Raw genomic sequence first — 140,347 nt, 5'->3', positions numbered from 1 at the left:
CCCTGGGCTTGGGGGTGGAGGGTCAAACTCCCCAGGGCTCCTCGGGGCTTGCACAGCTCTTCGTGCACTGGCCAAGCGGAACGGGGCAAGACTGTTGGCCACAGAAACGGGGACGTACACAGCCCTCAACTATTCTTAACATCCGGGACCTGATGGTTCTTATACTTTTAGACCTTTAGCGTGGACGCCCCATTGGCCACGCTACAGGCGGGGCTCTGGGTGGCCCTGACACGCGCAGCATTTGGGATCTGAACGCACTTTTCCGTGGTCCGGGCGTGGGAGGTGCTGACAGCGGCGTCCCCAGAGCTGGCTGCCGCCGGTGACCCCAGACGTGTTTACAGCTGACGCGAGTCATGAATGATGGAGGCCCCTCGCCGCCACGTCTGGGTTGAGGGATCGTTTGCATCAGCGGGGTTTTATGTTTCCATCTGTCTTCGTCGGCAACAAGGTGTTGAGCAAAGTATATTAAAAAGAAAACATGAGCCACCCCAAGCCCCAGAGCCCCGCCTTTGCACAAATGTTCACATGTGCTTCCCCGTGAACAAGACGCAGAGCGGCACCGGCTCAAGCCCGCGCCCGGGTCCAGGACCTGCAGTGAGCGCCTCTCCCAGCTGGGGAGGGGGGGTTGGGGGACTCACAGGCGGGAGGGGGCGTTGGGGGAATCACAGGCGGGGGTGGGGGGGAGCCGGGGCGGGGCAGAGCCCTGAGAAGGTGCGACTCAGAGGGAAAGCTACAACCTCTGTCCTCCAGCTACAAAGAGGCAAGAGCCCAAGGACAAATGTTACCATTAATCCCTATTGATCATTAGTGTCAGTGTCATTAGCATTCATGATGATTAGTAAGTGATACTGATACTTAATAATGATTATTATCTGAATTAGTGATACTTAACAGGGAACAATTTATCCCCCAGGGACTATTTCTCAATATTTGACCGTTTTCTTTATCACAGCCCAGGGTCAGGGTCAAGGGTAAGGAGGAGGGAGAAGCGGGAAGGTCTCCTGACGGTGAAGGACAGGAAGGAGGGATGCGGGTGAGCATCCCACAATGGACGGGAGGGGCCTCGCACCACAGAAGGAGTTACCCAGTTCACAGAGACAGTAGGATTCAGGGTGAGAACCGTTCCTGCTCCCCAAGGGTCCCCAGGCCCATGTCCCTGCTGAACAGGCCAGGTCACTGAATTCCCATCTTCTCTCTGTATCTACTCGGGGTTCAATTCTGCCCCCACCACTTGCTAGCTGTGTGACCTTGGGCAAGTTATTTAACCTTTCTGAGACTCAGTTTCCCCACCTGAATAATGGGATGATACCTTGCTTATCGGGTTGATTGGATAAGTAGTCAAGGAAAGGCATATGAAGTGCCTCGTGCAGAGCCTAGCCCACAGTGGACAGTCACTAACGGTAGCACATAACAAGGATGAAGTATCAGCAAATAAGGTTAGAACAATTGAGGCTTTGTAAGGAAAAAATAAGGTTAAATCTCTAGCTCATATTTATGAAATATAAATTCTAGATGCTTTAAAGGCCTAACTATAAAACAACAAAATAAGATTGTTTTCCCAATGATGGGAATTTGTTTTTATGACCTTAGAAGAAAGAAGACTTTCTAAATAAAAAATGAAAACTATGGATTAATAAATTTGACCACATCAACATTTAATTTTTAAAAAATGTATATTCAAGAAAGGACAAATAGGTAAAACTACAAGCAAGCCACAGACTGAAAGAATATTTGAGACCAATAATGACAAAGAGATAATATAAAAAATATTTTTAAAAATACATACAAATCAATAATAAAGAGAAAAATAACCCAATAGAAAAGTGAGCAAAGGTTTTAAACAGACAATTCGAAAAAATTAGTAAAATATAAGGCCAATAAACAGAAAGAGATGCTCAACATTACCAATATACAACAAAAAATAATTGAAGTAATAATGACTACGCTTTTCACCTATCACACTGCATAAAACTGTAATGTCTGATAATGCGATATTTGGAAATCATGTGGGGAAATAGTACTTCTATGCTGTGCAGATGGGCGTGAACACTGACTGATAGACCCACTTTGAAAAGCAACGTAGCCGAAACCGGTTTGGCTCAGTGGATAGTGTGTCGGCCTGTGGACTGAAAGGTCCCAGGTTCGATTCCGGTCAGGGGCATGTACCTGGGTTGCGGGCATATCCCCAGTAGGAGATGTGCAGGAGGCAGCTGATCGATGTTTCTCTCTCATCGATGTTTCTAACTCTCTATCTCTCTCCCTTCCTCTCTGTAAAAAATCAATAAAATATATTTTTTTTAAAAAAAGAAAAGCAACGTAATATGATCTATTGAATCGATAAATGAACACACCCTACACCCCAGAAGTTTCACTGCTGGATCTTTGCCCCAGAGGGCAGCACTGTTTATAATACACTAGGGCCCGGTGCCCGAAATTCGTGCACTGGGTGTGTGGGGGGGCGGGGGGGAGTGTCCCTCAGCCCAGCCTGCCCCCTCTCACATACTGGGAGCCCTCAGGCGTTGACCCCCATCACCCTCCAATCGCAGGATCGGCCCCTTGCCCAGGCCTGACGCCTCTGACAGAGGTGTCAGGCCTGGGCAGGGGACCCTCATTTCCCCCCATCACTGGTTCTGCCCCCAGCCCAGGCCTGATACCTTGGCCAGAGGCGTAGACCCCCATCACCCTCCGATCGCCTGATCGGCCCCTTGCCCAGGCCTGATGCCTCTGCCAGAGGTGTCAGGCTTGGACCGGGGACCCCCATCTCCCCCTGATCACTGGCTCTGGCCCCCGCCCAGGCCTGAGGCCTCTGGCCCAGGAATCATGCCTGGGCAGGGGACCCCCATCTCCCTCTGATCGCTTGCTCCACCCCCCGCCCAAGCCTGACGCCTCTGACCCAGGCTTCAGGCCTGGGCAAGGGGACCATCATATCCCCCCAATCCCCGGCTCCGCCCCCCACCCAGGCCTGATGCCTCGGCCAGAGGAGTTGACCCTCATCACCCTCCGATCACCAATCACCGGATCGGCCCCTTGACCAGGCCTGAGGCCTCTGGCAGAGGTGTCAGGCCTGGGCAAGGGACCTCCAGCTCCCCGCGGTTGCAGGCTCCGCCCCTGCCCAGGCCTAACACCTCTGGCCTAGGAGTCCGGCCCGGGCAGCGGGGACCCGCAGCTGCAGCGGCCCCGCGATCGTGTGCTTTGCTTTAGGCCCAGGCAAGGGGCCCCTAGCTCCCGGGACTGCCAGCTTCGACCGTGCCCAGCTCCCATCGCTGGCTCCACCCCTACTTCCTGCTATCACTGGCCAGGGCAGCAAAGGCACCTGATTCTCCGATCATGGCTGGGGGGCCAGGGCCCAGGGCCGCCTTTGCCCTGCCTCCCAGCTCTTAGCTCCCCCCTGGGTTTCTGATCACTGTCAGTGGCAGGGGGCTTCTTCCTGCTTTCCCTTTCTCCTCCCTGCATTGTGCCTACATATGCAAATTAACCACCATCTTGTTGGCAGTTAACTGCCAATCTTAGTTGGCAGTTAATTTGCATATAGCCCTGATTAGCCAATGAAAAGGGTATCGTCGTACACCAATTACCATTTTTCTCTTTTATTAGATAGGATAGCAAAACAAAACAACAACAACAACAAAACACAAATGTCCAACAGCAAAGGAATAGCGAAGTAAGATGTAATATATCCACACAATGAGAGCTTATAGGCATTAAAAGGATGAATTAAATCTAGTTATAGCAACAGGGAGAGAGTTCAAAATAACATATTTGAGGAACTTCTGCTTCCATCCAAGACAGAATAACTGGGACTGATTTACCCTCCTCCTGCCGTAACAGCAAGAAATCCAAACGGAACACACAAAATATTGGCTCTAATGGGTGAAGAAAAAGAGCACATATGGCCATCTCAATTGATGCAGAAAGAGCATTTGACAACATGTAACACCCTTTCAAGGTAAAAACATTCAATATGCTAAGAATAGAGTGAGCTTTCCTAACATGAGAGAGGCCATATATGAACACCCACAGCACCTCACATCCCATGATGAAGAACCCAAGCCTTTTCCCTCAGCTAAGGAACAAAGAAGGATATTTCGTTTCTCCACTTCTAGTCAACATAGTACTAGAAGTTCTAGCCAGAATAACTGTGCCAGAACAAGAAATAAAAGTACCCAGATTGGGGGGAAAAAGTATCGCTGTTCACAGATGACATAATCGTACATGTAAAAAATCCTAGAGTGCGCACACGCACACGCACACATGCTCACACATACGCACACACAGCTATTAGGAATAATAAACCAATTCAACAAAGTAGCAGGATATAAACTCGACATGCAAAAATCAGTTGTTCTTCTATACACTAACAACAATCTGAAAAGGAAATTAAGAAAACCATGCCATTTATAAGAGCATCAAAAAGAATAAGATACTTTGGAGTAAATTTAACCAAGGAGGTGAAAGGCTTTTACATACAAAGCTAAAAAACATTACTGAAAGAAATTAAAGATCTTAAAAATAACTATAAAGGGAAAGATATCTTGTGTTCAGGAATTGTAAGATAATATTCCTAAGATGACAATACTTCCCAAACTGATAGATAGATTCAATGCGCAATCCTTATAAAAATTCGAAAGGCTTTTTTTTCAGAATTAGAAAAGTCCATACTAAAATTCATATGGAATTTCAAGGGACCCTGAAAAGTCAAAAAAAATCTTCAAAAAGAGAAAGTGAGAAGCCTCACACTTCCTGATTTCAAAACTTACTGCAAAGCTACTGAAATCGAAGCCCTGTGGTACTGGCAGAAAGAGGGAGATGTAAACCCGTGGAATAGAATCAAGAACCCAAAATAAACCCTCGCCAATATGGTCAATTGATCTTTTTGACAAGGCTACCAGGACCATTCAATGGGGAAAGAATAGTCATTTCAACAAATGGTGCTGGAAGAACTGGAGACCATGTGCAAAAATGAAGTTGGATCCTCCCTTACCTTATACCGGCGGTTCTCAACCTGTGGGTCGAGACCCCTTTGGCGGTCGAACGACCCTTTCACAGAGGTCACCTAAGACCATCCTGCATATCAGATATTTACATTACGATTCATAACAGTAGCAACATTACAGTTATGAAGTAGCAACGAAAATAATTTTATGGTTGGGTCACAACATAGGAACTGTATTTAAAGGGCCAGAAGGTTGAGAACCACTGCCTTATACCATATACAAAAGTTAACTCGAAATGAATAAGACCTACATTCAAGAGCTAAGACTCAAATTCCTGGTGGAAACACAAGGGAAAACCCCATTGCCTTAGATTTCACAATGGCTTATTCAATAGGGCACCAAAAACACTGGAAACAAAAGAAAAGGAGACAAACTGGATGCTATAAAAATTTAAAACTTTTGTGCAGGCAAGGACGCTACCAAGAGAGTCAAAAGACAACCCATGGAGTGGGGGAGATATTTGCAAATCATACATCTGATAAAGCATTAGTATTCAGAATATGTAAAGAACCCTTATAACTCAACAACAATAACAAAATAAACAATCCAATTCAAAAATGGGCAAAAGACTTGAACATCCGTTTCTCCCCAGATGATATACACAGGAGGACAAGCCCAGCACCATTGGTCATTGGGGAAATACAAATCAAAACCTCCGTGGGATACGGCGCCACACCCGCCAGGATGCCTGTCTCGTTTTAAAGGAAAATAACGAGTGTCGGCGAGGATGTGGAGAAACTGGAGCTTCATGCAAGCTGGTGGGGCTGTAAAATGGCACAGCTGCTGTGGAAGACAGTTTGGCAGTTTCTCAGAAGGTTAAACAGAGAATTGCCGTCCACCTCAGCAATTCCACCCCTCAGCATACATACAGGAGGATGGACAGCAGGAGCCCCAACAGAGCTTGTACCCAAGCAAAGTTTATAGCGATATTAGTCACAAATGTCAAAAGTGTCCATCAGCAGGTGAATGGATAAACAAAATGTGGTGTATACCTACAATAGAATATTACTCAGCCATAGAGAGCAACGAAGTTGTGACACAGGCTGTAGCATGGATGAACCTTGAACATATTACGCTGAGGAAAATAAGCCATGACACGAAAAGACAAGATTGCGTGATTCCACTTATATGAGGTATTTAGAGTCACCCAGGTCATAGGCACAGAAAGTAGAACAGAGGTTACCAGGGCCTGGAGCCATGGGGGATGGGGAATTGTTACTTCACGGGTGTGAGTTTCTGGGAAATGAAAAGTTCTGGAGATACAGTAGATAGTGATGATGGTCGCACGACCTTGTGAATGTACTTAAGGTCACTGAATTGTACACTTAAAATGCTTTAAATGGTAAATTTTATTATATATATATATATATATATATATATATATATACACACACACACACACACACACACACACACACACACATCTCCACAGTTTTTAAGGGAAAACAATAATTGATTACTTAAAGCAAAGCTACAATTAATATATTAGGGGGTTTATGGCATATATGAGAAGTAAAAAATGTGAAATAATAGCAAAAAGGGATGAAAGTAGGAAAATGGAATGTGCGGTTGTAAAGTTCTTATTCTACGTGAAACAGTATAAGAGAGCTGGAAGGCAGAGTGCAATAAGTTAAAGATATAGATTGGAAATTCTTGATCTCCCACAGCAAAAAATAAAATAAAACAAAGAGATATGGTTAATTAGCCTGGAGAGCAAGTGAATCATGTAAAAACTGATTAATAAAAAAGAGAAAAGGAATGAAAATGATACAAAAAGCAGATGAGACAGAGAGAAAAGAGCAAAGCGGCCGAGGTGAGCCCAGCAGTATTCATTAAAAAATTAAACCTAAATGGACTCATCGCCCCAGTGAAGGAAATTGTCAGGTTGAAAGAAAAACCAAGACCCAACTATACGCTACCTACAAGAAACTCATTTTCAGAAAAAGAAGTAGTACTACCCTTGTACCATTAAAAGTTTTAAAAGATCGCAGTCCCTAGTGCTCCACTTCCCCTGTCACAGGGCGGGTACCGGAGACTGCGGGTCAAGTCTGTCTGTCCCACAAGCAGGTGGGCTCCCAGAGGGACGGACAGTTCTCAGAGCACCCGCCACAGAGGCTTCTGTCCTGCCCGTGTCTGGTGCCCCCGGTGGTCATGATGCGCAAACGCAGCCCCTCCTGATGGCTGCCAGGGCAGCGGCCCTGTCTCAGGGCGGCTCCTAGCTTGCCCACCGCTGGGGCTGGGGTGGGGGTCTTGTAGCCGGTAACAGGCGTTGGGGAGCGGCTATTTCTGGATACTTTGCCAGATGCTCCTTGCTGGGCTGAGCTGGAGGCAGAGGGTACTCAGGGCAAGGCCAGAGTGACCCCAAACCCTGGCTGAGTTTTAGCTCCTCACCCTGCTCCCCAACTCTGTCCTCACCTCAGGGGCAGAGCAGGGGCCCTGGAACCTCAGAATGGATCCCTGCTGACAGAAGCCCTCTGAGAGGGCACCCCCTCCCCCCCTTCGCTGGGGCTCTGCAGGGCACCTGCGGTCTGGAGCCATCAGCCACTGTCACAGGGGCCCTGAGACCAGCTCTGCATGGGGCCACGGTCAGAGCTCAATCTCTCTTCAGGGCTGCAGCTCAGCCTGCCATCTGTTTGGGGTCTGAGGTGGACCAGGCTTGAAACTCAGACTGGGGGTCAAGGTCAGGGCCAAATTTGGGGCTGAGTCAGGGCTCAGGAAGAGAAGAGGGCTCAGTGCCCTCTGGGGGCCACTCATAAAGCCACTGTGATTCCTTGGCCTCCGCGTGGCAACGTAGGTTCTGCCTTAAGGGCTTCCGGGTCACAGTCGCAAAGGGAGTTTTCTGTGGCACAGAAATCATGGTTCCGGCAGGAGCACCTGCTAAGCGGGGCGGGCCAGGGCGAGGTGTGGACGGGCAGGGTGTGGGAGGACTGGCCTTCCCCAGGTTACACGAGGACAACGTGACACTTGGTTTCCCTCTGACCGAAGAAGGTGCTGTGATTTGTGCATGGATAACTCATCTCATAAACTTTAAACTTTGCCCCAGACTTTGCCCTCTAGAGCAAGCTTTCTCTCACCAGGCCTGCGGGACAAGGTCTGCCCAGGAGACAGACCGGCTGTCCCTGGCATGCGCCCAGCGCGGACAGTTGTCCTGATTTTGCAGGAGAAGAAACTGGGGGCCCAAGTCCGCACGGGAAATTGTCCTCTCCCGGCTCCCAGCCCCGGCTGCTGCCTGCGGCCGGATGCATGCTGTCACTTGCCAAAAGGTTCTGATCCAAGTTTCAGTGGCTTATTTGGTCTTGGAGAGGTTTTACACACAAACTCAAGGGGCTGGGAGCAGAGCCGCTGAGCACTGGGAGGACGTCAGGGGTGCAGATGCACCCCCTCCGAGCCCGGGGAGAGGAGAGAGCAGGGAGGTACCCCCCACACACTGTCCCACCTGCCCCTGCGCCCCCTCCGACTTCCCAGATGAGGCAAAGCCCCCTCCAGGTGGAGGAAGAACCTGGCTGCTGAGGAATAACAGACCGCATTGCCTCCTCTCCTCACAGGTGGGGAAACCAAGTCCAAAGAGGGCAGGAGACCTACGCAGGGTCACCCAGACGGTCAGAAGCAGAGCTGGGTGCTACCTGGCTTGCCCTCCTCCCAGAAGAAGGGGCGGTGCCTATGAAAAGTGGCCCTGGAGCCGGGGGGGGGGGGGGGGGGGGGCAGAGCCAGGGCAGGGGGGAGTCCCGGAGGCTCCCAGGCGGTGGGTGGGAGGGAACTACATGGCATGGAGCTCTCGCTGGCTGCAGTGTGGCTGGTGGTCAGGAGGGGGCCAGAGGGGCCGGAGGGAAACCAGAGGTGGCAGGTCCCCACAGCAAATGGCCTCCTGCCACAGGCCAGGTTCACGTGGGTGAATCTCAGGAGCGGAAGAGGGGGGACCATCCCAGAAAACCATCTAAATAGCCACCACTTTTATCAGGTTCACAGGAGGGACCATGAACAGCAGGTTGGTTAGGTGTGTATACAGGCAGGAAACAAACCTTTTTTAAGCCAAGGAACTGCAAACACAACACTCAGGACAGTGGGCGCCTCCAGGGCTCAGGGAATCGATGCAGGTTGCTGGAAAGGTTGTAGTTCTCGGGGTGAGCGATGGGCTCACGGGTGTTGACGATATTATTGAACCTCACAGTTCACCGCTATCGTCATTAATGCTAATACAGTTCTTACTATGCGTCGGGCCCTGTCATATGACCCTGCACCCAGGAGCGCGTTCAACCCTCGCAACAGCTCTAGGAGGGGGTCCCCACTCTACAGGTGAGGAAACGGAGGCGCCCTGCTTCGTTGGAGAATCAGGCCCTTGATTCTCACCCGCGCAGTCGGCTTTCAGAGCCCAGGGTCTCAGCCACTCTATACGCGACATGCATTGTTGTACACGCGTGTTATTTTTTAACGCGATAGAAAACTGGAAGGAAGGTAGGAAGGAAGCTGCCCCTTTGTTCCTGGTGAGATACAGATGTCCCGCACCTGCTCCCTCCCCCAGAGGACCCCCTCTCCCTTCCCCTCCGGATCCTGGCTTTCCCGCCCCCCTCCCATCTACCTACCCACCTGCCCACCCGTGTCTCCCCTGGCACCCCATGTTGAAGACACTGCCTTTGTGGGCACAGTGGGAGGCTAGTGGAGGAAGCCACCCTGCCCTCCGGGAGGGCTCTGAGCCCGGGCTGGCACTCAGTTCTGATCTGAGGGGTCTGCCCCTGGGGTGGGAGGGGGAGCTGAAGGCAAGGCAGGGCTGGGAGGCCACACCCTGCCTCGGAGGCCTCCTCCTGGCCTCTCCTGCAGCTCACCCTCCCCACCACACCAGCGCAGCCCCTCCCGGCCCCCTTATTTATAAACCATCTGTCCTGTGTCCCTGCCTGCCCCGACTGTTTGTGCAAAGCCTCAGCTGCTTCCCCTGATAACCCGAGGGCAGAGGTCCTGGAAGCCGGGAGGGGCTCAGGGCAAGAGGAGTTCAGGAGTGCTCTGCTCCCCCCTCCCCTGCTCAGGAACTCCTGGGGCTCCCCCTGGACGCTGCAGGGCCCGGTGCATAGAACTTGCTCAAAAATCAGTAGCTGTCCCCATTTAAAATCTGAATTTCTGTTGTTGCCCCCAGGAGCCATTCCCCACTGCTTGGCCGGCCCCTCAAAGTCAATGGAGGGAATTTAGAGAGAAGATGGCAGACCTGGGAGAGGACGTACCCTCTGTCCCAGCGAGGCAGCTGGTCTAATGCACCCACTGCCTCTCCACCAACCGGCAGGAGCAAGGGGAATGGGGGGCTGGACCGCGGCTCTGACCCCTGCTCCACCCTTCCTCGCTGTGGAACTTTGCATCGATTGCCCAGCCTCTCAGATTCATAGTTTCTCCGGCTATGAAATGTCAGCCTTGCCTGTTTTTTTGTGTTTTTTTTTTTTCCAAAACCCAGCACCCAGAACAGTGTTTGACACCCAGTAGGAGCTCAATAAATTTCCCCAGGTGGATGGAGGAGGGAATCCCTGATTCTCAGCTCATGTATGAGAATCAAGCAGAGCAGGACAGACGGAGTCCTACCCAGGCCACACGTGGCAGGAGCATTGCAAGTGGCAAGTTGCCCCTTCACTGGCCACTCGGGGGCTCAGTCTCCCTCTGACCCCAGCCGGGAGCCCAAGCCCAAGAGTCTGCTCAGAGCACCCAGCTGCCTCCTCCTCAGCAGCACCTCCTGCCCCATCTCCCTGCCCACCCCGCGTTCCCTCCAGGTAGGATGTGGGGAAACAGTGGCCCTGGCCATCCATGGGGTCCAGCCTGCCAGACCTGGGTCCCCTGGACACTCCCTTGCTCTCTTCTCTTGTTCAGCGAACGTTTCTCTCCCCCTGTAACAGGTGAGGTTTCAGGGCGGGCAGCTGAGAGGCCTGTCGTCGGAGCAAGAGCCTGGCCATCATGCCTTGGGCACTTACTGTGCCCAGGGCAGTTCTGGAGACTGTCGAGGCCTTTGCAGGGACGGGTTAGGGCTGCCCCAGGGCGACAAGGAATGGCCCCAGTAAAAGGCCACCAGAGATGAGGTGCAGAGAGCACAAGGGACCCGTCCTGGTGCCACAGTCAGTCGGTGGCAGAGACCGGCCGAGAACGCCCAGCCCAGTGCTCATTCCACTCCCACGGCTCCGGCGGCGAGAGAGCCCAGTGTGCAGGGCCGTCCTGACCACCTCGGTGGCCCTGGCTCTGGAGGCTCCGGAGGAGCACCTGCTGGGCTCGGCTCAGCCCCGGCCTGCGCCACCTTTGCCCACAGCCCGGGAGCTTGGCGGGTTCGCCAGCCCCAGCTGCTTCCCACACAATGGAAGCCGGTCAATGATTCACCGAGGCTCCTCTCTGGGGGCCTTCTCCGGACGTACCAGGCACCTGCCGCTGGCTCCCGGACAGGCTCCCGGGGTGTCAGGACAGAGCAGGAGGGGGGTTAATCAGTGATGGGCCCAGAGGAAGTCACTGTGCGGAGGAAGGGCCTCCCCACCCCACCCCTCCCTCTCTCTGTTTGTATCTCCCAACCTTTGTAATCTCTTGGTTTCTCTTAAAAACTGGCTATTTCTATCTCTCCCCGCCACGCTCCCCCACTCCCTCCCTCCATCTCTCTCATGCACACATGTGCACACACTAGCTGCCTCCCTTGCCCCCACACCCCCAGCGCCCTCACTCTGAACTCAGAACTTCTCTCAGGCCTTCTTCCTCCAACTGCCCTCAGGAGAGAAAGCAAGCCACCAGGGTTTTAAACCGGGAATCTGAGAGCTCAGGGGCCCCCCGAGACCACGCCCAGGCCACCGTTCACAGGCCATGTTCTGTAGAGAGCAGTGCTCTGACACAGCAGTACGAGTCACTTCCGAAAGAGTTCTGTGGACAAAGAAGTGTGGTGAGCCCTGGCTTATAAAGTGAGGGGTTTTATTGCAGGACTTGTCAGGGCCTTTACTATGGTTAGTCTCCCAGAGAGTGACGTGGTTTTCCAACTTACCTCATCACCAGAGCTGGGCTCTTGCTCTGCGAGGACCACAGAGAGCAGGTGAGTCACCTAAGCCCAGGTGCCTTACCTGAGCCCATGCACTCAGGCCGTGGCCAGGCACATGAATCACACCTGTTGCTAAAAGCCCCAGGCTGCTAAGCTCCATTTCAGATCCAACTCTCTAGGATTTTCACTCAAGAAAAACTACCTGAGCTTTACGCTTAGGGAGAAAGAGAGAAATGGGCAGGGAACCGGGAGCCCTCAGAATTTTCTGGAACTGAAGGTGTGGGCCCCGTGGAGGCATTCCTGGGCTTGGTGTCTCTAGGCCCCACATTCCTGGAGGCAGATGCCACTGCTCCTCCCAGCCCGAGAAGTCACCGCCAGCCGTGGAAATTCTTGGAGTTCGTCTCAGATGGAAGGAGCCACAGTCACAATCCAGGGGCATCAGCGACACCTGGAACTTCACACAGTTTAACTGCCATTCTCACCTTGGGGCCCAGGAATCCTGGGCATGGAGCAGGCGCCTCCCCGAGTCTGCAGAGAAGCAGAGGAGAGCAGGCAGGAGACAAAGAGGAACAGGTGTGCGGAGGACCAGGCTCCTCTGCGTGTCCCTGTCTTCGCTGCTGAGACCCAGACCTGGGTGGAAGCACAGGTGTCAGATCAGAGAGTCACGTGTACTTATTTCAGAGTCGCAGGTGCGTGCTGGCACGGGGCACGCTCCAGGGGCCTGTTGAAATTAAAGGGCCTGTGCCTGGGACTCTGGGTGATGCTGCCTCCAAAACCAGCTTTGGGCAGTGATGTGATGCAGACACAAAACGAGCTTCACACTTTTTCACACTTTTTCTAACTTGGATCTAACCGGATGGACGCCTCTCGTATATACAGGAATTGGAAGCGTTGGTGCCCACCCAGAGGTGATGTACAAAATACAGAACAGCCAGGCGTGTCAATGGCCCCAGTCCACCAGAACTCCCCCACAGGACAGTGCTGGCCAGCATCCCCAGGGCCCCCTGCTGATGACAGGGTTGACCCCTCAAGTACTGGGCCGTGGAGAGGCCCGGAGGTGACCAGAGGCTAGAGAAGAACCAGGGTGGCCAGGGAGACTGCCGCAGGGGGGACACTTGAGGAGCTCCCACCAGATGGAAGTATTTAATGTTTAAGGACCCGGTGAGGCCGCGCCGACCCGTAGGGCTGAAGGTCAGTTAAGCCCTCAGCTCGTTCCCCATCAACACACTGGAAAGAACAGACAAATAAGCAAAACCCTGGATGCAGAGAATGGGATTTTGTTGGAATGAGGTAGAGTCGCCTGGCGGAACGAGCGCATTCATTTCTGGGTGCCCTTCACCGGTGGCCTCTGCACCCCAGGGCCGGCGGCACTGGTGGGAACCAGCTATTGAGAGCTGGGAGGAAGGTCCTGCAAGCACGGGCCTCGCCTGCCTTCCCACATCCAGAATCGCCCCCTTTTCAGCTGTCAGGACAGGGAACCTCACGGCCTGTGGGTCCTCAGCCCCCAACAGTGGCCCTGCCCTGGCCCTCATCTCTCAGCAAATTCCATTCATCGCCCTCATTGTATTCTAAACCTAAAGCAAACAAGGTGTCATGCCCAGCAGCTCCTCCATAAAACATTAATCACTGTCCTCCTTCTTGAGAGGCTCCTGACCAGTGAAGGTGTGAGCTACGGGAGTGATGGAAAAACCCTACTGGGCCTGCACGTGGCCGGCCACGCCAAGGGTGGGGGCCCTGGCACTAGGCGCTCCAGTGCTTTTCCAGACCAGCTCCCGGCTTTAGCTCCAAGGATACTGAGGACCAGCCTGGAACCCCGAAAGGAAGAGAACCCTCCCGGCATCTACCAATCCCCCCAAAGGCGGTGTGGCCCTGGGGACCAAGTGGCAAATGGCTGCGTTAAGCCATCCACAGACGTCCATGGGTCCCTCTTTGAGCCCACATAGCTTTTGAGATAAATGAAGAGGCTGGGATCAGGACCTCTGAGGCTGGATGGCGTCTATGTCTGTCCAGTTGACTGACCCCAGTTCAGGTAGCTTCAAAGGTCCATTCTTCTCCCATGGACCCCTCAGCACCTCTCCAGGTGCTGGAGGGAGGAATCCCCTTGATCCTGGAGGAGGAAGGGAAATATGGATTCCTGGATGCTTAGAAACCCAGGACTGACTGACCCAAGGCTTGCGGTCATGTATATGTGCGTCTGAAAAGCAACTTCGGGTTGATCTGAAAGTGAGTGATCACAGGGCTCTGGCTGGTGTTCCCTCTAAAGGGCTTTGGAAAATCGTGCGATCTGGGCCAGGTTCCTCGGAGGCCTCGGAGCAGGTGGGGCAATTGTGGAAGTGCAACGTTTTGCTCTTGTGAGTTTAATGGAGAGACAAATATTCTAGGGTTGAGTAACTGCTGGATGACATACTGCTTCCTGCTGAGCCAAGTGCAGAGGGCATGGCCTTCTGGGCCTGCTGAGCCACCTCCGTGTGTACATCTCGGGACCATAGGGGAGTCCAGTGGGGAAGGAACCTGCTGTCTGGTCTCAGCAGAGACCCAGTGGATGGGGTGCTAGGTACCCCCCCCCCACACACACACACACACGAAAGCACCTCATGTGTGCAGTGTCACAAATGCTTGGCAGCTGGGGGACAAAGGTTGAGTCATGGAATCTTCCAGGAAATTTGCTCTCTCCATTAAAATTTGATGAACAAAACTGACAAGGGTTCTGGTTGCTCCAGAAGCCCCATACCAGTTCTAGTTATTCCCCCAAAACCGCTCCTCTGTGCTGGGCTGGACAGAGCATGAGCAGAGTGGAGTCAGGCATGACCCTTGAGAGCTGGGGTACCTGAAGCACTGGACCCACAGGCTGGAAGATGACAGGGGGTCTGGGATTGCCTGGCCACAAAGCTCTTGCTCCCAGGCCTGCACGGTTTCTGAGGCCCCTTCATAGTGCACTATTATTCCTCAGCGTGCAGCATTGCCCTTCCCTTTCCCATGTACTCTGGTGGGAAAGGACAACCTCTGGATGAGCAGGTTTGGCAGACATTTTCCTTCCAGACAGAGGATCAGTCAGGACTAGAGGGCACTGGGGAGGCTGTGATGGTGCCAGTGCCAGAGGAGCAGCCTGGGGCCAGGTGGTGCCAGTGTGTCTCAAGCAGACTCTGTGTCCAGCTGGCCCCGGAATGCAGTGCTTCTCCTGGTGCTAGAATCCCCTCCAGCCAGATGGTCTTTTCCCTTCCTCTTCCCGCTTCACACCTTTCAGGCAGAGGAAGCCTGGCTGCCCTGCTGGCCCTGATAGAGGTCATGATAAAACAGGTGAGCACCACAGAGTGGGAAGAGCCCCATTGTTGAAGCCAGAGAGGGCAGGTTCAAATCCCAATTCTGGCAGCAACCTTTTGTAAGACCTTGGGCAAAGCATTTCATCTTCAGGGGCCTCAGCATTCTCTGTAAATGGGGGTGGCCATCTCTACCTTGCAGGGATGTTATAAAGATTAGGAAGACTGTATGTGAGGACCCAGGGAAGTTTCTTACAAATAGTAAGTGTCCTCATAGCACTAGGATTCTAGAAGTTATAACTAAGCCATCAATAAGAAAGGTTCTGCCCTGGAGTGGCCAGGGCTGGTCCAGGAAGAGCAGGGGTTGAGGTGGGGGTGGCCGGGGCACATAGTGGGGACTGAGAAGGCATCTACCAATTCCCCCAAAGGCACCGTGGCCCTTGGGGCCAAGTGGCAAATGGCTGCTTTGAGCCATCCACAGACGTCCAAGTGTCCCTCTTTGAGCCCACACAGCCCCATGTTGAATGAAGACACGCATACCTGCCATGTCCCCCCCTTCCCCCCCCCCCACTGCAGGGGAAGCCATGAGTGGGGAGGCCTGGGGTGGGACACAGGGCCTTTTTCAGCCCGCGCTGGCCTTGGGCTGCACGGGGACAGGGAAAGGGCCAGACAGAGGGGTCCTTTCCCAGCTGCTGGTCCCCTCCAGGCAGAGGCCAGTCCACCCTGACCTCTCTTTTCTGACCAAAGCCACAGACCCTCCTGGGAAAATGCCCATTCCCAGTGGATGTGGCTCGTGATTCGGGATGGAGGTGCCCACAGAGCTCCGGGCCTGAGCTGTCTCCCTCTGAGCTTCTGCAGGTCATTGCCTGTGCCTGGTGGTCACCCTGCTCAGCTCGGCTGTGTGGGTCTGCCTCCCCCAGGGGACTGAGCCTTGGGCCCCAGTACCCAGCACAGGGGTGGGTAGGGTCAGAAATATGACTGAAGAAACAAGGAGGGACACCTGGGCAGTCCCTGGTGCTCCCTGGGTCCTGCTAGGAGGAGGGCAGAGAGGCTAATGGGCCTGTCACACTTCAGTCCTGCTGCTCCCCACCCCTTCATGTGCTAGAATAAAAAACGGGCCCTATCAGGGGCAGGACCCTGTGTCCCTCAGGCTGGGGTTGTGTCCACCCCTGAGACCAGGGGTCCTGGGGCAGGAGGGCAGGCAGGGCCTCCCGTGAGCGTCCCTCTCTCCTCCCAGACCCGGAGATCTTTTGTGGAAACCCGGTGAAGAAAGAAACCCGCAGGAAGCCTGGATGACATTAGAAGTCATTTTCCTTTATTTTCGTAACATACAATGAAATTCCAATTCCCAAGAGACATATGCAGAGCAGGCAGAAGCAGGGCCTGGTGAACAGCAGCAAGGACAGGCAGGGGGCTGGGTCTGCCCCCTTCTCCCCTCCAGCACAACCCTCAGCCCCCTGGCCAGGCCGAAATTGAGAAGCTGGGGTGAGAGGGGCCAGGCTCATGGGCCAGGTAGTAGCCAGAGACTGGCCTTGGCTGATAGGCCTGGGCAAGTCATGACCTAGCTGTGGGACCTTGGGCCTGTTTCCTTATCAGTAAGGTGGGCTGGAAGTCCCTGCTAGGGGATGGGAAAGAGCGTGCAGATGGGCTCGGGGACTGTGAAGGCCTCCTGCTTCTAGATACCTGGGTATGGGGTCTCGGTTCTGTCACCATCGCGGCTACGGGCGCCTGGGGGACCTGCTCTGGCCCTGGTGGAATTGGATGGACTGTGTAGGTGGCTGCCCCTGAAACAGACCCTGTGCTCTGAACTGTATGTACTTGGGCTGCAGCCGTAGGTCCTCCATCAGGTCAAGGCCGACTCTCCCTCCAGGTAAGTGAGGAGGGAAGGCTGGGGCCTGGGTCACACGGGAGCCTGTGCAGGTCACCCAGCTCCCTGAACGCCTCCAGCCAGGAGCTCAGCACCAGGGGCAAGCCTCTCCTCGCCCCTCACGATCAGCAAGGGTATCTGCTGCCGTGGGCTGAGCCACATCTGTCCCCAAACTGTCCTTTCGTAAACACACCCTTGTGTAACAGCGACCTGTGCCTCCTCTGGCAGGAGGAAGCGGAGAACCAAACAATGGTCAAGATGGTGCAGTGATAGGTGGACAAGACCAACTAAAACTCAGCGAGGACACGTGGGTGTTCCTCCTTGACCTCTAAATGCCCTTCACTGGGCAGCAGCAGGCCCTGTCTGATTGCAGCGGCAGGACTGGCTGCTGCTCGCTGCTTGGAAACACGCATGCAACGTTGCTGCATCTGTGCTGGGGGAAAGGACCCAGCGCGAGTGGAAGACGCTGGTGCAGACAACATCTTCTAGAGCCCACAGCGTGTCTACACTCACAGACCCCCAGAGAGGGGCCTCGGGCCACGGAGCTCTCTCTGTCCCTGACGCTCTCGGACGGGCGCCCTGGACGCAAGGCAAAGTGCACGGGCAAAGCTGGTCCCCGCTTGCTCCTGACCCGCCCCTCCTGGGGTCTCTTGCCCTGTGAAACACCCTTGGGGGCAAAGTGCAAGTTACAGGAGAAGGCCACGCCCAAAGGCGCAAAAAACCACGATGACAGCGGGGCCCAGGCACGTGCGGCAGGTGAGCTGGTGAGCTGTCGGGGGGTGAGGGGCTTTCTGGCACACCTCCTGTCACACTCTGAAGGTGGGTCCCTCTCTTTCACCTCCTCTGTGACCTCAAGGGAGTGGACGAGTGGGGAGTCTTGGTCTCCAGGAAGCCCCAAGGCCAGGAAAGAGAGAAAGAGGAAGAAAGTGATAGAAACAGCCTAAATCAGGCTTGGCCACGCAAGTCCTGCAGGTCTTTGGCAAGAAACTTTGGCCAGCTCGTCAGAGTGTCTACAATATGGGTTTCCCCCGCCCCGCCCTCCGCCCGCCCCTGCCCCGGTCCCCAGGTGAGTGTGCGGGCCAGGCCGTCTACTTGGGCTTCATCTCCACCCTGGAGTGGATGTCTTCGCCATCCAGGTCGTACTCCTCCACCTGGCCGCTGGTGCACACCTTCATGCGGTCTGTGAGGTCGCTGCTGCGCGGGGCCAGGATGAAGTCGTAGATGAGCACGGCGAGCGCGGCCCCGATGAACGGCCCCACCCAGAACACCTAGGACCAGAGCAGGCGTGCTCAGAGGGCGCCGGGCAGCCTTCGGGCGCTACGGACGCTACGGACAGGCCCCGTGCCTGGGATGCTGTCCCTGAGCTCCCCGCCCCACCACCCACTGAGGGGGTCTCTCCCACCTGTGTCAGTGCTGCACCCCAACATCCTGATTCCAGGGACCCCCACATCTGGCCCAAGCCTGGACAGTGGTAGTGGGCACCCCCCGGCCTCCGTGTGGCCCAGCTCAGCCCCTTTCTGAGGGTGGCCACTGCCCCGCCCAGCTGCAGAGGGTCACAGAGGCTAGTTGGGTAAAGGCTGGCCTGGAACAGAAACACCAACGTGCCCGGCCGGTGTGGCTCAGTGGTTGAGCATTGATGTATGCACCAGGTAGTCATGGATCGATTCCCGGTCAGGGCACATACCTGGGTTATGAGCTCCATCCCCAGTAGGGGGCATGCAGGAGGCAGCCAATCAATGTTTCTCTCTCATCAATGTTTCTATCTCTCTCTCCCTCTCCCTTCCTCTCTCTCTAAAAATCAATGAAAACATATTTTTTAAAGCACACCAACAGTAAGAACAGCTAAATCCATGGAGCGCCAACCCCATGCTGAGCTCAGCTTGCAGGTGGTGAGGCCAGTTGTCCCCCCTTGCGGGTAGGGGGTGCCGCCGCACCCCAGCTTCACAGCTCAGGAAGTAGGCTTGGAGAGGCCAGCAGCCTGCCCAGGTCATGCTCAGTTGGAAAGTGGCAGAGCCAGGTCTCGGGCCTGACTCTCGGCCGTGCTGCTGGCTGAGCTGGGAGGGGACCCCAGCGCTCGCTGTTCCAGGCCTGGCCCCACGGGCTCCCCATCTCAGCTCTGTGTCCTGGTCCCCTCGCCCCGGCTCCTCCCAGAGCCTCTGCGCTGGGAGAAGATGCCACAGGTGGGGTCGGACTTCCGCAGGCACCGAAGCCTCTCCCCCACCTCCACGGGCAGCCCTCAGCCCTTACCCAGTGGTCCTTGAAGTTGTTACTGATCACCGACGAGCCGAAGGACCGGGCAGGGTTAATGCTGCAGCCTGTGTAGTCGATCTGTGAAGGGAAGGACGTGGGCAGAGGGAGGGAAGACAGAGAAACAGACAAGGGGAGAGGGGAAAAATGACAGAGAAAAGACAGACAGGTGGCAATCAGCACCAGAAAGATGGTCAGGAGGCCCCTGCCCTTCCCTCTCCTGGGCAGAACCTGCCTCCCTACCATCCTTCCTCCTCCCCCCCCCTTCCCTCCCCCACCTCCAGCCCGCCAAGGCCTAAAGAGCTGATAGCCCCACAGAAAGAGCCCAGTCTGGGTCCCTTCCACTGCCCATGACAGGGCACCCCGACAGCCCCTGCCTGGCCCTGCCCTCTCCACCCCCACCCCCCAGGGGAAGGCCCCCACTCACCGCCAGCAGGTGTCCCAAGGCCACAGAGAGGCCTATGGCGAGGGGGGCTGAGCCCCCCAGGTCACGGCGCCTCCGGTCGGTGGTGGCCAGCACGCACAGCACCAGCTGCAGGGTGGCGATGATCTCGATGCCCAGGCCCTGGCCCGCGTTCACGCCGGAGGCCAGCTGTAGGGGACAGGGACAGCGAGGTTCCGTGAGCAGGGCAGGTGGGGACTGAGAGCCCACCACGTCACCCCTGGCTTGGCCCAGAAGGGCTGGGCCCTCCCCAAGCACACCCAGCTGGTAGTGGGCACCAGGCCTTGTCCCTCTCACTCCTGTTGAGGAGGCACCAGCTGGGCCCTGGTACCTGCCCAGAGGCCAGGGAGGTCTGGAGTGAGAGGGGGTGTCTGCATCCTTGTCTACCGGGACCAAGGCCATAGGCCAGGGGCGAGGCCCAGGCATGGGAGGAGATGGTAAGGGACACTCGGCGACAGTCATAGGAATGACTGCAAATGGGTGGGAGGGCCCAGCTGGAGACATTGCTTTTTACCCAAAAGTCCAGAACATTCTACCCCATCCCTGGCTGCATCTAAAACTCCCAAAGCTGGGAGGGTGCTCCTCAGCCAGCCCAGCTCCCTCTGTGCCTCTCTCTTTTGTGCCTGTCTCCTTCCCCACCTCTGCCTGTCTCCCCTGATCCAGAGACTCTCTCCCACTTCTTGGATGTGCATTCCCTGCCTGCCCCTCCCTCCCCCTCTCTCTGGCCACATAGGCGCCCCCCTGCCCCCCTCCCCCCCTGACCACCACCACCACCACCACCACATCTAGCTGTCACTTGCCCCTGGGCCGCTTTTAGTAACATGACTCATGGAAAAGGAAGGGAATGGGAGCTGCTGTGAGGTCACCGGAGCCCGCCCCCTGCGGCTGCACCAGGGAGACCCTTCCCCAGGAGTCCCTGCCCTGCCCCCAGGGGGCGGGTCTCAGGACCAGGTGCCCACACAGAGAGGCTGGGCCACATCGGCACAGGCCCACCCACAAAGATGCCCGAATGTGGCCGCATAGGCTGCCTTCTCCCAGGCAGGGCTGGTGTGTCCAACGAAGCCTAAACTTGAAGTTCCACCCTGAGGGGAGGAGGTGTCTCCCAGGTAGTCGGGCACTTTGCAGAATCCTAGGTGGGGGGCGCTTCTCCTCCCTCCAGAAGTTTTCTCAGCCTCACAGTGAGGGCGTCTCACGAGAACAATTCTCTTCCCGCCTTTGTCTGCAGCCCTGGGTCACAGGGAGTGACTCACATCCCTGCCCCTCGCTGCAGCCCGGCTCAGCCAGCCCTCTGTGCTCCCCGACTCGCTGACGCCGTGACCATGACCTGGCTTCTCTGGTCCTCAGTTTCCCCATCTATAACCTAGATCCAAGGCCAGGGGGGCTGTCCCGGGGCATTTGGATCAGGAGAGTTGTGGCTTTGTTCTGGTTCTTTTTCCTCTTGTCCCAGGCCTGGGACAGGCAGGAGGGACGGGCCCTGCTGTGCAGGGGTGTGGAGACAGGAGGGAGGCCTGCCTGGTGCTAAAACAGGCTCCATGGATGCCAGGCTGGTGAGGCAGGGCTGCTTGTACCGATGCCCATCACACTCACACCTGCCACTGCCCTCAGTGTCTGAGCACCCAGGACGCTCAGGCTCCTCCCCCTCCTGCCTCTCCTCTGCTCTCCAGGGTCGGCCTAATTGCTAGCTGGCCGGAGGCCTGAAACCAGCCCTTCCACACTGATTAATGGAGCCTTTGCTCTAAGTGGCTCCTGCCTCATACTCCCCCATCCACACCCGCCGCTCTCACAGATGTGGCCTGGATGAGCTCATCTCCACCCCTGGTTCTTCACCAGGTCTGAGCATCCCAGCCCCTGCTCTCCCCAGAGGCACCACTTTTCATGCGAAGTGAGCAGGGACTGGTGCCATGCCCTGCCCTCTTGAGTCCACAGGAATGGGCCGCCTGCCCTGGGATCTCTAGGATGTCCCTTCCTGACCGCCCAGACCCCTCAGAACCTGACTGCCAGAGCCACATGGGTTGATGATCTTCCTCTCCCAAAACTGATTACCACCACCACCACCACCACCACCACCAGGAAGCCTCTCCTGATTGCTTCACTGTCTACTGACCACCTCTCCTTGGACTGCCATTGCCCTGGTGTGACTGACATCTGGAAAAACTTGATGACTCAGAACTGGAAAGGGTAGGGAAAGGTCTGTTGAAACTTGATGTCCAGGAAAGAGGGGGTAAAAGTTCTAAACATATGTTACTATTTACAACCCATTAAATTGGAAACAATTAAAAATACAGCCAATCCCAGTTGTGGTCACTTGTTATGGAGAAAAATACATGTTTGCACATCCCAGGCCCTTTCGCCCAGCCCAGGGCTGATAGTTCACTGATGAAGGCCGCCAAGGAAAGTAACAGTTTGTGCACGCGAGTGTAAATAACAGAATAACCCATGCCGCCCATGCGAAGCCCCGAAAGATGCGAGTGTGCATACCAAGCCCACCGCAGCCGACCCTCAAGCGCATTCAGACACCCCCACCCCCAACCCCAGCTCCAAGAAGCCTTCCCAGGTCCCTGGCCGGGGTCAGCTCCTGTGGTTACCCGTCCTGGCCCTCACTGGACTGCCCAAACCTCCCGCCTCCTATGGGGGTGCCCGCCCCCACCCCGGCTGAGAGCTCAGTGAGGGCAGGGCGGGAGGTTTCCCAGCCCCTGCCCCGCCCTGGAGGGGACACTGGCTGTGTGGTTTACGTAAGTGGTGAGGGTGCTGATTATCCAGAACTGCCCCCTCCCGAGGCAGCGGATCCGGGGAGCTCTCTGGCCCCCAGCTGGGGGACCACTGGCCAGTCGTCAGCTTCCGGGGCCTTGCGGGCGGCCAGTGCAAGGGCCCTGTATGACGGCGGGCGGGGAAGCTGAGGCTCAGGGAGGAGGCAGCACAGCCAGGATCCTTGCCCCGGGTCTGTGCCTCCCACATGCACAGGCACAGGCCAAGGAGGTGGTTCTTTAGCTGCCAGTGTGTCCTGGCACCAGAGTGACACAGGGCTGACCTCTCCAGGCAGTAAGCCTCGAACTCTTTCTCCTGCCCGTGGGCAAGCTGACCAAGGTAACTTCCGAGGCCCCGGCCCCCTACTTGGCCTGGATGCTGGCACCCCACACCTGGGGGCTCCGAGCCAGGCCTGCTGGGGCTCTGAGCATCTTCCCTGGAAGAGCAGGGGACGGGAGACAGCGAGGCTGCCCCCAAGGCACAGCACTCACCCTGGGGGCCTCACAGGGCCCCGTGTACCCCTCCATGGGCATCCATGTGTGCATGTGCTTGATTTAAGGAGAATATGTCAACCCCTGCACCCCCAAATTTGAGAATATACACTTTTCCAGCCCACACGGAACATTCAGACACACCTGCTGTGCATTGGCCGGTGGGTGCCACCGACTCCGAGCACCCCCACCGCCCGGGTCCCGGCTCACTGAGGCGGGCTCCGTTAGCACGTGACCCTGGACGGCCATGCTGAGTGGCATGGCTGGGGGTGTCGCCGTGTATGTCCCTGTGTGTCACACACCCACACAAAGGTGCCCCCACTGGCTGGGAGCGGGGAGGAGACAGGAAGGAGGCCCCTCGATTGAGGGAGAGCAGGTCTCAGAAGGCCCTTTATTTACTTGCAGAAGCCATTCCATCTTCCTGACAAGAAACAATACACAAAGCAATGGCTTCCTCCTGCCTCCCTCCCTCCCTCCCTCCCTCCCTCCCTCCCTCCCTCCTGGCAGCCCCTGCCCTGCCTCAGAGGAAGAGGCTCCATTGAGAAGCCCTGCCCCACCCTCTGCATCCCAAGGCCTGAGTGGAGCCACCCAGACTTGAGAATTGCCCCACACCCATGTGCGTGTGCCCCCTGTGCCAGTGAGAGTGTGTGTGTGTATGTGTGTGTGTGCATGTGTGTGAGTGTGTGCATGTGCATGAGTGCGTGTATGTGTGTGTACGTGTGTGTGAGTGTGTGTGTACGTGTGTATGCATGTGGGGGTGTGAGTGTGTGTGCACATGTGTGTGGGGTGTGTGTGTATGTGTGTGTGTGTGTACGTGCGTGTGGGGGGGTGAGTGTGTGTATGTGTGTGTGAGTGTGTGTGTACGTGTAGGGGGGTGAGTGTGTGTGTACGTGTGTGTGCGCGTGCGTGTGGGGGTGTGCATGTGTGTGTCTGTGAGTGCATGTGTTGGTGCAGCTTAAGCGTGTCCACTTAGGAAAACGGGGGCCTTGGCTCGGATACTCCAGGACCCCTCCCTTTCCGACGTGGACCCCCGCCTCGGAGACCCTCAGGTGCAGAGCCCGTCACAGGACCTCTGCCCGCCCTGCTGTGCCCACAGGCCAGGTGCCCCTCCAGCCGGCTGCCGGGCACAGCCTCCTTGCAGGGCCCTGATGACAGGCGCTCACTGGCTGGGAGACAGCCTCCTCCAATTAAAACAAAATCCTCCATACTGAGCGGACAGCTTCCTGGCGGTGGGTTTCAGGTGTGCGAAGGAACTGCTCATTTCCGGCCTCTTCCACCATCTTCTGAGGTGGGTTCAGCCTCGGGTGTGCTCACCCCACTGGGCAGCACTGTGGGCAAGGAGCCCCTCTGGGCCCTGGGAGAGGCCCCGCCAAGGGGACCCTGGCCGTGACATTTCCCTGCCACACCCACAGGTATGTGGCTCAGCCCTGGCCACTGGCTCCTCCAGAGGATGGGGACCAGGCCCCCCAGGAGGCTCTGCCCGTAAGAAACGGGGCTTCCTATGCCAGGGGTGGGCAGGGGCACATGTGCGCTCCCTGGGGAGAGCCCCTGGTCGGATGCTGAAGGACACCTGCTAGGTAGAGCCCTAGAGAAAGCGGGGCGCACTGTCTGGGTCGGAGCTCAGGTTGGGGAGGCCTGCGAGGTGGGAGAGGGGGGCTGTGGCCTGGGGAGGCAGGGCAAGTTGCGTCCCCTCGGACTGAGGCACCGTCTCAGAGCTGCACCCCTTCCGATGCGGGTTTCCCCGCGAGCCTGGCCCGGGCAGGAGTCAGGGGGGAACCAGGGGCCAGCGCTGCCGCTGAGAGGCCTGGGGGGTGGGGGTGGGGGTGGGGGGGGGCTAAGCAGCCTCAGAGGTCCGTGGGGAGGGAAGTCTCCACCGCAGGCCTGCTCTCTGCCTCCCCCTCATTGGGGCCGGGCTGGAAACAGTAATTACAGGGCCCAGCTGTGGCATCACCAGCCAGCCCGCCCCGCCCAGCCCCTGTGCAGGCCTGGCGGACAGGGTCCTTGGGAAATTCTGGCCTCCCTTTCCCCAGCCCACCGCCGGCTCTGGAGGAGGCAGGAGTGGTCCCCAACTCTGGAAGAGGTGGTGGCATAGGGGCTTCTCACTCTGTGGTTGGGGAAACAGGCCTGGGAAACCAGAGAAGAGGCAGGTTTAGGGCTGAGGTCTGGCCTCGGAGGCAGCAGGCAAAGGCAGTCAAGCCCTGAATCGGCGGGGCCAAGAGAGACCCCCAAAGAGCAGAGTTTGTGCTCTGCCTGAGACCTCTAAGGGGCTGACATCGCAGGCTCTGGGATGGCCAGGAATCCCGGCCCCTCTAGGGCCCAATCAGACCCTGGCCTGATCCTGAGCCCTCACCATCCTCCAGAGCCCACCCTCCTGCCAGGACCCCAGTCCGGCCACCGCCCACAACTCCCAGGCCATGACCTCTCCCTGACCCCTAGCCTATGCTGAAAGCCCTTCCCTAGCGGGGCCTCCTCATTGAGGCTCATATGGCACCTCCGCCCTGAAGCCTGCCTGGCCCTCCCCTCCCCGTAGGTCAGAAGTTCCCTGGCCACCCTGACACCTCTTATCATACCTGCCTCCTGCCTCCTATCACGGGCAGCTGTGCGCGGGGCTTATCTCGCCCAGACCGTGGGCTTCCCCGGGGCAGGGAGGCACTGACTCAGCCCGCACCAGCCTGCAGCAGCCCTGGCCCTGAGTGCAGGCGGCCGAGGTGAGACAGCCCAGGGGAGAGTCAAAGGAGCCGGAGTGCTCAGGACAGCACCTTCTACATCCAGAGCCCAGCCACGCCCTGCTATGTGCCCATTTCTCAGACGGGGCCCGGGGCCATCGGGCAAGGGGCAAGGCCTTTGCGTGGAGTCACACCGGGTAACAGTGGCTGAGCTCTGGCAGGAGCGGGCGGGGGACCACCCCCCACCCCCAAGCCTCTCGCCTGGGCCAAAATTGGAGTTTGACCCTTAGAACCAGCCGAGAGGGGCCGGGAGTCCTGCAGGCTGGACAGGCCTGTGGTCCCTCCAGGGCGTACCCTGAGCCCTGACTCAGTGGGGAGAAAGTTCTCTGGGCCATGTCCCCGGGGGACAACCCCTGACTCACCCCAACCACTTCCTGCCACTTTTTTCCCTATTTTCCTTGGAAATCTCCATGCCAATGACTGGCTCCACCCAGGCTTGGGTTTGGGTGGGGCCCAGGGCCCAAGGGGATCCCCACCCCCACCCCCTGCAGGGTCTAGAGGAAAGAGTAAACTACCAGCTTTGTAAACTGGTCTCTGTGCCTCTTGAGGCCCCACACACACACACACACACACACACACACTCCTGGTCCCATCGGATCCCAGGTCCAGTGTCTGACAGGCCCCCTTGGCGGGTGGGAGACACTGTTTCCAGCAGGTGGACAGGGCAGTGCCTGGGCCCCACCACAATGCTCAGCACACCCATGTCCAGCTCGGCCCCTGGGGCCTCCCCCAGCCCTGGGCAGGGTGATAACCGCCAGCCCACAGCGAGCTTGCAGGAAGTGCGGGCGTGGCAAGAGCTATCAGACACCTAGGTGCCCTCGTGCAGCCTCAGGGCCCTGGGCTCCAAGGAAACGCAGCAAGTTAGCAGCAGATAGGACTGCCCCCCAGCCCAAGGCAGGCCCCCCAATGAGGCCGCCCCTTCCTCCTCCTACAGCCTGCCTACCGCCTGCCCAGCCCAGGTATTAGGGTGACTCTGGAAAGTGGAGATCAGAAAGGGGACGAGACACTGGAGCATGGTGTGGCCAGGTCGGATGGCATCTGCCTAGCACACTGTGGCGGAGGGACCATGCTCCCCAGCAGAGGCCTGTCCCGCCTGTCCCTGGAGAGGGAGGGCCAGGAGGGGCCAGGAAACCTGGGGACAAGACTCCTCCCCTCGGGGGACCACTCCCCCAGCCCATCATGCCGGCTGAGCTCCAGTGTGAACCCCCCCTGCCCAGAAGGGCACTCCCTGAGGTGGCCTGGCTCTGCCCCCACCGGAGAGGCTGAGGCCGGAGGGCCGTGGCCCTTACACCCTCCCGGCCGTGCCTTCCTGACTAAAGTCTAAACTCCAGCTGCAGGGCTAATCTTTAACCTTGGGCTGAGCAGCGCTGGCTCCCCCGAGGGCTGGGCGAGGTGTCACTGTGACACGAACGCTAATCCCCAGGGCAGGGCTGTGCGCTGCCCTCTGCACAGATCCTACCGCCGGGCTGAACATTGGCGGGGAAGCCCGAGGACAGTCCCAGTCCCCACCCAGTGCCATCTCTCACCGTCCCCACACCCGCCGCCCTGCCCAGGGCCCGCCAGCCTCCTCTCTCCGCACGAGACCTAATTCCTCCTCTCTGCTCCTTGGCCTCTCCCCGCCCCGGGAGAGCACCCCCCACCCCCGCCCTCGGTGCTCCTCAACATCTTTCAAGCCCCAGTCAGCCTCTCGGGCCGAAGCACCCCCCGCCGTGGCCCAAGCGGGGCCTGAGTATGCACTTGGCTCGGGGTCTGGAAAAGCCCAGGTCTGCGACAGCGGGCGGCGGCGGCCAAAGGCCAATTAGCTGTGCTAAGCGCCCGCGAGGAATTCTTTTCAGCAGCTGCCACCCAGTTGCCAACATCTGCTCATCATTAGTGCCCCTAGCCCACGCCCGACTCAAGCCAGGAGCAGAAGGCACAGGCAGGGACCCCCTCACCCCACCCAGGCTCACACAGCCCACTAACATGCTCACACACACACACACACACACACACACACACACGGGAGCGCGTGGCTTACGCTCACTCCAGCCCCATGCCGCCATCCACGTGTATCACCCGTCCACACACAGAGACACCCAGGCCACACCTCCCAGTGCCCAGCCACAGAGTGAAGCCCAGACCCGAGGCAAGAGGTCCCTGCCTGTCCCGCCCTGCGATCCAGGAACACCACCTGCCAACAGCCCAGAAAGCCTTCTCGGCCCCAGCCTCTCCCATTCCTGGGGCCAGAGGAGCGGGAGGGGGTTTCCTGAAGGCAGTCTGTCTGGGGACCTGTGGGGCTCCCTGGAGATCACTGGGTCCCCCAGGAGGGGCTCCACTGCCCACACCCCTGTAGACCTGGCTGCCGGGCCCCTGGTTTGGGGGGGCTGGGGACAGGGGCTGACTGTCCCAGCGTCCAGGCTGCAGGAGCAGGGAGCTGGCTGCACAGGCAGGGCTGAGGGGCCAGAACCTACAGGCGAGAGGTGAGGAGCTGCGGGCCCAACACTAACTGCCTCCAGGGCTCGGTCCCCACAATAGATGACCTCAGGGGACGTTGGCAAGACTGTTATTCTCGGGGCCTCAGCTTCCCAGTGCCCGGCAGGAAGCCGGCTCTGGGCTGCGTGCAGAGCTGAGTTCCAGCCCCAACTCTGCGTGATCTCCGGCCATCTCTTGTCCTCCCTGCTCCTCAGTGTCCCCATCTGCACAATGGGCGGAGGATGAGACCGAGGCCGTGTCAGCACCACTCGAAAGCCCACCCTACTCACCGCATTGCTGCCCAGGGAGTTGCCGGGCAGGGAAGAGGTGATGCCCGAGAGGATGGCGGTGGCGACGATGGCCCCCACGCACTGGGCGATGATGTACAGGACGGCCCGGAGGACGCTGATCTGGCAGCTGAGCAGCAGCCCCAGGGTGACCGCTGGGTTGAGGTGGGCGCCGCTGATGTGGCCCACGCTCTGGGCCATCGTGGCGATGCTCAGCCCGAAGGCCAGGGACACCTTCACGTTGTCCTGGGCCGCACCCGATGTCTGGTTGTTCTTCAGCGGGAAGTTGAAGCCCAGGGCAGAGCCGATGCTGATGACGATGAAGAGGGTCATGGCCAGGAACTCGGCCACCACTGCCCTCCAGAAGAGCTTCTTCTTGAACTCGCTGGCCATGCTGGCGGGGGCTTGGCTGGAGACCGCTGCCTGGTGCCTGGCTCCCTCTGAGGGCTGAGCCACAGCCCGGGCTGGGCCTATTTATAGGGCCCCCGGGGGAGGAGAGGAGGGGGAGCACAAAGGGAGGAAGGCCTCTCCTGCTCCTGGCCCGCCCCACACCGCACGGGCCTCCTCTCGGCGATGGATGCAGACACAGCTCTGCTGTTGGCCTGCCAACTTTTTTCCCTTCCTCCTCTCACCCCTCCCTGCCTCTCTCCCTCCGCCCTCCGCCCTGCCCAGACGAGGAGGCAGGCAGGAGGCTGCCACTGCTAATAGGCTTTGGGAAATTCCTCCAAGTGGGCCCCACTCAGGGGGCTGCAGAAAACCAGGTGTCCCCGCCCTGTGTGCAAAGCTTAGGGGGTGCCCAAGGGCAGAGCCAGGCACTCCAGAGGGGGGGCGGTGCGTTGAGCAGGCTGGACCTGGAGGGTGGACATTGCCCTCCCTGGAGGCGGGCACCATGACTCTGCTGGTCTGGCATCCCCATCCCACCCCAGACTGGCGTTAGTCTGGAATCCATGTGTCCAGGCATCCGGAGGGGCAGCCTGGGCCTCCTGCTACCCAGTCCTGGGCTGGCCACTGGATGTCACCTCAGGGATGTCCCAGAGCCCCAGGCACACCGCCAGACCTCAGCCAAGGGGGCACCAAGGCATCAGAAGTCTGAGAGCTGGTCTGCGGACCAGCCCCGCTCTGGGGCCAAGGGCAGGCCCAAGAGAGGTGAGGGGGCTCCACTCCAGGAGGCCTCAAGCTTCTGGGGCAATTCCCAGCAGTGATTCAGGGGCAGAACCACGGGAGACAGAGGCAAGACTGGAAGCCGGGAGGGAAAGGGGAGGAAGGGAGAGTGAGGAAGGAGGACAGACAGACGGGGAGGGAAGGGGAGCGGACACAGCCCTGCAGAGAGAGAAAGACACACTAAGAGAGAAGTAGAGTCATCACAAGAATGGAAATGAAAGAGAGAGATCCCTAGGCAGACAGTGACGCGGGCCAGGGAGAAAGAGGAGAGACGAAGAGCGTGCCCAGGGGTGAGACCGGCTGAAAGAGGGGAGACCCGACTGGGCCCAGAGATCAGAGCGAAAAGGGGGAGATGTGCCAGGAGCGGGAGGTGGGAGGAGGAAACAGACAACGCACTGAGCTGCTGCACCTTCGTGTGTGGAGGAGGGCCAGGCCGATCCCAAGCCCTGAGCCCTGAGGCCTGGCCCAGGAGAGAGCCCCGTACCCTGGCCTCTTCCGCCTCCTGCCTGCCCCATGCCACCCTGTGTGTGAGTGTTGGCCTGTCCCCATGTTATAGGTGGGAAACTGAGGCCCAGTGAGGGAAGGAATTCCCCGAGTTCTGCAGGTACCGGGGGTGGGGCAGGGGTGAGCGTGTGGGTCTGGTGCCGCCTGTCCAGGGGCCATCTGCAGAGATGACAGCAGGCCCCTCCCCTGGCCACCCTCCTTCCCGGCCCCAACAATGAGCCACCAGGGGTCAGGCTGGTGTTTGCTGGGAGGAAGCCTGCTGGGGGAGGAGGTGGGGGGAGCGTCTACCCCAGTGCACCAAGTGCCTGCAAGCACAGGACGGAGTGGGCACGAGGCGAAGTGAGCGTGGTGGCCGGCGTGTCCTGTCTGCTCAGAGAGACCCAGCAGCGGAGGCCAGAGGTAACCTGTACCCTATTAACTATCAGAGAGAGAGAGAGAGAGAGAGAGAGAGAGAGAGAGAGAGAGAGAGAGAGAGAGAGAGAGAGGAGAGAGCACCGGCCTACTGGGGCCACTTCCAGAACCTCCTCCACATCGGTCACTCCGGGCAGCGCTGGCTCGGCTCTCCGCAGCCCGGATGCTCCCTCTCGCCCTGGCCCTGGGTCCACAGCCCTGAGATCCCCCATGCCCGGGCTCCAGGGGCTGGCCCTGCTTCCCCTCAGACCAGGCTCCGGAGGCGTGCCTGGGCGCCCCCAGCCAGGGGCGTCTGGAGCGGGACCCTCTCCCCTCAATGTTCTCTAAGACACATACCCTCCTCCTCTTCCCTCTTGCTCCCAGGTCCCGACAGGGCCACACCCGTCCCTGCCCTGCGAGGGTGCAGGGGTGGGTTCTGACACTGCAGGGACAGGGTCCCAGCCAGGAGGGCGTGAAGGTGGCATGGAGAGCTGGCACCAGGCCCGCGGGGGCCGCTTGACCCGGGCTGGAGTGAGGGGGCGGCACAGCAGAGACGGGACTGGGTACCTCGGGGCCTGTTCCTGTCCCGGCTTCTGTGACAGTGCCCACGGGCCAGGCCAGGATCCGGGCAGCTGAGGACACAGGAGGTGCCACCATGCATGAGGTGAGAGTCGCCTGGGACTTACTCATTTACCCACCAAACCTTTACTGGGTGCATGCCACATGCCCGACGCTGTCCTGGGCGCTGGGAGGTGGCTCCGGACCACACAGCCCAGCGCCGTCCTCCCAAGGCTTGCGTCCTAGCCCGTGAGCCTGCAGGCTCCGTGTGGGCACCTGGGTGACAGAGCGTGTGGCTGTGGAGGGCACCTTGGCAGAGGCCCGTGTCCTTCTGGAGCAGGACAGGGGGCGGGGACCCAGGGTCCCGGAGTAGGTAGGCAAAGCACTTTTGTCTGGGCCAGTTAGGTACCCACCAATCTTGGGGTGATAAACGGAGGCCCTTGGGGCAATGCCCCAGCCACCCCGCGTTCCCCCCTCCTCCTCCCTGGGCCAGCATGCTTTCCACCCTAAGGGCCACCATGAAACTCATTCCTGTGGGCTCAGGCATTGATGCCTCCAGAAAGTGCCATTAAAACACATAAAGCCCACCTCATCTCCCACAATGCAGAGGGGCCTCTGTGTCCGTGACCTGTGTCCATGGGAAAAGAGAAAGGTCTCCTACTGGAGCCCCAGACCCAGGAAGGCCCCAAACCCCTCCTCCACCTTCTTGCCACACATCTGGGCCAACAAGAGGGGGAGGGAGGGAAGCAGCATCGAGCTGAGGGCCGTCTGCACAGTCCTGGGAGGCTCAGGTGCCGAGTGACTAGCCCGAATTGCAGAGCCGGGACTGGAACTCAGGACCCCTGGTTCCCAGAGCCCACGTCTGCTCTCTGCCTGCCTGTCGGAAGGGCCCCGATGGCCCCGGTTACCAGAGGGAACCCCAGGAACAAGGACACGGCTGGGGGTCCAGGCCCCAGAGGCACCAGGATGGGTGAGGGGTGAGTGAAGGGACCACCTCAACTTGCCTGAATAATGACCGGACGGTAGGGATGGATGGGAAGGAAGCAGGGGGCTAAGAGTGGACACAGAGAAGTGGGAGAGGCCAGAGTCCGCCCTGCAGACCTGCTAGCCTGGGAGCTGGGCTCGGAGCAGGGCCCGGCCTCACCCCGGCTCCTCCTCCGGCACGGTCTGAGCCGGCAGCTCCATGTCCCTCCCATGGACGTGGACTGCGGCACAGGCCCAGTCTCCAGAGCCCCCGGGCCTGAGCCAGGCTAAATAAGGGGGGCAGCCCCTCACCCCAGGGCGGGGCTTGAGGCCACTCAGGCTTGAGGGCACCTCGGGGCCCTGTTAGAGCAACGTTCCGGACAAACGCTTTTCCAGATGTGCCTTATTCCTGACGCGCCCGGCAAGACCCAAGTTCCCGCCAGAGCTGGCTGTTCCCACCACAGTCTGGGCTCTGTCCCCACCGGGACCCGTGGGAGCGCCTCGGGCTTGGGCCGAGGTGGGTACACGAGCCTCAGATGCTGGCTAAGGAGCTGGACCTCGGGCCGCGTGGGGAGGAGGCGCCCACGGGGGTGGCCTGGTTGTCACAGGGCAGAGGGGAATCACCCTCCCACGGGCCAGGCAGGGGCTGCCCACGCAGGCGGGGCCGCGGGAAACAATGACTTCACCGCCTCCAGGAGGACCATGGGGAAGATGGCGTTTGGGGCGGGAGGAGACTCACACAGCCGGCTGGCCGTGACCGCTGGGCACCGTCGGCTCACCAGCAGCTCAGATGACTTTTCCAGAGACTCTCAGGCTTCCCTGAGTTGAGGCAGAGAGCACTGAGGGAGGGTCAGTCCCTGGGGGTCCTGGAGAGGCGTGTGCACCAGAGGACGCCCTCCCAGAGGAGCCCGTGCCGCCTCCCAGCTCGGCCCCTGCACAGGGTGCTCACGACCACCCCTCCCCTGACCTGGATCTAGGACCCGGGGGCCCTGGCTCCCTCCCCGACCCTACGGGAGGCAGGGGTCCAATGGGGCTTTGGCACCAGCGTGGACCCAGCCTTCCTGTGAGGCAGGGCCGTCGCCTTCCAGGGGACGGGAGGAGGGACACAGGCCCAGAGCAGAGACCAGGGATACAGGACATGCCCTCACACTCCTCAGCCCAGGCCTCAAGGCTTCCTGACTCCAGACAGGGGCCCAGTTCCTGTGCCACCAGGCCTACTGCCCCTGGATGATGGGGTGCACACCTTCCTCCTCCTTCCCACCTGCCCCAGGCTCCCCTGGTCCCTCCTCCACGGCAGCACCACAGTCATGAGGGTGAGCTGTCCCCTCATGGCCCCACAGGGTGAGGCTGTGCGCCCAGCAGCGCTGAGCACAGGGCGGGGCGGGGCGGGCGTGGGGAGGCTGATGTGGGAAGCATCTGTTCTCTGACTCCCCCCAAGGCCACAGCACCCACCTCTCAAAGCCTGCGAATTCCTCCCTGCCTGACAGATAACTCCTGGCCATGTAGGCGTCACACGATCCCCCCTAAATCAATCAAAACCGGATTTAGTGGGCCACCAGTGATTCACCAGGGGAACAATTTAGCCATTTTCTAAACCACCACCTCTGGTTCACTTCTCCCAGCGCCCTCCCCCCAACCCTGCCTGCCCTGAGCAATATCGAGGCTTATGGTGGGGTGGGGTGGGGGGTCGGTGCAGAGGGGAGGGACGATGTCAAACCTACGTCGGAGAGGCAGGGTTTTCTATTCTGAGGTTTGGCAACTCTCCAGCATTGGACCCTGACCTGATGCCCCAGAAGAGAAGCTGGAAAGATAGGACAGGAAAACTCTGCCCCAGCCCAGCTGGGACTACGAGTTTGACCACCATGTCCACAGGGTCCACGGTCAGGCTGGGCACCTAGGCCTGCATGAGGCACTGGGAGCACAGGGCCGCCCCGCCTACCCCCGCTCTGCCTGCATGAGGCACTGGGAGCACAGGGTCGCCCCGCCTACCCCCGCTCTGCCTGCACAGAGGAGGCCCACCAAGAGGGAGTGAGGTCACGGTTTCCCAGCCCTGCCCTGCCCGTGAGAAGGGTGCCAGGCCAGGAAGGCGGCATCCCTCACTTCCAGAAACTGCTGGTGGTGGCATTTGTGCGGGGCTGCCAGCCACACCCTTGGGGGCCAGGGATGGGTGAGTGGAGATGGCCTCTGTGCTGCAGGCCCCTGGAAGGGAAGTCATTGCGCGTGTAAGTGATTTCGGATCATTTCCTCACCCCAGGCGCGCGCATGCGCGCGCGCGCGCGCGCGCGCACACACACACACACACACACACACACACACACGCACGCACGCACGCACACACAGCACTTCCCCTGCCCCCACCTGGCTGCCACATAGCTGCTCCCTCTGCTCTCCACGCCCCAGCCCCTCCCACCCTGGGCCCTCAAAGTCTCCTGTCTGCCTTGTAAGATCATAAAGCATCAGATTGGGAGAAGGGGGTCAGATAGCACTGGCTCTGGTGCCCTCATTTGGCTCATGGGGAAACTGAGGTTCAGAGAGGCCAGGTGACATGCCTGGGGTCCTTTAAGGGGTCAGGATAGAGGCAGGGCTGGGATCCAGGTCTGCCAGCCATGCCCAGGTTCTCCCTGCCCTTATCTCTGAAGACAACAGGCCACCTCCTCCTCCATCTCCAGCAAGGACTCTACCAAAACCAAGAGGACCCGCACAGCCAGAAAATATCTGTGGGGGAGCCGGCCTTCTACTCCCCGAGGCCCCCAAGCCTGACCTCTGTGCCTCCCAGTAGGAGCCGAGCCAGCGCAGAGGCAGTCAATCCCCCAGCAACACTGCAGGGCGCCCCCCACCCCCCACCCCTGGCTCCTGGCCTCTGCTCACCCCCTGCAGTTTCCAATGCTCCCTGCCCGTCCCAGCCCACGGCTCACCTGGGCCCGTAGCCCCAGAGGGCGTGTCCAGGTGTCCTCAGCAAGTCCTGCAGGTGGGGATGGGCTCCCTCTCCCACGCCACCTGCCTCCACCCCTACCCCTTGCCTCACTGCGCTCTGTGGGTCTCCCTGCCTCTGCCCTTCTCACTGCGTCTTTCTTGGCCCTGGCCACACCTCGATCCCGTCACCCGTGCTGGGCCGTCCTTGCCTCCTCTGGGCCCTGCGTTGGGACCGGCAGGTTGCTTCACAGGGCTTTCCGGTGGCACAGGTGCCCGGCGGGGTGCAGCCCCACCTCCCGCCCAGGCCCTACGGCGGAACTGCTCCGAGTCCCTGAAGGGAAGTCCCTCTGTCACTGGCGGTGGCTGTTCTCACTGCTCACCTCCAGGATCAATATATTCGTGTTATCCCAACCCTGCAGCCAAATTAGTTCTCAATATTGTTTTTTGTGGAGCAAGAGGCCCACGAAAGCAAAGTGACAGTCATACTGTGGCCCTGACCACCCCCCGGCCACCGCCCCCACTGTGGCTGGCCTGATGGCAGGGTGGGCGGGAGACAGCTCACCCTGACCCTCTACCCCTCTACACGGAGCGCGTACTCCTGGGCTGGGTGTGTCCCCACCCGCTCCTCCTTGATCACGAGTCCCCCATCCCTCTCACCAGCCCTCGCCAAGTCACACCTGGCCAGGGTACCTCAGTACAGGCCTGGTTGCCCCTTCCTCCACCCAACAGTGCATGGGCTTCCATGTGCGCATACACACATGGCATATGCTTACACACACATACACATGGGCATGAGCAGTGCATATATTACATGCATGCAATGCACATACACTGACTGCCTCTATAACACATCGCATGCATGTACATGTGTATACACACATAAAAACACAGGTGTACATGCCCCAACACATACACATACATGCAAGCACACAGAGTAGTGACATGCATCGTGGCCATGATCCCCTGCACCTCCTAACCCTCTGCCATGTGCTGCCGGGGCCCTGAGCCCAGGCCTCTGCATGGTCTCTCTGGCACATCATCTGGGGCCTCCCGCATCTCACCTCCTTGTCATGGAGCTGAACTTCAATGGGGAGGGAGGAGCTGTGGGCAAGAGTTATGCAGCGGGCACCTCTGAATCGGCGGGGCTTCGTGGTTCCTCGCTGGGGAATGCTCTGTCTATTGCCATGTGTGTCCTGGGCGCTCTTCATCTCCAGATGGGACCCCCGCCCTGGGTGGGGTTGGGGACAGGGACTGGCCCTGGGCTGATCACAGCAGAGGGAGCAGGCTCAGTGTGCGGACACTCAGGAAAGGTGTCAAAGGTGAGCAGAATGAGCCACCTGCCAGCCCACCCGCCAGTGTCAGGAGGGTGTGCTGGGCACCCACGGAGCAGCGACAGCAAGGCCACCTGTGGCTCCCTAGGTTGTCGCCATGCCACGCACTGGGGCTGTGCGGTGAGTCCAAGAGGGTGAGAAGAAGGGTGGGCAGCACTGCCCTTGTCCCCCACCCCCTGGAGACCCCTCCTCTGTGGCTCGGTCTGGGGATTCTATTCATGTGAAGCCAACATTCCTGGAGCCCACAGAGCGCGAGATCATGGCACAGGCGGATCGCTGTCCTGCCTAATGAGAAAATGATGACATGGCCCCAGCGGCCCCTGTGCCCAGCCTCCAGCGCCAGCAGCTCAGCCCAGCACACACCTCCTGCCTTCTGCTATTACTCTACAGGGCTGCCCACCAGCCCTAGGAAGCCAACTCACAGGCCCACGCCACCTCCTCCAGGGCCTTCCTGTCACCAGGGTTGGACTCCCAGGTGCTAGAGCGTTAGGACAGCAGGCCTCCCGTCATTAAGACCCTATTGCACAAAGGTAAACTGAGGCCCTGAGCTAACGTGGCTTCTTCAATGCCCTACACAGCGAACCAGTCTCAACTACCCCAGTAGGGAAGGGCTGACTGCATGAGCAAGGCAAGACCGCCCCCTGCAGACTACCTCGCCCCTGGGGCCGACATCACTGGGCCCTCTGAAGGCCAGGGCTGGAGGGGCTGGGCTAAGGGTCTGGAACTCACATTGATCTTGCCTCTGCCCAGGCCTGAAGGAGAAGGAATATAGTGCAGGCAGCAGCCTAGGGGCAGGCGAGGCTGTTCCCCAAGCCCTCCATGTCTGGGACCAGAAGCCCTGGGATCAGAGCCAGCAGGGAAAGAGGGACGCGCCGGGCCTGGGTCAGCTGCCTGCCTGCATCTCTGGCTCAACCCACCCACCAGGCCGAGGACAAGTGGGAAGCGGAGGAGACTCAGGCCCTGGGTTCCTAGGCTGGTTGGGGGTCCCAGACAAAGACAAGGCATTCAGAGAGATGTCCGGGCAGGGTTATAAGCTGGGGAAAGGGTGTGATTGGTGAGGGAGGAAGAAGTCATAGAGGCCTTCTTGGAGGAGGCAGGACTCTGAATCATAGAATCTCAGGATCTGAAGGGATCACAAGGGCTGCCTAAAATTGTACCTCATCACCCCCAGGAATCTCCTTGACACCGTTCCTTCCCAGGGGCTGTGATGCCAATGTGAGTCCCTCCCCCCGGGGGGACTTCATATCTTCTCATATGGGACAGCTCAGATGGGCAGAGAGCTGCTCCTTACCTGTCACTTCTCAGTGATGCTGCCACCTTTCCCAGGGCTGCCCTTTGGGGCCACAGCCCAAGCGTACCTTCCCCAACCCCAAGGGACAGCTCTTTGGAGCAGAAGCATGGGCACAGACCCGTTTGCAGGGGGGGGAGGGGGACTGCCACCCCTCAGGTGGTCTATCCCCAGGTCTCCTAGACCCTCTGTGCTCCCGCCTCATCCTGGTGGTGCTCCAGGAGTGGGCAGCAGCAGCCACTGCCAGGAGCCCAGCACCAGAGGAGGATGGCCTTGGTCCATGAGGGAGCACACAGCTGGCTCCTGAGCGTCCCCTGTCCTGGGGCGCATGCCCACCACCTGCCTCATCCCAAGAAGGCTCTCGCGCCACAGCCTCAGTGCCCAGGCCCTGCCTGAGAGCAGACCTGAGGGTCCAAATCAAAGCCAGGGCTGGGTGGAAGGGGCGGGTCAGGCTCGGACAGGCGCCAGCCGAGGAAATTCCTTAATTCCTTAGGTAATCAGTGGCGGGGGGGGGGGGGGGGTGGTGAATGGGAGAGGGAAGAATCATGACAGGTCCCGTTTTAGGTACCTTTTTTATCCAGAGGGTTCCACCGGTGCTTCTCAGCCTGTGATGTGGACGTGAATCCCTGGGGGATCTCGCCACAACACAGAGTCCGAGTCCATGCGTCTGCGGTGGAGACTGAGATACTGCATATCTAACCGGCCCCAGGTGGTGCCCAGGCGCTGGTCTCAGGACCCCTGGTCTCAGGACTTTGAGCAGCAAGGGGCTAAATTAAATGAAAGAAAAAGCACCCAGTCACAATGTAATTAAAATGAAAACACAGAGAGGGAGGAATCTTCTCAGGATATCAGCGAGTGAGCAATTGAGCCTCACTTTCCACCCGAGCTCCCTGGAAGCCATGGTGAGAAGGAAGAGAAGTATTTAGCAACTCTTACTCCGTGATAGTGGAGACAGCTCCCTGTGATCAGGAGAGAGTCTCTTGATTCTGGCCGGGGGAGTGATCAAGCAGACATTACTAACAGGACATGTGAGAAGCGGGCCGTGCTTCAGGGGCACAGCAGGCCCTTCTACGAGGAGGGCTGAGCCTGTGGGGTGTAGCCCTAATGGAAAGTCACAGTTTTTATCACACAGTGCCCTAGTGTCCAGCTTGGGCCAGCCCCACCGTCAACGCCCATCAGAGCCCATTTTTCCACCACTTACTGGGCCAGACACTAGCTGGCTCAAGTGCCCCCGATGACCCAGGGAAGCCTGGAGCTCTGATGGGCCACATGCGGCCCAGGGTGTTCAGGGGAGGGCGGCTAAGGCCCAGGTCTGAGCCTCAGGAAGGGGTGAGGTGGATCTGTGGGCAGCGGAAGAGCCCCACCTCTTCCCAGTAATCAGGACAGGCTTCCTGGAGGAGGGGACATGGCAGACAGATTTGTTTATGTAAAGGAAGGGAGGCATTGTGGGAGAGGAAAGTCCAAGCAGAAGGAGAGATGGGATGGGGTGTGCTTCCAGCCACGGCGGGATTGGGGGCTCCCCTCCCTCCCCTCTCCCCACGGCTGGCCCAGACCCTCAGAGAGGGCTGGTGGAGATGGGATGGCACACTACCCACTTACCATCTCCACGCCCAGTATGTCCTGCGTGACCATCTTCACAGCCTGAATCTCTGCTTCCCCTCAGGGCCCTGCCCACCTCAGGGAGCACCCAGGCTGGGGGTGCAGAGGCTGGGCCCTCAGGGAGTTCCATACCCAGACCAGCCAGGTGGAACTGGGGCTGAAGGGGGAGTTCGGACAACCAAGCCTCTGAATGTAACCATGGGCACAGCCACAGCCAGGACAGAGGGGACAGGCTTGGTCCACCTCATGCCGCGAGGCCCCGGGATTCACTGCCCCAGCAGCAGGGTCTGCTCTTGAGTGGGTACGTTCCTTGGACAGGCCGACAGGGGAGTCTTCTCAGCCTGAAGGGGGGCGGGGCCGGGTGGGCACAGCACCGGTCGCTCAGGTGCTGGGTTCTCAGCCTCCCTCACTCATCCTTCCCAGGGTGACCCGGGACACCCCTTTCCAGCCTCCTTCATGATGAAAGGGACACACAGAACCCTGATGACTTTGGAGAAGAGGAATAAACAAGGTGTGTGTGCATTTGCGGGGAAGAAGGAAAACAGTGGCTGGCACTTTCTGGGACTCCACAGCCGCTGGGGCTGGGGCAATGGGAGTGGGTGCTGGAGCCGCTGGGGCTGGGGCTGGGGCTGGGGCAATGGGAGTGGGTGCTGGAGCCTCTGGGGCTGGGGCTGGGGCTGGGGCAATGGGAGTGGGTGCTGGAGCCGCTGGGGCTGGGGCAATAGGAGTGGGTGCTGGAGCCGCTGGAGCTGGGGCTGGGGCAATGGGAGTGGGTGCTGGAGCCGCTGGAGCTGGGGCTGGGGCAATGGGAGTGGGTGCTGAAGCCGCTGGGGCTGGGGCTGGGGCTGGGGCTGAGGCAATGGGAGTGGGTGCTGGAGCCTCTGGGGCTGGGGCAATGGGAGTGGGTGCTGAAGCCGCTGGGGCTGGGGCTGGGGCTGAGGCAATGGGAGTGGGTGCTGGAGCCTCTGGGGCTGGGGCAATGGGAGTGGGTGCTGGAGCCGCTGGAGCTGGGGCTGGGGCAATAGGAGTGGGTGCTGAAGCCGCTGGGGCTGGGGCTGGGGCTGAGGCAATGGGAGTGGGTGCTGGAGCCTCTGGGGCTGGGGCAATGGGAGTGGGTGCTGGAGCCGCTGGAGCTGGGGCTGGGGCAATGGGAGTGGGTGCTGGAGCCGCTGGGCTGGAGGGTTGACCAGGCTCCCCTGGGCAGGGCCAGACAGGCTCTGACCCATCCTCTCCAGGCTGCTTGCGGGGCGAGGTCTGAATTGGAGGAAAGGCTGGGCTCCCACACAATAGCTCCTGGGGCAGAAACCAGGACACTCAGATATTCCCGGAGCCCCGCAGTCTCAGGCCTGGGCTGGTGACGGGAGGAAATAAGGGGAGATAGGAGAGGAGGGGTTCCAGGAAGCCCCACCCTTTGCCCGTCCTGCTTGGGGGCTCCCAGGCAGCAGGAGAGCAAGCAGGAAGAACTTGGCATCTGCCATCTCAGCCTGCAGGCCCCAGGCGAGTGCCTGGCTGTGTGAGACTCAGTTTCCCCCTTGGGAAGTGGGACGTTGAGTGACTGGCCCGTCGGGTGCCACACACTGTGCTGTGGGTCCCTGTCCCAGGGGTGCTCACTGATGAGAACGTGGGCCCAGCTGCATAGGCCATCTCATCCAATCATTTCCTTTTACAGCAGGGGCCAGAGCCCAGGGCGGAGGGGGCCCGGCGGGGACCACGGGAGGGGAAGGCATTTCTCCAGGGGCTCAGGGGCAGCGCGGGGCCCGTCATGGGATGAGGAACAGAGAGGACGTGCTGCCATTGGGGTGGGCTTGGAAAGTAGGACCGATCACAGGGGTTGGGGGCATGGCTATGGTCCAGATGGCTTCTCTGTGTCACAGCAATGTACCTGGTCACACTACCTGATTCTCAGGGAGTTAGGTCCGCCCCATCCCGCACCCTCCATCCAGCTCCCGGAAAAACAGCTAACATCTGAGAGGGTGCACGCTCTGTGCTGGGCCCTGCACCTTCCCCTTTCCACCAACCTGAACGGGGACAGCACGTGACCACTCCCGTGTTACAGGAGGGACACTGTCCTCAGAAGTTTTTACTTGGTCTGTTTGTTTTATAACTTAATTTAGGTTCCACAACTGAGAACTCAGAATTGAGATCTAAACTCAGGTAGCAACCTCCATGTATGAGCCCATAACCACTGTGCCAAGCTGCCCGGGCCCCTCCCAGTGCACACCCCACGCAGCAACGATCCCCGAACCCAACGAGAGAACAGCAGACAGATTGGGACTCCAGGCCCGCAGCCCCCACCTTGCTCCTACAGGTCCAGAGAGCTGGGGAGGCCTGTCTGCTTTCCCACCGGGAGACTTCTGGTCCTCAGATGAGCAGTTTCCCTCATGCCCGCTGACACCCCAAATGGCCAGAGCGGAGGGTTCCAGACTCTGAGAACACAGCTGGGGCCAGAGGTCCTCCCCAAGGCCACCGAGGGACTGAGACCCATCCTGCCAGCCCCGCTGTCCTCCACGTGCACTTGGAGGTGGCCAGGCCGCAGGGAACCCATAGGTCCCATCCAGCTGGCCTAAGGTCACCATCAATTCTAAAACAATGGGCAGTGGGTCCAGCCGTGGCCGGAGCCAGAACAAAGGCCTGGGCACTTCCTCGCATTGAGGCCCCCTCCTTCATGGTTTGCCAAGGCAGGGGCAGAGGAAGCCCTCACCGGGAGCTGGCGATGTTTTGCAGACTGTTCCCTGGGGAATGGCAGCCACCAGTGCCAATGGAGAGCAGACAGAGGGAGCGACTGTTCAAGTGGAGATCCACCTGCCAGGGAGCAGAAGCGTGAGGGGCCTGGACGCCAGGCCCGCAGCCCCCACCTTGCTCCCCAGGCTGAATCACTGCAACGCAAGGGACCTCCCACCGCTCCCCTCCCCATGGCCCAGCTCAGAGCTGGCATCTTCCCTCAGACCACCCTCCACGCTGTTGCAGTGTCAGTCCTTTGGAACAGTTGGATCCACCACTGCCTAGCTCCGAAACCCCCCATGGCTCCCCAGTGCTCACAGGAGGCAGCTCAAGCTCCTTCGCCTGACATGCAAAGCCCTTCAGGATTCAGCCCTAATGTCTTTAACCTCCCACCACCCCAGATCCCCCAGACCCCTTCCCCTGGCAGCTCTGCCCCTGCCCACCCTGCCTGGCATGCCTCTGCCCCTCTTTCTCTCCAACTCTCCTTCAGGATCCAGCTTTAATCCTCCTCCTCCAAGAAGCCTCCCTGACTGCTCCAGCCTATGTAGGCTCCCCTCCTCAAAGCCCTATGTCCCCAATAAATTCTAAGAAGGAACTGAACCCAGGAGTTTGGAGAATGGTGTCAGGAGATCAATCAATAATAGAACAACCCTCCCTTAGATTGAGGTTCCCATACACAGCACAGTCTGTTTACACACTTGTCCTGGCACAATTATTAATAGCGCCCCACCTCCTACCCCCCAGTCACTGTGCTGGGACAGGGGAGGGGTGGGCAGAGGGGGCAGGGCCCAGAGATGATGCCTGAGAGTGCCTACACTTGGTGCCCAGCAGGGCACAGGGAGGTGGGTGCTTATCACCCAGGGCTCCACTCCTAAGACAGGCGGGACTGTGCCAACCTCCCACATGTCAACAGGCTTTAAAACAGAAACCGCCAGATAAGCAGCCAGGATTGCCCTTATCAGGGGCACAGGAAAGGCGCCAGGTTTAATCGCAAAACCACACCCGGAACCAACGGTTCAGAGACAGGCAGCTGCTGCCTCCCCACCCAGACACCCAGTGCTGGGCCTTTCTGCCTGGAGGCGGGGCAGGCGGGGGCACAGGTGTGGGCTAGGGAGGGGCTTCTTCAAAGAAAGGAGTGAGTCTTGGGCTTCATCCCACCGGATGGGGCAGGTACGTGGGAAGACGAGAACCCCAGGCCCAGGGAGAAGGAAACAGCACTACGTAGAGGGGTGTGTGTGTGTGTGTGTGTGTGTGTGTGTGTCTGCACGCAGTAACAGGGAATGTGAGAAGGAGCTGATGGAGGACACTCAGAGGGTAAAGGCCGCGCTTTCAGCTGGGTAATGCAGGAGGGCTTCCTAGAGGAGGGGCCTTGAAGACAGGCCTTGAGGGATGGGGAGACTTTGACGGATGACAGGGCAAGCCCAAGGGCAGGAACCAGGTGCAACAAAGCACTAGCAGAGGCTTTGGGGAAGCAGCTGCTGTGGCGTGGGGGGAGTGGGGGGAGCTGGAGGAGAGATGGGGGAATGGGTGGCAGGTTGGCATCACCCCCTCCCCATTAGATACCAGATATATTCCCTTTAGCCCCAAGACCATCTGATGGTCTGTCTCCAAGAGACCCCTGTGAAGGAGAAATCTCCCGGGAGGGCTCTTCACCAAGGATTGCCATCTGGGCCTCAGTTTCCCCATCTGTAAGCAGAAGGCCTTCAGTGACTTCCTGAGGACATAGGCTGGCCTGTTGTGGAAACTTGGGCAGGAAAGTGGGATGAAGCATGGTGATCATAGATGGCATGAAAAGGGGGGCGGCCCACCTTGGGTTTCCACAGTCCCCGAGCGCCCGGCCAGTGGGGCTCGACCCCTCTGACGCCGAGCAGGTCTGTGGAGCAACAGGCAGGCTCTGGCAGGGTGCCGCCCGCCGCTGCCCCCCTCCTGCCCCCCCGCATCCGCCCGCCCACTCGCCCGCCCACACACCTGCCCACCCCTCGTCCTGCATTAAGCAATCTCCTTATCGCAAATGCCTGGCATTTTTGCCTTGTAACTACAGCTCCCATAGCCCGTGAGGATTAGGACATGATTACCGAGTGGGGAGGACTCTGGTGGGTGCAGAGAGAGACCTGCACGTGGACTTGGCAGCCTGATCACCTCCTGCAAGTTTCAGGGTCCCAGAGGGGCTTGGCTGGTGAGGATTGTCCCCGGGCCTCTGGGAGGAAAGGCCACCTGTGCCGGTCACCCTTGTCCGTCCCTCACCTCTCGCTCACATTGCCTTCACTGGGAGCACCGCGGGAGCCCCTCAACGTGCCCCCCACCCCGCTCACACCCCCACTCACACCCGCCCGGGCCAGAGGGAGAGGTCAGAAGCAGGGCTCTGAGCTGTCCTGTCCGGGGAAAATGCCCCAACCCCCAGCCCACCGGCTAAAGTCATCTCCTACTGGCTGCCTCCTCTCCTATCCCTCGGAGCTCCCCCTGTCAGGTCACCCCCATGACACCCACAGACATGGATGTTCAGTCTCTTGGTTCTCACTGTTCTTTTTACCTGCAAAGATCCTCCATCCAGTTCTCCACTTGTCACACCCAGGCCCTCATTCAGGCCCCGGTGAGATGCTGCCACCCCTGGGAAGCCTCCCCAAGCCCCCCCCCCCCCACACACACACCTGCCAAGATTAAGAGCAAACACTCATCAAATCCCTGTGAAGGGCCAGGCCCCGCTCTACCCACTTCACAACTTACTGACACACTGAATCCTCATTCCAGCCTGCGAGGAGGTCATCTTACAGATGAGGAAACTGAGGCCCAGGGAGGCAGCAGTGGACCAGAACCAAGCCCAGGCCCTCTGGTCCCGCTGCAGCTCTCCTCCAGCACTTCTTCATGATGGGACGACATCCGGGTCCCCACCGTCTCCCACATCGCAAGCTGGAGCAGAGCTCCTCGAACTTCCATCTGACTCACCCAAGGGTTTTGTTAAAATGCAGCTTCTGATTCGGTGGGTCAGGCTGGGCCAGACCCGAGGTTCCGCATATCTAAGCTCTCGGGCCTTGTGGATGCTGCTGGTCTGAGGACTGCACGTTGGGCCACGACTCAGGTCGAACTAGGGCAGGAAAAGCCTCGTGTTGCCAGGAGCCTGGCAAAGACTGACCCTTCTCCTCTGGGGTGCCTCTTTTGCTGCCCAACTTCCCTCCTGGCTCGGACACAGAGACCCCAGGGGTTGGGTGGGGTCTGCACGCACGCCTGCCTTTGCACATCCTCTCCAAGCCAGGGCCCAGCCCTGCCTCCCTGGGAAGCCCTGCGGTTCTGGAAATGGTTCTTACCTGCGCTGTCTCCGTTGAACTCACAGAGAGAGTGGTGCACATGGCTCTGCCAACATGGGTCCATCACAGCCTCTGGCCCTGGGACAAGGGGAAGGAAGCACTGGGCGGGCAGTGGGAGAGGTGGCAGGGTGCGGGGGTCTCTCTCCCTCAGCTGTGGAGCGAGGGGGATGGTTCCCTCTCCCATGAGATGCCCCTGCTCCCAATGGGTGGCTGAGCAGACAGGCAGGCTGAGGCGGGAAGGTCTGACCTCCAAAAGTGGGAGGCGAAGATGTGTCGGTGCTTTGCGTGGCCCAAACATGGATCCTGCAGAGGCAAACTCGGGTCTTCTTGACTGGGGAGCAGGCAGGGACTCCACCAGAGGCAGCAGCCACAGCACAAATCACCCGGCTCCGGAGAAGTCCCAGCAATGGGAGGGCCCCATAAGAGGAGGCCCCATAAGGGGAGGCCCCAAAAAAGGAGGCCCCATAAAAGGAGGCCCCATAAGAGGAGGCCCCATAAGAGGAGGCCCCATCAGGGGAGATCCCATAAGAGGAGGCCCCATCAGGGGAGATCCCATAAGAGGAGGCCCCATCAGGGGAGATCCCATAAGAGGAGGCCCCATCAGGGGAGATCCCATAAGAGGAGGCCCCTTAAGGGGAGACCCCATAAGGGGAGGCCCCATGTGAGGAGGCCCCCATGCGAGCTTTCCGTCGGTGAGAGCATGGTGTGTTACCATCAGACGGTCTCACTGCTCACACTGCCCCCGAGCAGTGGAGTCGATCTGCTTTCATCAGAGACCAAGAAACAAACAGTGGAGAACAGGAGGGAGCCCAGTGGGAAGGTACAGTGAGAAAGGATGAGCTGCCTCCTGCCCGCACCCCACCGAGGTCTGCTTGTTCAGTGGACCAGACCCCCAAGACGCAGGGCCGGGCCAGGCCAGGCGCAGCCCTGGGGAGGCCACTCCACTCCAGGGGCAAAGAGGGGGCATTATTCCAGGTGCAAGGCCATGAGGAAGGCTAAGGCTTCTCTTCCCAGAAAATTACACACATGTACATGTACACAAAGATTTTCCTATAATGGGGGCCAGGGGCCACTGAAGTGGACCCTAGAAAACTAGGCCTCCAATGGAGAACGCCCAAGAGCCAGGCGCCTGGGCCTGTGTTCCGTGCCTGCAGGCTTGGCCGGGACGTGGGCTCGTTCTGGCTTCTGAGTCCAGGAGAGGAGGCGCCAGGCTTCGCTCATCTTCCATCCAGAAAACAGGCAATGGGCGTCGAGCTGCATGTGTACCTGCGTCTCGGCTTCCAGAAAGTGCTTTTGTAATTTGTTGGAAGCGATCTCTGCAAGCAACGCTGGGAATATTTTGATTTCCCCGGCCCTGCCACGGGGACCCTGGTCAGAAGGTTAAGTGAGTTTCATTGAAAAGACAGTTTTCCTTCCAGGCTGATAAACAAAGCCGCTGCAAGGAAACCACCTTCCTCCGCAGCCGCCTGGCCAAGGAAAACAAGTGCATAAACATTTCAGGGGCATATAGGAAGCAGTTCTGCCGGGCGCCTGCTGAGAAGGGCCTCGGAGTTTACACAGCAGAACCCCAGGCCTCTGCGCAGCCTGGACAAAGCATCCCAGCCGTCACTTCCCTCCGGCTCCTCCCTGCTGTCCCCAAAGACTCACAGCGGCCACAGCGGCCACAGCTCTGCACCGCCCGCGAGAGCACAGGGCTCTTTACTGGGCCACTGGAGGCGGCTCCGCCTCTGGCCCCCGCCCTCAGTCCTGGTGTTGGGAGGCACTGCAAAGGTCCCAACCTCCGTTTTTGACACCATGGTCTCCCTGGTCTTTCTCACCAGCCTCCTTTGCGTTCTACACCTCCCATTCTTTCTGCAATCAGAGGACATACATTAATGGGATGAGGAGGCTTCGACTGTACAATTTTCCATGTCAGGAGTCCACTCCATCCTGGCTCTGCAATGTGGGGAATCCACAGACTGCCCGCCCCCCCACCCCCACCCCCCGCCGCCATGTTCAGCCAGTTTCTGCACATGCCCACTGCAGACACAGGGGCCACACTCGTCCCTCTGCTCATCTCCATCCTATTGCCCTCCGTGGCCAAGCGGTCCCTCCCGAGAAGGTTCTTTCCTCCAAATCCACTTGCCAGGTCCTGCCAACTATCCTCTCGGGGCCTGGCAGGCACCCAGGCCTGGCCTGGGAGGGCTCTGGGACCCCCCGCCACACACACACACAGGCACACAAGCCTGCCCTGGGAGGGCTCTGGGACCCCCCCCCCCACACACACACACAGGCACCCAGGCCTGCCCTGGGAGGGCTCCCAGAGAACCAAGTTGCTCCTGGTCAGCACGGCTTACATCACCTGGTGCCTGAGACCTGGCTCTGAGCAGAAGTCCAGCAGGAACACCTCAAAACCAGAGGCTATCAGTTGCCTACAGAGACCCGGTTAGGGCCGTCTTAGCCCACAGGTCACCGGGGCCCCTGCACCCAGGACTGCTCCCACCCCAGCCACGAACCACGCAGACCTGGCGCTTCCTTCGCAGCAACAAATGAGTCTTGGCTCTTGCGTGGTTTCACTCCTGTTTTATAGAAAGCCGACCACCAGAAATAACCAGTGTCCAGGGTCCCGGGAGGACCATGTCAGAGGCTGGGCAAGGGGGTGTCCCAGCAGGGAGCCAGGGAGGGATGCAGGGAAGGGCAGCTGGGGCCCCAGCAGCGCCTCCTTCCTGTCCTTGGCAGTCACAGCTCGGCTGGGAGGGAGCCATAGCACCGTAGGCCCTCGTCCATCCAGGGCGGCCCTTCGTGGAAAGAGCAGAGGTTCTGGATGCTTCTGCAGCAGTGCTGGCCCAGGTGGGGTGACACCCGTCCGAGACTCGTCCCTGAGGCCGGGGGCTCAGCTATCACCCTGTGACGAGTGGAGTCATAGAACTCTCCCACACCAAGGCTCACAGGATCGGGTCTGAGCCGTTCCAGTTCACGGACGCCCCCTTCCACCTACGAGCAGAGGGACAGGAAGAGCATCAGAGCGGCAGGGCCCACGCAGGAGCCCCTCAGGCCCTCACTCACCTGACCTTCCTGTCTTGGGGTCTTGCAGGAGTCAGGTTCTGCCCTGCCCACTCACACACAAGCCTGCACCTAGGCCCTTACAAAGGCACCCAAGACCCTGAGGGTGATGCAAGGGCAGGTCCTTCTTTCCTTCCTTTCCTTCCTTCCTTCCTTCCTTCCTTCCTTCCTTCCTTTCCTTCCTTTCCTTCCTTTCCTTCTTTTCCTTCCTTCCTTCCTTCCTTCCTTCCTTCCTTCCTTCCTTCCTTCCTTCCTTCCTTCCTTCCCTCCCTCCCTCCCTCCCTCCCTCCCTCCCTTCCTTCCTTCCTTCCTTCCTTCCTTCCTTCCTTCTTTCCATTCCTTCCTTCCTTCCGCCACGAGTGCTCACTGAGAGCTCCTAGGTGCCTGGCCATGTGGGGCCCTCGGCTGATATGTGACCCACACACATCTGAATCCAGACACTTTCCAGGAGTGCCTGATGGTAGCACTTTAAAGGCGCGTGGAAGACCTACATTCAGAAAAATTCGGGCTCATTCCAGATGCAGGAGGAGGTCTGGCTGGTGAGGCCCAGTCGGGGTGGAAAGAAGTGCAGCAGAGGGCGGGGAGTGGCGGGGGCAGCGCCGTGTGGGACCCGGAGGCCTTGCTGGCCTTTGCGCTCAGAGCCACAGGAACTAGTGAAGGGCTGTGGGCCATTCAATAAAACAGACATTCGTTCATTTATACACATTATTAAATAGTGTGTGACGCCCTAAGAAGCACTGGGCATAATTAAACTGTAGTCCAGGGCCCTCATACCATTTAATAAAAGCTCAATTCCAAAATCAAAGTGATGGTCCGTGAGACCATGACATTTCCCAACATGCGACTTGAGTATGTGGTGCTATATTTCTAAACAACTCGGAGGAATCACACTTGTGGAGATGGATCCGGCACTGGGTCTCGGGTACGTACACACTCCCCTAAGATGAAATGGAGTGGAAGCAGACGTTGCCCCCACAGCGCTGCTAGGCAGTGCAGAGCTGAGGCTGGAGCGTAGGAATTGCTTTCACACGCAGGGGCCTGGGGAGGGAGGGAGTTTTCCTCCAGGACAAACGTCAAAATGGGAACGGCCACGGAGGAGGAAGGGAGAGCAGCTTTTCTCACTTTAATTGCACATCCGCAGTCTGGAGGGCAGGGAGGAGGGAGGGACGTCTCGCCCAAAACAGGATGGGTGCCTCTCCCAACCGAAGCTTAGAAGCACCAAGGGGTTTCATCACAAACCCAACCGCCGTCACCGTCAAGGATAGCCCGGACTCCCACGGAAGTCCTTTCTCTCCCCTGCCTCAGCTCCGCTCTGTCCTTCCTCACATCCCCGCCCCCGCCCTCAGGTGGCGAGGTACCGCCTTGCAGAGGCAGTGGGTTCAGATACACTCTGCTCTTCCAACGTCCTGTCTTCCCGTTCCAGACAACTCTTCGGTGTCCGCAAAGACTGTCTGTTCCCCTGCTGAACCTTCTGCCCACTTCACACCATCCACTCCCCTTCAAATGAGCAGAAAGATTTCTTGTCATTTGGAGAAAAACATCTTAGCGGAATTGCTGTGCTTCTTGTGGGAAGATTTAGAGCGGAGATATTTGCACATAGCCCGTTTGGAACAATTAATATTGCATTCCCTTCACTCCACCCAGGGCACAGCGAGGCTAGACCTTCCACAACCACGGGAATGCGAGGGTGTAACATTCAGCATGGTCCAGACACGAGGCAGCCCTGCCCTAGGCGAGCACGCCAATCAGCATCCAAGAAACCTTCACCTGGCCCATGTATGAACGCTGAGCTGCCCCTCCTCGCTAAAGCACGAAAAGCTGAGACGGGTGGGTGATGGGGAAGCTGTTCAGTCGTGAATGTCTTGCTGCTTTAGGAAACTGGCCCTTCCAAAACCAGCTCCGTGTCTCTGCGTGGCACTTGGTAAGAAACCTCACCCAAAATGAGGCTGCATGGTTCTGGCACGGCAGGCTGAGCGGTGTCATGTCACCACCTGGTCCATTTGCTCCTGGGACCCTTCAGAAGCAGGTCTGGATATGCAAACAATTTGCATGCATTCTGGAAGAGTCTTTATCGGCAGTAATGGCTGGAAGAACTACCTTAGTAAGACACATTGCAACCTAAAGCATGGCGAGATGCACAACCCGCTGTGCTCGTCCACGGGCCCTGCCCCCTCCATCACCAGTCATGTCGGGTGAATTGAAAGGCTGGGCATCGCTGTCCACTGGGCGTGGAAGAATGAAGTGGCTCCGTGGTGTCCGGGTGCTTTAGACTGTCCTGAGCTGCTGTGTGTCAGCACTGAGGCCCATCCGGAGGAGGCTCTTCGGGGTCCAGGGGTGAACCACTTCAGTGGAATCCACCAGCACCAGCACCAGCACCAGCACATCGCCGCGACTGCAAGAAGAGGCACTGGGACTGGACCTGGAGACAGCCCACCGTGGCCAGGAGGGGCGGGCTGCCCCTAGGTGGTCAGTGCCCACCGCCTGCACTCGCTGATGCTGGACCCTGGGATGCCCCCAAGCAGCCCACAGAGTGCAGTCAGTGGGGAAGATTGGAGGTGAGACAGGCTGGGCAGGTGTGGTGCTGACCACAGGCTCCCAGGGACGGGGCTGGCCCACTGCGTCTGCTGGGTTAATAGCGCTTTAGCAATCTGTAGCCACACAGCGCAGGGCTCAATTGATTCTACCATGTAATTTGAGATTTTCAATTTCTTCCTCTATTCATCTTTGCAGTTCTGAAGCTGTCATCAAAAAGCTTTTATTGTTCTATGAAGATGTGTGGGTAAGCAGCAGCCTCTGTCAGTTACTTTCCGAGCTTTGGGGCTCTCGGGACACATCCTAACTCCAGACCCCAGGAAGGCAGCAGAGGGAAGCAGGGCGGGGAGTGACGTCTGTCCACAGCCAGGCTCCAGGGGCCGATTTGCAAAGGGGGAAAGACTGCCCACCCCAGGGCAAGAGTGAGGGGAAGAGCCATAAATGGACCGGATTTCTGTGTCCCTCTAAGATCCACCTTCAGCCTGGCCCCCAAGGCCCTCCCCATCCCTGTCCATCCCTCCCAGCCTTGTCCTTCCCACTCTGAACAGGCAGGTGGAGTTCCTCCTCTGAGCTCCCAATCTGCAAACATCTCAGACCCCGGCGAGATGGCACTTGGTTTCGGGGCGGGGGCGAGTCAGGCTTGTCTGCCACTAGATGTCACGTCACACCAACAGCCACCACGTCCTATGGCCAGGCCATGGGGTTTACACTTAGTTTGGGGGTTTTCACAGAGATAACAAACCCACCCCATTTCTTGTCAGAGGGAGAGTCCTACAGCCCCAGAGAGAAGCCGTGCCATTTACAATCCGAAATCAAAGCAGAGACGGCTTAAAGCCTGAAAGGACGGAGACACAAAACACACGCACTTTCAAAACCGCTCCTACTGGGGAGTCGCTTCTGAGTCCATTGCAAGGACAGGAAGAGCCCACAGCGCAGTGAGGACAGGTGAGACGGGAGGGACGGACGGAGGCTCAGCGTGCACAGCGCCTAGGCCCTGGTCCGTCTGTCAGGAGGAGGCTGAGAGGAAGGGCGGGGAGCAGGGGGGCTTGTGCATTGTAGGGTGTTTAGTACCCTCCCCGTCCCAGCTGCAACAACCAAAACTGCCCAGACATTGCCAAGCAGCCCTTGGGGTGCAAAACCACCCGGGCTGAGGACCCAGCGCTGGCATAGGGGTGAGCTCAGTGAAGCTTCCATGGTCCTCGGGGCCCAGGTGGGCCCAGCATCACTGACGTCCCCTCACAGCCACAGATGTGGCCCTTCCCTCAGGGCCGCCAGAACAGCCATGGTCAACAGAACGGCAGTGACTGCGCCAAACAATTTCAACGCTGATAACCCCGATTTGGGGGAGAGATAGAGCCTGTGTCAGAGCCTCCGAGCGAACTGGTAGGAGGACACCCCGAGCTCCTCTCACTCACTTGGGTTCCCCAGGGGAGTACCCTTTGTGCAGGCTTCCTCCCTGGGCCCCAGCGGTTCTGGAAGGAGCCCCAGGGGGGTCTCACCTATCTGGGCCTCCACCCCATCCTTCAGGGGTCTCCCTCCCCGACAGCCTGTGAGTCGCCAGAGGGCAGAGCTATCCCCCCACCCCCGACCTCCCGCTCAGTGCCTGAGCACCGGCACCCAGGGTGCTGCTCAATGAGCACCCCTCCATCCAGCCGCTCCCCCGGGGGCCAGACCCAGTGGGAAACCTGAATCTTGTTCACTTCCTCCGCCCCGTCCTTTCCCTCTGCCCCCGGCTGTCACAAGCCTGCTTTGGCCCACACCACTCTCCCGTCCCTCTCCTCTGCCTCCTCCCAATCCCCCACTTCCCTCACACATGTCGGTCACGGAGGACGTGGTCATTCCTAACCAACAGGTGGGAACGCTGGGTGCAGAGCAGAACCAAAGCTCCTGGAGGTCAGACACGTGACAGCGCGGAGCAGGACAGCGAGGCCAGACCCTGCGCTGTCTCCCCGCCCACCCCCCCCCCCCCGCCCCCGTATCGTGGAGCCCAGTGTTCTGTGAGCCCAACCAGGTGCCAGGAAACCAGGGCAGGTGTGTGAGGGCTGCAGTGGGAGCCCAGGGAACCCTGCTCCCGCGGGTGGCCCTCGGGTGGGTGGAGGGCAGCGGGGAGCTGGGTGCTGGGTGCCAGGCCCTGGAAGGCAACATTCCAGCTGGAGTTACATTTTCAATTTCTTGTCTGAGCCTCCAAACAGAAACATCTGTGGCCTAGCCCCAGGCCCGGGCTATGAGCTCTTTCCTCTTTTCTCTGGACTGGTGACAACTGTGTCGTCTTCTCCCCTCTGGCCAGGCTGGAAGGTTGAGCGGTCACTGTGTGTCTTGTTCGGAAATGACCATAAATGCGCCTGTTTTTGCTGAGATGGTTAGAGAACAGCAGGAGGAGGGGCGGGGGACAGGCTCCCCATTCCTGACACAAGTGAGCGAAGGTAACAGGAGACTCTCTGAGGCGGAGACGTGCGTCACGCCAGACAGTAGAGACGGCCTAGGACCCGGGACCGTTCAACTTAGGATGCTCTTCTCCAAAGGCAAAGACCGAAGTCTTGTGCAGCGTTGCCATGGCAACAAAGCCGGGTGGCAGGAAGTCACACAGCCTGCCCAGTGACCTTCCTCTGGGCTGGGACAGCTTGAGCCTCAGCTCCAGGCCCCAGGCTGCCTGTGAGTAGCGGTTGGCCTGGGGCACAGACCCGAGCCTGGAGAGCCCGTCTGTAAAAGGAAGGGCTGCCTGCTGGTGAGCAAAGGCCTCCTGTGGAACCAAGCAAGGGGACAGCTGGCGGGGGGGGGGGGGGGGGGGGGGTGTGCTCCGTGCTGGGGCAGGGCGAGCGTCAGAGGTCCCGGGCCACAGAGCCGGGCTTGAGGGCAGACGGCGCCTCTCTCCCTGGGCCAGAACAGTGGATTTTGAACTTGACTTCCGCTTGACTGTGAACCCCGAGAGCAGGAACCAAGTCGCATGCAGCAGTTCCTTCCATGGAGTCCAGCCCAGGGTTCCTTGGGGCTGAAGGGATGGGAGGGGAACCGCCTCCCCTCAGGTTCATGCCTCGTGAGCACTGACTCACCTCGGCAGGTGCTTGGGGTCGGACTGACCTTCGAAATGGCCGGAGCGCGGGCCATGGCACCACACCTACCCTCTTCCCCCAAGGCAGCGACTTCCTACAAGAGCAGGACTTATCCCTCAAAGGCAGGCCCTAGTCCAGCGGGTCCTCACTGACCTGAAAGGCCACTTTCCCAAGTTTCTCCCTTTGAGCTGCTTGAGAATCTGGGATGAAAAGGAAACGCAAAGCCTTTGTAATCCAACCCCCGGAGCAGGATTCTGGAGGCTGGGCTGTTTCCCATTACGGGTGTGTTATCTGATGGGGACAGAGGGGGAGCCCAGGTCCCACTCCGCCCACTCCACTTTTCCGGGAACAACGCTGGGAAAAGTTTCTCCGAGTTAACCACCCAGGTGGACCCCACGGGCAGGGGAACGGGTGGGGGAAGGGGGGCAAGTGCTGGGGAAGTGGAGCCGGCAGACAGCTGGTCTCAGGGAACTGCTAGCAGAGGGTGGCGCACTCCCCCCTGTAGGGCAGGGCGGGTAGGGACCATGGAGACAGTCCCTGGCCCTGGGCGCTGCAGCAGGTGGGACGGTCAGATGCAGTAGGGTCAGCAGCTCGCCTGGCATCTGACCTCACCAGGCAGCCAGGGACAGGGCACTGTCCTTTCCAGGCACCAGAAGTGTGGGCCGCAAAGCGTGGGCCGGGGCAGCGGCACCAGCAGCACCCGGAACTGCTCAAACGAAAATTCTCGGGCCCCCACAGCCCTCTCAGCCAGAAGCCTGGGGTGAGACCGTGACCTGTGGGTCACCACGCACTGTAGGGGCTGCCGCTAACACCTGAGGACCGGGCTCTAGAGCACATCTCCCCAGTAGGTGAGCCACAGCCGATATGTGCACTGGAGCATCGGCCCCTCGGCCGCCGGGGTCTGCGCCAGCCAGTCCCCAGCCGTTGTCCCTAACCGAGTGCCGCACAAATTCTAGTTCCCGTCTGTGATGAGGACTGGGCAGCACTGTTGGAGGGGATCCCAGGGCTCAGCCTTGCCCAGCCCCTCCTGGGACAATGAGCAGGGACAGGTGCGGGTACCATGGGCCAGTACCCAGGCCGAGGACTTGCTCCCTGAGGCATGCCGCCTCCCACATCATCGCACACGCCATCATCTCACTGTTTCATCTTGTGGCAATGGCCACGGGGCGGGGAGGGGGGCGGGGGACAGGGAAGGTCCTGGGAGAAGGGGCAGCTGCCAGAAGAGGAAGAGGGGCTCCAGGCCAGTCATTTGCAAGCACTTGCCAACAAGGGCTGTGCCCAGGAAGTCCAGCCCAGGCACGGGAGGTGCTCAGCGGGGGGCAGCAGCAGTTCTCCTGGGGAAAGAGGGGCGCTCCGATGGGCGTTGGAGAGACCCGGGGTGGTGGGCCGCCCTGGGAGGGGCGCAGAGACAAATGCCTTTCAGCGAGGGCCCCAGGGTCTCAGGGCGGAGCCGGTGCCCAGGGTGTGGTCCCGAGCCCGGCTTGGCCAGCCCACCTGCAGGAAGAATGGCCTGTTGCCTCCCACCCTGCCCACAGAGGTGCCACGGCCACGCCGCCTCCTTCCCTGCTGCTCGCCCTCTCTCATCGCTCTGCATGAGCGGCCCTTTCAACACAAAAGGAAGGCGACCTCCACATGCCTTTAACCCACCCGACGAAAGGAAGGCTGGCACAGGAGCCCACAGGAATGCTCCGTCCCTGGCCCAGTGGGGAGGTGGGCGGGTGGGCAGGCAGGTGAGCAGATGGACGACATCTCCCATGTCCCCTCCCTGGATACGTGGCGTCTTCTTTCTCTGCTGCTCCATTTAGGGGCCCGCTTGCCCGAGAGCGCCGGTGCCCCTGGATCTCAGAGCCATGGCCCCGTGGTCAGGCAACTGTGGCTCGTAAGCCACATGCTCTTTGGCCCCTTGAGTGTGGCTCTTCCTAAGCCTTAGGAGGACCCTAATTAAGTTAATAATAATGTACCTACCTATATAGTCTCTAAGTTTATAAAATTTGGCTCTCAAAAGAAATTTCAATCGTTGTACTATTGATATTTGGCTCTGTTGACTAATGCGTTTGCCAACCACTGCCATAGCCTCAACCAGTGCGTCCCTCCCCACAACCCTGGTCACTTCACAAGCAGGGAAACAAGGTCCCGCCTGAGGTCACAGGGACTCATGAGTGGCGGGCGGAGGCAATAGTAATGAGAGCTGCTCACAGAGCTCTTGGTAACCAGCCACCCCGCGTAACCCTGTGAGCCAGGCTCTGCCGTTATCCCCATTTCAGAGATGACAAAGTGAGGCACAGAGGTGAAGGCCAGGGCTCACAGCCAGGAGGGGCAAGGCCAGAATCCACAGTGGGCAGCCTGGCTCCAGAACTCACACTCATCACGCCTACAAGTTATACTGCTCCCAGAGATGGCCCCGGAACCCAGGTCTCCTCCCTCCCCGGCCTGCCTGCCCCTCCACTGCACCCAGAGCCTCCAACTCACTACCCAGAGGCTCCATACAGGGCCTGCCCGCCTGGAACCCCTAGCTCCGAGGCCACCCGCCCCCGCCCCCCCGGAGTGCTGCCAGCCCGGGCCTGCTTGAGAACTCAGGAGTGAAGTGAGTCCCACTCCCCCTGAGTCTGGGCAATCGCCTCTCCTGACCCTTAAGTACCTAGGGCAGGGGTGGACAAACTTTTTGACTCGAGGGCCACAATGGGTTCTTAAACTGGACCGGAGGGCCGGAACAAAAGCATGGATAAAGTGTTTGTGTGAACTAATACATGTTAACACTGCTGCTGGTGAAGGAGCGGAGGGGAGAGCAAGAGAACCCTCCGCTCTTTCGACTCCGCGGGCCGGATAGAACAGCCGAACGGGCCGGATCCGGCCCACGGGCCGTAGTTTGTCCACAGCTGACCTAGGGGCTGGCTTAGAGGAGCCAAGGACCCCCACCGGCCTCTGAGGCTAGGGGTACCCCTGCTTGCTGGCCCACTGGCCCCAGCAGAATGCCAAAGGCTCCTCCTGCCAGATGCAGAGGGTGCTGCTGCCCCAAGACTGGCTGGGTGGGCCAGTCCCGACCTCCGTCCTATCCTGTGAAAGACCCCCGACCCCCACCGCCCGGGAACCTCACCTGCCCTTCCCCCTTTGGACCTAACAACACTCACCATGTCACGTGGCTGCTGCCTTGAGCGGGGAGGGTCTCAAGAGGCACCCCTCACCCGAGCCCCGCCGCAGGGACGTCTTCAGAAGCTACTGAGGACACATCAGCCCCCCAATCACACCCTTTCCACTTGGGCCACGATCACAAAACACAAAGTACTTCATAGGAACAGGCCCCAGGGCTGTGTCTTTCCCGTCTGCGGGGTTCCCCTCACCGCACCACTGAGTTGGGGCGTCCTTTCTGCAGGCCCAACCACCCCAACCACCCCACTCCTAGCCACAGGTGAAGTTCCGCAGCCAGGGGTGGGCCTGACTCACTTGGTCCTGATGCAGAGCTCGAGGGGCGGGACGAGGTCATTGTCTCTGTCCTCAGGGACAAGCTGGGTGGTGTCTGCGGAGGCAGGAGAGGCACAGGCTCAGCCCAGGGCCCAGCTCACCCTGAGATCGGCACTGACAACCCAACTTCAGGGACCCGGCTCTGGCACCTGCCCTCCCCTCACCCTCACTCCTGCCCATCACTTCTCACCTGGACAGCATGGCACCCTCCTCGCTGGCCTCCTGCCTTCAGTCTCCGCCCCACCCTCCCGCCCCCACTGCAACTACTAGAATAATTCTCTTTAAAAACACGTGACCCCGTCACTCCAGAACCTCCCCGGGCTCCCTATTGCCTGGAGAATAAAACCCAAACTGTTGGATGGTGTTCCAGGCCCTCCAATACCTGCCCTCAACCTCCCACTCAGCCCAGCTCTGGCTCCCTCCTGCAGGACACCTAGCACTCGCCCTCTGACCCCTCGTCCTGACACTGGAGTCTGCATGTTCTCCGACCTCCCTGTGCGGGCGCCAGGGCCCATGTCCCCCAGCCTGGCGGCTCCCTGAGGATGCACAGACGGGTGGGAGGCACGCACCGACGGTCAGCCGGATCTGCTCCTGCTGGTTGGCCAGGCCGTCGTAGTAGAACAGGTCGAAGAGCCGCTCGGCCCTCCAGTCCCGCAGGAGCTCGGCCTGCAGGCTGAAGAGCACGCTGAAGTGGCTCTCGCTGCACACCACCCAGATGGGGAACCGCGGGGTCTTCAGGAAGCAGCCCACCTGGACGGGAGAGGAGGACGGGGAGGCCTGATGCGACGTGCTGCCTCGGGAAAGGGGCCAGAGCCCCTTCTGTCCAACCCCAGGGCGGCTGGCCTCAGAGAGCCCGGTGTGTGGTGCCGGGTCCCCTCGTGCCGCTCAGACACAGCCTCTCCCAGAGCCGCCCCTGCTGCTCAGCCCGCTGCTCGCAGGGCCTCAGCCTCAGTCATGTCTGTCCAGGCCTGTCTGCGCTTCCCCACCACATCCAGCCGGCACGCGGTGCGGTGCTGCCGGCCGGCTTCCCAAAGCTCCTTCACACCCAGCCTGTCCTAAACTGATCTTCCACACCCCGCCCACCCCACAGCCCAGGGAACCTCTCACCAGTCCTCAAACTATTCCCGCAGCCAAGCCCCTGCCTGAGCACCCACAGCCCGCGGCCTAGGGGGCTGTACACCTCTCCCTCCCTTCAGGGTCCTGCACCCCCCAAACCACCCAACCAGGGAGCACAGATCACCGCCTCTAGCTCCCGCCTGGGGACAAGGCACTCCTCTAGCACAGGCCTCACTCCTCTCAATAACACGTCTGCCCACCGCTGCACACTGGGCTGTGCCCTTAGCGCCAAGAGCAGAGGGTATACTCAGCATAAGCACATGTTTGATGAACGAAGGTCCTCCTGAGTGAGGTGGGTCAGGAACTCGGTTGGACTTCACCTTGAAGGCAGATGGGACTGGGAGCCCCGGGGAGAGGGGAGGGACGGCCTCTGGGGGAGCAGGCAGGGGGCTGGGAGCTGGGACTTCCTCCTGGGAGAGTCCCGGAGAGGACTTCATGTTGGAGGGTGTTTGGGAAGCGAATCCATGCCCCAGGCCCTCGGCCCCACTGCTGTCCTGCCTGCCCAGGGGAGTCGGACGCCTGGCTGGCTCTGCGCCCCCAGCCAGCCCTCTCCGCTCTCTGTCACCTGTGGCTCCGCGGATGCCCTCTCCCCACCCAGGCCCTGGCTTATTCAGCTGGTACGTGCCACAGGCTGGGCGGGCTGAGTCTGGCCTAAATCCCCACCGGCCCCAGGAGAAGTTTGCTGGCTCAGGTATTTACAGAGCAGCCTGTGGATTAAGGAAAGAATGGGAATTATTTTTCCAGTGGGGAGAAGGGCATACTTTCTCCGGGGGCGTCACAGATGAGTGGTCGGCAGCCTTCCTCGGGCCCCTGGGAGCCCGCCTGGGATGGGCTCTGGGGGCAGGGGAGGCCTTGAGCAGAGGGCTGTGCTCGGAAGGCCCTGGACCAGGTCCCTGGTGAAGGACTCACTCATGAACGCTGCTTCCTCCCCAGGATGGGAGGGGCCTTTACAATGTGTTCATGTTCTCTTTGTCCAAGCGCCCTGCCTCCCCCTCCCCCACCCCCCTGGCCAGTGGGCCCTCACTGCAGTCCCATGTGACATTACGTGACTGCAGAGCCCACTCCTGGGTGGGATGTGGGGGAATTAGGTGTCTTAAAGGACGTGGCTGGACGTGCCCAAACCCCACTGAAGACTTGGCTTCTGTTCCAGCTCAAAAGAGGCTTTTCTGGTGAGGGCGTCCCCTCAAACTGGGAGCCGAGACTGGGGACCAGGGCTCTTCTGGCAGGAATGGGAGCCGTGTCTGCACCGCTAGCCGCCTGAGTTTTCCAGTGGAGAGACCAGAGGGCAGCTGGCCATGGACACAGCGGTCAGAGGATTAAGGGCAGAAAGGTTGCCCAGGGTGTTTATAAATGAGGTTCCCCTTCAGGAGCCTCTTCCAAGTGGGTGACATTTCCCAAAGATGAAATTCACCTCCTTGGGGTTTGGGGGCAGCTGACCAAAGGCCTGGGGCGAGGAGGGGACGTGGACGCGTTTCCTCCAGCACAAGCCGAGGCTTTCTCCCGGCGGGTGACCGTGCACGACTGAGAACTGCTTTTCAATGAGGGTCTTTCATGTGGGGAGGAGGGGGCGGGGTGAATGCCCCAAACCCACCTGTGGACTACAGCTCAGAAGCCCTAATGGAAAAGGACCAACATTTGATTGCTGGGGGGTCAGCCTATCACTTCCGAGGAGGACACCGACCAGCGTGGCCTGGACTCTGGTCCCAGGCACCATGCGAGACAACGGGGAGATGGCAGCAAAGGGAATAAGAACAGCCCTGTCCTATGGCGCTCAGCAGAGAAGCGGGGGACAGGCTACAATCAGACAGCCTACGATGCACTCCCATGCATTTCACGGAGCCTGAGCGCCATCAGATTCGCCGCCATCGGTCGTATCCCTCAGAACGCAGGCCGCGGTCCAGGCCTGACCACCACCGACTGCGGTGATGCAAGAGAACCTCTGAGCGCTCCAGTATCGGGAGAGCTCCATCTCCACAGCAACGGGCGGTGGTGCTTCACCCGGAAGGAAAGAATTAAGGTTCTATGATGGGAGACGGCAGGCGGGCAGGGAGGAGACCCCCATTTAGAGTGAGGAGGCCAGGACATGCCTCCTAGGACGTGGCCTCTAAGCCAGAGCGTGAAGCGGGGGAAGGGACAGGGCTCCCAGGGCCTCTAGGCTGGAAGCTCTGGGCCTGCACGCTCCGCAGACCAGCACTCAGCAGCAGCATCTACGTCCCGGTCCTGCAGGCTGGAGCCCCGGTCAAGGCGTCAGCAGGCTGGCTCCTCCTGAGGCCTCTCCCCTGGCTGCGGGCGGCAGGATCTCCCTGCATCTCTATGTGCTCTTCCCCCTGTGTCTGTGTCCCCATCTCCTCTTCTGAGATAAGGACACCAGTCGGATTGGATTAGAGCCCGCCCTGCGGCCTCGTTTTAACTCAGTGACCTCTCTGATGGCCTTGTTTCCTCAGGTAGGACATTCTAAGGCATTGGGGGCTAGGACTTCAGCACAGGAATGGGCGGGGGACACAATTCAGCCCCTGACAGTCTCAGAGGACTGACAACCACTGGGGGGTGCTAAGCAAGGAATGGTGTGGTCTGAGCCCCTCTTTAATGGATCTCACTGAAGAGACAGGATTAGAGGAGGGTGAGAACAGAAGCTGAGACCAGCGGAGCTGTCACAGGTGTCCAGGGCAGCGATGCTGGGGACACAGATTGGGGTGAAGGTGGACAGAGTTGAGAAAAATGTAGGGTAGGAGCCACATGACCTCCTGGTGGGAAGGACAAGCTCCTGGTTTGAGGAACTGGGAGCTGGGGGAAGTGGAGGAGGCTGGAGCTTGCAGATAACCGCCCTGCCCAGCTCAGTCTTGGCTCAGGTGCCTCCATGAAGGCAGCAGTGAACCCCCATTCAGGGATGGGGTTAGCACTGAAGTTAAAAACCCAGTCCCATGCTGTCCTTCCCTGGACGGTCAATGCCCTATCACCCCGGCCACTATGAGGAGCTGGCCTTCCACCTGCAGCCTACATTGCAGTCCACCCTCACTGCCGGCTCTGGGAAGTGGGCAGTGAGCTGGAAGTCAGATGAGCAAGACCAGGCCGTGGAGTCACAGAGCTGATGGAGGACCCCCAGTCCCAAGGCAGAGAGCAGACATTACCTGCTGTAGGGAACAGAACTCCCAGCCTTCGGCCAAGCACACGATAGCCGACGAAATCTATGTGAATTCAAGGATTCGGATCTTTGAAGGGCCTGCATTCCACCCCCCTTTTCTACTGAGTTTATTTGGGGTGACATCAATATATATATAAGCCCAGAGACCATAACAGGAGAACTACCAGAACGACCAGAAAGACTGGTCACTATGACGGGCACTGTGGCTGCCAACTGGCCCAATTCGGGCCCCAATCGGCCCCCCACAATCTCCTGTGGCCCCTCCCCTGTTAGCCCCCAACCCCAATCGGGCCCCCCACCCCGATCGGGGATGGGGCCGGCTGGCTAACCTCCCGTGTCCCCTCCCCGCCCCCACCAGGCCACAATTGGCCCCCATCGGGGCAAGCCAGCCGGACCCCACCCATGCACGAATTCGTGCACCGGGCTCTAGTTCGTTAATAAAATGATATACGTTTCTGGTGTACAATTCTATAATACATCATCTAGATTTGTATTGTGTATTCAACACCCCAGGTAAAGTCCCCTTCCATCACCATTTATGCTCCCCTTTACCCTCTTTTCCTGTGTCTATAAGTTGGGTTTTTTTCTTTGTGTTTTTGCTTAATTTCTTCACCTTTTCCACCAGCTCCACAACCCCCTCCCCTCTGACAGCTGTCAGTCTGTTCTCCATACCTATGAGTCTGTTTCTATTTTGTTTGTTAGTTTAGTTTGCTCATTAGATTCCGCATGTAAGTGAAATCATATGCTATTTCTCTTTCTCTGACTGGCTTATTTCACTGAGCATAATGGTCTCCAGGTCCATCCATGCTGTCGCTAAAGGTAAGATCTGCTTCCTTTTTATGGCTGAGTAGTATTCCATTGCTTAAATGTACCACAGATTTTCCACCCACCCATCTCCTGATGGGCACTGGGGCTGCTTCCAAACCTTGGTTATTGTAAATGATGCTGCAATGGACATAGGGGTGCATATTTCCTTTCAAATCGGGCCTGGGGTTTCTTTGGACACATTCCCAGAAGCGGAATGGCTGGGTCGTAAGGCAGCTCCAAGGGCCTGGATTCCTTCAATCAGCATCTTATTCCAAGGGGGGCCTCCCTGACGTCCTCATCAATTCCCCTCAGCAGACCAAAGCGAAATGGTTTACTTTTGACCAACGCCCTCAACACAAGACTGAAACCAGGGCTCTCGGAAAGTAAGCCCGAGATTCCGTAAGCGCGGCCAAGGCTCCCCTCTCAGCTGTGGAATTCGAGCTACACGCTCCAGAGCCCACCCAGGGTATGATGCTTGGAGCCCTGGTGTTTCTCACGGGCCACGTGGCCACATTCCTGGGCTCCGTCAGACACCGGCGCATTCAGGAAATAGCCACTACCAGTCTCTTCTGTGCAGGTCTGTGGACCCCCAGGTCTGCTCCTGACCATGGGGTGGGGGTCCCCAGAGAGACCCGGGGATGGGCCACACCACGTGGCCCATAGCAGTGGGCAGCACACCTGTGTCTCCCAAGAAGACCTGTTGAAGTGCCAGCCCCAGGACATCAGCATGCGCCCTTGTGTGGAAGTAGGGTTGTTGCGGATATGGCATGGAGGTGAGGTGCGTGGAGGGGCCTGCAACCCCGCGTGACTGACACCCTTACAGGAGGAGGCACGGGGAGAAGACGGCCACGTGGCGGCGGGCAGAGACGGGCGGAGGCAGCACTCAGCCGAGGAGCGCCCAGGCAGCTGGAAGCACCAAGAGCCAGAAGAGACAGGGAAGGACTCTCCCTGTGGGTTTCAGAGGGAGCAGGGCCTTGGCCACACCTTGACTTTGGACTTTGGCTGTGACTCCAGAATTGTGAGTCAAGGCATTTCTGCTGTTTTAAGCTACCAGTTCACGGTGCTGGGTTGCAGTAGCCCCAGGACACTAACACAGGCCTGTAACCTCAGGTCCCCTGTTCTTCACACACACACACACACACACACACGACAGTGGCAGCCACTCTGACCCACAATCACCCTATACACCCCTAGCGGCCCCTTTCCCACAACCTTTCTCAGAACACGGACCGCCTGCCTCTGGGTGTGAACCTAGTGCCCAGCACCCGAGGGGACAAAGCCACACTTCTTCCCAAACCCTCTGTGAGGGCGACAGCACCCCAGTTCCCACAGTTCTCCCACCCTCCCCGGTGCTGCAGGGAGCGGGGCTCCTGGTACCTGGCACGCGCTGTAGTGCTCAAAGAGGGACAGGAAGCCCACGTCGCTGCGGGCAGCGATGCCTTTGAGGAGCGTGATGTTCCCGTTCCCGGAGTCCAGCTCCAGCACGTCGTTGAAAACATTAGACACAGCTTTCCCGGTCAGGAGCAGATTGACAAGTTCCTGTTGATGAGAGAGGGGGACGGCTGGTCAAAGGGAGATTGGCAGCAAGGCAAAGGGTGGAGAAGGAAGGAAAGCAAGGAGGGAGAGAGGCGGGAGTCAGGGCTTGAGTTCAGGGATCCCACAAGCCCCGGGGAAAGCTGCCGACTCTTCCCATGGAAGCCACTCGAGGCCTCAGCAGCCTCTAAATCCGAGGGCATTTATCAAGCACCAGCCGTGCACAAGGCCGGGGCGGGGGCTGCTGGAGGGAAGAATGGCTCCTGACCTTGGGCTTGGGTCCACCCCGGGGTTCCAGGTGTGTGCCTGCATGACACAGCATGTGACAGGGCTGGGGACTGTGTGCCAGGGCCAGGCAGGCACCGGACCACATGATGCTCAGGGCGACTTGTGGAGAAGTGACATTTGGGTGGGTCTTGAATGAGGGTAATTTTTAAAATAACCTCTTTTATTTTGAAATAATTTTAGATTCAAAAGCAGTTATAAGAATAGTACAGAGAATTCCTGTGTACCCTTCACCCAACTTCCCTCAATGATAACATCTTACATAACAGGCGCTCATTGCATTTACATAACTGGGCACGTTAGCAACACCAGGAAGCAGACGGGGCCCTACCAGTAACTCAGTCCCAGGCCTCACTGGGGTCTCACCAGGACGGTGGGCTCTGCAAGAGGGAGGAGAGCCGAGGACAGCGGCAGCAGGTGGGCCCTGGCCCTGTCTCTGCCCTTGTTGGCTGCATGGGATCTGGGTTCAGTGGCTGCATGACTGGTACCCACACCCGACAGGCTTATAAGCCTGCTGACTCCAGAACCAGGGGATGGTGCCTCAGGGTGACTGGAAAGGCCGTTCCTTATGCAGAACACCTAGGGGTCCAACATCCTGCTAGGAATGGGGAAACTGAGGCTCACAGATGGGAAAGGATTTGCCCAAGCCACACAGCCAGTCAGCAACAGAGCTGGACTCCACCCACATGTCTGTCTCCCTGTCCAGGGTCCCTTCCCTCTCCACTTACTTGCTACCCTCAGGTACCACCTGGCCAGCCAAAGGTTCAAGAGGAAGGCAACTGCTAAGTGCCTGCTGACCAATGAGTCACGCGAGTCCAGACTCAGTGCCTGGTGGGCAGGACCCTCCATCCAGCCCACTGCCTGCCAAGGCTGGCGCCGGTGTGGTGCATGGGAGCGGCCTCGCAGCCCTTCCTCTGGAGGGCAGAGTTCACAGCGTTTTCCCCTGAAGTGTGAGAGCGGCCACACCATAATGAACCCTCTGTCGGCACCGAGACCCCTGCTCCAGTGCCAGTAAAGGAGGCCGCTGATGGCCGCCGAGGGAGGCATCGGGCCTCGCCGCGTCCTCGCAGAGGAAACGAGAGGAATTTGAGGAAATGGAAGCGGCTGCTAGGAAGGCCTGTCTTTACCAGGCAGGTTCCACTTCTCCCATCTGGTTTTCAGGGGAAAGGCTCCTGCTCCCCACCTGGGCTGAGTCTCAGGCCTTCCTCGCAGGAACCCTCCTTGAAATGGGGGGCGAAGGGGCCACAGGCTGCTCCTGCCCCTGGACCCAGCCCAGGCCCCTGAAGCTGAGCCTGCTCCTCAACGTGACCCTGGAGGGTTCAGGTGTGCTTCCAACTTTAAAGCGCACTGGTCCAGCACAAACACCTCGTTCCCCCAAAGAGGACCCTGAGTCTTCGGGGGTGAACATCACCAGCTCATCCCACCAATGAGGACCCTGAGTCTCATGGGGTGAACATCACCAGCTCATCCCACCAACAAGAACCCTGAGTCTCAGGAGGAGAACATCTCCCAGCTCATCCCACCAACGAGGACCCTGAGTCTCATGGGGTGAACATCACCAGCTCATCCCACCAATGAGGACTCTGAGTCTTGGGGGGTGAACATCACCAGCTCATCCACCAATGAGGACCCTGAGTCTCATGGGGTGAACATCACCAGCTCATCCACCAATGAGGACCCTGAGTCTCATGGGGTGAACATCACCCAGCTAATCCCCCCAACGAAGACCCTGAGTCTCATGGGGTGAACATCACCAGCTCATCCACCAACGAGGACCCTGAGTCTCATGGGGTGAACATCACCAGCTCATCCACCAATGAGGACCCTGAGTCTCATGGGGTGAACATCACCAGCTCATGCCACAAGTGAAACAGACAACACGGTTCAGAGCCCAGACCACACTGGGGTCTGGCACCCTCTGCTCCCACTTCACTGCCCACCACTGGGCTGGAGTGCTCTCTGCCTGCCGAGGGGGAAGCTCCCACAGGGAAGACAAGCACCCAGAGAGGTAGCTGGACCACCCAGGTGGCCAGAGAAGCCTGAGGCCTTCCTCTGGGAAGCGGGCAGCAGCCACCCCAGTCCCTCGGGTGCCCTGGACAAACCACAGGCCCCGATCTGCCCCTGCGTGGTGCCCAAGGATGTTTTCGGGGCCGGCCCCATGAGCCAGAACCCAAGACAGCAGGGTCACTAGCGGACTGAAAGCTGGGCCTGTCGGACTGAGCGCTGCCAGCCTGCCTGTGCCCGTGTGGGCCGGACGTAACTGGCCCAGTGGCCACTCTGCGAGGCCTTGCCTCAGAGAAAGGCACAGGCAGGCCAGAGGTGGCACATGGCTCTTGACCAGATCCTTTCCCTGGTGCTACCAGGACTGGGAGGAGCTAGACAAGCAGCTGTGCTAACTGTCCCCTCCCCCAGTGAGGCCCCTGAAGGGCCCGCTGTGAACATGCAGAGAGAGGTTGTTGGTAAGACAGTGCGTGCTCTCCCACGCTGGCCCGGGCCCCCGTCCATGCCACCAGCTCCTGCTGGCAGAGGCAGGCACGTGGCAGCTGCTGGCAGAGGGCTGGCAGGACTGAGGAAGAAGAGGGAGAGAGAAGCAGCAGTGCCCCGGCCCCTCTCATGCCCACCGACCTGTGTGCAGTAGTTGTGCGCGCCAATCAGGTGGTTGGTGGGGACATCAAAGTCCTGGCGGACGCTGGAAGACACAGGGAAGGTGGTGTTAGCATGTCTCTGCCTGACTCGGGCCGCTGGGCAAGCCTTGCTGGTGGCGGGGCTCCCTCGGGCTCCAGGCTGAGGCCCAGAATTCAGGGGTCTGGGCTGTGGCTCTCTGCTCCGTACCTCCCTTGGGACTGGAGCCCAGGTGTCCTCGAGTCCCCAAACTCTAAGCAACAGCTCCACTCTGGCCTCCCCAGGCCCCCTGCCAACGCAGCAGGAAGAACCTGGGCTTGCAGTCCAACACCCTGCGTTCACATCCCAGCTGTCACTACGGTGGGCCCCGGGCATCCTCCGCCATCTCTGGGCCTCCGTCTGTGAGGCTGTTAAGTGGGAGGAATGGTCTGAAGGCGTAGCTGCCACCGCTGGGCACAGACCGTGTCCTGGGCCCAGCACACACCTGCTCCTAAACCCTGAGGAGAGCCGAGGCTCGGAGAACGACCGCCTCAAACCAAAAGGGGCTTGGCTCCTCTCACCCACCCAGCCCCCTGGGAGACGGGACCTTGTGGCTGAGGAAAGCCGTGGACGGGTGAACAGAGAAGGAGCCACCACCCATCAAACACACTCGGAGGACAGCAGTGCCAGCCCCAGCCCCTAGCCCCGGGGAGAATTTCTATTTTATAGGCGTCGGAGGGGCGACACCAGGGAGGCGATGTGCGGCTGGGGTCCTGGCCCCCTCTGCTGCCGCCCGCCCGGCCTCGCCCGGCCAGGCCTGCCTCCTTCACCCCCAGCCACGGAGCGCGTAGAGGAGGCCCAGAGGCAGGAAGGCTCAGCGCTCCTGTTTGTTTTTCCTTTTAGTGGAAGAGAAGAGAAACCTGGTCTCAATTTTGTGCTTTAAATCTAAGATCAGTCCACAAACATAAAACCCACGCCCTGGACCCTGGGCCCTGACCCTTCCCGGGGGAGCTGGAAACCCGAGCTCCGTGACCTCAGCAGGAGACGCGCTCTCTGGTTCTTAATAACCGTGGCCAAACGGGCAGCCTGTGGTCCACATGGGAGACGGCTGGGCTCGAACTATGAGTCCCGGCTGAGAGCCACGGAGGCCAGAGGCCTTGGGCAGGCCCTGGAGGCTGGCCCACCAGCGACGCCGGAGGCCTGGGAAGGAGCCGGCTGGGGGGACGGTAGCCGAGGGCCGCACTCGCTGGCATGAGCTCGGGCCGGAGAACGGATGGGAACGTTCTCCGTGATGTACACAGGCACCTTCTGAAGAGAAGAAGGGAACCTCGGAGGAGCCGAGTGGAGTGATAAGCATCGCTGGCCCCGCGCCACCAGCCGCGCTCAGGAGCAGCCGATCTCTGCAGCCTCCCAGCCTCGTGTTCACCCAGCGGGACTGAGCGCCTGCGTCAGCCGAGCACGGAGGGACAGGCCGAAAGGACAATGGGAGGAAGCGGTAATTGCATCCTTAGGTGCAAACACGATGGGAAGTTCAGAAGTGGGCTCAGATCTTAAAAGGCAGGAACATCTGTAGTTCACATTAGGGCATTCGGAGGACGACGCCAAGGAGCAGCTTATGGCTTCAGAGATTTACAACTTTGGCAAATGTAGCTGCCCGGACCTCCCTCCAGGGGAATTCCCTGGAGGGCTGAGTGTAAGCAGTCCTTGAGAGAAGGCGGCTCCCTCGCTCGGCAGGGCCACACGGGCCTCAGCTCCTGCCCCAGCCTGCTGTGTGGCCCAACCTCTCCTCGTCGGGCTCCCCTTTTGAGGGGCTTGCACATGACGAGTGGTGTCCCCAGGATTCATAGCTTGAGACCCTAGCCCCCAGGACCTTAGCATGTGACTGTATTTGGAGCAGAACTTTAAAGGGGTGATTAAGTTAAGCAAGCCCGTGAGGCTGGGCCCTAATCCAGTCTGACAGGACAGACAGAGGGACACCAGGGATGCGTGCACTGAGGAAAGACCACGCGAGGACACGGGAGAAGGTGGCCGTCCTTAGAGGAAAACAGCTCTGCCCACGCCTTGGTCTCGGACCTGCAGCGTCCAGAGCTGAGACAATGAACTTCAGCTGTGTAAGCCGCCAGTCCATGGAGCTTTGTTATGGCAACCTGTGAACGAATACAAAGACCACAGCCGCATCTCAGACTCAGAGCCCTTTCTTCACATGAAACCTACGTGCAGGAGCTCCACGCAGAAACACCAGGCACAGATGCCCTGGCCAACGGCTGGCGGAGGCTTGGCCGGCTTCCTCCCTCTTGCAGCCCTGCGGCCCCTCTGGTGAACCCCGAGGTCTCCATGGTCCTGGGAGCAGGGGCTGAATCACTGGAGCGGTTGCCTGAGCTCTGAGCTTCCTACGCTTCCTGGGTTTCTGAGCAACCAGCTGGGACAGGCCCTTCCTGGGACTGACGGCTATTCCACCCTAATGGGAAGGCTGTCCGTCAGGGGGCTGGACGACGCTGGGCCCAGGAGAATTCTGCATGGACACCAGGCTGGTGACAGGAGCCAGGGGTTCCAGGAGCAGAGCGAGGGGAGCCTGAGTGGACTCGCCCAGGTACGGAAACTTACGAGGAGGGGCGTGGCCCGGCTACCCTGCCCTCACCCTCCGCAGCATTCTGGAGCAAAGGGCCAGCACAGGGCCCAGTCTGGTGTGATGGCCCGGCCTCAGGGATGTCCAGTTCACCCACTGACCGAGGAGGGGAACACTGCCCAGGTACCAGCAAGGACTGCTTCTCCCATAGCAGGTCCCACCGACACGGCTGACCATGAAGCAGAACAAAGGGTGTGGGGCTGCACAGCCCTCAGGGCGAACACTCACAGATGGAAAACATTGCCCAGAGAAAGAACAAAACAGGCCTGTGATGGAGGCCAGCCCGGATCCAGCCCGCGAGCCAGGCCCAGTGCTCGGCTGCCTCTCAACTCCACCCTCCAGCCCAGGTCTCAGGGCAGGGGCCCCGCCACTGAGCGGCTCAGGTCGCCTGAGCCCTGAATCTGCAGTCTCACCCTTCCTTTCCAGTACTCTGTCCCCTCTAAAGCCTGGGGGGCGGGGGGGGGGCAAGGACCACCAACTGTGTTACTGGTGGGAAAACAGAGGCCCAGAAAGGAGAAGGGACTTGGGGTCTTGTTGTCAGAGTCAGTGGGCCAGGACTGTGCCCCCAGTGCCAACATCACAGTGTCTACCGTGGCCTGAAACACGGGAGAGTCAGGCCGGCCAGGAGCCCTGAAACCCTCACCCTAAAGCCGACCCATGTGCGCCTGAACGTTTGAATGAAGGAACAAATGAATGAAGGAATGAAGGGAGGAATGAATCTGAGCAATTCATTTGAACAATGACTGTCCAAGTGGCCTAGAGAAGTGGCTGCAACATACAGACATAGCCATTCACCAAAAAGCAAAGTCCACGCAGTGGTCAGTGGCCAGTCAGCCTTGAACTAGCTGAGTGGACTCAGGCAAGTCCCCGCCTCTCTCAGCTGTGTCCTCATTTGTAGCCGGAGGACTGGAGCCAGAGGACTGGAGCAGGGGTCTCCGGGGACCTCCTGGGATGTGAGCGAGTGTGCCTGGTCCATGACTCTGATATTTACAACGCCATCCCTAAAATAGGCGGGAATTAACCAGGAGGACCCAACCACTACCTCCCCTCCACCTGAGCTCTGGGGCGCCAGGCCCCGGAGGCACCCCCACCGCCCTCAGGGCCAGCTCCTGCCTGTCCTCCCAACAGACCCTCCCCCAGAGACTGCACTGCCCATTGCACTCCCCACCCCCGCAACAACCTCCGGAGACAGCACCCCTTCGCTTGGCGGCACTTCTGCGGCTTTTGAGGACATCAACAGTGCCCACAGCAGCTGTGGAACCGCTGTGAGAGCCTGGGCTTGGGAGTCAGGGAGCCCTGGATTCAAATCCAGCTGCTCACCAGGTGTCCCCTCTCCAAGCCTCAGTTTCCCCACTTGCAATGTGGGTACAATGGTGCCTCCTTCTAGTACAGGTTGCTGTGAGAACTGAGGGAGATGAACTGTATAAAGCATTTGGCATATGGTAACTATCACTTCCTTTTTCCTACAATAACAGCAATAATAACAACAACCAAAAAACAATGAGAGGTCACGAGTCCTGCAACCCCAACCTTTCATATCACGGCCAAGCCCCAGCGTAAACAGAGGCCTCCTCGGCCACAGTGGAGCCCTGAGCGTCGGAGAAGGATCAGGTAGAGCGGATACGGATACGACTGTTTTCCCAGAAAGGCTGAGGAAGTGGGCTGTGAGTCAGAGCGCCTGGGTGTCAGGCCCCTCTGCCACCTGCACCGGGAACCTTCAGCGAAGAGCTTTCCCTCCCTGATGGAAAAACATATATGAAATATATAACCGCCTCCGAGTGCTGTGCAATAAGGTCCGCGCCACAGAAAGGCCCGGCAGACGGCGGGCACGTCCACAGGAGCTGGGAGGAAGGGTCTGAGGGAGGAAGGAGCTGGGGGGCCCTGAGAGGCAGGGAAACGTGTGTGGAGGAGGGAAGAGAAAGCAGAGATGCCTAAGCCCTTCCCGAGCGGCCTCCCTCCTCCCCGCCCGCCTGTGCTCCACCTGCCGGCACCTCCCTCCCCAGCCAGGCCGTGTGCAATTGCTCCCTGCAAACCCACCACTGGTCTCCGTCTCCTTCGCCCACTGCAGTCAAAACCTTCCCCACGCCCCTCAGGGCCCTGCGAAACGTCACTCCCCCAAGGAGACGCCTCCCTCGCCCCAGCACACGTGCCCCATCTCTCGGTCACGTCCCCTTCCGAGGAACAACCCCCAGCTGCTCTTGCCTCTGCCTTCCCCTCCAGGAGCAGGACTCAGGGCAGGGCTACCATGTCTCACCTGGCTCCTGGGTGCACAGACAGGCTCTCACTCCTGTGCGCCTGCCCCACCCATCCTGGAGAGGCTGCAGGGAAGGCCGTGGTGGAACAGCCTCCAGAAGCCGGGAGGTGCACAGAGGCAGGCGAAGGCAGTTTCGCCCTTGCGCAGCGGAGTCTGGTCTGGGCCAGAAGTCGCCCAAAGGGCTCTCACCTCCCCCTCCTCCCCAGGCCTGTCCTCTATCTGGCCACCCAAACCCTCATGGAACAAGGAGGTACGGCCCTTGGATGAGTGGGTGTGTGTGTTGGATGCACTGAGTACTGGGGGACTCCCTCAGCTCTGCCACTAACCCTGGTGTGTCCCAGGCTTGGTCGCCCTTCGTTGCCAAGGGAGGTGGGTCCCCCACTCAGCCTTTGGTCTTGGGCCTGTGGGAGACCTAGGCGTCAGCCACGCCACCTGCGCTCACTGGCTGTGCATCGCCGTCCTGGCAGCCTGGGACCAGCCTTGCTTGGGCCCAGACCATGTGGGCTGCAATTAAATGGAGAGGGAAGCATGGGGACAAGCATCGGGCCCAATGGGCCTAATGAGATTCCTGTTTCCCGTTTCTCCTTCTCAGGGGCAGACACAGCCGAGCAGCACCTGCCACCCCTTCCCGAGCCCAGGGAGGGACATGCAGGCACGGGGCTGAGACCGGGAGCCAGGAGACTTGAGTGATGGTCCGCCCACCTGCTCCTAACTCCTCTGAGCCTTGGTCCCCACATCTGTGAAGTGGGGTAATGGTGCTAGGCCAGTGAGGTGGCCACAAGCCCCACAAGCTGTGGGGTGGCACGAAGGCCCCTCCTGGTGCCCTCCACTGGTCAAGAAGGCCTCACAGGGACCCCCAGAGGGAGCCAGCCAGAGACACACAGAATGGAGCTCTCGTCACTGCTCAGGAGCCAGGGGCTCCCAGAAAGGGCCCCGGGAGGGAGGAGGGGCAGCTGAGGAAAGTGGGGTCTCGGGCACCTGCTCTTTCCAACGGCACCGTTTGGGTCTATCTCCCCCACACACAGTTCTTAAGACACATTTGCTGAAAGGGATCATGGCCTCCACCCTCACCTGAATAACAGTGACGCCGATTGGGAATTCATTGAGGAAGTTCCCTAGCTAGAGTCGAAGACCTTGGCAGGGCGGTAGGAGGGCCCCTAGCCATCTCTCATGTTCTAGGTGGGGACCCAGGTGAAGGCCTCGTTATTCCGGCTGGAAGTTAGTGGGTGTGAGAGGATGGAGGAGAAAGAGGACACACACCCTATCCGTCCTCTCCCATCAGCAGACACGTGGGCCACCAAGGCCCTGGGATCCTGAGCAAGAACAGCCCCTGCTCACAGCCTGACGTTGCAACCACTGCCACCCCGGGAGCCTGTGCAGGCCTCCTCCAGGGCCCGGCCTGGCCCAGCCCCCACTCCCTCTGCTCTGCTGGTGCCGCCCAAACTCCCCATTCCCGACCCGCCAGCCGTCTCTTCCCCAGCCAGTGTGGAGCCCTTTGAGTTTCCCCGCCATGTTCACATGCCCACGATGGGTGGGACCCAGGCCTGGCCGAGGTGAGGCCTCAGGCACAGGGCACGGGTCCAGCAGGCAGAGGGGGCTGGAGAAAAGGGGCCCCCACCACGCAGGAGGGGCCCCTGAGAACACCGCTGAGGCAGGAAGGAAGACTCAAGGGACAGAAGGAGGGACATCAGGTCCCAAAGACGCTGTCTGGGTTCCTGGGTCCAACCTCCCAAAAGCCCGAAGCCATTGATCCGAGCCTGTCGATAGCGCCCTGTGCTGCTGACACGAAGAGCTGAGTCTCTGTCGCTTGCCTTCGCACCAACACTCAGGGGTGGCTTTCGTGTCAGGGCTATTTGCACAAAGAAGTAAACTGTGCTGCTGCTGCTGTGTGTCCTCTTGGACAGAATCAGGGCCGCCATGGTGCACACGCGGCCTCGCCCTCCCTGCCGGCTCTGTGTCCAGAAGCCGCTTCAGCGCATGACAAACCACCCTCTATTTGGGACTCTCAGGACGGCCTTGGGCAGCCGAGTTGCCACTGTAACAAATGCCAAGGGTCCACTTCATGAAAAGGTTCTCTTCATAAGCTGTTCCCCCCACCCCCAGGCCTGTGCCACCCGGTGGGCACCGCCCAAGCCCCCCCCCCACCACCCCCTTGCCAGGCCACGTCACCTCTGACTCCTGGGGCACTGAGCACCCGCACTGTGCAGGCCTGGCTGGGAGCGGCCCTGACCCAGGGCCCTGGGCACCCCGGGGGCGTGGGAGAGCGCGCTGGAAAGTTCGAGGACGTGCGGTTTGGAAGGCAGGGGAGCTAGGGGAGCATGAGAGCCTGTTGAGATGTTCTGTAAGCAACTCAGATCTGAGGAAAGAAAATAGAGGGCTTGAAATCAAGTGGAAAAAATAAAATCTTCACAAGCCTTCACTGTGGTCCGGAATGAACAATAGTCCAAGGCCAGCTTTGCTCCTGCTCTGCAGCCTCTGAGGAGGGGAAGGGCAGGCTGCACGCCTGGGTTGGGGACAGCCAGGGGGCAGGAGGTGCCGGCTGTGGTGTGAGGCCTGCCCGAGCCTCAGGCATGGGTCTGAGAGCCTTGCTAGGAGGGAGAGGTGGCCACACCTCAGTCTCACACACACATACACTCACACACATACACTCACATACATTCACACACACATACCCACACACATTGATATTTAGAGAGAGTGGAGAGGAGAGGTAGAGACAGAGGGAGAAACATCAATGTGAGAGAGACACATACACAACACTCACATGGACACACTCACACACATACATACACACACAATCAAGTCACTTTCCCACGATCTCAAACACACCCACCAACACGTATGGCCTCACACCCAGCCCGGCAGCCTCACCTCACCACTTCTCGTACACGTACACGTGTACACACACACACACACACACACACACACACACCGTGACTGTACAGGTCTGGGAGGGTTCGGGCCCCACACTCCGCCTCTCCCTGGATGAGCAGCGTGGGACCTGAGCCACTCGGCTCTCCCTGGGCTCCCAGAGGATGTCATCCGCTGCCCGACAGTCACAGATGCCCCTGGAAGGGCCTCGAAGGCGCTGGCACAGCTGAATCTGAACCCAGAGTGGGAAGCGACCATCTGGCCCAGCCGCGTTCAAATGCTTCCACGGGGGGAGCTTCTCCACAACGGGGTCTCAAAGAGGCACCGGAGGGGGGGGGGGCAGGGTCTCCTCCCCACCCCTCTGCTGCCTCGGAGCCGCTTTGCCTCATCTGCTATATGCAGTGAGCTTCAGCTTCGGGATACGGTTTCCTTAGGAAAAACCTATTTCTTTTCACTACAGAAAGAGACTAAGAAGCACAGTCCAAACCCCTCCGGTTAGAGATGACAAAGCTAAGGCGCAGGTAGGTCAGCCACACGGCTCGTGGGCAACAGAGCGAAGATGGGGGCCCAGGCCCCACAGCTACAGCGCAGCCAGTGAGGGGGACACCTCCTTCTGTGTGACTTGCCACCGCCGGGCTGCCCTGGATAAGCCCTCAGCTCCATCCGGCAAGTGGTGCCTGGGCTGGGGACGTTCTCCCTGGGTGCCCACATGTCTACAGAGAAAGGCCAACCCCCAGGCGGGCAGGATGAGGTGGGTTTCCACGGTCCTGGGACCCGTCCACTGCCAAGCGGATCACAGCCAACCCCGAGCCAGGCCTGGCATCCCTCCTGAGCCCGGAAACCAGAGGCTCCGGGGCCGAGGAGGCTCCATGGGGCATGCCACGTGATGGCCGCGAGGGGCGTGGGCCATTCCAGGAGCTCCCTCCCCAGAGGCGAAGGCGAGAACAGCTTCTTCAGAAGACCCCGCAGAAATGCCAGGAATGCTCGGTGCTATTTTAAGTAACTTCAGCATGATCCTCACAGGATCTGGGCAGTGTGTGCTGCTGGGGCTGCTCCTGCCCTCCCTGCCAGTCCTTCTTTCCCCTGCAGGAAGCCCCGTCTCTGGCAGCCCTGGGGGGATGGGGGGTCATGAAGGGTCATCCTGGGACTGCCTGGGGGTGGAGGGAGCCTGGGTCTGGACTGGAGAAGGCCTGCCCGTGCCCCACCTGATGTTCTCAGGCAGCCTACCTAAAAGTCACCTTTTGTTTGTTGTTATTAATCCTCACTGAGGACACTTTTCCATTGATTTTTAGAGAGAGGGGAGTGGAGGGGGAGAGACAGAGGGAGAAGCATCAATGTGAGAGAGATGCATGGGCTGGTTGCCTTCCGCATGTGCCCTGGCAGGCTGGTGATCAAGCCTGCAACTGAGGTACGTGCCCTTGACTAAAACTGACTAGAACTAAAAGGCATCTTAAACACATAGGAGAGAGTTGGTGTCCTCTCCAGCACCTCTGGGGGGCGCACTCCAGGGCAGGGACGGGTCCTCCCGCCGCCTTCTCCCGCTCCATCTGAGGAACAGCACTCAGCCCCAGGGAGCCCCGCGCCACTAGAAAGTGCCTGCCAAGGGTGACTGCAGCCGCAGGCGCACCCATCACCCATTGCAGGACATCCCTGTGGCCGCGTCTCCTCCACGAGGACAGGATGGGATACCGGGCATCTGGGCACAGCGGAGACAGGGTCAGATGGCAGCGGCCGTCATCCAGGCTTGCTACCCAGCCCGTGCCAAGCACACACTTACTTCTCCATTAAATCTTGGGAAGCAGAAATTACCACCCCCTTTTACAGACAAACTCAGGTTCAGAGGGTTATACAGTCAGACCTGAAACCAAGTCTGTTTTATTCCCAAGTTCAGATCCTTAAACAGCAAACCAAAGAGCCCTGTCTGGGGTGTGGGGTCAGGCTGCCTGGTCGAGCTGTGTGACAGGGGTAAGCCACTGGCCTCCCACACCTCACTTCTTCACCTGAAAGGCAGGGAGGGTCAGTCGTCACAACAGTGCCGCCCAGCAGGGTGCTGTGAGAATGACAAGCTTCACGTGTGGGTGTTAGAGCGGAGGGAGAAACATCACGATGTGGGTGCCATGGCTCCCGGTGCCCAGAGCGTGTCCGCTGTGCTGTCTTCTTAGGAAAGGGGAAGGGGAGGCCGTGGGAGTCAGACAAGCCCGATCGGCTCCTGCTGAGTCCAACACTAAAGCAGGTCTCTGCGCCAGTCCTGCTGGCAAGCGGGGCCAGGCTGGCCTAAGCTGCCCGGGGAGACCTCAAAATCATCTGCCTCCAGGCCCCGGAAGGTCCTCAGGGGCTGTGAAGGGAGGGGACTGTCAGTAACATGCTCTCTCTCCTGCCCTGGGAACTGGAGGGGACTGCAGCTGGGTCACACGTGTGTCTGCCTGTGTGTGTGTCTGTCTGTGTGCATATGTGTGCATGTCTGCTGTGTGTGTGCCTGTGTGTGTGTGTGGGGGGGTGCCTGTAGTGAAGAGGAAAGGGTTTGGTAGGGCTGTAACTTCAGGCCCATCAGCATGAGCTTCTGCAGGCTCAGTGAGGCACCTTCCCCACATGCGTGCCCAATGCCCACAGGTGACGTCCTGCCCGGCGTAGGTGAAGGGCAGGAGGGGGCAAAAGCAGCCCTGGTGGCCCAGCTCTGGACAATGTGAACAGCAGCCTGGATGGTGGGCCTGGAGCCTCTGCAGCCTGAGACAACAGAACCGTTCCCTGCAGGAGGCATGTAAACAGGGTGCCAGCTCCCAGGCTGGAGCCAGGGCCTAGACCCCCTGAGCGAAAGAGGCTGCTGCACAGGTGGGGAAGCCGAGGCTGGGAGGCTCCCACTGCGAGACGTCACCAGGCCTGGCCCTTCTGAAAGCTCAGCTTCCTGTCAGTGAGGTCTGGGTTCTCACCACAGCTGGAGACCCCTCCCCCCACCCTGTCAGCCCAGGATCAGCAGACCAGGCCTGGGGAGGAGGCAGTGCAGCTCATGGTCTCCATGCACGTGAGCCGGGCCAGGAATGAACCCTATCATCATGGCAGGATTAGGAGAAAATGCCATTCGAAAACGCTGAGCGCACATGTTAATAAGGTCAGCAGCAGCAGGTGGCCGGCGGCACCAGGCCTCAGCGCCCTCCCGTCCTCCTCCCAACAGCACTGAGGCCTCATGGAGCGTGGACCGGCCCAGGCCCGACCTCAGGAGCAAGTGTCTCCTTCTTCCTGGGCCTCCCCAGCCTGGGCACCGCACGACGACGCTTTCAGCCGCCCCACATCCCGGGCCGAGCTGCTTAGGGTTATTCCCAAATCTTCCTCACACCAAGCACCCAAAAGTGCAAATGCATTCCCCCAGGTCTCCACGCCTCAGGGCCGTCTCTCTGCTTGGAACTGAGTGTGGCATCGATTGTACTCCACAAGATATTAATGTGCCATTAAGCTGAACTCTCCCTGGTGACATAGGCCCAGCGAGGGACATGGATGAGAAGTCCAGAGAGCTCCTAGGAGTAATCTTGATGGAGGCTCCAGCTCGGGGGCTGCAGGGGATGAGGATGCCTGGAGTCGGGATCCAGCCTTCTGCCCCCACTGCCTGCCAGGCCCCCACACGCCCACCCCACCATCTCAGTGCTGGCTAGACCCGAGCCTTGCAGCCTGCAGGTTGCCTTGGCCTAGGGTGAGTCCCCCTTTCCCTGAGCTCTGGGAGGTGAGTCACCTCCCAGGTCTCAGACTCGATTGTCCATCCCCACACATGTCTCAGGGGAGTCCACATGGGTGTGAAGTGTGCCCAGTGAACTCTCAGGTCACCCCCTCACTACTCCGCACACGCAGGCAGACCGAAAAGAAGGCAGCACTGAACACACATGCATGTAGAATGTAACTGCTCTCTCCTCCGCCAGCCTCCCAACCAGGCTCACAAAGGAAGCACCCACTGTGCTCCAAGCACCGCCCTGCGCTCTGGGGAGGCGCAGTGAGCAAGACAGACAAGCCACCCGGGAGGTGAGGGAGGAAGATACTCACAGCTCAGTGGACCGGGACAGGATGGCAGACAGGGTGAGCAGGATGCATCCATAGGGGCCCACTTCGAACTGGGAAGAGGAGAAAGGAATGAGCACCCGTTAGGTCTGCACCTTCCTCCTTTCACTTCCGGGGGTCACAGCCCAGGGAGCAGCCTGACCGTGAGCCAGCTGCCTCTAGCCAGCCCTGAGGTGGCTGGGTGGCCCCAAGGCAGACCCCCTCAGGGATGAGGACGATGGGAGCAGACACAGTGCCCACCCAGGACCACACCCTCCACCTCCAGGTCCTGGAAGCTCAGGACTCAGCAGCAGCAGGAGCAGCCTGTTACCAAGGCCAGTGTCTTATGCTCATCGTCACATTTCACGCTCACAGACTGTCCCGTGAGGACTGCTAGTCCTGCCATCTGCCCTATGAGGAAACTGGGGCTCAGAAACTGTGCAAGTGGCAGGCCAAGCAGCCAGGGAGCAGCCCGGCAGGCGTGTGGGGGTTTCATCTGGTTTCAAACCCCTTACTTCACAGAGCTGCGCCGTGGAGAGCAGCAAAGAGCGGGCTGGGCAGAGTGGGGTCTGGAGGGCAGTAAGGTGGGCTGGGCAAGAGCAAGGGCAGATCCGGTCTTTTAAAGTTTTTATTTCCGTCCTCATGGATTATTTGGATTTTTTAGATATCGCATTACAATATTATTTATGCTGATTACTGAGGTTTGGGGTGCCCCTCGAATTTGGCACCCAAGGGGAGCACCTTACTTGTCTCTCCTAGTCCTGGCCTGTTTGGAGCCACGGCTTCGAGCTGGGCTGCCTGCTTGAAATCCCAGCTCTGCCACTCCTAGCCATGTGACCACAGGGACATTTCCTAACTTCTCTGTCCCCAGTCTTCTCCTCTGTAAGCAAGGATTCAAATCATAGGCCCTACACTCCCCAGGTCATTGTGAAGATTAAGTGAGATCATCCTTGCAACGCACCTGGACCAGGCCCAGCACCTGTGTTAGCTGTTGGTGGGATGCTGGCTCCACACTGCACACCTGTCAGTGAGCCCCGCAGGCACCGTCTACTGGGCTAGACCGTGTGCCTTGGGTTTCCTAGAGAAATGCCATCGCCTCACTGCAAATCAGTGTGAAGACCTTACTCATCCCACTTTGGTGACGACACCACTTCTGTGAACTGCTGTCGAAGATGCTGCCTGTTAAAATAGCCAGTTCTTTACATGTGATCAGTTTGGTTTTGGACTTATAGCCAGGAAAAAAAGGTTGTTTTCCTGGAGCAATTAAGATTTATAGAATTTATCATATTTACATTTTGCCTTGGCTGCCAAGCTCTGAGCCAAATATGGTGCTCAGGTGTGATAACTATTTTAGCTCCAGCTTTTGATAAAATTATCTCTTCTTTTTCTCAAAATATAGTCTTTACTTCTGTCCACTAATTCAATTAGTCATTCAAAAAAAGCACCACGTGCAGTAGCCAAGCGGCTACTCCCTGCTAAGGTTATGCTGTGAACAGGTGGGCACAGATCTGCCTCCTGATAGGTAACTCGGGGGAGGAGGACAAGACACAGGAGGGGTGGGGAAGGGGCTCTGCTCTGATGGGAATACAGGTTCCTCTGGAGACACACAGGAAGGGCCTTCAATACCAACGTCGAGTTTGGGGAAGGAGGGAGTGTCAAGAAAGGCTTTCTGGAGAAAATGGTGTCTGAACAGAAACCCAAGGGACAAGGCGGAATCAGAAGGGAGTGCTGTTCCGCGCAAGAGGAAAGGCACGTGCAAAGGCCTAGAGCTGTGGTCGGCAAACTGCGGCTTGCGAGCCACATGCAGCTCTTTGGCCCCTTGAGTGTGGCTCTTCCACAAAATACCACAAAATACCACGTGCGGGCGCGCACATACAGTGCAATTGAAACTTCGTGGCCCATGTGCCACGAAGTCGGTATTTTGTGGAAGAGCCACACTCAAGGGGCCAAAGAGCCGCATGTGGCTCGCGAGCCGCAGTTTGCCAACCACTGGCCTAGAGGCATGAGAGGGCGGGCTACCTCCGTTAGAACACAGAAAAGCCCCGAGGACATCACTCCTCAATAAGTGACTTTCCATCTGTGATTGGAAGTAGAGATGGAGGAAACGAGTCAACAGCCATCTTAAACCCACCTCGTCTTAATCCTGTGATCCCAGGCCAGTCACCTCACTGTTGTCCTCCTGTCCCCATTTGCAAAACGTGGACCACGCACAGCTCCTCTGCACATTTCCGCGGACGCGGTGACCACCGCACAGAGCAGGGCTGAGTCCTTGCCGGGGGACAGGCCTGGCGGACTTGGGCCCCCTGCGCCCTTGTCACGGCTCTACCACTGACTTGTGTGCTGCCTTAGGGAGTGACAAAGCTCTCCCAGCCTCAGTTTCCCCTTCCGAAATGCCTGCCCGCTCTGCCTTGGACTGGCACATCGCCTGGACAGGCCTGCAGAGACTGTCTCCTCGTAGGACCGTGATGAAGGGGACACCAAAGCCACTGGGAGCCCACTCTCTCACGGGAAGAGCTATTATTCCACTCGGGCCAACCTTGTCCAGTCCCTGGGACACCCTGAGGGACCTTGCAGGGCCCTGGCTGTGGCCTCCATGTGGACTGTTAGAAGAGACCACAGACCAGAGGAAATGCCCCCACCTGGGCTCTTGCCGGAACATGACCGAATGGCACCAAAAAAACCCAAAAAACATTGATTCAAATTATCTCATCAAATTCAAGCTGCCAAGACACGGGAGACCGCAGGGCCAGGCGCCTTCCCTGAAAGGCCGGAAACCATCGCTGGGGCCAGGAACCCGTCTGTCCCGCTGGGGAAGGGCCATTCCCATGCTGCTCGGGCCGCAGAGACCCAAGCCCACCCGGAGCCCCACTCGGAGGCAGGGCGGAGGCATCCCCGGCTCCCGGGGACCAGCCAGACACCCCCCCAGGGGGCGAGCGGTAATGAAAGCACAGCAAGGAGGCTATTTATTTGGGCAGAGACGGCTCGGTGTTGGTTTCCAGGCCTGGCACGAGGAAGCCCTCTCAGGCGCAGGCCATGAAAAATGAATTTGGTGAGGGTTGTGCTGAGGCAGCTCAGCGGCTTCCAGCAAAAACATAAGTTAAACTGCAGGGGAAACACAGCCTTCCAGAGAGGAGGGCCAGCTATCGACCGCGTACACCCAGGGACCAGAGCGGGCAGGGGTGGGGGGAGGGAGGTTTGCCCAGAGGCTGGCAGAGGAAGGCGTCCCTCCCCAGCACAGGCCCCACGCTCTGAACCTTCGCAGCCAGTCTTGCTGGGGCTTCCTGGACACCTGGGGGTACAGGCCCCGCCCACACTCAAGGATGTAGACCTTGGTGCTGAGGGTCACCAGAGGCCATTGGTGGGCAGTGAGGGGGCCTCAGATGCTTGGGTCATGTGATCAGCACCCCAGGGCCCCTCCCACTCACTGGCAAAGGGTTCTTTGCTTCTGGAGGTGTCTGCTTCCCCGCAGACAGAAAGCTCTCAAAGCCACCGTCGAGTGGCTGCCTCCCTCCACTCGGACCCCGCTCCATCCGCCGCGGAGCCCCCACAGTGGCAGCAGGCTGAACCTGGCAGCCACGCCAGACCTCCAGGAAGCATGGCCGGGCCTGGGTCCCCGCTCCCCAAGCCCACTCTGCTGCAGCCACGGTGCCCAGGGCCAGCAGCAGCTCCTCCCTAGCCTCTCCCCACCACCCCCCAGCACCGCCCAGGGTGGGGGAAGGGGGGGAGGGGCAATGCCAGTTCACCAACATCTCGTCTACAAACAAAGTAGGCTTAACAACGCGCACCCCACAAACTAAACCACCGCGCGTACCTGATGGATGCTTTGTTGGAGAAAAGCCACCAGCTCCTCATAGCAGGTCAAATCGTAGAGTATGAGCTGAGGAGATACAAACACAGAGTGAACCGCCAGAGCCAGGAGCCTGAGGAGCACCTGGGGGTGGGGCGGGGGCGGGCGGGGACGGTGGGGCAGGTGCCCTATCCAAATCGCCACCCAGGCCAGTTCTAAGCCCAGCAGGCAGCATCCTGAGTGGAGTGGAAAGCAGCAGATAGGAGTTTCTTTTGCTTTCTCGGGCAGATCAGGAAAAACCACTTTTAGAGAAAACATCCAACAAAGTGAGACCCTTCCTTAGGCTCTCAGGGCCACATGTGCCCAGACTCAGGTCACGTGAAACCACTCGGTAAAGCAAAGCCCCCACGGTGGCGGCCTCCTGCGGGGGGAACTCTGGGCTTGGTACAACCTCGATGTCACAGGCTGACCAACAGCCTTTTGCGGGGGCCATAAAGCCAGTTCTGGCAAGAACCCACCCCCAAAGCCCCCACCTGCCCGCCCCAGCCCCAGCCCTAGCCCCAGCCCCTGGAGGAGGTTCTGCTGGCGGGGCCACAGGGAGGGCTGGCCCTCCCCAGCTGAGGAAGGATTTACTTATATGAAAGGAGACCGTGCCCAAACCAAGCCAAGGGTTGCGTGATAATTTTCCAGAAAGCCGTACTGTTTCTAAGACTCCATCTGCTTTGTATTTCCCTGTTGGAATGAACTGCTGTGTTCCCGAAGCCCTAAAAAGGAAATGGAGACGCATGAGTCCTGTGTGTGGAAAAAGGCATGACCTTGAGCCAGGGCGAGTCCACATGTGCCATTCAATGAGGACGGGCGGGAAGTTGGCTCCAGGGAGAGAAGGAGCCAAGGCTGGGTCCAGAGAGCACCACGAACAGGAGAAAGGGGGAAAGGAATGGAAAACAGACAGCAGGAGAGCTTGGCATGCCAACCCACGCCCTGGCAGAAGGAAGTCGGCCTGTCACCCACAGCCGACAGACACAGTTCCACACTCAGGGATGCTGGCTTGCCCTTGGTGCTCAGGGACGTCAGGAATCCCAGCCTCTGAGGCTCCCGCCGACCCACCAGCGTGTTTTCACAGCATCCTGGGTGCCCCTGCCGCCCAGTGAGGCCGGGCCTAGAAGCTGGGCTGGGGGTTGGGGCCGGCTGTGTAGCCTCGGGCCAGCCACTGCCCCTCTCTGGGCTTCTCTTTCCTAGTCTGTAAACCAGGAAGAAACTGAATTTTTGCCCCATCTGCTCTCAGGGCTGCCAGGCAGATCCTCAGGGCCAGGGTTAGTACGTTAACTGGAACATGGGTACCAAGGACGAGCGCTCTGTAGGATCAATAAGAATAATGGCAATACCTACACTGACATGGCACTTATATGTGCCGGACTTGTCCTGAGCATTCCACATTCATTTGTTGTTATCTATCATTTATTTACATGGATTTATGGTTTACACTGATAGATCATCATTTATTATACATCATTTGATTTATATGGACTCATTTAATTCCCTCATAATCACAAGTCATGTAATCATCACCCCCATTTTCCAGATGAGTCAACAGATGAGGCACAGAGAGGTTGAGTCAGTTGCCCAAGATCCAACAGCCAATAAGTGACAGAGCTGGGAAAAGGCAGCCCTTTACTACAGCCTGGCCCTGGGGCTGGGGCCCAGTAATGCTTCCATCAGGCCGGAAGCCAGCCATCCGTGTGGATTCCGAGGATGGCGCCTCCACATGGGGTAGGAGGGAGGTAGCAGGAAGGCACTGTTGGCTCCACCATCAACCACTCCCCTGAGCCCCCTCCTCTGAGGGACCCAGGCGACAGAACAAGCAGAGCGTGCTTTGGGGTTGGGGAGAGGATACAAATCGGGGCGGTGGTGACTAGGTCAACTGAAGGGTTGTTTTCCAAGGCTTCTGGATCAGAAAATTATAGAGGAGAGCAGGCTGCGGGTCAGAGGTTTTCTCAGGGAGGTACCACCTCCGAGAGCTCCCCAGGCTTGGGGAGCAGGCAGGCAGGCAGATCTGGCCTGTCCTGAGATGAGACTGACACCTCCCCTCCCTCCCCAACCCCCCGCCAGGGCAGGGCTGCCCAGCACATCCGATGGCTCTCGGGGCCGGTCCCAGCATGGGACACAGGCAGGGGTCTGGGAGGACGCACAGCCAGCTTGACCACAGCTGAGCCAGCCCAAGGTTAAGTGGTAGCAACACAGCCCGGGGAAGCACTTACAGTGTGACCACGGCTCTCTCGTGGCCCCCAGCCCGCCACAAAATGTCCGCGATGGCCAGGGCCAGGCAGTGGGTCCTGTGGGCATTGGACGGTTGCAGCTGCCTGAGGAGGAAAAAGGAGTGTGTTTATGTCGACGGGACAGAAACCAGGGGCAGCGCAGCCCCGTGGCAGATGGCCGGTCCTTTCCTCTGCCACCCAGAGGGGCGCCCTGCAGAGCCTGGAGGTACCTCCTCCGATGAGGACCAAGGGAAGCGTCTGGAGGGAGGGGCCCTGGGCGGGGCTGGAGGAGGAGCAAAGGGACTGGAGACTTGATGGCCCTGGGGTGTGTGTAAAGGGGGGTGAGTTCTGGCAGCCCCAGAGGCTGAGCAGATGTGCCCCAGGCCTGCTGCCACTGAGGAAGGAAAGCCATCCCGGACACAGGCAAGGCACTGCCCTGTCCCAGCCATGCTCAGCGACACCTGGGCCCCAGAGACAACAGGAAATGAGACCACAGGTGTGGGGTGGGGCACCTGCTGGTGACTAGAAGTCGTAGGGCGAGGGGATATGGGAGAGGAAGGCTTCGAGATGAAGAGCACAGGGCGGGGATCGGGCTGAGGGAGGCGGTTTATGTGCCTGGGAACACATCAAAAGCCCTGATGAGTGGCCGGGGCTGAGTAGAGGGTTCCGAGCCACCTGAGGGTCCTGGGCACCTGGGTGGCTCAGACCGCCCAGAGAGAGGACGAGGAGCAGCAGAGAGAGTGGCCAGGATGGACCCAGGGAACCCTAGCACTGGGGGAGCAGACTTGGGAGGGGTGCTGTCCCACAGAAGGACTCTAAGAAGGATGGGCAGTCAGTGGTGCCAAAAACTGCAGAAAATCTCTTACGAAAATAAAAGGCAACAAAGAGGCCCCTGGTGAAGGGAGGGAGAGAGGAGGGCAAAGCCAAGCAGGGCGCCTCCTTCGTCCCCGCCCAGGACTCTGGCGCTGCGCTCCCTCATCGCTCCAGCACCTGCGAAGGGGGCAGGCACTATCATCTCCAGGTCAGAGGGGAAGCCTGAGGCACAGAGACTAACGCCCCACCTAAATCACACAGCAAAGATGGGAAGTCCTACCACAGCACCCAGGGACGGGGAGAGGGTGGACAATGGCCGCCCGTCCGGGGCACGTGGCTTTGAGAACCAGCCTCCCTTTGCCTCCAGCCTGTCCGTCCGGCACCGGGCTCCTGGCTACAGCCCCTCCAGCCTCCGAGTTTCTACACAGCCGTCCTCATCCTTTCCTGGGCTTCCACTTGGGCTCTCCACCCTCCCTGCGCTCCGCCAGCCTCCTCCTCAGTGAGACCCAAGCTCCCCGAAAGCACCGTGGGGCTGTGGCAAGGGCGGCGGTCGGGCCTGGGTTCCACTCTGGCTCCCAGGCCCTGGGAAGCCCCTTGCCCTTGCTGACTGTCACCTCCCCACCTGTAAACGGGCACTGGGCCCGATGCCCCTAAGCATGCCATCCTGCCATTTCCCTGGCCCCGGGGCCTATGGGTGCGCCCACCTATGTGTGTACAACTGAAAATCAAGGGGAAGGGGGCGATGTGATCTGTCACCCAGACTACTGCCACCAGATAACTTGGTGTCTGCTCTCACGGCCAGGCCTCAGTGACCAGGATGGTCCTCATTGCCTTGCTCAGCAGACACACACTTATCAACCTCCTACCATGCATCTCGCACCTGGCGGGGCTCTTAAACAAGAAGTCTCTTTAAGAGTCTACATCCCCCAAAGTGCAGGGTGAAGGCCTTTGTCTGGGCTGGGGTGGGAGTGGGAAAATAATTCATTCTGCGTTGGCCTAAACCACCGAGTCTTTCAGAGGTGTTTCTGCCCGACTTATCTTAGAACAGCCTGACCCCCACTCTCCCAGGCCCACTAGCCTGAGTTCACAGAGAATGCAGAGGCCAGCTGAGTGCAGGCTGCTTAGTCCATCTGCTCCCTCTCACAGTCCAAGCTGCCGGGGTGGGTGGGCGGAAGGCTGGCCCGGGGCCACTGGACCTAGGGTCCAAGCCGGGCTCTGCTCTGTGTCTGGAGGGGTCTCGGACAAGTGTCCCTCCATCTCTGGGCTTCAGATTCCCCGACGTCAGAAGGAAAGTGAAGGTGAGAGGACAGCGTCTTGCCTGCGGCCCCGCCAGGCTTGCAGGGCACTGAGGGCTGGCCACCCTGCCCACCAGCTGAGGCTGGCACAGCCCTCCTCGAGTGGAAAAACACGGCATCCCGCTGCCCGCACTGTCCTCCAGGACAGAAGAGAGGTCAGCTGCCAGCCTGATGGGACAAGTCTTAATGAAACCAGACATCCCACAGCAGGATATGGGCCCTGCCAAGAAGCCTTCATTTCAGCATGCCTTCCCGAGAGGGCACGTCACATCCACCGTGCGGCTTTCACAGAAACAGTTCCCCAACCGTCGGTCGGTCAGTGGAAGGCAGACCCGGCACAGGCAGCGAGCGCGGAGCCCCTCCGGGTCCACAGGAGCTGAGCCCCGAGCCGCCAGCTGCAGGCGCTGCGAGGTGGGCCGTGCCAGGGTTCCTGAGAAGGCGTGTGCCGCCTTTTTTTTAAGCCAGGTCATTTCTGACATCCTGGAATCTCAGAGTCAGAAGGGAGCGCTGAGGCCTCACACCCAACCCAGCACACAGCCCGTGCGAGATCATCAAGGACCCCACCCATCAGTGTTAAAATTGAAGCAATAAATCAACTTCAAGAGGAGCTGGGCCCGAGAGCAGTCCCTGCAGAGATGCCAGGTGAGGGGGGCCCCAGGTACTTGCTGTGCTCGTCTATATTCTTCTCTATTGACTTTTTCCAGATTAGGAAAGAGGGGTGGTTCTGTCGAGAAGCCCCCCCATAAAACACAGAGCCACCCACTGGTCACTGAGAGGCCATCTGGTGTCCAGCACTCAGGAGCCTCAGACCCAGGACGCTCAGGCCTCCCCACCTCTCTGGCTCTCCCGTCGCCAAGTCTCCTCTAGGGCACAGCGGTGTGAGCGACAGGCAGGGCGCCGCGCGCCAGGCTTGGCTCTGCCACGGATGCCAGGTGTGACCCTGGGCAAGCATCTTTGCCTCTCTGGACCTCAGTTTCCCCATATGCACCTTGGCAAGAGACACCCATGGTCCTACTCACTCGCACAGCCCTTGGGGATGTACAGAGGTGTTGGTTTGCAGTCAGCCTTAGGCAGGACAGATTCGCAGATGGAGATGGTGAGGCCCTGCTCCCCCACAATGTCAGGTCCCTAGGCCCCAGTCTCACACTCTCTTTAGCAGCCAGCCTGGGGACAGGCTAAGGAGCACAGAGCCCGGCACCCCCCACCCCCGGTCTCAGCACCTACAGGCTGCACTGAGGCCAGCTTGGCAAAGGCAGCTTCCTGTGGCCTCTGACCTGCAGGGCCTCGCCTCAGGACAGCACCAACTCGGATCCTGCTGGCTCACCCCTCCCCGCTCCGTCGCCCGCGCTCATTCCCTTGGCCTTTGCTCGACCCAAGTCATAGCCTGAACCCAGGAGGCTCTCCATCTAATCAGCGCTTACACAGACACCTGTCAATATAAACAGCCTGAGTCCGTGCCAGGGGCTGACCGCGGGCAGTGGGAGGTACAACCTCACTTCCCGCAGCTGCACAGTTTTCTTCCACCCACAGCCCCAACCTGGATGGCTGCCTGCCTCCCGGGCCCTGGCTCTTGTCTCTGGTGTGCAGAGCAGAGCTCAACCCCAAAGTTGTGCCTGGATCGGGGGTCTCTCACATCCCCTGAGTGGGCATGCAGTGGGCAATAAGGAACCAAGCCTGCCTAGTGCCCCGGGCAGACACAGCATTCCTGGCACCAACTTAAAAGCCTTGCCCTGACTACTGACCCACAACTTTCTCAGAAGCCCGAGTCCAAGTTCAAAAGCAGCTCCAAAGGGATATGGGGCTGAGAGGAGTTGTAAGACTTCTCCCATGAGGGCCAGGGCCAAGGCTTGACCCCAGCAGGCGGCCAGGCCCCCAGGCCCCTCTGGCAGCCTGGCCCTGACCCATCCGCCAGCCCCAGGCTCATCCTGCCCCTCCAAACTCTGCCCTGGCCATCCCAGGCCACTTTCAGCTCTCTGGCTCTGCTGTCCCCGCCCTCAGCCCCTGCACACATGGTTCTCTTTACCGGAGTACCGTTCCCCTTTCCTCCCTGTTAGTCTGGATAACTGTGCATTTGTCCGCACCTTCATTCCACAAAAGTCCTGAGGGCCTTTCCGGTGGAGCAGGCCCTGGGCTGGATGCCTGTGGGCCAGGCAGCCCAGGAAGGCCCGGGTCCTCTTGCAGCCAGTGTCTGAGGTGCGGGCTGTGTGTGGACAATGACAGGTAGCACCATGGATGGACAGGGCACTGATCGGGGGCGGGGGCTTGGAGGCAGGCCGGGTTTGTCTTGAATGGGGAGGTCTGGGAAGGCCTCCCTGAAGCCATGGCCTCTGGGCAGTGAGAAGCCAGCAAGGGCCGGAAGGAGTATGAGGCATCTGCTGGAAAGGGAAACGGAGGGAGGAACAGGCATGTGGGAGGGGTGTGAGAGGAGGAATCAGTCCTGTGCATCCCCCGCTCTCGGTGAGATGAAATGTCACTCCTCCAGCAGCTGCCGACCCTCCTCATGTCCAGGTGAACCCCTAGCGCCCTGCACGTCCCCTGTAGCCTCCTGTCCATTTGTCTGGCTCTTGCATTCAATTAGAGGAGCCATGAGGGCAAGGCCACGGCTGTCTCATTGAGCCCCATCTTCCGCCAAGCACCTGCTAAGTCCTCCCTGCACACTTCCTTCCAGTGCAAGGAAGGGAGCGAGGCAGATAGGGACGGGGTGCTCAGAGGGAGCCCCTGAACCTTGCAGGCAGCCAGGGGCCCTTGCTGAGCACATCCCACTGGCCAGCCAGTAGCGCTCCTGAACATCGCGCATTGTGCTGGTCTTAGGGAGGGTCAATGGCAGGCTCTCTGCCCACGACGGACACTCAAGCTGCCCACCCTCGGCTGAGCTGGGCTCCAGAGCAGGCCATGGAGGGTCCGACACATGGAGGCAGCGAGGGACGGACCTGGGAGAATGGGGGGGCGGGGTGTCTAGAGAACAAGGACCAGTGAGTTGTTGCTGTGCTGATTATAGTGATGCTATGCTCATGGTCAGCACTTCTGACTTGAGGAAAAACACTTTGGTTATCACTTTGTAAAGCAACTGGACAAATTCCACTATTTGACAAGTTACAAAATGCCAAGCAGGAGAAGCTACCTTCACTCGGACCCTGCCTAAGGCAAACGCACCGAAGCCAGCAGAGAGTTTCATCTGCACCGAGCTTGGCTGACCGGCTGGGGAGCCGCCATCTCCCAGGAATCTGAGCCTGAACAAATGCGAATGGGCCATGTTGTCTTTATAGCACTCAGTCTCAAAAAACTAAAAAAGGCGATGACACGGCGAGTTTAAAAGACAAGTGCTTTCCACTCCAGTTCAGGAACTGGCAAAACCAAACCGCGACTTTAGAGTCCGTTTAACTCGACTCTGGGGAGGAGAATGGAGGGGTCCATCTCCTGGCAGGAGGCTCTCGGGGTGCTGGGTGATGCAGTCGCCGTGTGTGGTTGGGCGATAGCTCGTTAAGCAGAACGCGGAGGAGCCGAGCAATTGGATTGTGCGTTTTTCTGCATGTAAGTCCTATTTCAACGAAAACAACAAGCTAGTAGCTGGCCCGCAGGGAGGAGAGGGAAGCAGGCGCTCCTCCCGAGGCCATGGGGCCGGCCCGGACAGCACCGCGCCATCCTCTGTCTCTGCACCACCCGCGGGGCAGGAGTCCGGCTCTCTAGCCAGCCATCCTCCGGCAGAGCATTTCCGGAGCACCGACACTCCTTATCTTGTGCCTGCACAGAAATGTCCAGAAAAGTCTGCCGAGTGAGTGGGAGTGAGCCTGCGGTGCCGTGTGCACACCATCTGTGAGCTGGAAAATAGGTGGCAGGAGGGTGTGGAAGCCAGTTCCCTGGGGCAGGGACGTTGGCAGAGGTGAGGTAACGCGGGAGGGAGGCGAGCCCTGGGCTGGGGGCAGGGTCAGCGGGGTGGGTGGGTGTGGATGGCAGTCGGGCTGCTGCACGCGGCTTTGGAGGAGGGTGGCCCCAGTTCCGATGCCGTCCCACAGCCGATGGCCACGTGGACAGCACTTAGCCACCTCCCTGCCTCTAGACAAATGCACACAACTCATTTCCCGGGTCGCACAGGCCGTGTTCACCGGCCCCCATTCCCCTCGCCAGTTCGAGGACACGCCGGGCCCTGCCTGTGGTCCTGGACACTGGGGAGCCTCTGGGGAAGGAGGCCGCAGGAATGGGCGCTCACTTACCGAGCGCAGTCAGCGTCGCCGGCTCCTTCAAACAGCAGTTTCTGCAGGACACAGCCTTGGACAGCCGCCAGAACCCCGCAGGGACCACCCTGGAATGAAGGACACCCGTCAGTGCCAGCAGGAAGGGGCCCAGGGCTGAGCCGTCCGTTCCTGCAGAACCAGCTCTGCCCACAGGTGACAGCCCACGGGGCCTCTCCAAGCCCGACCTCGGAAACAGGGGTCTCTGACATGGTGGCTCCTTCCACGCTGTGCTGACCCCCTGTCACAGAGAGGGGACGGCCAAGGCCCAGGCAGCCGTCGCTGGAGGGAGGAGGGTGTCGGCAATGACTGATGGGAGGAAAGTGACTGCACAACCAGCCAGGGACATCACCATCGGTTCCCAGTCACCCAGGGAAACGTGTCCGTGTCCACGGGCTGAGGGTGCCAAATGCCTCCCCGGCCTTCAAGGCCCACCCTGGAGGCCGCCTCCTCCAGGAAGCCTCGCCCCACCATCCTCGCTGAAGAGCACCCCTTTGCAGCCTCCGCTTACATGCGCTCACTTCTGCCCACGGAGGCCTGCAGCACCCAGTAGGTGTGGCTTGTCCCCTCCCACGTCAGCCTGAGAAGGCTCCCGAAGAGCTCATCCCTAGAGACATCGACAAGTCAAGGACTGACAGGGCAGCAGGCTGTGGGGGTGCTGAGCGTGGCCACACTGGGACAGAGCTGGCTGTCTTGGGGTTCTTCCCCAGGCGGTGTGGGGCAGGGGGAGGTTCCTGGGGCTTGAGAAATGGAAGCCAGTTAAACTGCGGGATTGACAGGACCTTTGGGCCCTTAAAGTGCACATCCTGGGAGATAGGTATAAGCCGTGTTCAAATCTGCCACAATGCACCTGTGTTTCTGTCTTATCACACCGCCCCTCACACCTCTGTTTCTCACTTTCCGCAGCCACTGGACTTTCACATGGCCTCCCCCTTTCCACCCACGCCCCGCTTCGTCCAGGCTCCCCCTGCCTTGAGTCTCCCTTATCCTGAAAAAAAAAACCATTTCTCTATACGCAGCCTAATAAGGACGCTCCCTGGTGCCCGCCAGCTGCGGGGACTCCTCGCTCAGAGGGGATTCCGGAGCCGCAGTGCTCACAGGAAGGGGGGCGCCTCAGTCCTGCTCGGCAGCTACCGAGCTCCTGCCAGGTGACAACCAGCAAATGTGGGGCTGGCCGGCACTAGACGGCCCAGGTAACATTCATAGGGTTTAACCAACTGGGATGCATGCCACCCCCGCCCATGAGGGGCCTGCAGTAAGGTCCTGGGGAAACGCGAAAGCGACCTGCCTTGTTCTGCACGATGCCATATTTTAACGAGGCCACGTCACTAAAGGAAAAACTCTGCAGCTTCCACTCTTCATTGAAACAGCAAAAGCTGGAACCAAACAGAAGGGTCTTCATGTCCTGTCAAGAGAAGAGAGCGTTTTACTGCTGCTTTGAAAGTAAACAGTGCCCTGCCCAGGGGTTCCCACAGGAGCTGCTGTGGGATTCGGCAGGGCCGTCCATTCTCAGGAAAGCTGTCTATTTCTTTTTATCTTGCAAACCCATTCTTCTCACACTGGAGGAAATAAAATCAGCCCTGAGGTCGTCTTCTGGAACATCTGTAATCCTAACCAGCGTGTGCTGACCCAGGCCAAAACCTTTTTAGGTTCCTTAGAGGAAACGTGAGACACAAAATGTTAGTTCTACAAGGGAACTTGGAAGTTCTTGACTGCACACTATAATCGCCTACGAAGCTCTTAACAGTCCTGATGCCCAGGCCGCGTGCCAGGCACACGGCATCGGAAACCCTGGGCGTCAGGCTCCGGTGTCTGTAAGCGTAAACCTCCCAGGCGATTCCGGTGTGCAGCCAAGGTTGAGAACTGGTGCTGTAGGACAGGCTCAGCAAACCCACAGGCCAAATCCGGTCCCCACTTGTTTTATAAATAAAGTTTTATTGAAACACAGCCATCAATGCCCATTTGCTTACCATACTGTCTATGTCTGCTTTTACATGGCATTGGCAGAGTTGAGCGACTGCAACTGAGAGCCAAAAATATACTACCTGTGGGCTGGACCCTAGGTCTGGGTCTTTAGAGAAAAAGTCTGCCAATCCTACGCTGGTATAACCCTCTCCACATGTAAGAATCTCCTCTACACCACCACCCAAGAGTGGTCCCCAAGATCTTGGCTGGAACACCACAACCACCCAGTGAAGGAGGTCTCACCGTCTCCCAAGGCTCTGCCTTCTCTAAACTTCTGACTGACATTGAGCTCACAGTTAAGCTCCCATCAACTCAAGCCCCACCCTCCAGAGCCCCAGAAAGTGCCAACCCCTCCCCACTGCCTGCCCCTGGACAGGAAGGCAGAGCCTCTCCCCGGATGCCCACTCCTCGTGCTGGCTACTCCCTCGCTCTCCGCCATGGTTTTACATCAGGGCCCTCTGAAGATGCCAGCATGTGGGTTCCGAGGCCACCTCTGCACCCCTCCCTGGCTGAGATCTTTCCCACAAGCTCCGATTATTTCTCTCTAACATGGCTTTTTTCTTTTCACGAAGTACAAGGAACATCTCTGTGACAGAGCATTTGTCCCCATGTCATCAAAGGAGGGCTGGCTGCACAGGATGGGGGTTGGGGGGAGAGCAGGGTCATCTGTCAGGGTAGGTTCCTTGCACCAACTACCACCATCCATGTACTGGAACCTAGTTTCCCAAGAGCCTAGAACCAGAGAGACCTGAGTATTCAGGCTGAAGCCCGTGTCTGTTCTCTTAATCACAGGACAGCCCCCAGCTAGGCTGTGAGGGCCCAGGTCCCAGGGCCAGAGCCAGAAGCCCTGGACCCACCTTTTCTGTGGGGCCTCAGGTGTTCCAGCTGCTCTTGAAGATGCTACGGCTGAGTGGTCTCTTACGGCCTCTAAGGACCCTTCCATGGTCTGGAACCACAGCCCAGTGGCTACAGACAGCCAGAGCACTTCCCCCAAGGTCAGGGCCACTTGCTGCCTCTGACCCTTTGTGGTTTCTAAAGAAGGAAGGAAAAGGGAAGGAAGGGGAGGGAAACACTCTAGAAAAACCTTTGACTTTTGATCGGTGTGTGATCTGGGGAGTAGGAAGAGAAGGGAGTCAGCTGTGTCCCGGAGTTTACATCTTCCTCCTGGAATCTGGCTGAAAAGCCAGTGACAGAAGCAGGAGCAGAATTCATCCCACGGCCAAGGGGCAGGGTGAGGCCACCTGGCAGCCGAGATGGTATGGAGTCCTGGGCACCCTGCTGAGGAGGCTGTAAAGCTGGGAACCTCCCCCTGGGTCCCAGCATCCTTCGAGGAGACCAGGGTGCGAGCCCAGAGGGTGCTGAAGAATTGCTGACGCCTCCCTGCCCTTCCTCACTGGTACCAGCCTGGGCCCAGAGACGAGTGCAGGAGCAGGGCCAGTCTAATGAGGGCAACTATCCCATGACCACCCCAGCTCTGGGGCCACTGCAGATGCCATGGGGCTGCTCAGGGACAAAAGAGCAGGGCCCTGGAGCGTTTGATGGGAGGAGGTTGAGACCTTTCGGTTCGGGGAGAGTTGGGAGCTGCCAGGACTAGGCCCCCATTTTCCTGATTCTCATTCAGGTTTTCTTCTACATCCACCCAAATGCCCAGTTAAACAACGACTGAGAGGCTAGACTGAGATGGATGGAGCCACAAAGATCAAGATCACCTCATTCACACCAATTCTAATCAAACCGTCTTCATTTCACACACCCCCATTGACACCCATTCACATCGAGATGTATCAACTCGCACTTTTAAGTCAACACCTGCCTTTGCCACTGAGGGGTCGATTGGCTTTGACGCTATGTGCAGCCTGAGCGCTGATGGGACTGGAGCGAGAATGACTTCCTCCCGTATCGGCTCGTCCTCCACATCCTCCACATCCTCTGAAAGAGAAGGCGGCGCGTGAGCTCCTGGTTATAACTCATGGAGAGCAGAGCGTGAAGTCGCTTAACCCCAAGGGTGTGATGAGTTCTGAGGGCTCTGAGTGAAAGGCGGTCCCCCCCCCCCTCCGCATCTCCCCGCCTCTCCCCTGGGAGAAGGAGGCAGAGCGAGTCAGCCCCTGCTCCGTGCCCAAACCCCACGCTGGCCCCTGCCACAGGGCTGCTGGCCTGGGACACGGCTACGGTCCCCTGGAAAGCTCTGCTGGTGGGCACACGGTGGAAGAAGTGCCTGGGGCCCAAGCCATCGAGTCGAGCCCAGAAGAGCCTGCCTCAGACACATTTCTTAGGGAAAGTGGGCATGATGCACAAGCGTGTCCCCTGAGGACAAACTTGAAGAGGGCAGAATTAGCACAGGAAATGCCACATTCCTGATAAAATAATAACAAACCATCACTGCTGTAGCTTTCATTTATTAACTACTCATGTTTTATCACCTAAGCCTCATAGCAGCCCCGAGAGGGAGTAATTATCAGACCGCCCCTCCCATTTTCAGATGAGGAAACTGAGGCTTTGAGAAGGTAAGTCACATGGATGGGAACTGGCAGAGACGGGATAAACCCGCAGGCCGACTGCTCATTGGCCTGCCTTCCTGCCAGTCAGATGTCCCTGGATCTCCAGCCAGCAGGGACCCAGGCCACATCCCAGATACAATCTCCTACAGCTGCAGGGACCGAGGCCAGGGCAGGCCCCGCATCAGCCTTGGCGCACGAGACTGTGCCCTCCCGGGGCCAAGCTCCCTCCCTCCATCCCCAGGGCCGCAGCCCTTCCCAGACCTCAGATGAAGGCCCCAGTGAAAACCACCCAAGGCAATTATGCTGGCAAAGCCGCTGTCTGCAGAGAGCCTCTGGGCCTCCTGTTTTCCTTCCCGTTTCCTCAAGGTTAAAGGGTCATGTAAAAGCTCACCGCACCAAATAGATAGGACATTCTTTCCCACAATTCTGTGCCTCTAGGACTATAGACATGTCACTGTCCCTGCCCCACGTCTTCTAGAGATGGTTTCCAAAGGCCAACAGCCCAGGACACAAGTCTCATATCTTATTCTATAGCCTCCCTTTCTGCCCTGGCGGAGGGCCAGACATAGCATGAGGCCAAGGCCTAGGGGCTCGGTACACCAAGATGAGACAGAGTCTACCTTCAGTCTGAAAAGAATGCTTTAATAAGTCAGGGATTTAAATGAACCTTTCATATTTAGGGTTTCTGAAAAGCCACTGTGACCATGGCCTTAGAAACACACCCTGAAATAAAGACCAGATGTTCACCCAGCAACATGCAAGGGGCTTAAAAACATGGCATTGGGCAGAGAAAGTAAGAAAGCAGAGGAGGTTTATATCCATTACAAACACATGAACACAAGATAACACTACACATTTTTCAAGGACATGCACAAGAAAAAGATATCAACTAAATACACGAGAATGGTGGCTGATGGAGGAGAGGGTCATTGGAGTTTGGGGGTGGGGCCAAAGGAAAATAAGGAAGGAAAGGCAAGAGGGAGGGAGGGAGGGAGAAAGGGAGGGAGGAGGAGGAGGAGGAGGTGGTGGGGGGCAGGCTTTGCAAAGATCGACAGTGAGAATTTTGCTGGAGGAGCGGAAATAACTCTACTATAGAGCCCAGAGGCCCAAAACAGAGGAAGAGTGATGCCCGTAGGCCTGAGGGCTCCTAGCAACGCCCTGGGCCAGACTGTTTCCTGGGGGAAAGAAGGGGCAATATTTAAGCCTACTTGGAGGCTTCTGTCTAGTCTGGGTTGTCCGGGCTGCACCGGGCTGTGCTTGGGCCCATGGACCGTCTGGGGGTGGAGGCTGGGGCCCAGGGGAGGCAGAGCGGGTGGCGGCCCCCGGAGGAGGCAGCCCGCCTTGGCTTCTGCCAGGAGGACATTGGCCCCTGTTCAGGACCACATAGCAGGCCGCGGGCCCAAATGCGGCGGGACCGCCGTGCAAGGGAAAAACAAAGCACCGCCGAGTGACATGCTGGCCAAGCAGACAAAACCGGCTGCAATGCCGGCGGTTTGAGAATTCTATTTTTAAGGCCCTGGCATAGATATCCGGTTAAAGAGAAGCAAGGGATTTGGTTTCCTATCCCATTCATTTGTCCCTTGGAGGAAACCATACGTAGAGGGTAATATATAACAGAGGCCCCATCCGTCTTTTCCCAGGTGCCCATGGGTATTTCCTGGAAGTGCCCAACACCCCCGGCTCGAGTCTCAGCACAGCACCCCTCAGGTTTCGGTCGATAGCAGACTCCATCCTCACCCTCCACCAGGGGCCCTTCCCCACACACCACACTGCACCGTGTCTGGATCATCCTGCTTCCAGAATGTCTCCTCCTTGCCCGCCCTTTCCCTCACTGTTACAGGAGAATGTCATTGTCTTTCCTCTCTGAAATCAATAAATATATACACATATTATATATATATATACAATATATATTATATATACACATATTATATATATACAATATATATTATATATATACACATATTATATATATAAAGACACATATTATATATAAATATACACACATATTATATATACACACATAATATATATAATATATAATATGTGTGTATATTTATTGATTTCAGAGAGGAAAGAAGAGAGATAAAAACATCAATGATTAGAAGAATCATTGATCAGCTGCCTCCTGTACGCCCCCTACTGGGGACCAAGCCCACAACCCAGACCATGACCTCCTGGTTCATGGCTCAGTGCTCACCCACTGAGCACACCAGCCAGGCTCTTTTCTATTTGCTCATGAAGCATTTTATTCACCCTGTGCCAGGGATTATGAGGGACAAGAAGGGGTGATGCCTGAAACACCATCCCTGCCTTCAGGGAGACCCATGCCTAGAAGGGGAGACAGAGCCCCAAACGGGCAATACAGGGTCATTAAGTGCTAGAATGGAGAAGAGCGCAAGGGTCTTGAGAGCAGAGGGGAGAGGCAGGTAATTCTTCCTTTGAGCAGGGTCTCCCCATATAGAACAGGGCCAATCACCTCTTCTCTAGACTGTTCCAGAGCCCTCACCAGTCTCCCAATGTCCAGGCTCTTACTCCTAGAATCTACACCCCCCCCCCCCCCGCAGTGATGGCCCCCCACAGCCCAAGCGCTGCTGGCCAGCACAGCCTCTTCTTGCTGGCTGACCATTCAGTCACCCTCCAGCACAGCGCTCAACACAGGCCTTGCCCGGCCACGGCCCTCCTTCCCGTCCTCCTCGCCCAGCACCCCACCGCTTCCCTTCCGGGCAGGTCGCCTCAAGCCAACCTCTCTCACACCCAGGCCTTGTCTATGAGGCTCGTTTCACACCTCTACTTGGCAAGACTTTGCCATCCTTCACAGTCCAGTCTGGATCCCACCTCACTATGGAAACTTCTAGAACCCGCCACAGAACCTGCAGTGGCACAGAACTGTGGGTGTGTGCTTCCTGCGCGGCTGTGGAGGCCACTCTCTTCCTTGGTGCCACCCAGCCCTGCCTGCAAGGAGGAAGGCCCTCTACTCCCCTCCCCCTCCTGCAGCGGCCCCTGAGCTGAACCCAGGAGAGTGAACTGGGTGGGCAGAGCGTGCTGTTCCTCTAACCGGATGTGACTCCTGTTTCTGCCCCCGCCCAAACCAATCCCTCCCTGTGGGTGACGGGTTCCAGGGCTCTTCTATCTCCTCCTTTTCTAAGCCCCCAGCAGGGCTGCCTCCCTCTGGAAAACACGCCCGCGCTTCAAAGAGCCGGGTTCTGGGAGATTCGCTAAAAGCCTTCCTTCCACGAGAAGCCCGTGGGACCTGCAGGCCCAACGGCGTCGCCTTATGTTCAGACAGGAGGGGCTCTCAGAGGACAATCTTCCACTGAGGCTGCTTAGAAAGGCTCCGACGCCAGCGCTTCCTGGCTCCCTGCTCCGGTCTGCTCCTGTCTGCACCGAAAGGGCCTTCCCGGGCGGCCCAGCGACCCCACCTGCCCCTCCTGGTGATTCAAACCCTGAGGCACCTCTGGAGCAGCAAAGCAGGATACACACTCCCTCGGAGGCCTGCCCTGCCTTTCAACTTCTTCAAAGCAAAGCCTCAGATGGCACGTCTCACCGTCAATTCTAAGGACCCTGCTTTCTGCTTCAGTTTAAAAGGGAGCTTACACGGGGAGGAAAGTGTGTGCACAGCTCTTATGTGCCAAATGGCCCACAGGTAGATCGCTGCTTCCAGAAGAGCAAATGTAAAAGGCACAAGCCCCATCCTCGCTGTCTGGTGGGCAGCTCGTCATTCTCCATCTACCACCGCCTTTGGCAAGCCCTGCAGACACGCCAGGGGGGCGGGGAGGGGGTGGGAGGAGGGGTAGAGAATTACAGAAAGAGGGAACACTGCTTCAAGACTAACGCGTGCATGCGGAGTTAGGGGGTCTACATACGCACAATGCACCCAGCTGAGCATGCCCTATGCACCTCCCTGCTCTTATGTCACCTCAATCACACACTGGTAAGTGTTGCATGGGAATGGACTTCCCAGGCACAGCTGGGCCAACATGTTGACTGAGACGATCTTCTGGAGGCCTCTGTGGGTTCTGAATGGCCCTAAGAACCTCCAAATGCAGAAAAGGCTCCTCGGGCCCCCAGGTGGACCCAGAAATGCACAGACTTCTTACGTTTCTCCAGGAGGGAAAGACGGGCGGTGCAAGAAGACAGCAACCAAACAAGAGCTTGCTCTGCTCCCGGCCAGCCATCCTTCCTGAGGTCAGGGGGGAGAAAGGAGCCCCCGCCCCGCCAGGAGAGGGCCCCACCACCCGCCACCTCCCAGGCAGAGCACGAGAAGACCCCTGGGCCCTGGCGGGCAAAGCCCGGAGGCCAGAGTCACACCTACCGAGCTGCAGGGCCCCCAGCTCAGCATCGACCTTGCAGGGCACTGGTACCTGATGTTTCCTAGAAAAAAGAAAACGTCACTGTACCAGGGGAGGACAGCAGAGAGATGCCAAGGGCAGAGCGCGCTAGAGGGGGTTCAGGAGACGGGTTCCCCCTAGCCTGGCCCTCCGCTCTGTGTGTGCCTTGTACTGGTCACTCCCCCTCTCTGGGCGACAGGTTCCATATTGGATGGACCAAATAGTCTCCATGGTGCCTTTCAATGTTGTTACACACACACACACACACATACTTCCACCCACCCCCTTCTGTCTCTCTCTCTCTCTCTCTCTCTCTCTCTCTCTCTCTCTCACACACACACACACACACACACACACACACACACACATCACAATGTAGCTTGACACTTGCCAAGAACCTAATGCAAGTTAATTTGCTGATGTCACCATGATACTGCTGGGAAACACACATACACACACACAAGTTCTTGTAATCATTACACAAATTGTTTTCATCTCATCTGTTTTGTTTCCCTTCTCCAGCTTTCCTGTAAAGCTTTCAGCAGCCATTTAAAATGCACCAGAAAGCCCGGCCAATGTGGCTCAGTGGTTGAGCGTCCACACATAAACCAGGAAATCATGGTTCAGTTCCCAATCTGGGCACATGCCTGGGTTGCGGGCTCAATCCCCACAAGGGGGCATGTGAGAGGCAGCCGGTCAGTGATTCTCTCTCATCACTGATGTTGCTATCTCTCTCTCCCTCTCCCTTGCTCTCTCTGAAATCAATTTAAAAATATATTTAAAATACTTCTTAAAAAATGTACCAGAGAACCTGTGCTGTGCTTCTGACGGGTAGACTCAGGTGTATGCATGAGGAACTTTCTTAAAATGATCTACCTGTATTTAACTCTCTTTAGGTTTTTCTGCCCCTCCCACAGGCATCCCTCTGAAGTAAAGCAAAATCATTTTCTAAAAAGAATGTATTAAAAATAACAACATGACATAACTCTCTGAAAACCCATTTGCTATGTTAAACTGACAGCTCTTTTGATGGTGACATTGAAATATGTTTTCCTCCACCATCCCTGCAGGGTGAGATATGACTGAAGTAACAATTGCAATCTTGCCACGGTGGGTCCTATTGAACTGGCTTCCTCCTGAAGATGAATGAAGGGGCGTGATGGGGGGTCGCCCGGGACGTGCAGTGCCAAACCCGAGCACTCCTGCTTGTTCTCCGGGTCTCCTACGCTGGTGCTGGAACACGGAGCTCTTCGCCCTCCCCCCTCCAGGCGGCCCTCCCCCTCTCCTGGCCTCCCCCACTCATCAAGCCATTTTCCTCCATTCAAAACCGCCCGTCTATGCCCCTGGCTACCAGAATTCTGCAGGCATCCTCGTGGGGAATGGGGACAGAAGGAGCTGGAAAGAAGTGTGAAGGCATGGACGGGCGGCAGAGGATGTGAAAGGTGGACGGTCAGCACAGAGGCTGTGTCAGACCCACCCTCCCCAGTCCCCACACTCACATCAGAAGCCTCCACCCAACCAGCCCCGCCACTAAAGGCCAAGGACTCGAGTCCCACCTCTGTCTGAACCTTCTGGAGACTAAGACGAGGTGCCCTTCCCTTGCTGCACGTCAGCGTCGCTGTCTGAAAGCGATGCCTGAGACGCAGGTGCCTGATGGGCGCTAGGATCCCCTTGGCCCGCTGAGAGCAGAGAATAGCAAGGGCTGCCCGGGCATCTCTGGAACATCCCAGGGCGGTGACGCCTCTCGGGTACCCATCTCTGCTCTCTGCCTTCTCATCTCTCACCCAGACCACTGCAACAGCGTCCTGACTGGCTTCAGGACCCCCCAGTGGGGCCCCCACATCTTCATATGGGTGTCAAAGGCATCTTTCTAAAAAGGAAAGTCGGGCCATACTGCTGTTGGGCTGACCTTCTTCAAAGGTCCCCCATCATCATCATCATCATCATCATCAATAATCATCTTCATAAAAATGATAGCGATGTAACAGCAAATAATGCTACCTGATCCTTTGGCTGTCCCAGGCACTGCGCTGAGTGTCTGCAAGTATCAAAAGCCCTCTGCTTCTCAGAGGAGCCCTATGAAGGGTTACTGCACTGAGCCTCAGAGCGGGCCAGTAATTTTCCCCGGGTTGCACAGCAAGTAGGTGGCAGCAGAGGAATTTGAACCCAGGCAATGACTCCAAAGACCCACACATACTGCTTCCTTATAACATAATATCCAGGCCCATTAGGGTGCCCTGTGGGCCTTCTATGACCTGGCCACCCACCGCCCAAGCTCATCCCGCTCTGCACCCTCATGCCACCTGCATTCCCTCCATGCCAAACTCCTCAGCCGAGCCTCTATACCTGTTTACAAGCTAGAACGCCCTTTGGCAAACCTACACTAATCCTCTACAGCCCTGACTGGCTGTCACCTCCTTCTCAACTCCAAAGCACGCATTCATTCATTTCGTCAATCACTCACCCAGCAAACATGTGGCACTTACCTGGCAGGCCTGTCTCCCTGCCCAGGGAGACCCAGCCTTGTAAAATGAACAGACATAAATTGCAATATGAGGTGGTGTGGTAGGTTGAACAATGGCCCCCAATGAAATCCACACCCTAGAGCAGCTGTGGGCAAACTACGGCCTGCGGGCCGGATTCGGCCCGTTTGAAATGAATAAAACTAAAAAAAAAAAAAAAAGACCATACCCTTTTATGTAATGACTAGGGGCTCGGTGCACGAAATTCGTGCACTGGGTGGTGGGGGGGGGAGTGTCCCTCAGCCCAGCCTGCCCCCCTCACATACTGGGAGCCCTCAGGCGTTGACCCCCATCACCCTCCAATCGCAGGATCGGCCCCTTGCCCAGGCCTGACGCCTCTGGCCTAGGCGTCCGGCCCGGGCAGCGGGGACCCGCAGTGGCAGCAGGTGGCGCTACGATCGTGCGGGCTCCACCCCTGCCCCTGCAGGACGCCTCTGGCTGAGGCATCCGGCCTGGGCAGCGGGGACCCACAGCTGCAGTGGCCCCGCGATCGTGGGCTCTGCTTTAGGCCCAGGCAAGGGACCCCTAGCTCCTGGGACTGCCAGCTTCGACCGTGCCCAGCTCCCATCGCTGGCTCCACCCCTACTTCCTGCTATCACTGGCCAGGGTGGAAAAGGCACCTGATTCTCTGATCATGGCTGGGGGGCAGGGCAAAGGCGGCCCCAGGGCCGCCTTTGCCCTGCCCCCAGCTCTTGGCTCCCCCCTGGGTTTCCGATCACTGTCAGTAGCAGGGGGCTTCTTCCTGCTTTCCCTTTCACCTCCCTGCATTGTGCCTACATATGCAAATTAACTGCCATCTTGTTGGCAGTTAACTGCCAATCTTAGTTGGCAGTTACCTGCCAATCTTAGTTGGCAGTTAATTTGCATATAGCCCTGATTAGCCAATGAAAAGGGTAGCTCGTACGCCAATTACCATTTTTCTCTTTTATTAGTGTTGATGTTTACTTTGAATTTATATTAGTTCACACAAACACTCCATCCATGCTTTTGTTTCAGCCCTCCGGTCCAGTTTAAGAACCCATTGTGGCCCTCGAGTCAAAAAGTTTGCCCACCCCTGCCCTAGAGCCTGTGAATGGTACCTTATATGGTCTAAAGCAACAGTCAGCAACCAGTGGTCCGTGAGGTCCAAATGGGATTAAGGATTTTGAGATGGAGGAGGGTACCCTGGATTACCTGGGTGAGACCTTGTAAGAAGGAAACAGAAAATCTGACAGAGAAGAGAGCTGATGCGACAACGAAAGCAGAGGTTGGAATGTACTAGGAAGTTGGAAGAAGGGGCCACAAGCCAAGGAATGTGGTGGCCGCTAGAAGCTGAAAAAGGCAGGAAACAGAGTCTCCCTAGAACCTCCAGAAAGAACTAGCCCTGCCAACACCTTGACTGTAGCCCGGGGGAACTGGTCTCAGACTTCAGTCTCCAGAACAGTGAGCTAATAAAAGCAATGCACGTGGTAAGAGAAGTAACTGAAGAGGAACAAAGAACTGGGATTCTCCCGGCTGCCTGTGTCCCCTGCGCCCAGCATCGAGGCAGTGCTCCTAGATGGAGGCTGAGGCTCAAGTGACCCTCATAGAGGCCAGGTGACTCACATAAGGTCACACAACTTACATGTTCAGAGCCACGGCTCAAACCCAGGCTGCTGGCTCTTTCTTCTATTTGATGCTTCCTGTGGACCATGGGACAAAGTCCAAACCTCCCAAGTGGCCCCCCGGGCTCCTGAGGGCAAAGCCATGAGGCACGAGGGTGGCCACGAGTCGTGGTGAGAGGGTGGGGTGCGTTCCCCCTAGTAGGGTACAGCGGGGCCGCTCCCGGTCATGGGACTTCCACCGGGCGCCATCCATCAGCTGCGAGAGCCCCGCTCAGATGCTTTGTGCTGTTTCCCGGATCTCATCACCGAGGGGACTTCAAGCAAGTCCACACCCGGGAATGCGCCTTTGTTCCTTTCATGTGTCGCTTTGTGGCATGAGCATTACAAAGTTTAAAAGGTCAGTTTAAAAGCATGTTCTTGCCTTTGAATGAAAACCATTATGAAAAAACAATGACAAAAAGATAAATCAAGGATTCAAAACACTTCTTCAAAAGATGATTGTGCCAATAACCCAGAGACTTGTGTCAAAGCGTGCTCCTAATAAATCCATGGGAAGCAGGCCGCAGACAGCCAGCTCGCCTGCTGTGGCCGGGCCGCCACTCCCATCCAAGAGCCTCCCTGTGCCCCAAGGGAGAGGCAAGGCCAGGGCACTGCGGGGTTCAGAGCTACCTGGGGCCAGGACTCAATCCCTGGGTAACTGAAACTCGGCTTGGTGGAAAGAGCCACTCGGAAGCTGGAGTTCTTATCCCTGCTCCCCCCACTCCCTGTGACCCTGGGCAAGTCACTTACCCTCTGTGGCATCCGCTGCCTCGTCTGTGCCTTGGGGAAGCCTGAGCGTGCCCACTCCCTGTGGGGCATGACCAGGCTCAGGGCGCTGAGAGGTCGTGCCGGGCCATGCTACTCTTGCAGATGCTCTGCGGCTTATGTATCCCTATGGTCAGAATATCACACCAGCTCTTCACATAAAACCAGATGAGGAGATGACCTTTCCTGTATGTTGGTACTGGATGCTCGGCTAACTTAGTTATGGATTCCAAAAGAAAGGTATCCCGTGAGAGTGAAGATGTTGATCACTCACTGTATGTTATATTTGATGGAAACAGAACCCAGTGTGAATGGAGTCCAAGTTGATTCATGGAGCACAGGAATCCAGAATACAAGAAATCGACATAAGACTTCCCAAGCCAATGATATCCTGGCACAAGAAACCGAAGCCATGTAGAATTAGCTGGGGCACTTCCACAAGGAGAGCCATGCAAGATTCCACGTGTGGAGAGGAGAGAGACATCTGTAAAGTTCCCACTGAAAATATGCTCAAAACAAAAACCTATTAAATGTATCAGAAAAGGATGCACCGCAAGTGAAAGCCAGCTAAAACAGCAAGCAGGACTCCCAAGAAGCCGAGATAACAGAACAACAATCTAAAAGACTTGTAATTTGAGATATTAGAGAAAACTTTTTTTAAAATGAAATGAAAATCATAAGAAAAGAAAAAGACTATGAGAAAAAAACTGGCAGCAGTAAAAAATAAATTGTCTCATAAAAATTAAAAAATGTATGAGCATTATAATGATGATGGACATAACATATTTAATACATTTTTTAAAATATATGAGCCTGCTTCTAGAAGAGGAAGGGAGGGAACGATAGGTAATGGAAAGGTCTTCTCTATAGAATACCATCAACTAATAAATCAAAAAGAATGATAAAAATTAGGAAATCACCGTTTTATAAACTCCTAGTATGGGGAAAGGGCACTGACGGATGCTAAAACCACTGGTGAAAGGTTTCTGAGGTTAATTATAGCCTGAAGGTTACAGATTCCTTATTCATTGCAGAACGGAGGTTACCTTTATAACGATGGAGAAAGCACCTTCGTGGAGTGACCCAACTTCGCACCACCAAAAATAAAGCCACCTGGCCTCAGGGGCCCCTGGTGTGATGTAACGGGAAATGCGCAGCATCGTATGCGTGCTGTCCTTGCCAAAGGTGTTTAAAATAAACCTAATAACAAAATAGACATATCTAGAGTGTGGTCAACAAGACTACACTCACCATGAGAAACTAAAGGAAAGGGGGAAATTGTTTGAGATTAAAAAGAGGCTGGAGAGACATGACTATGCTAAACTCAAGCCTAGAAGGTATTCTGGAGCCACTTGGAAGACATCTGATTATGGGCTTCATGTTAGCTGTTACTGAAGGAATGTGACGTTCCTTGGGTGTGATCATGGAACTGTAGTTACGTAGGAGGATGTTCTTATCCTTAGCTGAAATATTTGGGGGTAAAATGTCATGATATCTGGATTTTACTTTCAAATAGGTGTGTGTGCTACAAATACATACTCCGTATAACTTAGATGGGAAAAGAAAAAAGAGAGGAAAAAATAAATGAGACAAAATCTTAGAATTGTTGAAGATAGGTGAAGGTTATATAAGTGTTCGCTGTACTATTATTCCAACTTTCCTACAGGTTAGAATGTTTTAAAAGTTGGGAATAAACTCTCTGTAAGCTTAAACAGGAGACCAGATGCAGTGAAGAGATAACAAATGACTAGGAGCTATCAGATGACATCACTCAGAATGCAACTCAATCAAAGAGAGGAAAAGTATCTGAAGGATCAAATAGAAAAAAAGGGAGGGGAAATTTCAAGTCCACTAACCCTCTAGAAGGAGTCCCAGAAGGAAAGGCTAAAGAGAATGCATGAAAGGAATTTACTGAAAAGACAACTGCCAACAACTTACCGGCCGGGAATCCAGAGAAACAAAGTAGCGTCAAATGGTGCGTGTGACAATGAGTGCACACCCAGAGTGTCCTACTGAAACTACTGGAACACCAAAGACAATGAGAAACACCTTAGAGAAAAGATAAGCAGCAATTACGTAAACAAGCAACATGTTTAATGTTCAAAAGACTAAAGGTAAGGACAAATGAAGACATTTTCAGGCAGAGACTAAAACGGTTGACCGTCACAGACCTTCACTGAATGAACTTCTGCAGGATTTACTTCCAGAAGAAGGAAATGAAACCCACAACGTCGTGAATGTACTCAATGCCACTGAATTGTTCTCTTTAAAATGATTAACTTAAAAAAAAAAGAAAAGGAAGGAAAAAGAAAAAGTGTGGCAAAATTAAAGTATAAAATATAACAGGACAAATGATTTCAGGTATATCAGTAATTATAATAAAGCAAATAAATTAGCCTCATCAGCAAAAAGAGACACTGAGGTTGACTCTTTAAATTAGCAACATGCTGTTCACAAGATACACGACCCAAAAGGTGAAGAGGAAAGCATGGGAAAAACCAATCACTTGCATGCCAACCATTTAAAAGCCAACATAGCTAAATACTATCAGATAAAAATAGACTTTGGGATAAAAAGCATTATTCCTGATAACCCTATCTGTTACAGAATAACAAAGAGAACAATTCGACAGGAAATATTAGCCATCATGAACCTCCATAAAATGAGGTTAACAATAGTCCCACCTCCAAAGAGGATGATATTAAACAAGTTAACATGTCAAATACTAAGAATAGTACCCGGCACACAATAATTGCTACAGGAATAGCTGAGATGATGATGACGATGGTGATGGTTAATGAGGCTTATAACCTTGATTCCAAAAACCTAACACTTATAAACACAAGTGAAAAAATATGAAATAAAATAATAGACAATTGCATCAGCCATGAGTTCGAAGAAAATTATGACCAAGTGGGGATGTAAGAATACTGTAACATTAGAAAATTGAATAATGTAATTCACACCAACAGGTTGGGGGGGGGGATGTCAAATAATCTCAATAGATAAGAAAAAGCATTTTAAAAAATAAATACTCAGTACATATTTTAAAAATAAGAACTTAACAGGCTCATGGGAGAAGAGGGTTTTGCTCTGCTTGGCACGTGTACCTGGACCCTACAGAACATCCTAACACTGAAGCCTGGAGCCTCCCAGTGGAGGCAGTGGCCAGATGAGGAATCCATATTCCACAAGATTCACAATTATCTAGAGCAGCGGTCGCCAACGGGTGGTCCGCGGTAGAGATACACTAGAGGCAACACGGCGAGTGACACTGACAAGCACCGCGCCAAGTCCAGCTTCCTGACCCAGGTCCAGCTCCTGCTACTATCCAGCTTCAAACAGAACATCCTTTTGGAGTGAGCCAGAGGGTGAGATGGCAATGAAGCAGAGTGTGCACATGGGAACTGGACAGACCTGCCCCAGGGCCAGAGAAGATGGGCATCGCCTAGGGATACACTGATTGCCTGGCGTCTCCACCTCCATGTGACCAGAATCGTCCTTGGGAGGCTGCAAGGGCCATGACATCCAGGATCCTGGGCTTCAGCTCTGCAGACCCAGCCCGTCCCCAGCCACAGCCCCTCTGGGGGAGGGTGCCACAGCGCGCACTGAGGCGTGGCTGCGTTTGCTGGTTTCTGCTTCCCAGCAGTGACTTTGCACGGCCCTTAAAGGCTCTCAGCAAAGGCTGAGCTTCGGGAGGAATAAGACGTAGAGAGGCGGGCAGATCCCCGAGGGCAAGCTGATCTAAAAAGAACTTTGATTTAATCCAAGTTCTCTATAGAAGGGCAGATCTTTTCCTTTTCCCTCTCCTGCTCTCCATTTCTCTTCGGCTTCCTCTAGAAGCTCAGCCAAGCTCCCCCAGAAAGGACGAGGTGCGGAATCGGAATCGTGGTGAGCTGGAGCTGGAAGGAGGTGTGGGGGTCACCTGGCAGAGCTTTCACAGATGAGGAACCTGAGCTCTGCAGAGAGGAAGGGGCGGCTCCCGTGTCCTTGGTCCCAGGAGTCAGCCCGAGGGGGTCCGTGCCCGGCATCGGGAAGGGCCCCACCCCCCTGAGCCTCGGAATCAGCAGGAGGTTTTAAAATTAAGCCCTAACGAGCGTGAGGTCTCCTTAGGGTTGGGTTATCAAGAAGTCATCGTGTGCACAGGCCACCACAATGTGCAGCGACTCTAACAGTTGCCAGCTCTGTTGACCTTCAACATTTAAAAAAAAAAAAAAAGGATCTTTTTTTTCCCTCTCTTTTCTTTGCTCTTTAGGATGTGGAAAACCTGACTAGAATTGCCTGGTCTGACATTTCCTGTGAGAAAGCACTGTTTGGAATACTGTGAAAGCAATCTGCCTTAACAATTCAACCCAAATACATTATCTTCCTGAAACTAGTGAAAAACCTTCATTGGGAATTGGGCTGCCAACCCAAGTCTCTCTCATCCGGGTCCATGATGACGAAGGTTGGACAAAAATAGGGATCATCCTGTGAGGACAGATGGGGGGGCGGGGGGGGGGGCACTGATGGCCCCGCATCCTCCTGGAAAAGCCATCGGCCCGGTCCATCCAGCAGGAGGGAAGACACGCTGTACTCCTGCCTCCTGGACCATTGTTCTTCGGGCGATGATTTCGCAGCTTAACTATCTTTCCGTATGGCCCCTCCCCATGGCCTTTGGAACACACCCTTGACCAAAAGCCTGCAGAGCCCGAGCAAGATCCGAAACCGAGTCCACAGGCCTCCTCCTCCTCCTCCCTCAAGTCAGGCCGGACTCGGGCACATTCCAGGAACAGAGAAGAAATCTACCCCCGTCGCCAAGGCATCAGACGGGAGGGTTCTTTCAAGGGCACACAACTGGCAAATAAAACTGAGCCAGGTGTGGCCTTCCCGCATATTATTCTCCCATTCTCCCAATTGGCACCAGGCCTTGGCACACAGCTGGTGTTTAATGATGCTCCCTCTGGACGCCGAGGACCGAGTTCCCCGGATACGGCCATCCATCCGAAAGGGCTGGAGAGGCCAACCCAGGCCTCCTCGTTTAATCCTTTGGCCCTAGCAGGAGCGGGGCTGGGAGCGGGAGCTTTTGCCACGGGCCCCGGGGTGGTGGTAAAGCCACAGAGAGAATTTTAGGCCCCAGAGTCCCCTGGGTTGGTTTTCGTCTATCCCCGCTGGATGTCAGCAGCACTGACTGCATTTTCTTAAGATGCAAAACGCACGGTGAGAGGTTGGTGACACTTCCCTAAGGGACTGAGCTAGCGAGCAGGGCTTCGTGGCTCTCCATTCCTATGTGCCGCCCGCCCTTCACTGTGGCTGCAGGTGCCTGGGTGTAGCTAAGACCATTCCTGGAGGAGACCGAGAGGCAGGCGTTTTTAACACTTGTTTTTGACATGGTGCCTGGCCCAGGCCTCAGGGCCCGCACCCCGAGTGAGCCCCGGCTGCACGCCCAGCAGGCGGGACCACCGAGGATGCCCCTGGTTGGGGCTCTTGGCAGTGGAGTGAGGACCCAGGGATGCCCTGCCTGGGACGGAGGCTGCCCTGCCCGCCCTCCCGAGGCTGGTGTGAGGCCCCAGGAAGGAAGAAGCACCTCGACACCCCGGCGTCTGAAGTACCGCTCGGAGCTATAAAAGGGAAGGTTCTAACACGCCGCCTAGAAGACATGACCTAAGAGTTGCCGCCGGTTTCCATAGCGGCCTGGAAAGCTGTGTGGAGGTGTTGACTCGGCTGCTAGGAGAAGCCACTTTCTGGCACCTTCACTGTCCTAATAAAGGCAGCATGTGCAGGGGGGAGCTGCCCAGCGGGAGAGGCCGACTTCCTCCGAGTCCCATTAAACACTGAGTCCACTTCGGCTCTGTGTGGTTCAGTATGCCAAGGGGTGGCCTAAAACGACTCCTGGGATGAAATGTGTTCCGTTTGACTCATAAAACGTTCCCCTGACCAGCATTAATAGAAGAGCCGTGAGCAGTGACTTTGAAATGATACTGTCTGGGCCCCAGTTCAACTTCCTACCAATTTGAAAATAGAGACATTTGGGTTCATTTGCCTTTAGAAAAGGAGGGGAGGCTTATGCTTACATGACACTTGTTTTTACTTATTTTTTAAAATATATTTGTATGGATTTCAGAAAGGGAGGGAGAGGGAGAGATAGAAATATCAATGATGAGAGAGAATCACTGATCAGCTGCCTCCTGCACATCTCCCCGCGCCCCCGCCCCCCTCCCCGCCCCCGGCCACACACACACACAGACACCGGGGATTGAGCCTGCAACCCAGGCATGTGCCCTGACCAGGAATGGAACTGTGATCTCCTAGCTCAGCGGTCGGCAAACCGCGGCTCGCGAGCCACATGCGGCTCTTTGGCCCCTTGAGTGTGGCTTTTCCACAAAGTACCACGTGTGGGCGCACATGTACAGTGCAATTGAAACTTTGTGGCCCATGCACAGAAGTCGGTATTTTGTGGAAGAGCCACACTCAAGGGGCCAAAGAGCCGCATGTTGCTCGCAAGCCGCGGTTTGCCGAGCCGCAGTTTGCCGACCACTGTCCTAGCTCATAGGTCGATGCTCAACCACTGAGCCACACTGGCTGGGCAACACTTATTTTTCGAGTTCCTGTCTTCCCCCAAGTGGCCCTGGGGAAAAGCCACCTTCCCTGGGCTCCCATTTTCCTCTCTGAGACTCTGTGACATTCGAAGGGTTTAATGTTGCGTAGCTTTGTCCCTATAGACAACTGTTTATCTGGGGTTGTTTCTACTTTACCACGCGCCGCAGAGCACAACTCTGGTGGGAGGAGGCACAGAGACCTTCCAGCCCTGTTTTCACAAGTGAGGACATCGGGGATCAGGGAATTGGAGCACAAGCCAGTGTGTGACACGTGGCCGACGATGACTGAGGAAAACCAGCCACAATACGGGGCATCTTTCACGGGCTCCGTTTGGTCATTGTAAAGGCTGGACTTTTAGTTCGAGATTATGGCTATATTTAAATTTTATAAAATTGTTTTTATAGCCTTACTTAGCCAGAAAAATAAGAAGCCCTAGCAGTGTGTTGGCACGGTCTTCTGTTTTTGTAAAACTGGCAAAAATTAGATATTTTTACTTTTTGTTTTAAAAAAGCCACCCAAACTGTGTTTGCTTCAGGCCCACAAGGTCGGAGTCTGAACCTGAAGTTGGTCCCCCAGATTTTTGGTTTTTGTTGTTGTTGTTGTTTTGCTGACCCATGAATTCCCAGGGACCCACTACACCAGACAGCTGACCCCAAGTCTCCTCCAGCGTGCAGTCCTGTCACTGCCTTCCCCTTGCTGGTACTGAGAAAGGCCCGGCTGAGACCGGCCCTAGAGCGTCTCTTCCCTCCACGCACACCGCCAAGAAGAAGGAACCTCCAGGAAATGCCGACCGACTCCAAAAGCACAGAGGGCTGATTGTTTCCTGGGCATTTCTTAGAAAAAGGAGAAACCTGCTGCTGGAAACCCAAGTTAGCTCTGCAGACTGAGCATTATGCCACTCACACACGCCCAGGGAGCTGTGGGGCTTCCAGGGGAGCCAGCCCAGCCAGGGCCAGCACACCCGGGGCTAAAATTAGACATGCCCTAAGCCAGCGGGCGGCCACCGGGCCTCTCCTGCAGCCGTTTTCACTCGCAATGGGGTGTGCGGCCCCTTGGTACCAACCAGGGCGTGGTTTCCTCCCTCCACACCCCTCTGGGGTCACCATCCAGCCCCTAGTGAGGGCGCCCAGCTGGTCAGCACAGGTGGCTGGTGGGTGGGCCCGGCAGGTGGGGTGTCCAGGAGGGAGCTGGGATGTGGCTGAGAACAGCCCCTCAAGGATGGGATATCTGAGCTGGAACTTGCCGTGATCCCCGAGGCGAGAAGCACAGGGCCCGCCTCTCTGGGACTCGGAAGTGGGGACTCCATGCAGCGCAGGGCAAGTGTTCACTCCTGAGGAGGTAACAGCATTTGTTTGAGTTTCTCAGAAGGAAAAACAGAGATCAGAGCAGCACAACCACTTTCCTCCTTAGCAGTGGAACTTCTCAGACGCGGAATGGGGCCCTTGGCAAGGCTCTGGCTTCCCTGGTTTCTAGAAATCCGGATCCAAATCACCCAGGAGGAGCCTGGAGGCACCTGCCCTCAGAACCCCCGGCGTCCTCGCTTCCAGGCCGGGCCCTCCTGCCACCTGGCCCCGCAGGGCAGACGTGACGGGGCCTGCAGACGGCAGCCCCTGCGGGATGGCGTGGGCGGGAAATGGCCCCAGCAACGTGCCAACAGGAAGAGCTTTGACCAAAGGTATCTGGAGCTTTTTCCAGAACAAATATAAAAACCATGTGAAGCCGCTGGACCCACGTTGGGCAGCCGCCTGTTGGCCTGGAAACAAATGTCACGTTGCGCCTCACGGCGTGAGTGTAATCACAGGATTGGGGGTTTCGAGAAAACATCCCAAGAGTGAGGAGGGAGGACATGGCCAGCAAGCACTGCCAGGGTAGGTGTGCGGCTCCAGCCCCGCGGGCGGCGAGGGCAGGCATCGGCTCCACAATGCCCATCAGGACGACACTGAACGGGCTGCTTTCGGCACATCTGGAAAATATGTACAAGCTATTGTTTCAGCAACAGCCGGGCCATGGTCCTGGGCAGGAAAGGACGGCCACGCCCCGCTCACGCCCTGTGGGGCTCGTCCCGGGGCGTTTCCTGGGCCAGCCTTCTGTTTTGTATCATCACCCGCATTCCAACTTTTATAGAAACACTATGTCCTCCTTACACTTCTTTACGATGCTTACTGAGCGACGAGAGAGAGATCCTGTTGACTATTCGTTTTCCCTCTTTGTTCCATGTGGTTTCTATTTTCCCTTTTTATTTTGAAAAATGTTAAACCTACGGGAAACGTAAAAGACCGACACGATGAATACCAGCGTACCCTTCACTTAGAGTGACAAACTGCTAACATTTTGCCATGTTTGCTTTCCCCTCTCTCCAGACACACCTACACACACAAACGCACACACTTTGTGTTTCCTGAAGCATCTGAGCCTGTACCGCCTAAGAACAAGGAAAATCTCCTACCAGATCCATGTGGGGCTTATCTGCATGGCAGCCCTTTGAAAGCCAGGGCCCTTGTTTACGCTGTCCCAGACCCTGCATCGGTTCGGGTGTGCCCTTTTGGAGTTATTTTCTTTAAAACGAAGAAAAACATCGGTCGTAATGACTTTATTAAATATTAAGTGGGCCAGGATTGCTTTTGGCTTTTCTCTAAAATGGAGACTCTGACCTCTCTGCCTAGGAGTGCCCTGATTTTAAGGAGGCCTGATTGTCCACACATGTCGGCTAGAAAGTGACTGGAGATTGGTTAGGAGGCTGAGAGGGGGCGGGAGGGGAGGCTCTGGGTTGCCGAAGGCTGTGTGGATGCATTTCCTTGGCAGTTCCTGGTGCCGGCTCCCAGACGCTCATCGAAACGCTCTGCACGTAGCCTCTGGAACACGAACACTCAGTGTGTCACTGCCCCAAGAGGAGTGAGCGTGGAAGCGGGGAGGTGGTCTAACCACGCCTCTCAGAAGAGCCCCATCCCCAGATGCGGACGGAGTACTTGGTCTCAGCGCCTGTGGGTGACTTTGTAGTTTGCTTGAGCCTCTATTTTTCTCATTCAGAAGAAACCTCACGTGAAGGAGCCAGGGCTGAACCAGGTGACCCTGGGATCACAGGAAGCAGCACCATCAATAACAGGAATGCCATCCTGCTCCACGGACTCCCCATTTCTCTTCCCTCCTCCAGACCCCACCGAAGCCCTGGGCCCCGTGCAGGAGCCGGGAGGAGGACCACAGCCACGAGGCCCAGGCCGGGCTCGGGGGTTTCCGGGACAGAGAAAGGCAGGAGTGGGCATCTATGTCAACCGCCAGGGCTTTCCAATGGACAGCGCACCTTGGCCTCACGCTAAGGGGAGGAGAGACCTCCTGGAAGACAAATTCAACCCGCAAGGCTGCGGCCTACTATGTGCCTGGCCCACCAAGTCACACTGGGAGCTTCACTCCCCTTGGCCATGGCCCACACGGTGGATGCGAACATTTCTCTTTGACCATCATAATCTTCCACAATCTGGCTCTAACCTCACTTCCCATCCCTTTCCCACAAAAGTTTCATTTATTCAAGAACACATCTATCCATTTAAGAAAGGAGGTGTTTTGGCTAACTAAATACTAGGAGACAAAGCTCCAGTTTATTAAAGTAACTATTGTCGGTCAAATATCTTCTATACATTATTTCATTTCTTCTTCATAACAATCCCATAAAGGTGGGTAGGTCATTCCATTTTTTAGATGAAAGAAACTCGTCCACAAAGAGATTTTTTAAAATATAAAAGACTGTGCCCGCGGTCAGCCTGTTAGTCAGGAAAAGAATGGCCAATTTTAAATCTCAGACTCGTTCAACCTCGCCACGCCGAGAGCCACGTGTCAAAGTCTCAGCTATGGTGAAATGCAACGTTTCCCAAGCAGCTTGACGAAGCTTGGCTTAGCTGGGATACATGTCATGGAACACAGACACTCCGGGAGCAGCTCCGCTCTCATGGCGACGTAAAGGTGCCTGGGAACCTGCGCCACGCGGGCCCCTCCTACGGACAAGGTCACTATTGTGGGGAAGACAGACCTGGTCCTCAGCGCTGCCCTCCAGGACCCACCCCACGCTCGCTTCCTGCTCCTGCTTCCTCGGCTTCCTGAACGGGCAGAGCTTCCTCCGGGCGCTGGCACCGGCCCTGGCTTACAAAGTGCTCGCATCTCTCCCATCCTGGAAAAACAGACCCTGACCCCTATCCTCTCCCCTCCTGAGCGCCCCCTGTTCCTAGCCTTCCCTTCACCTCAAACTTTCTTATAAAACCTCCACGTTCTCTGCCGATGTCTTTACCCCGCCAAGTCCTCCACCCACTGCAGCGACCACTGTCCTCAGGTGCCTACTGACAGTGCTCTCTCCAAGCCACCCCCTCACCAACTTCGAAACCTCCCCACAGGGTGCCACGGTGCCAACCTCCTGCTCTGTGGACCCCCGCTCTTCCCTCACCTCCTCATCCGCCTGCTCCCCCCACTCCTTTTCCTCATCACACCAAGCCCACTGCAGGGGTCTGGCCTGGGCACCGCCCCCCACCCCCCTCGAGGACTAAGCTCTCAGCAGGGCAGCACCTTCCCAAGGCCCCTCTCCCAAGCTCTCACCCCGCGCTCCCAGGACCCGCGCTGCTGCCCCCTCCTCACTGTGGGAGCAGAAGCTCCCCGGGCGGGTGCACACAGATGCCTCGTCCACCTCCGGACCCAGCCGGGCCTCCTGCTGCAGACCCGCTGCCTCTGCGAGCGGCAGGCCCAGGCTCCTGGCCTCCGGGCCACAGCCTCCTTGTACGCCAAGGCCTATGGATTCTCCTCCGCAGGCCCCTGCGCCTGAACCCCTGGTGCCCTCAGGTCACCGCCCACCTGCCTTCCAGGTCGGGTTCCTGCTGCCGGTCCCTGCTCAGTCCTGCAGTGCCCCCAGACTAACCTTCCTGAAGCACAACTCCAACTGGTTAAAAAGAAACAACCCTTACAGAACCAGAAACACCAAAGCCTTTCTCTTCCTCTCTGTTGCTCTTTGGGCCGGCTGTCGGGGAGCTGTCCAGTCCCCCCACATGCCCGGGGTTCCAGCCACACCAGCTTGCCCGCCTCTTTGCCTGTGTTCACACTGTCCCCTCGGCTTAAGAGCCTTCCGCTCCCTGAATTACCAGACGGGCCCTGTAAGTCCCTGCGGGGGTCAGCTCCCCCACAGTCCTCCTTCCCCAGACAGGCCTGAGGCCGCTAGACCAGGTTGCTGGCATGAATTCAGACTGGCCAGCCATTCTGTGCCTCAGTTCCCCCACCTATAAACTTAGAGCCAATAACCCGCCTACTGTTGCTGTGAGGCTGAAATGAGATACTACATCTAAAGCTCCTGCAACAGGACCTGCCAAATAGTGAGTAATCAATAAATATCAACAGCTGGCCTGGCCAGTGTGGCTCAGTGGGTGAGCGTTGACCTATGAACCAGGAGGTCACGGTTCAATTCCCAGTCAGGGCACATGCCCGGGCTGTGGGCTGGATCCCCAGTGTGGGGCGTGCAGGAGGCAGCTGATCAATGATTCTCTCTCTTCATCGATGTTTCTATCTCTCTCTCCCTCTCCCTTCCTCTCTGAAATCAATAAAAATACACTTTAAAAAATAAATAAATATCAACAACTTAACTGTTCCCGAAGCAATCCAGACTCCAGCCCATGGCACTCTGCCCTCGTCCCCTCATCACTCGTTTTTGCTTTTTTTTTAATCCTATAGAACAGTGTATGGCTGCCTCCGCCTCTTTGGAGTAGGAGCCTCATCTTCCACATCTCTCTCCCAGCACTATTCCAACAAAGAGGAGGCAATCCATAAAGGCTTTGTTGAACCAAATAAAATTGAATAACTTGTATTTAGAGTGAGATCAAAAACTGTTTACTCGACCAGGAAAAGGCCCCACTTCTGAGCGACCCATGGCCATGAACCTGGCCCCAACAGGATATGGAAGGAGTCCCATGGCTTTAGTAACGGCTCATGGAATGAGCAGAGAAAACAAAGTCGAATTTTCTGGAATGAGGCGCACACATGGAATCCAGCTACACAGGAAGCCGCCCTGGCAGGCCAGCGTCGGGATTTGAAGACTCTGCCCAAAATACCCGACAGAGCTCAGCATCAAAGGCCACTTTCCCTTCCCAGGTGGAGGCATCAGCCCGACTGAGTCACGGCGCACTCCGCCCGCGTCCACGGGAAAACCAGCTGGGAGTCACGAGGGAAGGAGTCTTCGAATGCAGCAGGGCCCAAGACGGCCCCAGAAAAGGGGCTGAGGAACAGCGAGAGCTGCTTTAGTCTCTAGGAACGCGGCCCCGGGGACACCAGCAATTTATTCCCAAACAACCTCCGGCTTGGAGGAAGGTTCTGTCCAGGCACAGCCAGGAGGCCCTTGGCTGCCCCCGGAAAGGGTTACTCCAACTCTGCCCGCCTTCCAGGCCCCGCCCAGCAACAGCTCCCTCCTCTGTGATCCTACGGCACCTCAGGGGGCACCATCCAACTGGCTCCAGGACAGATGCTAATTTTAGGTGACTTTTCCTCTTTGCTCAGTCACTAACCCACTCTTTCATGTACCCCTTGAGTGAAGGGAAGACTCATACTTCACTTCCCCCTCCCCCAAGGCAAAGTCAATGATTCAGCTCCATCCAGTAAGTTTGGAACAGTTCTGGGCAAAATTGAGAAAGCAAGATCACAGACAACTCACCCCCACACTAGGCTGACAGGCCAGCAGGAGACTCAGGCAGCCTGTCATCTCTCTCCAGTGTGACATGGGCTCTGAGAGGTATGAGAAGGGGGCCATGTCCAGGTCCAAGAGCAGAGAAGAGACTGGGAAAGGCTTCCTAAAGAAGGAGGATTCAAGATGACTTAAACATGGGACATCTGGGCCATCACAGTTGTGATGGGTTGAGTTGGTTGGTGGGTTGTTGAGTCAGTGGGTTGGTTGATCAGACAGAAGGTTGGTTGGATGATTAGTTGGTTAAATGAATGTATGAATAAAAGCGAATGAGTGAATGAATGAATACCAACAAGTAAACTTGAAGATAAAGTTTGGATTGTTCCAGTTCCTTTAAGATGATCAGTTTAACTTTCATGACACTGTCCCACACAGATCAACATAAATTTCACTTTCAGTCTCCTCATTATGGACATTACATTCTGTCATTTGCTCAATATTTATTGACAGGTTCAGGGATATAGGCGGGGGGGGGGGGGGAGGGAAGAAGACCCACTCCAGTTCTCAACAGTTCATGGAAGCAAAGATGAGTTATCAAATCCTTGTGCTGTATTGAGGGTTATCCATGATACTGTAAGAAGCAGAAGAGAAGCTGTCAGACTCTGTGACCAGACCAGGATTAGGGTGAAACTTACATGGTGCCTAGGGTGCAAAATTTAAAGAGACACTCACTCTCAGGTTCATGCAAGTGCCTACACCATGGCTGAACCACCTTGAGAGTGAGCGCCTCCTTAAATTTTGCACCCTGGATGCCTCACATGCTTCATCTCATCCTGGCCCTGTGGCTGACTCTACAGGCCCTTCTGGGGTCTGGTACCCAAGGTCTGCTGGAAGCTCCTGCCAGACCAGCAGATAAGCATCTTGGGGAGAAAAAAAGCGCCCAAGCAGAATCTCCGCACACCTCCCCTGCTCTCCGACACTCATTTCCCCAAACTACCCTCAGTCTTAATAGCCTGCTTCCATCTAGAGCAGCAGCTGTCCCTGGAGCATCGCCCTGGCCTGCGAGCCATGGACTTGCACTAGGGCAGAGGAGGGTCTCGGAGCTGAAATGATGATGCAGAGGCCAACAAAATGAGATCACTCACCCTTCCAAGGAAAGGTGTGGACACTCTGTCACTTCTTTAGCCACACTTTCTTGATCTCAAAGGAAATCTGAGTCATGGGGCGTCTCTTTCCCCTGCAAGAAGCATTGGATCAAAGCCTTGGAAACCCTGGAGCTGAAGGCACCCAGCAGCCATCAGTACAGCACAGCGCCGGGCATTGATCCCATTCCTGGGGCTCTGGGGCCTGTAATGCGCACTCGAGCCGTTTCTCGGGTTTCATCTCCTGCACATGCTGGGAGAGGCCAGCCTTCGGAAGGAGAGGGACTAGTGCTCCTCTGTGGGTGGGCACATGCCAGGGAGATGTGGGTAAGAGGTGGGAAGGAGACCAGCTGAGCATAGGGCTCCAATGGCAGATGGGGGTGCCCACCACAGAAAAGAGGTCCCTGGAGTTGGTCATGGAGGAGGCTAGACCCGCCCAGGAGCCCCGGGCAGGCCACTATCCACACGGGCTTCCGGCACGCAGGAAAGCAAGAGTGTGCTGTGTTTGTTTCAATAGTCGGCTAACTTCGAACCCCCAGAGTCTGACATACAGCCCACACACCATGCAGAGACCAATTACAATGGAAATTCTACCCATCACTGGTCCCATGCAGTGCAGCTGTCGTGAGAAGGGATGCTTGGCTCTGGGGAACAGTCAATGAACCGCAGATGCCACATCCTCTGCCAGGTTTCGGGCAAGCCCAGAGGGCACTGCTCATTGTCCTCAGGACGCAGCCAGGCGTGTGCCCCAATCTCTGCTCCCATCTGGAAGCCAGGAGGGGCTGAGGGCCCCGGAGGGATGGGAGTCACTGATCGCTCCCACGACAGCATCTTCCTTGGTAGGGGCCTGGTGAGTGTCTTCGGAAGTGAAATCAGGCAGCAAGGCCCTCAGTAGCTGGGGTCCTAAAGATTGGTGACAATCTGCTGCCACCTGCTGTCCATTTACTGTAAAACCCGAAAATCTGATAATGTCAGAGTCTTAAGTGTCTGAAACTGACCACTGGCTCCCACAGAGGCAGGGACACGATGCATTGGGGCCCTGGCCGTGTCCAGGCTGCAGAGACCCACGGAACGGTGCAGGTTATCACAGCCACGCCTCACTGATGCCACGGGGTCACCACGAAGTCTCTGTGCTATACACGGCCTCTGCAAGGTCTGGGCCTCCCGCCTGGTCAAAGCTCCCCCTTAACTGCTCCCCAGTCCTCCATCCCCTGCGAGGGCCACAATCTAGCACCCAGTTACAGAGCCTCACGCGGGCCATGGGCCTGAGGCAGGGAGTGGTCTCACCCATCCCCAGTGCTGGGTCTGGGGACCAAGAAGAGTGTCAAGAGCCACCTCCTGCCTAACAGCTCCAGCAGGACAGTGCCCTGCCTAAAGCCATGGCAGTGAGGGCTCCGGGGCTGTGATGGGAGGGGCTGCCTGAGGGCCTGTCCCCTGCCTGTCACCTCCACGTGTGGCTGCCTCACTAGAGCACCCCACGCACCAGAGTGATGTCACAAGTAGGCTTTGCAGCTGGTCTCTCTATATCATGGCCCTGGGAGCTGGGTGAGTGCAGAGGACACTGGTGCCCCGACCAGATGCCCCTGACTAGGCACACCCATCCCAGCTGCTGTCCGTGTTGGCTGCTAATGGCTCACAGCACCCTTCTCCAGAGAACTGCCCTTCGCCAAACTCACCCAGGAAGTGCCACACTGCCCGCCCCACCACAGCATGGACAACTCATAGCCAATAACTGACAGGGAAAAAAAAGCTTACTCCTGGCTTAAAGGTGGGACCAGCTCGGGGTCAATTCCCACTCTTCTCCCCCTGTAGGTCCTTCCTGAGACCCACCTGTCCTGCTCCCCTCACTGAGCGCAGGTCCCCAGTAGATTACAGGCACCCGACCCTCGGTCTCATGCTTGGCTTCAGGGCCCAGGTTCCCAACCCTCCACTGCAGCAGGGCTTGCTAAACGCCTGCGGGGCTTGCCCCCAAAGTCCCGATTCAGGCCACACAGGTGGTGTTTCTCCCAGGTTCCCATGGGATGCAGATGCTGCTGGTCCAGGGATCATAGTTTAAGAACCGCCGCTCTCAGGAACCGGCCCGTAGACAGAATCCACTTAGTAAGTAATAGGTAAAAGGGTTGAGGTGGCAGCTTAACCATGCAGCAGCCAGCCGCCTCCAGCTCAGACCTGCAGCCGGGCACGGCGATCACCAGGCCTCCAGCCACAGCCCCTCGTGCTCGGGCGACTCCAGGCTCCTGAACCCTAGGTCATCACTACACACCCATGGGAACTCAGAGCCCACAGTTGGGGGGACTCCAAAGGCACGAGGTACATGCTCATCCTTCACAGAAGATGAACCTCAGAGGTCAAGAAGAGGTGTGATTCTTGGCTCACAGAGGGGAGGTTTGGTCTGGACACGCCCAAGGTCACATCTAGAATGGAGGGTGGGGAGTGTCAGAGACGGAGAAGCCCCTATTGAGCACCCACCAACCCCTCCACTTACGACAGGAGCACAGAGGCCCTGAGAGGGCCGAGATCTGACCAAGGCGGAACTCAGCCTGCGATCACAGGAGAAGTGCATGCTCGACTTCAAGGCCAGCCCGGGAGTTGCTTTTACTGTCATCAGAGAAGAGCTGCGAGCAGTTCTATTAATTTGGGCTCTAGTAATAGTCCTCTTCCCAGCTTCAGTACAACCCAGAGGCCAGAAGAGAATTGTCCTGTCACGACTGAGCAACGGGGCCTGAAATGAGAACCACAGACAGCTCGCTGCTCACATCTGTGGCCCCAGGCACATGGCCCCTGACCCACGGGCCACAGGGAGGCCAGCAAACAAAGAAACGCTGCTGCCTGATAGAAGTATCATGGCCCAGAAACGCTGCTGCCTGATAGAAGTATCACGGCCCAGAGGGATCTGGATTGTAGCTCAGTGACCATGGCCTTAACCTGCTTCTCCCACAGTCTTCCACTTTCAGGGAACAGAAACCCCTTCTTGTGGTTGTTCAGCAAAAACACGGGGGTCATCCTTGCTTCCTGATGTTCTCTAATATAGCACCTCGAACCCACAGGCAAATCCTGTTCACTGAGCTGGGCCCGCGCGCATGTGTCTGTGTGCGTGTGTGTGTGCCTGTGCGTATATCTGTGTGCGTGTGCCTGTGTGTATCTGTGCGTGTCTGTGTGTATCTGTGTGAGTGTGTATGTGTGTGTGTGTGTGTGTGTGTGCCTGTGCGTATATCTGTGTGCGTGTGCCTGTGTGTATCTGTGCGTGCCTGTGTATATCTGTGTGAGTGTGTATGTGTGTCTGTGTGTGTGTGTTATATACAATCCAGTCCATGTCCCACCACCTTCACTGCCACCGCCCTGATTCAGGCCACCATCAGCTCTCCTCTAGACTCTTCAACTGCCCCCTGACCAGTCTCCCTGCCTCCACCCTCACCGCCTGCAGTACCTCAGCCACCCAGCAGCCCAGGGTCCTATGGAAATAGGACCACGAGTGGAACCAGGCATGGCTCTGCTCAGCCTCCAGAAGCTCCAGAACCTCCCAGAGTAGAAGCCAGGCCTTTCAGAGCCCCCAGGCCTCTCCCCGTCCCTCCCACTCCTCCCCCCATCCACTCCTCTGGAAGAAGCATGGCTATTCTCTCTGCATTTGCTCCCAGGGATCAAAAGGCTGGTTCCACTTTCCTTCTGGTCTCCTCTCAAGTGTCACCTTCTCATAAAGGTTTTCCCTGACAACCTTTTTGTACAACAGCAGCCCCAAAGCCAAGGCGCCTCTCATTCTTCCTGGATTGATTCTCCCCCGTAGCACTCTGCTATGTTATATATTTATTTGTGTGGCTATTGCTCTGGGCTGTCTCCCCACCAGAACTGTAAGCTCCAAGAGGGCAGGGACTTGGTCTGCTCCGTTCACACAGATCCCCAGTGGCTAGGGCTGTGACTGGCACACAGTAGGCCATCACAGATGGGGTGCTGGTAGACGTGAACAACTGATTCTCAAAGAAGGGGAAGGCTGACTGGCAGCATTTGCCAATTTCCACAGTGTAAACATTCCTACCATGGCCAATCTCAAGCTACCACCCCGATGTCACTGAACACCGTCGGGAAGAAATGCTAACAATTAGCTCTCTGAGCGAGTACAAGCCGTTATAACATGCTACAGCACTCACTAAAGAGTTGTTGAATAAATTAATTGAATAAATGGTTATTTCTGTGAATTGGCGGGGTCTATTTGAAAACATAACTCTAGAAACTCAGGGTCTGAAATCATGTTTCTCCAAAACCAAGGGAGTCACTACTAAAGAACAGGACTGGATTAAAACTCCAAATATGTGCTGTGTATAAGAGACAAGCTTTACATATGTATGGACCATAAAGAAATCTCAACAAATATCAAAGGACTGAAATCATACAGAGTAGATATGACCAAAGTGGAAGTGTCAGCCATCAACCAAAGAGATAACCAGAAAAATACCCGAAATTTTTTGAATTAATCAATACATGCCCAAATAACCCATGGGTCCAAAGGAGAAATCACAATGGAAATTAGAAAATATTTTAACTGAATTGTATTAACATGTAACCTATCAACACACAGGATACAGACAAAGAATTGCTTAGAAGGAAATTTGTAGCCTTAAAAGATAGTACCAAAGAAGCTGAAAAATCAATGATTTAAGATCCATATCAATAAAATAGGAAATAATGGCAAGTTAAACTCCAAGAAAGTAGAAAGAAAGAAATAATAACAGTTAAGAGTGGAAATCAATGAAACACAAAACAAATATACAAAACCAAAAGTTAACTCTTTGAAATAGTACACAATTGATAAGCCCCTAGTAAGATGGGTCAAAAAATAGGGAAAACCCAAATTACCAGTATCAGGGATTCAGCCCATACAGACTTTAAGTGATTATAAGAGGACATTATATTCACACAGTTTTTTATGCCAATACATTTAAAACAAGTGGTAAAACTCCTTGGAAAAAAATACAAGTTGCAAAACTGATACATGAAAAAATAAGACAATCTGAATTTACTGGGTTTTTTTTTCAATTAAATCCATAATTTAAACTCAATGCTCAGAAGGCTAGCAAATTCTCCTAAATATTTAAGGAAGAAATAACCACTCTCTAAGAGAATGGGGAAAAGAGGGATGACTTCCAGCTTATCCTAAACACCAGACTCTGACGAAGGAATTGCCAGAAAGGAAATTAACCAAATTCTCCTTCACAAAACCCTACACAAAATATTAATAAATTGAACCCAACAACACATAAAAAGATCATATGTTATAGCCAAGTGGGTTTATACCAGGAATGTAGGATGGTTTAACATTCAAAATCAACCACTGTAGGGATCACCCAGGTCTGCTGTGCAAGAATAAAAACGGGGATTTATATATATATATATTATTTCAGAGAGGAAGGGAGAGGGAAAGATAAAAACATTAATGATGAGAATCATTGATCGGCTGCCTCCTGCATGCCTACCACTGGAGATTGAGGCCGCAACCCGGGCATGTGCCCTGACTGGGAACCCAACTGTGACCTCCTGGTTCATAGATTGATGCTCAACCACTGAGCCACACCAGCCGGGCAAGAATGGGGTTTAAAAATGGCCCCACGGGAGCCCTGTGGGAGCTGATCATCCCCCTTCCTCAGCTGCCCACAGGGAGCATCTGTGCCACCCCAGCCTGAGCGTGTTGTCAGGTGTGTGGGATCGTCTGCTGAAACCTTCGTGGCCGGGGGAAGTACGAGAGGCCAAAGCTGCCTCCCCCAGGGGTCCTGTGTGTGCTCTCTGGGCTGCTGTCTCCCACAGGGTGGCCACAGTCACCTTCCCTCCTTCACAGCCGCACCTGGCGAGCCCAAGGAGCCAGGGGGCCCGATGGTTCTCTAGGAAGCGGCATCACCGGGCACAGCAAGCTCACCTGAGGGGCAGGCACTGGTTGCCCTGCCTCTTAAATGCTCTTTCCAGCCTCTCCTGGGTCGCCCTGGCACTCCCTCCCGGCAAGGAGAACTTCAAGGGCGTCCCGTCGGCCTCCGGGCCACTGTCGGCGGCTAGGCTGTCCTCACAAAGTCCTCTCCACCGGCCGCTGCCCTGGAGCAGCCCTGGGCTGGGCAAGTGGGAAGGGGTGCCAGTTGGGGGCCTGTGCTTCTCTGCAAGGGGCTCACTGAGCTGGCCCAGGGGGCTCCTGGAGGTGGGGCCGGCGCTGGGAGCCAGGCCCTCCTGTGGGGCAGGGCAGGCCAGGGTGCGGGTGGGCAGCTCGGGGGCTCTCCGGCCCTCCTCCTCCTCCTGGGGCTGGGCCACGCTGCTCAGGGCCAGGGGCCGCCGCGGGGAGCGCTTGCGGAGGGAGTCCTGAAAGGGATAAGGACAAACAGTGAGGATCCCTGCAAGAGAAGTGGGAGGTACTGAACCCACTTCAAGCGTTTGCAGTTGATGTTCCCTCCCCCAGGAAAGCCCATTCCATCCCCAAGGCCCAAAGGCCTCGCTTCCGTAATGCGTTCACTGCACCCCACCTGCGTGAGCCCCGAGAGGGCCGAGGGAGCAGGTTCAGGAGGTAAACTCATAACTCCAGGGTCAGCCTGGGTTCTAGCTCCTGTATCACCGCCCACCAGCTGTGTCCCCTGAGGCAAGCCACTGAACTTCTCTGCCCCTCACTTCCCTCCCCTGTAAGGCAACCTGTCCATAATCACTGCCTGTGAGTTCTAAATCCCCAAACAAAAATTTCTTGTGGAATCAAATTCTTTTTAACTGCTTTGAGGTTGCTTAGTCTTTTTTTAAGAGTTGAGTGGCAGACATGTTAATGTTTGTGTTCTGCAAACACCGCCTACCACATACCTGCAGGCGTTACAGTATGTGGTTCATGCACTGCGTTTCTCTTCTGGAAAACGAGTTCTGAGTTTCAGAACACACCTGGCCCAAGGCTGTGGAGGAGGGACTGGGGACCGGGAGTGCCTGTCTTCCCCGGATGGTGTGAGGGCTGAAGGAGAGCCCTGCAGAAGGCACCAGCACAGAGGCAGCCCCGGCACAGCGGTTCGCAAACACCAGCTCCCGTGTGCGGCTTCACTGCAGGCCTGACCCCTCCTGCCAGGAGACCAGGAGCGGCAGAGGCCACTCTTCCTTCACCTCTGGTGTCCACAGAGCTCCCGCTCAGTGACCTAGACCTAGCAGGCTCCGATTTCCATCATTTTTGAAATGAAGGAATTCCAAAGGAGTCACCTGGTATGTCCTTTCTTACTGTCCATGATTAACTGACGAAATGTTAAGTCACGTTACCAACCTAGGGGACCAAAATATACCTGCCGGGCTTTTCATGGCCCTCTTAGCATTTCCAAAAATGATCCTGAGCCAAATGGGAAAGGCCGTGCTGGAATAAGAGGAGCTAATTCCGTCGCGTTCTCGCCTAGCGGAAATTACTAGAGACCTCCTCCAAACGCCACCAGGGCATCCCCTGCCACAGGGCATGGAAAACGTGAGTCACCATTCCCACCGAGACCCAAACTCTGGCCAAGGGAGGGAACTCAGCCTCTTACTCATCCTTCGTCAGTGCAGAGCTGACTGGTAACTGTGAAAACAGATGAAATACTAGCAAGTCTTGCTCTTTTCTCTTGGGCAACCCAGAAGTATGGCCCAGGATCTCAATGGCCCACAAAATACCTTCCAGAAAACCTGAGGAGATTCTACAACAACCCATCCTCCACAGGACTCAGATACCCCAGGGCAAAAGCACACAGAACGGCCACTGACAGGACAAGTTCGGGGCAACCTCTGGGTGGTAAAGCCGATCCGTCGTCACCCTCATCCCTGCCAGGAAGGGGTCTCAATGGCACAGACTAGAGGATTAGACCGCCATGAACAGCAGGACCCTGGTGTTCAACGCTCCGCCAGTTCTAAGCGAGGCCCGCCACCCGTGGGGGTCGCCACACCCTAACTGTTTTCATAATAATAATACGAACGACTCGCTGTGTCCATGGTGCTGATGTGGCAGTGGTGATGTAAGCGCTGCTGGTCCTTAGAGGAAACAGGCAGGGCACTCTCGGTGTTCCCCGCCGCTGGCAATAATGTGAGCAAGTTGCTGGGGAGAACACAGCGGAGGTGTGCTTCCATTCCCTTTTCTTGGGCTGCCTTATGGGGTTCCCCACATACACCCAGGCAGGCTCACACTTTCCACTCTCACAAAACAGGACGGAGCAACCACCTGTGAGCAGCTGGCGGTGGGCCCGGCCATCAGGCCTCGGACAATCAGGCCAGACTTGGTCCTGAACTTCTCTCCCATGCTCTTTGTGTCCAAGGCAGGCTCTGACGGCTGGAGCCTGTCTTTCTTCTCCCACACAGGGGCCACAGCGGGGCTCTCGGCCGGGACAGTCGGCACCGGCTTACTTTTGTGGGGGGGCCTTTTGGATGATACAAAATTGCCAAGTATATCCCCATCAAGATGGTCGTGTCTGCAAAAAAGGAATATTTCCATTAAAACAGACTCCCCAAAAGGAACACTAACCACAAAAACAAAATCCACATTCAACAGGCACTCACAGCAAGCCCTTCACGATCTACAGTGATTCCTAGCCAGCCAGTGCGTCATTGGTAAAGGTAAGAAATAGAAATCACTTTCGTATCAGGGCAAGTCTGGCCTACGAAATGAGACCAGGGAACAAGAAACAAAATCAGAGTTGACGATCAACAATGGGATTCCTCAACTATTTATACCCTCTACTATCACGAGCATCCTTATTCCAGATCCATGAAGGAAAACTGCAGCCCTGCATACAGTCATGGGACATGGGGAGCCGTGTTACTGCACGCCATGGAGTGGTGGACAGAGGCTGTGGCAAACCTGGCCTCCCCGACAGGCAGCTAAGGTTCAATAAGGTTAGGCATGCCAACGGCTTCATTTTCTGGATAGCTTGGCTGAAAGAGAAAAGGGGTACGCACGAGAGAAAAAGAGAACAGGAGAAAACAAGAGGGTGAGAAAGTGAGAGCAGCAAGGAGTGAGAAAGAACGGGAATGGGAAGGAGACAGGCCAGGTAAAGAGGAATCCGGCCTGTGATTCCTTAGCGCCAGCACCTGACACAGGCTGTGCGGTTTTCTCCCAGGGACTGCCACAGCGGGGCACCGGCACCTGCCGTGCCAAGCTGCTTACCAAGTGGGCCCGCATGAGGGGTGGTCACATGTGTTATAATGGGGGCATGTCAGGCAGAGGAAGGATTTGGAACCAGCCTAGGGAGACCCAGAAGGGCCTCTGGAAAAGGCAGCAGCTGAGCCTGAAAGAAAGGCAGGCTGGGAGACTGACCGGTAACCAGGAGAGGGTACAGCTGGAGGGCTGCAAAAGCAGCAGCTGCCCAGGTGAGCCGTGGGTCCTGACCACAGAAAGCGTTTTGCAAGTTATCCCGAGGAGTTTGGATTTTATCCTAAAGCTACAGGAAACGTGTGCAGGCCTTTCGGCAGGGAAGCTCAGTCTCGGGTGGGGGGATTCGAGGAGATCACTAGAGTCCTGGGGACCAGAGGAGAGCCTGGTCTTGCAGAGAAAGCAGGAAAGCGTTTACCTTGGTGAGACTCAAAGATGCAGACTCACAGGCAAAGCGGAGCTGAGGATAGCACCCAGGTGTGAGCTTGGGCAACGGATGAACAGCTTCAACTACTGCGCTGCGGCATTTCATCATTTCAGAAGTATTTCCTTGGCCAGCCAGGCCGGGAGTGTCTGTGGAGGAGGAACCTGCTTCACTCCACCCTCGTTAACCTTCAGCTCTGAGCCTTGCGGTAATTGTTTAATGGTCCTCACCTTTTGGCAGCTGGACACCCACACCCTCCGCTTTGGCTCCCCCGTGGAAAGCCCTGGAAGAAGACACCCATTCCAGGAAGTGGGACTCACCCTCAGAGACTACACCAGAGTGTTAAGGCTACAACATAACAGGGCAGTTCTCCAAATAACAGAGGTTTAATCAAGAATGCCAATTCACCCTGGCCAGGTGGCTGAGTTGGTTAGAGTATTGTCCCGGGCTCCAAAAAGGTTGCAGGTTCAATCCCCAGTTGGGCAAGTACCGGAGGAAACGGATCAATGTTTCTCTCACATCCATGTTTCTCTTTCTCTCTCTCTTTCCCTGTCTCTCTCCCTCCCTCTCCCTCTCCCCACCCCTTCCCTTCCTCCCTCCCTTCCTCTCTCTAAAATCAACAAAAACATATCCTCGGATGAGGATTATAAAATAAATTTTAAAAGAATGCCAGTTCATGTTCTTCCTAAGAGTTCCTAAAGGCCTTATTTTTCAGATTTTCCCATATCTCCAGTATTTAGTTGTATTTTAAGAAGTTGTTAACAAAACCCTTCTGAATCCTGAATTTGAACTTTTAAATCATACACATCCTCCATCACAAAGTGGTCATTCCCACGGCCTCCGGAGGAAAGCACCAATGCTCCGTGACAGGAATTTTAACAGCACAGAGTGTGGACGGCACACACCCCCCCAGAGAGGTCCTGATCCCAGAGTCTGTGAATACATTACCTTATGGAAAAGGCGTGGTTACGTTAAAGATCTCAAGGTGGGGAGATTAGCCTCGGTTATCTGGGTGCACCCAGTACAATCACAAGGGTCGTCAGTAGAGGGAGACAGGAGGGTCAGAGTCAGCAGCGGGAGGTATGGTGACAGACAGGGGTTGGAGTGATCTACCCAAAAGACAGAGGGAGTGGTACAAGCCAAGGACTGCAGGGGCCGCGTGAAGCTGAAAGGGGAGAGGAAGCAGATTCTCCCCCTGAGACTCCAGAAGGAACAAGCCCGACATCGTGCCATTAACCAGTGAGACCAATTCTGGACTTCTGACCTCCAGGGCTGCAAGATAACCGTTCGTGTTGATTGAAGAGACCACATGATATTTTTCTATGTCAAATTTTATGTCAATTAGCCAGGCTGAGGTGCCCGGTTGTTTGGTCAAATACTAGCCTACGTATTTCCATGAAGGTATTTTTTAGACGTGATTAACATCTACAATCAGTTGATGTAAAGCAAAGGAGACTGCCTAGGTAATGTGGGTGGGCTTCACTCAATCCTTTGAAAACCTTAAGAGCAAAAACTGGGATTCCCAGAGAAGAAGCAATTCTGCCTTGAGACTGTAACACAGAAATCCTGCCTGAGTTGCCAAGATGCCCTACAGATTTCAGACTTGCCCACCCCCACAATCACAAGCTAAAAATAAATCTCTTTACACACACACACACACACATCCACACACACACACACCCACACACACACACACGCCCCCTCCACACATACACATCCACACACACACCCCACACACACACACACATTCACACACACACCCACACACACACCCACACACACACGCCCCCTCCACACACACACACACATCCACACACACACCCCCACACACACACGCCCCCCCCACACACACACATATCTCACACACACACACACACACACACACACACCCTCCACACACACACATCCACACACACCCCCCACACACACACACACATATCTCACACACACACACACACACACACGCGCACGCCCTCTGGGTTCCCACTGGTTCTGTTTCTCTGGAGAACTGTTCCAGCCGCTGAGTTTGGAGACGTTGGTTACAGCAGCACCAGGAAGTCACCCGCAGTGTAAACAGAGCAGGTACCTGGCTTTGCTTGTTTCTGATAGTGATGTTCTCCACGTTGCATCTTCATCTGCAAGGTCATATACATTTACCAGGGTGGCCTCTGAGCATCTCAACGGCAATTTGTTACTTTTCTTTGGAAGTGCAGGCATTGGTGTTTCTTGAGTGAAGCTGTTGGCAGTATTTTCAAAGTGATCCAGAAAGTATCTGGTAATGAGTTCAAGGCTTGTTTTCAGAGGATTTTCCTTTGCCTATCAGTGGAAGAAAAACATATCATTAATTGCATGTACAGCTTCAGGAGAATGGTAGCAAAGATGGCTATTCTAATTCTTTCACATAAATTTGTCAACTTCTCTGTCGTGCATTCTTTCCCAACTGCCTATTATTATATGTGATGGAATAGATTATGACAGATGAAGACAAAAATCTCTATCCTAAAAGAGCTAGCCTCCATTGCATAAGACAGGCAATTGAATTTCAATTTAAATTTCATCTTGTCTTTTTCTCCTAAGGATAACTTTATAAACTATATACCCTTTCATTTAAAAAATTAAGCCTTTAGGGATTGCTGACTCCAAAGTTTGTAAACATTTAGGATCTGGATATGCTCTTAGTTCATATCCCCTGCATCTGACACTGGGCACTGAGAACGCAGCAGGTTACTGACAAGAGCATAGAGAGACCCTCAGGATTGACTCGGTTTACACTCCAACCTTAAGAAAAGGAAAAAGATCAATGAAACTCTTCAGTAGTTGGTTGTGGAAATAAATAAAATCAGTATTCCCTAACCCTGACCGTACCAAATATTACCTTAGGACATCTTTTAAAAATACATATTCCTAGGCCCCACTGAGTCTTAAATCGCAAAGATTAGAGCCCTGATGTCTTTTCAAATTCCCCTACGTAATGTGGACAGACAGCTATCCAAGCAGTGATCCGCAGGCTGGCCTCAGGGACCAGGCCAGGTAACTGTGTCAGTCCCCACGCCACTTGCCGGGAAACCAAGCCCTTGGGAAGTACAGCCAGACGTGGGGCGCTCGGTGGGGCATTTTGCAATCAGAGCAGTAAAGCCCCTGATGGAGAGCCTGGCACAGAGGGAACCCTTGGGCACATCCAGTCCCCGCCCCTTCTTACTCCCCTGATCTACGCAGCAGAACTCTGGGACCAAGACCCACAGCCAGATGGGCTGGGACCAAATTCCACAGGGTGATCAGGCAGTCAAAATCAGAGATGGATTTTCTTTTTATTATGAGACCCCAAAGATATATTTATCTAAATCTAAATAAAACTTACAAGGAAGCGAGTCAGGAGGAAGATATATATTTTAGTTTATTTCAGCCTCCTAGTTTTTTCTTTCAATACAGGAGATTTAGGGCCCTGATTACCTGAATTATACTTTATGGCTTTCCATATCACTTTGCTCATAAGAAACACAGCCATTATATGAATCTAGATACCACCTCTCAATGCCTCAATTCTACACAGGCATTTTTATCTATCATATACTTAATAGGAACAGACAAGCTCCTGGGATTAACATTAAATTGCAGGGCTTCCCTGGAATCATGCTGGCTTTGTGTGAATGTCAATGTCATTATGCAACAGATAATTAATAAGCATTTTAAGCTCCAATTAATTGTTTAATAGCTAATGACCACTATATAAATCATAGAATCAGGGTATGTATCAAGATCTAATGAAAAGATCTCAAATACCTTTAAACAACAGTTACCTTAGGGAGACTATAGTATAGTAAAGAGATAAAAATAACTCGAGTGGCAAAGATATCTAGAAAACTGGGTAGAGAGGCATTTACATGAAAACCCCACTGCCCCAGACGGTTCATTGAATTTTCTGGTTAAGTGTCTCACTCTCTGTGGAAAAACCTTTCTAAAATGTACAGTCCACTCTCTGCCTTATGCAGCCAATGGGGGGTCTGGAGATCTGGGTCACTAATCTTCTTTCTGCAGAACTTTAGCTGACTGCATGCAGGACATGGAGGGGCCCGAGGGTCACCCCAGGGCCCGGGGACGAGGGGCATCTATTCGCTGTCCTTCCTGAGCCTCTGCCAGGACTTCCTGGCTGCCACTGCCCTTCCTCCTCCTTCGGCTGCCTGAGCGGTCCCGTGGGTGGCCCACCTCCTGCTACCCATCTCTTGCGGTTTATAGGTTTGCTTGGATTTCCTTCACTTTATGGAGGGAAACCCGGCCCAGTTCCTCCCTGGGCTGCGATGTATGTGCACGAGGGTGGTTCTGAGGTTCCCCTGGGGGTCTCAGAAACAGCCTTGGAGGGCTGGGGGATGCCCAGACCCATCCCCACCCAACTGCTCAGATTTCATTTGAGAAAAGGGTTACAGTTAAAGGAAGCTTGACAGCCATTACTGGGATAGGACTGGGAAGCGGAGGATCTGGTTCTTGCCGGCTCCTACTGGGGAAATACTGAGACCTGGACAAGCCGCTTTTCTCTGGCTCCCTCTCCTGTCCCATCGGTGGTTTAAAAGCTGCTTAGCTCGTCCCTGAAGGGCTGCCAAGGAGGCCAGGAGGGCAGGATCTTTTCATTTCTGTTTCAAACAGGACTGCTCCATCCTTTGTTTTCCATGAAGCCTCTGCAGGTGATATCATTGGACAGCCTTTTTTAAATTGCGATAAATGCTAACCTACACGGTCATTAGGTTCTTTCCAAATGTGATACTGTGCTCTACCCCCAGGCAACATCTGCAGGAGAGACCATTCTTCAATCCAGTTAGAAAATTCTGTCTTCATAACAGAAAGAGCAATTAAGTCAGAATGGCAGCTTCATTCATCCATCCATCCATCCATCCATCCATTCATTTATTCAGTCAGGCAGTCACATAACCCAGAGATGCATACTGACTACTTACTACGTCATCAGGCAGCATGGTAAGTATGGGGATACAACAGTGAACAAAATGGATGCCATCTCTGGCCTCCTGCTGCTCAGGGTGGTAGGGGAGGCAGATACTAACTGAACAGCCACACACACTCTCGCATAACCTTGACAAGCACAGCAAGGACAGGTGCCAGGAGAGCTGGTAAGGGGGTGGGGGGGCCAGGGATTTGGGGAAGTCCCACCCACCCCCACCCATTCTCAACTCCAATGCCCCTGGGGGCTGAACCCAAGTCTCCCTTTGCCTGAATTAAAGAGCAAGGTATTACTCAGAACTGAAGGATACCCTTAGGCAGGCAGGGAATGGAAAATTTTAGTAAAACTGAATACTATGTTCTTGAGTAAAGTCTGACTAAAAATAACCTCAGGGGGAGGAGGGAGCACAGGGAATAACTGTTACAGATTCGGGTTCAAAAGGAGCCTCCTGGCTGGGCATGTGCAGTACCCCCATGGGGCAGCCCGGGCCTGGCTGGGGCTGGAACTGACTCACGGTTGAGACTCGGCAGCATTCGGTTGGGTCTGTTTCTCCCTGACCGCAGGTGTGCCCGCCTCCTGCTGCCCACCTCTGCCGGCCTGGCAGGGCCCCTGCCTGCTTTGACATTGCCAAACTCAGTTCCAGAACGTCACGCCACACGTTACAAGCACGTACCTTGTTCTCCTTGTAGAGAAATTCAAGATGCAAAACCTTGCGGAGGTTGTTTCTGCTGTTTATGCTGAGAGCGGAGCGTGGGCGTTCCTGGTCCATGGTCACGCACGTCTTCTTCAGGCCCTGCGGGGAGGAGTCGGGAATCGGAAGCCTCAGTTACCACGTTAAATCAAAACCCTCTGTTCTCTGGCGCGCAGTATCAACAGCGGACTGCTGGTGTTTATTATGACCATGCTTGTCCTGCCTTCCTCACAAGGACACTGCAAAGACCAAAACCTGACTGAAGAATGTATGTTCACATGACCTTTATACTTGACCTCTCTTCACAGTTACTATTCTGAATCTTACAACGACCCGACCCTGTGGGCTGAGCAAAGTGAGGCAGAAAAGGAAAGGGAAAGTCAGCTACCTGACTCCCCGGAGGCTGGCTCAGAAGCCCAGGGTTCGGCCCTAGTTTGGGGGCCACAGAATATGAAGCTTTAAAAGCAAACAAAAGGAAAAACAAACAAAAGGCCAATATTCATTCCCTTCTCCTCTCAGATATTGGAGCCAGGGTGGAATCGCCCCAAGAAACACAGTGGAGTCACCTAGCAGGGCTGAGAGCAGCAATGCTGGGACCCAGGCCCAGCCACGTTCCATCACCCGGACTTGAACTCCCAGAAGGCCCAGCTAAGAAACAACCACAGCACTTTGGCTGCCCCCTCGCCCGCCAGGCCATGGTGATCCTCAAACAGTGAAGGACGAGGCGACGATGCCTCACAAACAGCTCAGCCTGGCACAGGGGGAGCCCTCTGCTCCTCCCCTCGCCTCCGTGTTCAGAATTCTGCAGAGGCTCTCACTGCTGGGAAAACAAGACAAGCCTGCTGTGGCCATGAATTGAGGCAAGAAGAACATGTGAAACAAGAGGTCAGAACACATCCTTGAACCAAAGAGAACAAGAAGAAAGCCTTAGGCAGGGGGACAGAAAGAAAGGGTGCGTGTGCTGGCAAAGGTAGGGCCATGCTGGAGCGATAGGGAGGCCCGAGAGCAGGCTCCAGCCTCTCCTCTGGGCTTCACATGGCTTCGCCGAATCAAGGTGATGAGGAGACCTCTGCCGGGAGGGTCCTCCTCTGCCGGGCAGCAGCTGGTCCAGGGATCGCATCAGCCTGTCTCGGCACGTCCCAAGCTCCAGGACTTCCTGCACTCCGGCATTTGAAAACCACCGGGTGATGGATGAGAACACCCTCGGGAGCCAGCCAGTCCTCGGCCCACCGGCCCACTTAACCTTCGCTCACTCAGCAAACATTTGTCACGCACCTACTATGTGCCAGGCTGTTCTCGATGCAGGAAATACAGGAGGAAAAAAGCAATGCTCCCCACCGCCCACAGAGCTGACATTCTGATGAGGAAGCCGGCCAGAAACCAGGGATGCGTTTGCAGTGCGGCTGCTGCTAATGTGGAGACAGAACAGGGAGAGTGGAGACAAAGATGAACACAGTTTTAGGGAGTCAGCTACTCATTGAGCCTCATCCAGTGCTCACTCCTATCTTTCAGTTTCCCGTCTATGAAACAAAGGGAATGGACCACTAGTCCACCAGTTCAGCTGCTGGAGGCAGAGAGAACAGGTCCGAGTCCTGGCCCTCACGGAGCTCACATTCGATCAGGTGAGGGCCTGTAAAAGGTGGTAGGAACGGGAATGGAGACGTGAGGGTGAAGAACAGTTTATGTCAGACTACCAGGGGGGAGGGGGACTGGATATGAGAATGGTGGGGTACTTGGAACTGAGATTATGAAAGGGTGTGCAGTGCTGGTAATGACAAACCGAGGGCAGGGCCACAGGAAAGAGTGGCCGAGGTAGGGTGGGGCTGTCTCTACAAGAGAGGGGCCACGGACCTGGGAGGCTGGGGCCACCCAGAGTCACCACAATGGATCCTGACATCGCCAGGACACTGTCATGACTCCCCCTGAGAGGAGGTCACACTTGGTGAGTAGTAGCTGGGTACGATGCAGGGTTGGGGAATGAAGTCCCAGGGGAAGCGGAGAGCCAGGTCACAGACAGCCTAGTAGGCCTGGGAGACCTTCGCTGGGATGTCATTCTAACACAGTGGTTCTCAACCTGTAGGTCGCGACCATCGGAAAACACATATAGCATATCAGATATTTACATTACGATTCATAACAGTAGCAAAATTACAGTTATGAAGTAGCAACAAAAATAATTTTATGGTTTGGGGTCATCACAACATGAGGAACTGTATTAAAGGGTCACAGCATTAGGAAGGTTGAGAACCACTGTAACGGGATCTGACCTGCTCACCTGGGCAAGTTTCTTCGCCTCCTACTCTCATGATAGTCTTGCAGGAAAGGGAGTCGTTATACCTGCCTTTCAGGGCTGTTACAGGATTTGAGAAAACAAGCAAGCACCTAGTCCTAGAAGGTACCTCAAACCATGATGGGAATTCTCGTGGCTCCAGCTGCTGGTGCTGCCTGTGCGGAGCCTGTGGGGAGTGCGTGGTCTCTGCCCCGGGGCTGCAGCCCCAGCTCTCAATGACTTGCTGCGGGGCTGTGGGCACCTCCTTTCTCCTCTCAGGGCTTTAGGTGCCCAGGTAAAAAAGGCCAAGGGCAAGAGGCCAGGTAAGCCAGACGACTGTCCAGGTTCCACCCAGTTCAGGCTCGGCTGTGTGGACCTCTCTGGCAGGTGAGGGAGACAGAAGTGTAAACTGTAACTTGAGCATCAGCGAACAAACCAGATAGGATGAGCCAGTCATTCCAACGGGAGTTTCCTGAGCAGACCTCTTGGAGGAAATGGGACTTGGGCGGAACGGGGAAGAGCAGGTGGAGGAACCTGGAAATGAGAGTGGGAGGGTAAGCTGAGGTCAAGGGCGCCTGGGACATCAGGTGAGGACGTGGGCATTCGCTGGTACTCGAGAAAGGAAAGGCATGAGGAAAACTCTGAGAGCTTCGCTTGATAGCCAGACTTTTATTTTTTAAAAAATATTTTTAGTGATTTCAGAGAGGAAGGGAGAAGGAGAACGAGAAAGAAACATCAATGACGAGAGAAAATCATTGACTGGGTTAGCCAGACTTTGTAAAAATGACAGTGGTGGTGAGCCTCATGGGCCTGTCACTGATGTATCCAATGTCCAGCCAGGACTTGGCAATGGAAAGGCAGTTAGCCATAAAAACAGAGCACATACAATGAAGCCACGTGCCTTTAAGAAAATATTTTTATAAAAATACATGTTTAAAAAGCAAAGACTTTCAAAACAGGTGCACATCAGAGATGGAGAGGAGACAATGTTGAATACCTACTATGTGCACCACACAGTGCTTGGGAGCTGCCCATATATTATTATTTATCCTCATTATAAATCTGCCAGGGGAACGTCTTCTTATTCCTATTTTATAGGTAAGAAAATCGAGACAGTGAGCAGTGGGCAAAGGACCTAAATAGACACTTTTTGAAAGAGGACACACAGAAGGCCAAGAGACATATGAAAACATGTTCAAAGTCACTAATCGTCGGAGAGATGCAAATGAGAATGACAAGGAGGTACCATCTCACACCTGTCAGAATGGCTATCATCAACAAATCAACAAACGGCAAATGCTGGCGAGGATGCAGAGAAAAAGGAACCCTGGTGCACTGCTGGTGGGAATGCAGACTGGTGCAGCCACTGTGGAGAACAGTATGGAGTTTCCTCAAAAATTTAAAAATGGAACTCCCATTTGACCCAGTAATCCCACTTCTGGGAATATATCCCAAGAAATCAGAAACACCAATCAGAAAGGATATATGCACCCCCTATGTTCACAGCAGCACAATTTACAATAGCTAAGATTTGGAAACAGACTAAGTGCCCACCAGCAGATCAGTGGATTAAAAAACTGTGGTACATCTACACAATGGAATACTACGCTGCTGTAAAAAAGAAGGCACTCTTACCATTTGCAACAGCATGCATGGACCTAGAGAGCATTATGCTAAGCGAAATAAGCCAGTCAGAGAAAGATAAGTATCACATGATCTCACTCATTTGTGGAATATACTGAACAACATAAACTGATGAACAAAAATAGAGCCAGAGGGGAAAAAAATATTTTAGAATATAATAGAAGTAATCCTGTTATTTGCAGATTTTTAATATTTCCTACAACTTGTGTGATATTACACTATGTTAGTACAGTTTTGGTAATATTATTATATTTAAAATCGTTTTTCTTGGCTAGTAGCGGACATTTGAACTGCTCTGACTCCAAACTCTGACTCCAAAGCCCTTCCCTTTTCTCCATTCAAAACGCTGTTTCTTGCCCAGCCTGCGGCGGGGCTTAGTGGTTGAGCGACGACCTATGAACCAGGAGGTCATGGTTGGATTCTCATCAGAGCACATGCCTGGGTTGCAGGCTCCATCCCCAGTGTGGGGCAGCCCATCAATGATTCTCTCTTATCGCTGACATTTCTGTCTCTCCCTTCCTCTCTGAGATCAGTACAAATAAACTTTTTACTGATAAATATACACTGTTTCTTTTGTTTGTGTGTGTGTTTCAATCCCAGACAAGGGCCCATCGACCCGCCTAACAGGACACCACCGGGACCCAAAACACCAGGCAGGTGGCCAGCCTTCAGTCACTTTGTGTAGAAGGAGTAATGGGTGCTGTCCCTGCGCTCTCATCCGCCATGACCCCAGCCACCTCTCTCCCGGGGCGCCCTCAGCTCCACTGACAGGGCAGGGGGAGAGCTAAGGTCCGCCCCCCCCCCCCCCCCCCCCCCGCAACCTCCCAGCCTCCCAGCCCTCCAAAAGCTCTCCTGGGACCAGGCAGCAGAACTGAAAACCAAACCACAGCAAGGACGTAACTGTAGATGCACGTGACTGCAGGGTCGGACTGGAGGGAACTTTGTGAGCTCCTGGGGCTCCCTTTTTGGGGGCGCAGTTTTTCCAGGCGGGAAAGAGGCCTCGGGCTGGGTTCGCCATGGAGGCCGGCGCTGGGCCATCGCCCCTGGGCCACCCTCAGCCCGCAGGGGACCGGCCAGGCCCGGCGGCTGCGGTCCGAGCGGGAGGTGACAAAAAGGGGTCCTGGGCAGTGCAGTACCCCCATTCCGGCCAGGAAAGCGGTGCTTTGTCGCTTTGCCGGGTATCTCTGAGGCCGGCAGCAGGCTGCAGGCAGGGGGCGGTCTCCCGCCCCGAAGGTGCAGAGGTTTCAGGGGAGCCCCCGTGCGCCCCAAAGGACAGCGATTGGCCCGATCTGCGCGGGCGACGCCACGTACCTTTCTGCTGAGGAACTCCCGGACCAGGGAGGCGGCCACCTCCTCCACGAAGAGGCTGTCCATGCCAGGCTCTGCCCACGAGGCCCGCCGCGCAGCCCCAGGCCCGGGTCGGTTGGCCAGTAAGGCCGCGTTGCCGTGGCGACGAGTCCGCGGCGCCGGGAAACTCCGCCCCTTCCTGGAGCCGTCGGGGGCGGGGCGTCCTTCCAACCCGCCCGTGCGAGCGGGAGGCACCGCCCACAGACAGGAGCCCAGGGCAGCGCAGGGGCCGGCCACGGACTCCGGGCTGGGCTCCCCGCCCTGTCCGTCCGGGTGGCCTAGAACAGGTCACTGCTCCAATCGGAGTCTGCATGTCCCGAGACGAGAAATGGGAGGATGTCTGCCTCCTTGGTCCTGGGGGAGCAAACCCGCAGCCACGTGGCGCCTAGAGGTCACTGGCAGCACCCAGCTGGCTCCTGGGGTCACCTGAGGCCCACTGACCTGGCTAGCCTGGCCTGCGAGGGGCACAGAAGCCCGGGGCTCTGCCTTCTCAGCACTGAAATGAAAGAGCAAGCCCCTCCCCGACTTGCGGCCGGTTTGCCCCTAAGGCAGTGGTTCTCAACCTGTGGGTCGCGACCCCTTTTGGGGTCGAACGACCCTTTCACAGGGGTCGCCTAAATACATCCTGCATATCAGATATTTACATTACGATTCATAACAGTAGCAACATTACAGTTATGAAGTAGCCACGAAAATAATTTTATGGTTGGGGGTCACCACAACATGAGGAACGGTATTAAAGGGTGGCGGCATTAGGAAGGTGGAGGGCCGAAGGAGACTGTTCGTTATTGAGCACCAAGCATTTTACATACATTCTTACCACATCTTTAATCCTACGACTTCCAGGCAGGTGCTTGCTACTGGTTCCCTGCTTCAAAATGAGACACTGAGATTCAAAAAGCTTTTGATTTTGCTGTAGGTCGCACAGCT

The 140,347-nt window shown here is 56.8% G+C and overlaps 3 protein-coding genes and 1 pseudogene across 3 annotated transcripts in view; all 4 read right to left on the bottom strand.

Annotated features, from left to right (window-relative positions):
* Positions 1-12,062, bottom strand: part of GHRHR (growth hormone releasing hormone receptor) — a 23,092-nt gene extending 11,030 nt beyond the window's left edge. Inside the window, exons 1-2 of the mRNA XM_059711279.1 lie at positions 12,053-12,062; positions 11,977-12,002 (exon numbers count right to left, since the gene is read on the bottom strand). Of these exons, the coding sequence (XP_059567262.1) occupies positions 11,977-12,002; positions 12,053-12,062 (36 nt within the window). The remainder of the gene's footprint in view (positions 1-11,976; positions 12,003-12,052) is intronic.
* A 4,458-nt stretch (positions 12,063-16,520) lies between these two features.
* On the bottom strand, positions 16,521-29,054 carry AQP1 (aquaporin 1 (Colton blood group)). Its single transcript, XM_059712689.1, has 4 exons — positions 28,487-29,054; positions 19,769-19,933; positions 19,342-19,422; positions 16,521-18,362 (listed from the first exon to the last, which is right to left on the bottom strand). The coding sequence occupies exons 1-4, from the start codon at positions 28,874-28,876 to the stop codon at positions 18,183-18,185; spliced, it is 816 nt and encodes a 271-aa protein (XP_059568672.1). The 5' UTR covers positions 28,877-29,054; the 3' UTR covers positions 16,521-18,182.
* An 18,944-nt stretch (positions 29,055-47,998) lies between these two features.
* On the bottom strand, positions 47,999-139,541 carry MINDY4 (MINDY lysine 48 deubiquitinase 4). The gene is made up of 18 exons (XM_059712688.1): positions 139,382-139,541; positions 134,140-134,259; positions 130,605-130,834; positions 127,168-127,414; positions 124,897-125,324; positions 99,709-99,767; positions 94,709-94,824; positions 92,219-92,335; positions 90,913-91,001; positions 84,597-84,698; positions 83,039-83,102; positions 82,363-82,428; positions 78,558-78,625; positions 66,805-66,868; positions 63,739-63,900; positions 57,866-58,046; positions 57,279-57,351; positions 47,999-48,186 (listed from the first exon to the last, which is right to left on the bottom strand). Exons 1-18 carry the CDS (start codon positions 139,442-139,444, stop codon positions 48,138-48,140), a joined length of 2,298 nt encoding a protein of 765 aa, XP_059568671.1. The 5' UTR covers positions 139,445-139,541; the 3' UTR covers positions 47,999-48,137.
* On the bottom strand, positions 48,604-50,239 carry LOC132211288 (oxysterol-binding protein-related protein 9-like; annotated as a pseudogene).
* Positions 139,542-140,347: the final 806 nt, after the last annotated feature.

This window comes from Myotis daubentonii, chromosome 10, assembly GCF_963259705.1.
Source record: "Myotis daubentonii chromosome 10, mMyoDau2.1, whole genome shotgun sequence".
Classification (NCBI taxonomy): Eukaryota; Metazoa; Chordata; class Mammalia; order Chiroptera; family Vespertilionidae; genus Myotis; species Myotis daubentonii.
This window is presented reverse-complemented; position numbering and strand designations above follow the sequence as displayed.

Bases quoted from the DNA above. Each gene is read 5' to 3' on its own strand.
- AQP1 (XM_059712689.1), bottom strand. From the start codon at position 28,876: ATGGCCAGCGAGTTCAAGAAGAAGCTCTTCTGGAGGGCAGTGGTGGCC. The intron at 19,934-28,486 runs GTGAGTAGGGTG...TGTCCCCTACAG, and splicing joins ACTCCCTGGGCAGCAATGCG to CTGGCCTCCGGCGTGAACGC. The intron at 18,363-19,341 runs GTAAGGGCTGAG...CTCTGGTCCTAG, and splicing joins ACAACTTCAAGGACCACTGG to GTGTTCTGGGTGGGGCCGTT.
- MINDY4 (XM_059712688.1), bottom strand. From the start codon at position 139,444: ATGGACAGCCTCTTCGTGGAGGAGGTGGCCGCCTCCCTGGTCCGGGAG. The intron at 82,429-83,038 runs GTACGGCTTTCT...GTATCTCCTCAG, and splicing joins CAGATGGAGTCTTAGAAACA to CTCATACTCTACGATTTGAC. The intron at 63,901-66,804 runs GTCGGTGGGCAT...TCTCATCAACAG, and splicing joins CGCACAACTACTGCACACAG to GAACTTGTCAATCTGCTCCT.